A 144,179-nucleotide genomic window follows, 5' to 3' on the forward strand; every position below is an offset into this window, starting at 1 on the left:
TGTTAGAATGTCAGAAACAAGCTTTCTGAGCTGAAAACTGCATTTTGTGACACAGTTCATCGGTGGATGATAAGAATGTCAGTTTTGACAAAGAACACTGTTCATTACTAAACTGCTCTAATTGAGCTGTTAGGATGTCAGAAACAAGCTTTCTGAGCTGAAAACTGCATTTTGTGACAGAGTGCATCAGTGGATGATGAGAATGTCAGTTTTGACAAAGAACACTGTTCATTACTAAAATGCTCTAATTGAGCTGTTAGAATTTCAGAAACAAGCTTTCTGAGCTGAAAACTGCATTTTGTGACAAAGTGCATCAGCGGATGATGAGAATGTCAGTTTTGACAAAGAACACAGTTGATTACAAAAATGCTCTAATTGACTGTTAGAATGTCAGAAACAAGCTTTCTGAGCTGAAAACTGCATTTTGTTACAAACTGCATCAGTCAATGATGAGAATGTCAGTTTTGACAAAGAACACTGTTCATTACTAAAATGCTCTAATTGAGCTGTTAGACTGTCAGAAACTCAGTTTAACAACACAGTTCATTACTGAAATTGAGCTGTTAGAATGTCAGAAACAAGCTTTCTGAGCTGAAATCCGCATTTTGTGACAAAGTGCATCAGAGGATGATGGGAAACTCAGTTTAACAACACTGTTCATTACTGAAATGCTCTAACTGAGCTCTTAGAATGTCAGAAACAAGCTTTCTGAGCTGAAAACTGCATTTTGTGACAGAGTGCATCAGTGGATGATGAGAATGTCAGTTTTGACAAAGAACACTGTTGATTACTAAAATGCTCTAATTGAGCTGTTAGAATGTCAGAAACAAGCTTCAAAGACATTCCGAAGACATCAAAGACATTCAAAATTGACTTTTATGAATCATTAATTTTTTTTATAAAATGCTTTACATAGCACATTTCATACACGTGGATAACAATAATGTTTATGTAAATAAAGTTATTAAATAAATAATAGTAGTTTTCACACATCTTCTTTGAACATTGAATAGTTAATGAATAATTTACTAAAGAATATTATTGAATACTCTGATCTCTTCTGATGATCTGATCTGTAATAGACTCTTCGGATGTGTGTCAATGAAGAATGCCTATGCATTTACCACCAAATTTTGATAACTTAGTTCTGTAGCACTAAGATGTATTCTTTATTTAATTTTTACATTTCTGTAAAAATGTGTGAAGCGTGTATATATCTGAGATTTCTAGCATCCTAATTCTTACAACAATATGAAAAAAATACGAAATATGTCAAATACCGTTTTGTCTTAAGTTTTTATTTCTATGATACTGATGTATTTTAAGATATGTTCCTCACCCACCTTCAGTGTTTATCTTATCAGAACCAGCTATCCATGATTCACATTCAACCTGTGCTGCACTGTATTACTTACACTACTGTGAGAAACTTATTTAATTCTGTCAAGTTTTGAAGACGTTTTTTTAACAAAGTTAATGTAGTCTTTAGAAAAAAATTACCTTAATTTATTTGTTTAGTTTTACTCCTTATAATTAAACGCGTCTCTCACCACAAACATGTTTGTGTCTGAGCTGAGAGACTGAAGTGTGTCTCTCTGTTCTCTACAGGTTGAGGTGTAGTTCTATTACTGTCTTCAGCTCTAAGATCAAACCCCTCACACCTGAGAGATCTGAATCTGTTTTATATTAATCTTGGATATTCAGGAGCTGAATCTCTACTGAAGAAACGTCACTGTAACCTGAAGATAATTTGGTAAGATTGAAAAAAACATTCTCTTTCCTCCTTCATCAATAATGACTAATAAATCTTAGTTAAAATGAATAAACCCACTAATTGTGACAGAGAATCATACAGAGACACACATGATGTCAGAAAATAAATAATGAACGTGAAATACTACAAAAGACAAAGAAAATATCTGTAATTAGAATTTTTTTAATCATTAAGGAATAGATACATAAGAAAATGTGATGTGATGTTGTTAAGAGGAATCTAATTGTATAACTGTAATACCAAAAATAATTCGCACTGTTAATATAAACATAAACTGAAGAAGTTCATTCAATCTATGAGATTTGGGAGGGTTTGGTATCATTTAAAAGTTTGGGTTTTTTAAGTTGTTACTGTTAATTGTGCCTATGCCTGAGGGAGGCACGATATTAGTCATGAAGTGTGATATTTCACTTATTGAGCAGTAACTGTGCTAATGCCAGTACAGAGACCAGCATTTTTTTCTTACTGGACCATTATGTTGTAAAACAAATATATTTCAAATTATATTTCAATGTGCTAGTTAATATTTAATATATAGTTAATATTTTTTTGTTTACTTTAAGCAACATTTACCTTAGATTAACACTGCATATAGGAATTTATAGTTTGTCTGAAATTTGACCTGTGTTTTGACCTGCATAACCTTTTATGTTTTGCTTATAGTCAATGTTTTCTTGTACAGCTTTGTAACAATGAAAATTGTAAAAAGCGCTATATAAAGCTGACTTGACTATTTTTTTATAAAAACTAAATGTATTTAATAAGTAGAATTTATTTTATTTTGGGTATTAAGTTGTACCTGAATAATAGCAGCAACATTTTTTTTCTGATGTTTTATAATGTTTTAAAGTGATTTCTGCATCTTCATCCATCTTTTGCTGCTTTATTGATTATGTGAGATCAGTGATTGGTCAACTGACTCACGTGATGATGTCACTTCTTTATTCAAACACTTTAATTTGTTTTTTCGAAAATATGATTAAAAAAATTCACAACTGAGATTTGGGCAAAAGAATGTTTTAATTCACATTCTATTCTACAAGTCATGACATTATTTACAGTATTTAAAAACAAACTTAGCAAGAACTAAAGAAAATAAAGAGTGAGTTTTAATATGTTTGAGAGAAGAATGTTGATGTATCCTGTGATGGCAGTACTGGAAGTGAATTTACTTTGATATTTAGAAATCATTTCATACTCTTTCTCTGACTCCAATTTAATAACTCCAGTATTCATTAGATACCAGAACAATCCTGCTAGTCCACAGAAGAAATAGATAAGACACATCCCAAGACTATTTTCAATTGAAATCAGACACAGATGAGGAGCATTTTGATTTCAGTGCAAAGAGATGATCCTTGTGAAGTCATGTGAAACTCATCCGTCTAAACTAATATCTCAAAATTAAACATCACATTCTAGAAGCTTCTCAATTAAACACTGTGAGCTGAAATTCATCACAGAGAGAGGACAGAGAATTCTTACTTTTTCATTCCAGTGTTAATAAGCAGTAAAAACAGAAGTAAAAAAGTTAAGTGTTGATCTAATAAAACAAAGCATCATGCACATTCAGAAATTTTCTCTGAGGGTGACCGATCAGGAAACATGTCATTTGAGTTTATTCGTCACTCAAGCTGCAGCAAATCCTGTTTATTATCAAGACTTAAAAAATAAACAAGTAAACAGTTTATTTTAAATCATGAGTGTGAGGGGTGTTAATGGTGTTGTGGATCAGTTTTAGTTGGCATCAGCTGAACTCTGTTTTAAAACAGTTAAATTTAGTCAGTGTTTGTGTGTTCTGTCATCAGACGAGAGATCCAGCTCTGCTCTGAGCGGGCACCATGACGGGCACTGCTCCCATGCGCTCCAGCGTGGCCTGACTCACAGCGTACGAGTGCGTGTGTTGTTGCCCGTGTGTCGCTGCGGGCATAGTGGCGATGGTCGGGCGCAGACTCAGAGAGCCATTACTGCGGGTCATGACGGGTGGGGAGGGGGCGGAGTTGGTGGTGACCACCAGAGTCTTGGGCGGGGGCAGGGTGTGGCTGCCGTTGGCATAGGCGGGGCGTGAGGGGGCGTTTCCCATCATGTTTGCTCCGCCTGTGAAGGTCTGACGCGTGTCACCGTTGTAGCGTGTGTAGGAGTTGGTGTCGTAGTTTGGTTTGGGGTTGTGCCAGTAGCGGCTGTTGTAGGTGTTGGTGGACGTCAGTGTGTCATTCTCGGAAGACGAGGCATCAGCGTGGAAAGCCTTGACTGATGAAGATCTCTTCGGCGGGAGATCGTCCTCCCTGAGGATTGTGGGTATATAAAAATATAAAAACACACATCAGGGTGAAGATCAAGGAAAACAATGAAGATCTGATACAAAATTTTAAAGCACAAATGAGGTGATATTGTAATATTTTTGTAAGATGAAGAGTCACCTGATCTCATTGGGAATTTCATCTTCTTCATATTTGTTCTTGTTTCTCCAGTAGAAGAGTGTGAGCAGCACCAGCAGACAGCAGATGATCACAGACAGAACGGCTGTGGCGATGGTGCCGGCGATTAGACCCACGCTCTGCGGTTGAGCTGTTATACGACACATAGCTGTGATCAGACCTCACAGATATCGGATGATGTGACAGACAGCAGGGTGTGTCTCTCATGACTTACGTGTTATAACCTGCAGGTTGAGGATGCAGGTGCTCTTTCCTATGGCATTTGATGCAGTGCACTGATACAGACCAGATGAACTGCTGCTGATGTTTCTCAGTGTGACGCTTCCCTGCACCTGATCTAAGAACAGCAACACAATCTATCTGACACATTTCATTCATCTGGTCATTCAACACATACTTTAGATTTTAATGAAACTCAAGATACTGTAAATTGTATTTCTCTTATATATCATGTAGCAGTGATTCTCAACCAGAGAACACAGGTTTATTTTTATTCCAACTGAAGGCTTAGATCTCTTGTTTGTGCACACAGAGAATTGATTGTTATGATTTGTTATGAATATTTTTCTTTGTAATACATGTTAAATGTAGCTACATTTCTCAAGTATACTTTATCAGAGTGTCTTTGTTATTTGGAATATCTTTTTATTTCGGAGAACTACATTATAAAGCATAATATTGTAGTTAATAATGTGATTCTCGAATGAGCTGATTCTTTTCAACGAACCACCTGAATCGGTTAAAAAAATCACTGATTCAATGATCCGATCAGAGCCAAGCTGTGTCCCAAATGAAATACTATACACTTTGCACTTAAACTATGCCCTATGCACTCAACCATGTAGTGTATGCATTTTAGAAGGGTAGTATCGTCCAAAATGGAATGCTAAACAGTTTTATACTATCCAGAAGAGTATTACGGTTTCCCAGACGATCGCAAATGACGTCAATCGCATGGCAAAATGTCTGTGAATAAAAATCTATTTCCGCATTGTACATTTTATGTCATTTTAATCTGTTTTGCACAGCAATACTTTAGTCATCATCAGATTGAAGCATTATCACTCTGTAGGAGAGTTTTGTTAATGCAGCGTCTGATAGCCCAGCCTCCATTCCGCTACGTAAGTGAAACTTCAAACCGATGAGTGTCTACAGTTCCACACTACTCACACTATTCTACACCGTTTTGTAGTGCAAAAGTGCTTGCTTTGGGATGCACCTCGAGTCTTAACCAGTTAACAAATCACTGATTCAAGGATTCGTTTAGAGCGAGACTGTGTCACTAAATTGTTAGTTTATGTCTGACTCAAAATGAGCCTAGAAACTGAGAATCCTCAATGCTTCTGTACAGTAAAATGTAATTTTAGTATTTTTGTAAATGACTGTCAAGATGCTATGTTATTTGTTAGGTGAAAAGAGCGAGCGCTTTTTAAGCCCATTTCATAAAATGCTTGAATGTAAAACAAACATTTGTGTATCACCATCTGTACGAGGCAAGTTACTTCTAGTAAGGACTATATAAATAACTTAAAATCTGCTGCTTTGCAGCATCGCTTTTATCGTCTGTATTGTACAAACATGTCAATACATTATCCTCGTCATATTTTACCTATGTCAGGCCTACTGTTTTTTTACTTGTTTGAACACTTAAATTAACAGTTACTTAAATCGATATTTTAATATATTGATGCTTAATGTTTTTGCATTAAAATTTTGATTAATGTAGATCAAATGTTTATTATATGAATTCAAAATACTATTTTCACTAGTTCCTCAATGTCTACATGACAATTCATAACATTGTCACACTGAGATCAAGCCTTTTCAGCTCTATACCTGCTTAAATACAGTATACAAAACAAATAAAAATACTTAATGAATGAGCTATATTAATGGAGTTGTGGAGGAAATGTTATAAAGATTGAGAATCACTGCTGTATTAACACAAATGTCCGCTAGATGACAGTAGAGTTGTAGTTATATCTTTAGGTCTGGTAACTGAATTTCTGTTGAACATATTAGATATTATAGAATAGATCACTGTCAGAATTTATTTGAATTTAAAAATAAACATTTGTCTTCAAAATAAGACTACAGTAGTGTTAATGCACATATATTGCACATATATTTAATTCTCATAAATATTTACTCTCATGTGCTTCTAAACCTGTATGTGAGTATTTCTCCTGTGGAACACAAACGAAGATATTTTGAGAAATGTCACAATGGTTTTCAATGGAAGTTAATGGAGTTCAATGTTGTTTGATTATCAATGTTCTTTAAAATATCTTTGGTGTTCCCATACAGGTGTATTTGACATGAGGATGAGTAAATGATGACAGAATTTCATTTCAGGTTGCACTGTCTCTTTAAAAGAAATGACTCTGAACAGGTTTATGTGCGTGTTGTGATTGTGTAGTCTTATTGTAAAGCCTCAGAGGAGTGTGGAGGGGGCGGATAGAGATCACGCCACATGAGTCAAGAGCTGCAGATTTACCAAAGAACGTGGGGCAATATGGAATCGCCACGCTCAGGGGCTTAGTACCTTGCATGGCATTGTGGGGAAGTTTGGGCACTGTTTCCAGTTTTTCCCAGGAGTAGGTGGGTGTGGGGATGCCCTCCTCTGAAGAACACATCAGCATGACATCACTGCCCACATCCAGTGAACCCTGAATACCACAGGACGGTGTGGATGGTGGAACTACACAAGACATGACAAGTTAATTCTGTTCTGTTTTCACACACATACACAGATTCAGTCGATATTGTGAAGTTGTGTCTCACCGAGCACAGTGAGGCCGATTACGCCTATGTTGCGTCCCCCGCGGTCCGGGAGGTTATTTACCAGACACTGATACGTTCCTGTGTCAGATAGCTGTGTATTGTTGATGAAGATTGAGGCACTTGTGCTGGGCATAGTGGACACAAAACCCACCCGCCCGTTCATGTGATTGGCTAAACTGAAGACCTGCCCACCCTGATAGATGATCACCTGTAAACACACACACACGCAAAGACACACACACGCACACACACACACACAATCACATATATTCATATTACAGCAAAACACATCAGTTCAATCAGCATGCTTTTGCAGATATACAGTATCTTTATTATACCTACTGTAGGCTACTGTATGTACACTACCACAGGAGGGAAGCTTATAAATGCTGCTATCATGCATCCACACAGACAGACAAAGACATTTACACCGCACACCTGCATACACACGCACAGACATACATTTGCACACAAACACTTGCATACACACAAACAGACAGATACACACACAAACACATGCACAGACATACACTTGTCTTGCACACATGTGCAAATACACACACTCATTTAGTATAATGCCTTTCTAAAGGACTTTCATGTTTGTTAGAAGCTTCTGTGATCTGACACATGAAAAGAAACCTTCACTCTCTCACACAAAGTGTGTGTGTGTGTGTGTGCACGTATCTTTGGAGAGGCTATATGACAGAAAGATCACTGGAATATCTTCACACACGAAAGGGGTTTGATCCATTGAATGATAGTCTCAAAGATCAGAGTGTTTGTTTTACAGTTTTTTAAGATTGTTTACATACTCCAGAAAAAAATTATCATTCCAAACGATATATTTTTTGCTGTCCTGTGACATTTATCATAAAATGTATTTTGATTGACTTAAGTAGGATTGAGGGCCGAGAACATAGAGGAGGAAGGGGCACCATATTCACAGAGGAACAAGAGAGAGCTATCATAAACATGGTTTTAGCCAATAATGCGATACATCTCAGAGAAATTCAGACTAATATTCTGGATGACCACACAGTTTTCAATAATGTCCACCAGGTCTCTCTGTCAACACTGGGACGAATCCTTAAAAAACATCACATACAGATGAAACAACTCTACTGAGTTTCATTTGAAAGAAATTCTGAAAGAGAAAAAGACCTACGGCATGAATATGTGGAGGTAAGTAATGTACATTTCAATATTGTGCACTGCACACAAAGCCTTTATACATGTTGTCTTTTTTTAGAGAGTTTTGCTAATTGATGCTGATCAAGTCCCACATTAATTTAACTTCATAAATGAGGTTGGGTTTAACCTGAATAAAGTAAGGAGAAGAGGGAGAAACATCATTGGCCACAGAGCAATTTTTTATGTCCCAGGCCAACGTTCAACATCACAATGTGTGCGGCAATCACACAGAATGGGGTCCTCCAGATGATGTCAGCATGGCCCACATTCAACCGAGCTGCTCTGGTGCAAAAATGGTTTCATCAACAGTTTTCACTCCAATACCTCCCACCGTACTCACCCTTCCTTAACCCCATTGAAGAGGTTTTTTTCGGCATGGTGGTGGAAGGTTTACGATCTCCAGCCCTATGTCAGAATACCCCTCTGTCAAGCAACGGAAGAGGCCTGTGAACTAATTGATAGATGTGCAAGGATAGATTCGGCATTCAAGAAGATACTTTCCTCGGTGTCTTGTGTGGGAGGACATCGCCTGTAATGTGGACGAAGTGCCATGACCAGATCCAGCAATGCCAAGACTGGAGGCTTAGCTGTTTCATGTAATCATGCTTTTGTTTTGTCTCCACAAATGTTTATGTTCGTATACAATTTTTTATTTAGAGTGTTCTGATTATTAGTGAAAATTCAGCCTTTTATAAAATGCATGGATGAAGTGAATGGTTTTCCAATGTGGAGAGAAATAAATATTTTCATCAATATGCAGTACTGGTGTTGTGTTTACTGTTTGCTTAATATATTTATGTACTTTACAGTAACAATATCTCAATATCACACATCAGTGTGTAAGTGGTTCAAACATAATTCGACTGTATGAACCATGTGTGGCCATACGGTACCAAAACTGGGTTTAGTAAAATGATTCTAATGTTTCGAATTAAGTGATTCAGTTTGCAAAATATCTGATATGTCCTGTTGTCTAATTGTCTAAACTGTGTGTAAAATGAGCCTTGTTTCTAAATAGTGCCTAAGCAATCGTAAAAAAAACTTTAAATAAACAGGCCGCACTTCAGCTCAGACGAGTGTGTGTGTGTGTGTGTGTGTGTGTGTGTGTGTGTACGTACCTACATGTATGTGTGTGTGTAATAATGACAGCTAAGAGTGCATGGATACACGTACATGACAGTAAGACAGAGAGAAAAATGAGAGTTGTTATAATTCATCTCACTCACCATCAGTCATGTAATGTTTTCATGTCTCAGCAGTGTATACAGAACACAAGATGACCCCTAAGTAGTGCTGTTTGCTAAGAAAATCACTGTTATACTTCCATACAGGGTCAATGATCTTCACCAAACCCCAATTATTATGAGCAATAATAAAAGCCTGTAAATGCTACACTATATACATCATTTCAATGTTATGAGTGTAAGACACAGAGAGAGGGAGAGGATTACAACTAAGCAGATTTGCGCACACACACTGTGTTTGGTGTGAGATGTTGAAAAGAGGTCATCCGCTGTGTACAGATGGTCATTGGTGATCAACTTGACTACGGCCACACTGTGAGATGCCAATCATTAAGCCCCTCCCTCTACATTCACATCTGTCCCGCCCCATTCAGTTGTCAGACGTCTTCACGATTGAGCATCACACAGATCTGTCCTGCTTCTTTCACCCAGACATACGGTGTTTTGGATGTGTTAGATTAAGCAGCAGTAAATGCCTCCCCTGCGTCAGATGAACAGAGAATGTGATATGACCAGAATCAGGTCAAAAGTGTTTTTTCAGTAAACCTGACATATGTTACAGACATTTAATACCTTATCTGACGCAGAGCATGCTCGGATATTATGATACCACAAACAGTGGTAGAGAAGCAAGAATGCTGAAATCGTTTCAGAATGAACATCACAGTCCTGGAGGAAATTATTTTTTCTCCTTAAATAGAGCAAATGGAAACGTTTGCTTGAGTCTCATCTGCGTCTCAGTTATTGATCATGAGACACACAAAGTCTCCAAAGAAGATATGTCAACAGTGTGTCAAACCGAGCACAGATTTGTCATGTCTGCAATCAGAAAGTACTATGTAGTGTAGTATAACTAGACTTTTTAGACAGGTCTATACTGTAGCTATTGACAAAAAAATTGCATTTACCTGCAGCATTACATTTGTCAATAAAAAAACGACACAACACGTGGTCCATCCAAACATTTAATAAAAACGTGTTGAGTGTGTTGGTCAGGTCCATGCTCTCTCACACATTAAACACGGCAGTATTTGAAGTATGTAGTTGTTTAATCAGAACAGTGCTCCTATGATTCCCTGTTCATCTCCTTCAGCCCTTCTGCGATTTGCGTTCGGTGGTTTAATGTCTGCAACGGAGCTGTGTGTGAGGAGAAACAGTGAAACCCGATTATTCACCATGCATTACTCTCTCAGACCTTTTAAAGATGATGTACCTACTGATGTTTAGAATATTTCTTCTTATGTCGGTACATTAAATATGGTTTAGGTTTCACAGAAAGCAAACAGCCCATTGTAAAAACATATAACAGGAACCTATTGAGCTGTACGATTTCAAGACGGATGGACATCAAGTACTCAAATCCCGATTATTTACACCTACAGTCTACATTTATTTTACACCTCCAGCTGAGCTATGAAAAGAGCAACATCTGAGCAATGAAAGCAGGGGCGATGCCAGGACTTTTTTTTGTGGGTGTAAAGTGGGGACTTTACAGTTTAGAGGATGGGCTGATAAAATTATTAAATTAATAAATGCCATAGCTAGCCAACATGCAATTTTGCCGTTTAAATACATAACAGCTTCTTAAAAATATTGTTATAGTGCATTAGCCTACATTTCTATATTACATTTATACATTTGGCAGACGCTTTTATCCAAAGCGACTTACAAGTAGTTTTTTTTTTTACAGTGACACATTACTGCAGAGGAATCGGCCTTGCTCAAGGGCACTTCAGTCATGACCTGCTGGCACTGAGATTTGAACCTGCAACCTTCTGATCACAAGCCCAACGCTCTAACCCCCAGGCCACAACTGACCAAATATTATTGTTTACTTTAGATGTAATACAATGCGTATACATGATTTAAGGTTTAAAATCGTTGTATTTTCCACATACTGTACATGTTTGTATGTCTTCTTTGCTCCACCTCTCTCTGAACCGCGCTGATATTTTAAAAGCTCATCGCTCTGAATAGAGAGGTGTGCTATGATTGGCCAGTTCACTAGTGCGTTGTGATTGGTCTATACTGCACAGAACTGTAGAACCTCTTTCCATATTCGGAACATCAGGTTCAAAAACTACTGACAGGTGATAAAATGGCATCGATCCTTCCTTATCAATTAAAGTCCAAATCTGATCCGGAAAATGAAGATCAAGCCGATACAACTTTGCCAGTGTGACTCGAGCAGGATGTAAAGGATTGGTTAAGAGTAATTGACTGTAGTGAGGTAGGCGGGACGAGAGCCGGGAGTCGAGTCGAGCATCAGCTGTACGTGCACCTGTCTCGTATCACAGAAGAGATCGGGAGCATAAGAGGACGAGCTTGCATTAACAGCAGGGAATGGTAACATAGTAAATACCGCGAGTGCATCGGCTCTTCTTAATTCTGTTACGCCATGTTTCGTCACAACTCAACAAAGACAATAAACCCCATTATAAACAAAACATTTGTTGCTTCTAGTTGAAACAGAATTACTAATTATTAGGACTTATATTGTCTTTTTTTCCACGTTGCGCACGTGTCTGCATTTACAGATCACACAAAGAAACAACAACATCAAACTCAACTCGCGTTAGTCCGTAACAAAGTATTTTACAATGAAAATATACTTACAGGCTGCGAATCTAAAGCGCGAGACAGTCCTTGCAGAGTTTTGACTGTTGGAATTACACCACTTTTTAACAAAAGCTTACGTGTTTAGCCGGTCTTGATCTCTCCCAGAGTCGTGAAGCAATCGTTGGTGAAATGCTCTGCACAAACGTGAACATTTGGAGTGTACTTCTCTGGAACAGTGTTGAAAAAAAAATGTAACCATTCGTTTTTTGTTTCATTGTCTTTTGGCAGGGCAAACAAAGAGAATTTCTTTTCATAACGAAACACACATCGTCTCAGCGACATGGCTGCAATGGTACAATGAGATTTATAAGCGCACCCACTTTACTTGCATTTAGATTTGGGCGGTCTTAGTCAGATCGTGTTACGAACTGATGTAGATTCGCCGGGGTCTGGTTACACGAGGCGTTTCAGGCAGGTCTGGGTGAGCATTCGCTTCTAGATAAAATACATATTTTGTTCCGACACTTAAAATTTTTGAACATTTTTACGTGTCTAATACATGCATGGGCAACTTATGACACACCAAAGACAAAGAAAAACACGTATTTCCGGCGATTTACCACTTTAAGAAAAAATTGCATATGAATAGAATTCACAAAACAAGCTTATTTAAGGAAAGACCACAACATGTTCCCATAAAGTGCAGATAAATCAAAACGTTGAATATATTCACAATTGGCTCAAACTCCATATACTATAACTATAAAAAACTCAGATAGCACCTGCGTTACACGTATACAAAACAACACAACAATTTGATTTGCCACGGTGGGAATAACAATCCGCTTTACCTGCTCTTGAGCTGCTCTCTGCAGTAAGATGGAGACTTCTCTTCCAGGTCAATATGATCTATTTTAAGTAATGTTTTATCAAGTTCGCTGCTATATAAGTCATATTTTCTTACACTAAAGTACTGGCAAAGTTAGACTGGGCAGCCAACCACAAATTCACAGGCGTCTTGATTATCCCAAAATTAATTTTCTTTATGTATTATTGATTTTGGATGTTATCAGTTTGTTTGTAATTGTATTAAAATCAATATCAGTAAAGATATTTCAGGAAATAAAATATTCATATAAAATATCATTGGTGGGAGAGACATATCCCGTCATACCCGGTCAGTCTGTTTAGTTATGTTGCCAGTCGTTCACCCCAACCTTATCCTACAACTTCATTATTAAACACTCGCTACACGTGTCTCCACCGGATGTAGCGTGACAAAAGACAATAGAAGGCATTAGAACACATTATAATTGTAAATCTCGACATGATGCGACAATCCCATTGGAACAAGCAGTGTGTCCTGTCACGTCGCAACGGGTGTAGACATGTTGTTAGCCACATTTCAATCTTTTTTCAATTTATTAAGAATAAATTGCTTTATTCTTTGAATAAACTACAAAAGGGTAACATGTCATATTTCAGCTTAACTTTACACTACCCCTCCAGGTGTTTTATATGAGGAAAAAGAAAATAAAGTACTAAATAAGTGTAAATGAAGTGATAGATCTGTGAAGGATGAGGGATTATACAGAAGGGACATGAACAGTGAAATGAGCAATGATATGCGTGTGTGTGCGTGCTTGTGGGTGGGTCAAGCAGCTGTTGTTCTGGCCGCTGTGACTCTAGGTTAATCATTCTCATAAATCTAATCTTCATAGATTAAGACAGGTAAACAGGGTTTTGTCCTGCACTCAGTCGTGAGTGTAAATCAGTGGGAATGAAAAGTTGAGGTGATAAAGCTCTGTGTTTATAGCTCAACATGAGTTTGTGTGGTGAGTGTCGTGTGCAGGACGCCCGCGGTCTGCACCACGATGCAACAGCGCAGGTAAACTCACATTATGACAGAAAGAGAATGAAGAATCTCCAAAATCGATGTCATGTTTTTAACTCATCAATCCACCCAGAACCAACCCAACAACACTGATCAACTACTCATGCAATGCTAATAAATCACAATAAAACAGTTATTCTGATCAATGATCTTCAGTCATTATTATGGGCTGTGAATGGTTTGGTTTCTGCATTAGTAGAAGATGAAACTGAAACTGTTCTGTGCTCACAGATGTGTTTAGTGACCTCAAACATGGCTCATCCAATCAGAATTTAGATCTAAACTATCTATACAAGAACAATCTTCAAGTGAGTGTATTAGGTGTACAGAAGTAATTACTTGTGTGAACTATTCACACATAGTAGGTGTAAAATTCCTTCCAGAATAACAAACACAACAGCATGAGAGTGTAAAGGTTTGTGATGTAGAAACAGATGTCTCAGCACAACGGTCTCTAATGAGAAAACACTAAAAATAACACTTCTCAACTTCTTAGGATTTTCAAATTTCAATGCAACAAAGTCTCATTTGAATTAGTCTGAAATTAACAAATGTTTTGCATGATTATATTTGATTTACAGTATTTTAATATATGTAAGCTATAAACAAACAGACTACACAGCTTTTTCACAGTCCTGTTTTAACACCATCATCAAACTGAAAGTTTTAATTCCTGGGCATGGAAAAATGAATATCAGATAGGCCTATATAATATATAAAAGTAAACATGTGAGTGTGTGGTGGAGAACTGATGTGGTTATTGTGTTGTCTGATGAAAGCCAGATGAGGGTCATATTTAACGTAAATTAACGATTGGCTTTGAATCAGCCAAATGATCTAATGAGAGACAAACATAATAAAACCAAAACAAACAAAACATCATCACTCTGATAAAATCAACCATCAACTATATAGCAACCAGTATCAAAATGACTATAAACAAGCAAGAATTACAAACAAGCAAGATGGAAAAGGCATTGTGTAATATTTCAGATGCAATGGTTTAAAATAAAGATTTAAACAGATAAAAAAATCTGTGGTTTGCAAATAGTGTTTTGTGTATAAGCTCCTTGTGTTGTGCGTTGATTTATTACCTGCTCCGGTTGGTTGGCGTTGGCGAGGGGTGTGACCATCCATATGATGTAGAGATTATTGAGAGCAGCACTGGTGGTGAACGTACAAGGCAAGATGACCGCCTGACCTCTGGCCACCTGAACGCTGCTCTGACTCACTGTCACCTCCAGAGCCTGAACACAAACTGCAGAGAGAAACACACAGTCTGTTCATTATTCCTTCCTTCATTCATTCATGTCTGTTTGTTCATCTGTTTTCATTTCAGATTTATTTTTAGACGTGACTGAAGCTTATTGAATTAGTGTCATTTTGTTTGTGGTGTGATCAGCATCGGTCTTCTCTTAACACAACACTGACATATTTCAACATGATTCCTCACAGCAGACGCTGATGATCTTTAACGTCCTGTTTTCATGGTGAGATTACCTTAAATACAATCAACATGATTTACAATCTTGACCTTTGAAGGGAACTCGCACTCATGAATCAAAAAACTTATATGAATGAAAATGATTCAAACCAGTCAAATGAGTCACTTCATTTTTTTTTCATATACTGTATATTTTCAGCTGGATTAGTGACTTTAGCTTTTGATTGGTGGACAGATGACTCATTAACATTTATAGAATCAAACAGTCATGAGACTGAGGTCTAAATCACATCCAGGCATCCAGGTGTGTGTGTGTTTCTACAGAGAACAACACAATGTTTGTTTCAGTGACCCACTCCCGCACACTTTCTCTGTTTCTTTGAGTTTGCACTTCTATCTCTCTCTGCTTTAAATGGAAAAGTCCCCTTGCTTGGCTTGGATGCACCTGCAGGGGTTTGAGAGAGAAGAGAATCTCATGCTTTCATTCTCATAACAAATGTCTACATTGATGTTTATTAATGCAAAAGAGACTGACCCAAGAAAGAGAGAGACTGAAAAAGAGAGCGAGAATGAAACACACACAGAGAGAATGACACCTGGGGCCTCGTTTATAAAATGCTGTGTAAAAACATCTTAAATTTGATCTGAAGATAATTTCTAAAAGTGCGTAAACGTGATTCATAGAAAAAACTTACGCACAGAAAACATGACTACGCCTCTTTTTCAGATGTGAAATCTATAAATCGCAAATGTAACCATGGATCACAAAACCAGTCTTAAGTAGCACAGCAATATTTGTGGCAATAGCTAACAAAACATTGCATGGGTCAAAATTAAAAATAAATATTTTATGCCAAAAACAATTAGGATATTAATTAAAGATCAAATATCACCTTTGCTATGTTTCAATTGAAACAGGCCTCACAACAGAAGGGGTCTCTGCATACACTTGAAAAATAGATTTTTCCCCTGCCATCACGCTGCGCATGCACCAGGGTTTAATGTTAAGGTGACTTGAGGGAAAAGTGTACAAATTATTTAAAAAATTTACTTTAGTTTCAAGATAGGGGGCAAAAAAATCCTGTAAGAGCTATTTTTAATTGAACTATATCAGCTGTAGCGTCCAACTGAACTAAATATACTTTATTTCTATAAAAAAATAATCTTTAAGTGATTGTAAAATAGTTATTTTTAAACAAACAAAATACAGTGTGGATAGAATTTGTTTAAAACTTCCGAAATATAAAAATGTTAAATAGGCAATTTCTTTGAAAACAGTTTCTTTGAAATGGGCCTCCGAATTGCAAAGGATGCTCTGGTAAAGATCGTGTTCCATAAAGATATATAGTAAATTTCCAACCGTAAATATATCAAAGCTTGTGAGAGGATGCAGCAAAATCGCAAACAGAATTGTGTAGATACGCGCCTACAAACTTCACCCGCTATTGTCTGCTCTTTGGGAATTACTCACTGAAATTAAGTATCTTTGTAAAGCTAAACATTTCTGATTTTCAAATTGTATCTACTCTTTATTCTTCATAACGATGGACTGCTTTGATTTACAACTTTAAAGGCAATTTTCCTAAATATTTTAAAATTTTGTACCCTCAGATTCCAGAGTTTTAAATAGTTCTATCTCAGACAAATATTGTCCTATTCTAACAAACCATACATCAATGGAAAGATGATTTATTCTCAATCTCAATTCCGAAAAAGTTATTTTTTAGGTTTTGTTGTCCAGGGTCACAACTGATCTTGCAGCACTTGGACAAGCAAAATCTGTACGTCTGCTCAGACACTGACATGGCTATAAACACTTTCTCTCTCAGATTGTGCAATTGTATTCTGTTTTTCTTGATCTACAAATGTGTTATAGTGACAATCATTTAAAAGCACCTCATCTGTGAGCAACACACACACAGTTAACATGTATCACCTGTGTCTTTTGCTCTGATGTGACCCGTGACCTGTGCACATGTTTTTTTTAATAAAAAACTTTGATATTTGACATGTGTTAATTATTTTAAAATGTGGAAGCTTTTGCCTGAATTGAGTCATGCTACTTTTAAAAAGACACATAAGACTCTATAAAGGATCATTTAATCCTAGCTAGCTTTTAGAAAAGAGTTTGCACAGGTTACACACTATATAAAGAAATTGACTCCACAGAAAATTATGTCATAAAAAAGCTGAAAGTCATCGTATGTGATTCTGTGGCTGAACCGCAGAAATAAACTCCAAGGTTATTCTTACAACTTCCGTCTGTGAGAGCTCTTACTCAGCTGAAACAGTCAAAGCTTCAACATTTACACCCACACAACCCTTTAAAATATTTGCTGATCTGAGATCAGTTTAACACAATAACATCACAACAGGATAAGTGTTTAACCGCTACATGATCTGTTCCAGCATTATCATATCGCAATACTTTTACTTGTAGATGTATCCATTAAGTCTCCTGAGACGTAAATGAGAAACATATCTTCATCTTCCGTGTGTGTGTGGACCCGGCTCTTAACTGGTGTCGTGATCTGAGCTCTTTCCCGCAGGTAGACGGCCGTTACCTGGCTTGCCCTCCTTACGTTTGGCCGATATCCCAGAATGCTTGGCAGGACGGCCATAATGTGAGAATAAAAATATCCTCTCACTCACAACACCTTCCTCTTATGCTGGTGAGCAGCTTCTCTGGGCTTTCAGGAGGAGTGAGATGTCCCGCAGGTCTGAGGGCCTTTCCTGCTTCTCACAGTGACTCACAGACCTCTGACGGGCGGGACAGTATATCAGATTCATTTAAACTTTTTTAATTGTGGTTTTGTTGTCATTGAATCAGCTCTGAATAGGAGCGGGTGGTCCGCAGGGACCCTTTGTATGAAACTTCAGCAGCCTTTTGTGTGCGAAATTGAAAACTGCTTCAGGTTACATTAAAAAGTAAAGATTACGTTTTCTTTGGAATAATATTCAATGATAAATTGTACAAAAGTTAAGTAAACCAAGTTGATATTGACCCATAAACAAGCTGTTTTTGCTACTGAACCTCATCAATTCTGTAATGATGGACTCAAAGGACAGACACACATCACACAACAAAAGTCATTCAATAAAAACTGATTCATTGTTGCTCTGATGTTGTTTTTGTATAGCTCAGGAGCTCTCTATATATTTCTATATTGTTTATAATTATATTTTTTGAGCTGTGATTCATCATGTTTAACAGATTAATTATCTTTGCTCTGAACAGCACAGACGTTTTGTTTATTCGAGTTGGTCAGCACTCTTGATATCAAAGACTCTTTACAGGGCAGATACATGCTGAATGTGAATCACTGGCTAGTTTATGTTAGTATGCTAGTTTTCCGGTAAATAAAATACATAAGCACTTTTAATCTCTCAATTTGAGGGAAACACTCGGGTGAACGCTGCCCGACCTTATGACCAGAGGTCAGAAGTCATGACCCGACTGGATGTTACACAACTTCTGAATACAGCTCTATAAATGAATATTTTAAAATATTCTAGTAGTACGTTTAGTTATTTCAACAAAAGGTTCCCATATTCAAGGGGTCGGAAGAAATTAAGAGATTCGTTTAATTAGCATTTCTAGATTTCTAGTGTCCATTCCTGTCCAGTGTCTGTTGAATTTCAACAAAATCATACCTCAGGAGTGACAAAGTCATCCAACAGAAATGTGAAATGACTAACAGCATGACAAGACACTAAAAACTCATACCTATAAAAAGTACATCCTGAAAAACAGAAAATAATTTTGGAATGGTCAAATATTTTTTTCTGTGTCTGTATATTCATTAATACAACAAAATATTTCGGTCCATGAAAAATGTCCGGCAACTTAGATTTTACAGAAACAGTTAACACTCCTTCAGTAATTTGACAAGCAGCTTTCCCCAAGTGAAGATTCAGTATTTAGTCTAACCCTAAAAAGCTGGAGTTTCTGGTGAGTTTCTAGTTGAGTCTAGTAAAAAATAGATGACTACATGGGAACATCTAGTTTGCAGTAAATGTTATTTATGAGGATCCATTTTTGATAAAGATGAATATACGTTCGGTTGGGTCAGGGGCTCTCTCGGCCACGTTTCAGGATCTCTAATGAGGCTCTTACAGTAATGGCGGCGGTTTGCTTACTTTTTCATTAAAGAGAATTCCTGCAGTATTAAGAAGCAAGTGCTGCGCTTTGATTTACGCTGAAGTTTCTCTCTCGGGGCTCGGCGAGGCAGATGCCACCTCAGTTCGCGCTTTTTGCGCAGACGTTAGCAGAATTAGCATTTTTATCAGATTTTGTCTCGGGAAAGTGTTGTCTCGGCTGAAACACCCCATGTTCGGCTGTCATGAAGATAAATCTGAGCTAACCGGTGGTGAAGCTGCTGTTTGTTTGGGATGTGTTATGAGCGGATGCTTTACTCCGGTGAGACTCATGTGAGAGTTTTGATTAATGCCTTTCATTTACCAAACTGTGATCTAGGATGTACAAGGTTTTGTGATGCTTTTGACTAGCACGCAGAAGACAATATTTTAACTTCTGTGTTTCAGCAGACGTTGACGGACACACAAGAGTTTTGTGGGTCTGTGTGTGTGTGGACACACAACACAATCTTTATACACGCCAGTGAATATTCACAGTTCAGAACGGCAACACGACCTGTGACTCGAATCTGTGAAAGAGCTTCGATATTCTCTCCATTCGTTTCACAATGACTGCGTTTCAAATCCTAAACCCTGGGTCAAGTAGCCTGAGTATTCTTTTCATGCACCATACAGGACCAGTTCACCAAGCGATGAGACAAAAGACATGAATTGACTACTTAAGCTTCTCTTGAATCCAGGGCAGAAATCTCTTTTGATGTTCCCTGCCTCCACTTTCACACCTCTCGACTGTCAGCTTCCTTTATGCAGGACAGAGATCAATAACAAACATCAAAGTCTTGAATATAAAGAGCCATTGATCTAAACACACATCTACAGTCTATCATGGCGTGATGGAGGGATGAGAGATAAAAAGAAAAGAGAAGGAAGGGTGAAGGAGTATGATCCATCTGAAGCATCCAAAATCACACGCAATTCTTTTGTTTGTCTGATAATATCTGATGTAAACCACAAGACAAGTCAAGAAATGTTACAATGTTAACGGATATAAGACATCATTCTAGACAACATTCTGCAGATTTTCCTCTAGAATGATAAGTAGTGGATTTATTTATTTATATATTTAAGATTTCCACATATAATCCCCAAATATCTTTTTAACTTTGTTTAGTTTTTTTGTGCCATTACTGCTTTTAGTCATGAATGTTGTCAATTCTATAACAAGTTGTAAGACAACAAAACTATTAGAGTGTTAGTTTTGGAAATGAAATGATACATTTATCTTACACCGCACATCAAAGCCATGTACTGTATTCATCCTGTTGCAGAAGTGAATCAATATGAAGCCACAGGTTTCATATGAATAATTAGCTCCAAAGATTTAACCATGACAGCGGTCATAACCACAGAGAGAAAGTATGATGTATTACACAACATGCCCACGTTCATCATTACACCCCGAATGCTCATTAGACCCGACGCACAACCACATCAGATATTAAAAATGAGAATTAAATCTGTGCTTTGTCAGAAATCATTAGCAGAGATTCACATTGATACATAATCTCCAGGAAAATTAGCTGGCCTCATTCATCATTTATATTTCAATAGATCTCGCTCATCAATATTCATGAGGAATAACAAGCGAGAGCGCTTTGATAAGATACTGTATGCAGCGAGAACAGCCCAAACTCAGATTATTTTAAAGATATTTGACTGAAAGTAAACTTGTACTAGTAAACCTTCTTAGATGGTTCTTTGTCAGGCTGAATGGTTCCATAAAGAACCTTTAAAAAGGTTTGTGTTGCATAAAAACTTCTTTATAGAGCAAAATAATTCTTCAGACTATAAAAAGGTAAGAAAGAAGTAATTCTTCCTTAACTTTGTGTGATTTTATACTCACCCACATGACGTTAAACATGTTTAGAGAACTTCCGGCATCTTCGGAGCACAAATGAAGATATTTGGCTGACATCCGAGAGATTTCCAGGCCTCCTAATATACATCACGGTGTCAATTTTTGACAAGGTCCAGAAAGTACAAAAGACATTGTTAAATTAGTCCATCCGCTCATAGTGGCACAGTTGAATTTTTTTATATAAAATATTAAGTTTGTTTACCGAATGCCGGATGGGGCTTGCCCCTATTGGATGCCGGCGCTATGACTCACAACGCATGAAGACAAAGACAAGAAGACAAAGCGCCATACACTGACAAGACAGAGGAGAATATATAAATTAAAGTCTGTATTTTGGCTTGTTTTTGCACATAAAGCATTCTTGTCACTTAAAAAAAATCCAACTGTGCCACTATGAGCGGATGGACCAATTTAACTATGTATTTAATACTTTTCTGGACCTTGGCAAAAACTGACACCATGATGTATATGACGAGGCCTGGGAATCTCTCGGATGTCACCAGATATCATAATTTGTGCTCCGAAGAAGCCGGAAATTATCTTAACATATTTAACGTCATGTGGGTGAGTGAAAAGAAAAACACACAGAGTAGATTTTTGGGAGAACTTCCCCTTAAACACCAGAAGCAGAAGAAAATCAGATACAGTATGTGCACAAACATACACACACACACGTGAGATGCTCATGTCTTTCATTCTGTCCTCCTCAATCACAGCATCCATTCATCATCTGACTGCTTCATCTTTTCAAGTCTTTATCTCTCCGAGGGCCTGGTGAAAGAACGCCTGTATTCATTTCATAATTTCCCCGCTCGTGTTCAGCATTCATTGTGCTATTTCTGTCACAGATGCTCAAAAGATCTTTGACATCTACTGCGTGTTAAGATGCAGTAGACGACTCTTCCGGAGTCAATCTGAGATTCACACACTCTAATGAGATCCTGAAATCACTTCACACGTACACACAAAGACAAATACCTGTAAAGACAGGTCAGTGTAAAAAACCTGAATTTCCACAATTCAAGGAATATCAAATTAAATTCAATATTTTCATAGGATGATTTAGCCTTTGCTTTAAATAATAGAGCTTGATATAGTACAACAACTCAAATCTCCCTGCTCAGTTTCCCATTCATAAATCCTTATGATAATGACATCACAACACTAAACTTTTTTAACAAATGACCACCCGCACCCCTAGAAAGAAAGATTACAGAAATAGACTATATTTGTGATTGGTTCTGAATGAAACAACCATTTGCTCTATGTTCTCCTGTTATTATTGAATATTGCAGACATCCTGGAGACTTACCTATCTGTTACCATGGAAACTAAAACAGCTCCATATAGATGCCCCTCCCTCACGGACATGTGCTTGCTGGGGTTTGTCATTTGTGGAATATAGATATTGGCTAGAGTAAAATAGAGTAAAAGTAAATCAAATACAAACTTAATTGATTTAAAACACTTGATTCTGATTGGTCAGTTGTGACGTTCGTTGATTGAAATGACACATTTTAAGTCTAATCATTTTCTCACAACAAGGTTTCTGTTTCAGGGTGCTGATCACGCTGGGATGAGTTTGATTTTGTAATAAACAGAGACTGGGTGTATCTTAATCCATTGCTTTTCTACAGTAGATATTTCACCAGAAAATGTTTTTGCTATGGCTCTTAAATCATGAAATTCATTTTGAACAGATAGAACCGTGTGCATTCATTCTTTCATCAGGCAGCATCATGAGATGTTCTCGTGGCTTCAGAGCAGAAGTCACATGAATTTACCTCTCAAGCGGCGGATTCACAAAACGTTCTTAAGAACATTCTTCTAAACTGCCATATTCATTATTTAATTATAATTTATAATAAAAAGTTAGGAATGTTGTGTATTACTGAAAAAAAGTTTAAAGTTTTTATACAACATTTTCTCAAGGTTGATCTTAATTCATCAAACAAAAGCTGTCGTAAATGTCATCTTAAAATGAAGACAGCCTCACGGTTGTCTTAAATCTCAAAAGGTAAGCTGTTTAATACATGTATTTTATTGAGCCAGAATCATAATAAAAAAGAAGAGTGCTTTTTACATAATTCTGGGACAAACTGACTCAAAACGGAGAGGGTCACAGATATTATGGCGTAGTAACACACAAAGAGTATTATAATAAGTAAAACATTTTAACAAATGCTAACATTTTACCTAACATGTGATCATAAATGCCGTTTGACACATCACATGCTAATACATACAGGCTAAATAAGACTGTAATGTGCTTGTTACAAACATAAAGTTTATTGATAAACACTGATATTCAAGCATGTGTGTGTGTGGAGCCAGCGACGGCAACTTAACCACATGATTAATGTGAGTCTAAGCTTCTTAACATGGGTCCATCTGCATGTTCGGTTGACAGCATGACTCAACGAAGCTCCTCCCCCGAGAGGAGGAGTGAGAGTGACAAAGGGGGGGGGGGGTTGGTTAACAGGAAAACATAATCCGCTGTAATCTAGTTTTATGCACTGTTAGGGCCCAACGTCCCATTGCGTAATTTGTGAGCGACACAGCTAGAGGAAGTCAGATGGGGAAACCCAGCGTTTTTACACGCAGAAATCTGTTCTGATATTACAGCGGCTGTTTCTTCTGCTGATACAAGTGCCACATGCTGTGAAAGAGAGGAGGATTATGAAGGCCTGCAGGTAAACAGGTTAACGGATGACGGGATTGTTGTGTCCTAAACTGACGTATAACAGAAAAAAAATCAATAGATGGAATTGAAAACCATGTCATCTACAGAAGCTACATGCGTCTGCTTCACCCTAGGCCATGACTCCGACAAGTGAAAGATGTTTTCATGTGTTTAAACCCCCACAGCTCATCCTTCTGTCATTCTACAAACATTACTTACGTAATGGGTAAAACAGGGCATTTTAATTGCAATAAACCATTTTATCAAAATGTTTCAGTATTAAATAAACTGCTGTCCATATATAAAGAAAACTCACAAGTGAGATCTCTTTAATGTCTCAAATCTAAGTGCTGTATAGCAGAAATAATTAACAGAGAGCAATTGGAAACGTTTGCTTAAATCTCATCTGCATCTCAGATAAAAAAAAATTCTTAAGAAAGAGTCAGACATGTCACAAATGTCTCTGTCATTAGAGTTTCAGAAGAGATGTTAACAATCTGTCAGTATCAGTATCTGTCAAACTGAGCTCAGATTTGTCAAGTCTGCAATCAAAAGTCAATATCATTAAAGATCTCAATATGAACTCAAACTTTCTCATCAAGTTTACCCAAATCCACATACATGCACGCACGCACAAACAGCAGGCCTGAAACTCAATTCTGCTTCTTCAAGTACATAGAAATTATTTATGGAAAACATCTGCCGTGCCTGATTTGGATGATGTAACCTGTGCAATTTGGATTTAGTGCTGATCATGAAAGGACTTCGAAAAAACTAAAAACAAATATTTTTAACTTAATTCCATCTTTCAAGAGGAAAATGCCACTATATTGAGATTGCTCTTGTGTAGCAATAACAGATTATGCTTAGAACAGTAAAAGCTGTAATAAACTAAAAAAGCCCTTGACCGAACTCTGTTTTAAACATATCAGATGAGGCAAAATTTCTCAGATTCAGCAGTTTTTTCTTCTCAGCGAAGATTCGATCCCCTGACAACATCATAAATCTGAGGAATTATTTTCAGAAATAATATGAATAGCAATGAGTGGACGAATGCATCGGTTTGCTGATCACGGCGGAGAAATAATCAGGCCAGAAGCAGATGTGTGTGTTTTTATTTATAGCTGTTTCAAATATAAACTACAGTAAAGTACACTCTTAAATAGGAAAGCTGTTTCTCAAAGTATTATTATTAGTATCATTATTATTATTGTTCATAAATATAATACATTTAAATTATTGAATATAATAACTATTATCATTAATATATGCAATTAATATAAATTATTAAATATTTTAATAAGTATTATTATTATATGTGGAGATAAAACAAGGAAAAGTCGGGAAAAACTGTGTAACATAGCATAAGCAGCAAACAACAATAAACATGACTGACACGACAGAGAGAAATTATATGTAAAATTATATTTAGCGCTTTGAAAAATAATTAATCACGAGATGTCTCATTGCAGAGTTAAACCAGCGTTAAAAATTCTGCTGGATAATCAAAAAAAGTTTGAATAAAACCGATGGAGAGAATCAATTCAGAATATCAATTACTGCAATATGATTTTGCTGTATTAAACCTCAAAACAAGAAGAGATGTGAAAACACATGAGAGCAGGAATGAAGAATTATGCAGTATTTCATCATTTCTTATGATATTGTATCGTTCTTACACAACACCTGAGTGCACAAATTGTACTGATTTGTAATCAGGTGTGACTCTCATGCAGTTTCTTTCTATGTGCATATAAAATGTTGAAATCCATCAGACGCATATACATGTGTCCTAACAGCATGAGACACTGAGACGAGTGTTTCTGAATAATAATATCACATCCAACACATTACAAACCCAGCGTGAGACGGACAGATATAAGACAGAAGTCTCGTCCAGCACTCGGGCCAAATCCGTATGATATGAGAAATGCATTGATTGAATTTCAATGACACAGGTGAAGAGTGGAAGAAGATTTCTTGCACGCGGTTTAATTTTAACCTCGTCTGCAAGATTTCACACGTTTTCAGTGAAACATCACACGTTAGAGCCCGCTACAAGCGTCTGCTTCATCACTGTCTCGACAACATGCAAAATGTGATCTTTAGATTTCTCTGTTAGATCCAAAAACATCACTCTCACTGAAACACATAGAAAAACCTTCACATCTTTAAACTCCATGATCTTTCAATTCAATTCTGTTTCATTTTAGTCTCAGATGTTACTCTCATGAGAAATAAAAACAGAATTAAATGAAAGTGTAATTGTGTAAACACATGAAGATCATGGAGGTGAAAATGAATGTAGAAATGTAGAGGTGAAATCATACGGATTTGAGTAAATTTGATGAGAAATGTTTTAGTTCATAATTTGAGATCTTCAATAATACTGACTTTTGATTCTAGACTTCACAAATCTGAGCTCAATTCGACACATTGTTGACATCTCTATTGAAACTCTAATGAAAGAGACATTTGTCCAATTTTGGACTCATTTTCTCAGGAGTAATATCTCAGTGCATATTCATTGTACTCGGGAAGTTGAATCGAGACTTTGAATCTCAAAGATGTCAAGGAGAAATAAATCCATCACTATGTGATGAATGATGGTTTCTCTGTTTGTCTGTGTTTCTCAGTAACCGTGTTTGGACACAGTCAGTCTCAGGTCTGTTGGCTCTGAGCGGAGGTGAAAATAGCCGAGAGAACTCTAGAGAGACGACGTCTAGCAACATCTGATTTAGACGGTCTGGAGACACGCTTGCCCTCCTTGGTATTCCAACGTTACAAAGATGAAACCTTAAACCCTGGACCCTGGAATAGCCCTACCACCCGAGACCCCGAAACATGAAACTGTCTGAAACACTGAAGTAGGGAAGCTCCTTCAGTAACACACTTCAGAGACCTAACGCTTATCCGGCGATCGCATCCGTGCCTGTTTACTCTCTCTGTAAATAACTGTTGACACAAATTTCCCTCTTGCTTGTGAAATGGTGCAGCTGTTATGGATTAAAAATAACTCTGAGAAAACACAGATCTCGTCTGACCTTTTTACATACATAGCACTGAAAGACAAAATCTCTTAAACGTCTCAGTTGTTTTTCTCGGACAAAAACTTGATGGAGAGCACAAGGAAAACTTCAGTTTTTATTAGGAATGCAACGATTCACTGCGACCCGGCAGCAAATCGATTGTAATATTCAAGTCGGTTAAGATGTCATTTGAATCGCAATATGTGTTTTGAACAGAAGGGGCCGTTGTGTTAATTGCAAACTTGGTAAATGTGGATATGCTGATATTTCTTAAATGTAACAAATCCAAGTTAGGAAAAGCACAGACAAAGTATTTGTTTGTTTATATTAAAGAGATGTATTATTCATTAAAGAGGTGTATTAATCATTTTTTATTTGATTTGATTTAAAATTGCAATTTAGTTGTGCAATTTGATATAAAATATTTTTATTTACAAAGAAATGCACAGCATTTAGGAAATAATTAAATGGCATATGTGGTAATTTATAATTTGTCTCAATCGTATCGTGAGAACAGTATTGTGAACCGCATCGTGAATCGTTAAATTCTTAGCATTAAAACACACAAACAATCTCACTGATCTCACATGTGTCACATCTAGAATCAGATATCTCATCCAGGTCTCAGACTGCTCAGATTTGCCAAGAGTCCGATATCAAATGATATAATTGCTTTACTATCCAAACCTCATGATCTGAGCTGACTCGTGAGTTCATTTGCTTGTCATTATGTCTCTCAAGAGACTGTAAGAGAAACAGCTGAGATGTTGAATCTTCATGGGGTCGTTTTTTAGTCTTCGAGACAGACTGTTTTGATACTGATCTAATGGACCCTCGCACAAACCTTTCTGCATTTAAAGCATCATTTAATATTTTTAATTAGTTAATTTACATCGTGCATTCACCTAAAAAATGTACAAAAGCTGTCAGTGTACGACAGTACCCTTTCAAAAACTATACTTTTGCACTTGAAGCCTGTATATTACTACCTCATTAGTACAGATTGGTAGTAAATGCATACATATTGTAGCTGATTATAGCTGATTTCAGGTTGAAACACAGAATCTGATGAGACTGTCTGACGTCTGCATGCAGAACTTACAAATATTTCAGTCTCTTAAAAGAGAAATAGTAGAAATGTACTTTGCTTCTCGTCCGGACAGCTGGAGTCTATAGCCGGTGCGGATCAACAGTCATGCGACCGGAGATTAAAGGACATACACAAACACACACACGCATGTTCACATACTACCTCCTTTAAATGAGCCTTGAGAAATTTAGGAGATATGGGTCTCTAAACACAGCAGAACAACACTCACTGTTCTCAGATCAGTTGAGACTGAGTAAGTCCTACATTAAGGGGGGGGGGGGCCCAAGGCAAAATTATTCAACGAGGCTTTACAATGATCAAAAAAGTATAGTCAACAGAAAATGTTTACCTATACAACATTAAAATGTCAATGCCCACATATTTACAATATAAGTACATTGTAAAACATAATTTATGCTAACCATACCTTTAAACATAGGAGCATGATATACAAAACACAGGATTAGTAGCCTAAAGAAACTCTGCCATTTTATAGCAATTCTTGTATTCTTAATGTTATTTCTTAAAATACAATTGTTCGTTATCAATATATTAATATTCAATATTATCAATATTTTGATTTATTTTATCAACACACTTTATAAATCAAAGGGAAATCAAAAGCACAAATCCCTTTAATAAATGTCATAATCAGCTGCTGGGTCTTTATTTATCAGTAAGGAATATTTTTGTTTACCATCTAATCCGATAAGCACTTTATACAAGTGCTGTCCATCACGTCTGTGCACGACTCTGAGTGCATCTTAACTTTACATTGCATGGGAAACTGTATTGTATTGCTCCAGTGTCACATTATGTAAACTGCTTGACTAACAAAGAACTGCACATATGCATTTAATAGCAAACAGCAGTAAATAAACACACCTTAGTCTCTTCTGAAGTTCACTCCGCACTGCGAGGCCGTACATTGAGTAAAAGACGGGGCTGCCACTGTTGTCATGTATAGTGAGTGTAGTGGGAGAGATAGGCCATTAAAGGGGGTTGCCCGAAATGTGATTCATTCACAAAGTCTGTAAATGCCAATGAGAGGACAATGACTGGATATATGCGTGTGTGATCATGTTATAGTTGACATTGACTGCTTGTCAGGGTAACAGCATCATGAGAATAAAAGTTTGTAAAACTACAGCAGCATTCAAATCAAATCATGCTCAGGGCAGTTGAACACAAAATCACCTCAATCCATGCAGAAGAGACTCGAGAGGGCCCGGGCACAAGAGAGATAGAGAGCAGGAGAGAGAGAGGTGCATCCCACAATCCATCACTGCTCCTCAACACTGCCCATGAGACTCTCGTATACAATTCTCTCTCTCTCTCTCTCTCTCTCTCTCTCTCTCTCTCTCTCATCTGTTCTGCTCATAATGCCTCTAGACGTGAAGTTGTGTTGTTTTATATTGCTCTCTAACCATCTGTTCATCATTATGAAACATCTCTCCATTGCCTTCTCCGTCAGAAAGAGAATTTAAAATCATGAGTGTTATACAGATACACGGCGGATAGGATGATGTAGGTGGTTGCTAAGGTGTTGATATGAGATTGCAGGGTGTTTGGGAAAGAAACACTGAAAAATAAATGAATCGTTTCGCCAACTAAATTCAAGAGCAGAATCACATGAGCGACATATAACACCTTTACATTTCACTTTTACAGAGAATAAGCATCACTAAAGTTATACTTCAACCTAGATTTCTTCACAAAGAACAAAATAAAGAAAAAAAACATCACGTTGCTCTGATAAATGAGGCTGAGAACTCATTACATTCATTTACGCTTCATTTCTGTATTTAGGAAGATTAAGATTCTTTCTTTGCATTAAACTGTTGTTTTATTTTCAGTGATATCTTCTGTAATCTGCAGAGAAATTATGGCATTATACATGAGTATTGTGAATGTGTGGCTAAATCAGTTGTTAATGTCACCTTGAACTCAATGAAAGCGAGACGCATGACTAAACCCTCAAGTGAAACGGTCCAGTTCTCAAACAGTGTAAATTTGGGTCACACACACTTGAGATCCATGTCAACTGTAAGTGTGTGTGCATGAGCTTGTGCTCAGGTGTGTGAAGAGACGACGGGGAGACAGATGTGAAGCCTCTCTGCTGGTTGGTGTACATATGTTCGAGTCAGTCCTAAATCGCATTATAAGGAATGTCACAGCACACAATTGCTCCTTTATATTCAACATAAAAGGAAAAGCTTTTCCAGCACTGCACTCTTCCAGCGTCACACACAGCCGTAACCTCGACCAGAACGACAATTTGAAAAATGTATTCACGTATTAGTATTGTTTCTGGGTGGCGTCTGTCAGACTGCATGTAAATGCACTGAAATCGATGAGCTCCCGAGGAGAACGTTCCAGAGTTACTGCATGTTTCTGGCCTCTAATACGCCGCTGTGAGAGTTGAGATGTAGCGTTAAGTGATGCTTCAGAGGAAAAACTTCTCATCCGCAGGGTCGCGGTTCTTTCTGACAGCGCTCAGATCTGCGTATGAATAAATAAATCCACTCGCTGGGTGGCCAGAGAACTGTGGCTTTCATGCATGAAAAAGTAAGAGATATGAAAAGTGAGACAGTGGAAAACCGCAGTAATGATCAGCTATGACACATACTGTTAATAAAAGGGAAAATATCAAACAAATGGAAAGTGTTAAGCATTTAATAACTGAAACCAGCCTTCGTTCTTATTCCAAAACCTGGTGACTTGCCCAGTGGCTTAATTATTATAGTTGTCCACTTTGTATAGCTAGATAAACTCTGACGTTATCAATACTGTTTCGGAGTTAACTTTTCTGCTTAAATGTGTCTGTGGGTTCTGTTTATATTTGGTATTAACTGTTCGATCTTTCTATCGAATGAACGCGACTGGGGCAGATAAACATACAAGAGAGAAGCGATTTTTGTCTGCTCTCTGCCTCTCAAAATGCTTGCTATGGATGTGAAAAACATAGAAAATCAAACCCAGTCCGAATTTTTTTATGACGGACGAAAATAAGTGATTGACACAATTTGAGGTAGTATTTGTTTTTTAACATTTTCAGACTCGATGTGGAATGACCTTTAGTGTGTGTAAGAAATCCTAAATGGAGAGAAAACATTCTGCTTGCTTGGTAAATTTTTCGTTGTAAAATTTTTACGTTTTCAGCCGAAGTTTATACATTATGTCCGTAGGCAGTCTTTTACTTTCCAGTCAGACTTTCTACTATCCGATAAAATAAAAAAGGCTAAAAGCTAAATATAACTAAAACGCAGTTGTGAGAAGCAGGCTGTGTAATATGAGCTATTTTTTTATTTTTGTTTTTACTTAGATTATGACCATTTGACTAATAGCAGTGTCTGCCGACAAACATAAAACAAAATCATGCTTCAGGACAGTTTGAGAAGGTGCTTAAACGTTTTGAACAATGTATTATTACTATGAATTTGACTCTTGTACCCTGCAATAAACACTTACTCAATCAAGTACCCTGATTTGAAGAGACATGTCTTCAATAAAGGTTTCATTTAAGCAATATTCTGTATACGTTACTTAATTCGATTTTATGAGATGAAGGTGGAAGAAAGAAAATCGGCCAAACATAGCGATAAAAAATATCGGCCTCATATATCGTCCATCGGCTGGCCTGATTTCTAAAATTCGGCAACTGCCAGAGAAAAACCCTAATCGATCGACCTCTAGATAAGGAGCAGAGAAATGTAGATAGGACGAAGATAATATGTGTTTCATGACTATTGGTTAATGTTAAATAGCTTCACCTGATGTGATTGGCTGATGAAGTCAATGACTCCCGTGATATGCCAGAACTGACGCTACTCTTGATATCTATCGTTGTTGTCTTTGTTCTGTGTTTGTTCTCCACTGAGTCATTGTGAGCAGATTATCTGAATCTTCTGCATTTTGTGATAATCCTCAAATTACAATAACGGCCAACAACAGCGCTCTACACTCACACACAGAGAGAGAGAGAGAGAGAGAGAGAGAGAGAGAGAGAGAGAGAGAGAGAGAGAGAGAGAGAGAGGGAGAATGAGAGAGTTGAAACACACTTCATGATGTTTAGCTCTGTAACACACTGTTAAAACTGATCTGACCGTCTCTCACAAGGCTCACACAAACCATAGGTTATAACAGAGCTTTTTCATCTGTAATGATGTTTGATGACGGCTCAGTGCCGCCTAGGATTAATCCCACCGCTCTGTAAAATTTTATTTTCCAATGGATTAAGATTCATTATTATTCAATATTATTAGTTACAATATGTTTCAACTTCTCAGAAGAATGCAGTGAAAATACAAAATCACTGTCACACTAAATTAGAATCACTTATGTCTTTTAAAGGAAACTGTTTTAGATAAAACTGTGACTTTGCAGCTTCTAGTGAAATGTTTTTCTTTGGAAACATTTAAATCTTCCCGAAACAACATTAAATAAACCTCAGTGCATTTGATCTGGTGCTAGGGGACAAAAATCACAGCTCAAGAGAACGTCTTTCTCTTTAAACAATTAAAGATTCCTCTAGCTATAACCACAGACTGTGTTTTGGCATTTATGAAATAAAATTCTGTCCCTTTTACAAGATGTCTTAAAGTCCCGAAGCCCCTGAAGACAATAAACTTCTGTTGAAAATCATCCCTCTCACTCTCTTTCTCTGTTTCTCTGGAAGCAAACGCTAATTTGTCTTTTCATGCTTGTTTTGTGTTGTATGAAACCCTGAGAACTTGTGACTCAGATGAAACAGAAGGACAGAGAGGAGCGGAGCACCGGAGCACATGTTTCATTCTGCTTTCATGACTCGATTATACAAACGGCACAAAACAACATGTTATTCTGAATTAACACAGCGATGAGGTCAACTTTACAAATCATTAAAGTAACACATTAACACTAAAATACTCCAGCACGTTTCAGATAAATGAAAGAAAAATCCCATAAGAAAGAAAAATCACAGATGAGATCTTAATATCTCTCAAAGACTTTTACTGATGTCTCCAGTATCTCAGATTCTTATCTTCCGTTCTCCTCTGTAATGATTGCATTTACACTTACATTTACATTTATTCATTTGGCAGACGCTTTTATCCAAAGCGACTTACAAGTGGTTTTATACAGTGGCACATTACTGCAGAGCAATCAGGGGTAAGGTGCCTTGCTCAAGGGCCTTTCAGTCATGACCTGCTGGCACTGAGATTAGAACCGGCAACCTTCTGATCACAAGCCCAACGCTCTAACCATTAGGCCACAGCTGACCCAACGATTGGCGGTTGATTTAGGTTTACAAAAAAAATCAAGTAGAAATCCTAAATGTGCATCAATGGAGAGATACAGAACATACAGGGAATAAACAGTGATGGGTGTGATATGAAGGAGATCTCATTTGTCATTTTTCTTGTCTGACAAGGATCCTGTTCGCTGAAGCCGTAAGCCGGATCCTCCAGAGAGCTGCGCTGTGATTGGACAGTTTGAGATTGTGAGGAGAAACGCTTAGAGGATTCAAAGAACGAGAGAAAGAGATGAAAGGAGATGAAACACAGTAAGACAGATGAGAGAGATTAAATGCAAAACTCGCTCTCTCAGACCCGTGTCTATAGTGGCTGATGTACTCGTGTCTATGGCGTTTTGATGTTTCCAGATACATATGCATGATTATCCACTATCACTGTACAAAAGAGAGACAGTAAGACAGCAAGAGAGAGAGGGAGAAAGAGACGTTTCATCATTTCGTCAAGAATTCACTCAACATAAATAAATAAAAATTCTTCCCAAATGAAAAGTCTTTACATAACGTTAATTCGAGAGCCGAGTCCACGGTTCTGCTGACATCGATGAACCTCACCTGACACAAAGTTCTTTTCACAGCATGAAAAAATGCTTTGTTTCAAATCCATCCTGACTTCTCAATATCCTAAACCACACACACACAAGCACACGCAAAAGTGTACAAGCAACCCTCTGGACAGTCAAAGCCAATTCCAGGGACCTTATTTATAAAATGTTGAGTAGAATTTTTTTTATCTCATGATCATTTAAAAAAAGTGCGTACGTGTGACGTATTCATAGAATGAACGTACGCACAGAAAACGTGTGTATGCCTATTTTTCAGATGTGAAATCTATATATAGCAAATATAGTGACAGTTTCAGATCTCCACCTTGTAAACAATGTCTAATTAATCTCATTGGCATATAAAAGCGCACCTGTCAACGTCCAAATTATTTACATTTGGCAAGAATAACTTACATTTCCATGAACCAGCAGCACTGGGACAAGCAAATGTGCGTACGTCTGCTCCAGACCCTAACATGGCGCTGAGCAGCTTCCCACATCATATGTTTTTATAAACATGACGTTGACATGAATTTATAAATGAGGCACTGTGCCCGTGTTTGAACAAATGTTTTTATTGTAACAAATATTGACAAATTGAAATACATTCCAAACCCAAATGCTCTTGAAAGATTTATTGTAAGCACTATTCCTTTGACTTTTTATGTAGCTACAGACATCAAATTACAAAAGTTGAAGACACTTTAAATAAAATAGAAGGAGAATTAAAGAACAAGAATTCATTGATGCGTTTTATTTCATTCGATTAGACTACAAAACTACAAAGATATCAGGGACCTAAATGGTGGGTGCGGCCGTGTGTTTAGTCGAACAATAGGGGAGCCCAAACAGGTTAACATCCAATCGCAGCAAACAGTCCACCAGCAGAGTTGGTCTAGCGTCGATCTTTTGGCAGCGCTCAAAACATGCGCCGAACTATTGCCCTCTGGAAACTCATAATTCTCTCCATACTCAATTTTCCAAGTCCCATACTAATCCAGACCTGGAAAACAATCAAATAAAAAATCCATACTTTTTCAAAAAAGGAACCTGTAGTATACGTATACCCTTACGAAACCAAATATATGGAGAGTATGCAAAAAATATAATGCACTCTGTTAAATAATACATTTCCATATACTGGAACCAGGTCCAATCGGATGATTTAATATACTGTTATATATTAACACTGTATTATTCTATGCATTTTCAAATATATTTTAAATAATTTATTATATTGACAATTAAATATTAACTTAAATATTAAACTATTTGGAAGAAACCTAACCACCTTTTTCTGGTGTTACTGTTAAAGCATTAAAACATGTTGGCAGCAAAGAACCAGCCGCTCACACACAGCATTCTAAGACAGCTGTCGATCTCTGAGAGAGAGAAAGCGACAGAAACAGAGCGACAGATCACAGATCTCATTACTCTGCCAGAGCAAGAGAGCTAAATTAACCTCTGTGTGTTTGTTTGTGTGTGTGTGTGAGCGGCAGGTGCGAGCATTAACAGCAGTACACACAGTATGAGTACAGAGGACAGCAGGTGAGAACAAGGTGAGACATCTATGAGAAATGAAACCCTGTACAGTGAGCGTCTGCGTGTCAGGACAGAAGCGCGTCCGCAGAGACACGACAGAAGGAGAGAGCAGATCTCTCCTGTAACATACGCCTGTGGAGCATCTGTCTGAGATAACAAGACCACTGACATCTTACACACACATTTACAACATTAACCAGCACATGCTGTTATATTAAGATAAATATTTCAAAGCGGGAGGACAGAGAAGTCAAACCTCATTATGTGTGTTTGAGGTTTTACTTGCAAAATATAAACAAGCAAACAGCTATATGGTGGCCGCCATCACAAGAAAACAAGACTTACTAAACAAGTAACATCTTTATGAAAAACACTTCTAACAATTGTATTCTAACAATTCACTATTTACGTATGTTTTCAATATAGTATTTGTACTAAATACATACCGGTTTTTGGACGTTTACACTTGTAAAATATGTGTTCATATTTTTTCGTCATTTTTTCAAGCAGCTTCTTGATAGATGCTTTTTAAACAATATTAAAGGAGTTCTTACAAGTTCTGTGCTCTTATTGGCTTCTCTTTCTTCATTAAGTCATCCATTTTAAAAACATTTTTATTAAATTAAATATTAGTTTTGTCATGAAAAAACATGCATGTTTGCAAAATTATATGTTTTCTACTACTTTACTATAACTACTTTCAGACTTTTAAGCATACACTTTCAGATCAAAAGTTTTTAAATAACATTTTACTCAAGTGTCCCAAAACTTTTGACCGGTAGTGTATGTGTTTCGTTGTGTAATGAAAGACAGTAATATATAGCACAACACAACATTACATAAAATATGTATTGTAAATCGTTGAACATTTATTAAAAAAACGAAACATTTAATTCATAAAAATGTTTTCAACTTGAATAATAAAGAGAAAGCCGTCAATAAGACCTCAGCATAGATGAACGTTTCCAGAGTTTCTTTGTAAAAAAGAGTTTTAGAAACTAAATATATTTCCAACACAGTGGAAAAGAGGTAATAGAGACAAGAAAAAGTGTGCCATTGTTATGTTCTGTAATGTTTTGTGCTATTCTTTCCAACCCTCTCTCTTCCTGTGTCTCTGTGAATGTCTCTCTGCTATTGTGTGCTGAATCGTTGTCGTTAAGTGTGTGTACTGTATACTGTGATCTATGATGTGATGGCGTGGTTAAGTGTGTGACAATCGTGGTATTGTACCTCAATTATCAGTGAGGCTCACTGACTGGTCCCTCTCTGGGTATCACTGTCATTGTTTTTGGTGACATGCCCTATTATATAGTCAATTGTCGAGTTCCATGTGCTCTGTATTGTCACTGTATGTGGGATTGTTGTGTTGTAGGTCTGTGTGTCAGGATCAGCGTTGTGTTTCTTTAGCTAAACATTTCAACCACAGACAAATTTCTTGAGCCTCAGGATGAAAGATTTGATATATGGGACGTTTAAAACTAAACTAACTGTGGAGGCCATTTAACACCATTTAACCTTAGACGATTTGTTAAAGTATTGCTTTTGTCGTCTTTGTCCCCACCACTTTTCATAACAAAGTTACGTGGGGGGTAGAACTGTTAACAATTGAATATACTTTTTGACAAACGCAATTTCTGTTGGTTCAAATAAACTAAAAAATTCAGTCAGGGGCTACAGTGCTCCTAGTAAAAAAAGTTAGTCTGGAGCCCTGGAATGAGCTTTAAGTTCTGCACAGGAATACAAATGAAGATGGTTTGTAGGCGAGTGATAATGTATGTTGAGCAATCACCAAACACTCATTATATATATATATATATATTTATATATATATTTATATATATATTGAAGCCAGTATATTTGAATCAAAATAAAGGCATGAAAATTTCATTTTGTGGTTCAATCAGTCAGAATGATCCGATCTGAAGAGAATAACATTAAAATGCAACTTTCTGCAAATTTGGCAGAATTCATGGCCATAGCTTTACATCTGAAGAAATAAATTACATTCATCTTCTTCTGTGAGTCAGATTCTGAGACAGCGAAACAGTGATGTCACTTTCAGAGACGTTATTATCATAAATAGGTTATCATTCACAGTTCATTTGATGCTTGTGTGAATAGGTCACATGAATTGCAGAAATATAGTAATCAAATTATAAAGATTTTGTACTGAGAAACATATTTTAAACACCAAGGTCAAATAATCTACATACTCATCAAAACTATATTACTCCAGCCAATGAGAGAGCTCAGATTAGACAGTGCAATTCAACATAATTAGCTAATATAAAATAAACACAACCGCAACAATTGATTAAAGGGGCAATAGCAGGTCAGAAGCATTGACAGTTTAACAGAGTGAACAGGCTGGGGTTTTAGATGGATGGGGCAGGAGAGTAAGTGAAGGGTTGGGGCAGTATAATAAAATTGAAGCAGAATTGGCTGGGGCAGTAAAGTGCTGGGGCAGTGGACGGATGGGCAGTAGAGGGATTCTCAGAGGGGCAGTTGGAGGCAGAGAGTGAGACAGCAGATGGTCAGGATTACTCTGGACTAAAATACTCCCATGATTCTCTGAGTGAAAGCCATCCAGAAAAACTCCATCTGTCAGAAATGCCCATACAAGAGAGAGAGAGAGAGAGAGAGAGAGAGAGAGAGAGAGAGAGAGAGAGAGAGAGAGAGAGAGAGAGAGTAGAGGTAGAGAGAGTTAGAGGGAGAGAGAGTTACAGGGAGAGAGAGAGAGAGAGAGAGAGAGAGAGAGAGAGAGAGAGAGAGAGAGAGAGAAATTGAGTGAGTGAGTGAGTGAGTGAAACCTTTCGCAAAAAACAGAGAACATTGTGAAACCAGAAACAGAGATCCAAATAATGCAGATATTTGACATCTTCAAGTGAGCAAAAGAGAGAAAGTGAGTGAGTAAGAGAGCAACCTCTTGGAATATACAACGCCTCTACTCCACAACAAAGGGGCCAAGACTCTAAAAACAGAGTTTCTACAAAAACACTAATAATCAGGACATCATTATCCTGCAAGGTACAGGGTGCAGATCAGAGATCAACACTTTCTGCCCTTCAGGATACATGGAAATGATATTGCCAAGAGCTACAATGTGAAAAGCGGAAGAGAATCCGGAGGGGTTATCATTTGGTATAAGAGACTTTAAAAACTAACTTATCCATACAGAAGAGGACTCAACACATATCTGGCTTAAGCACAAACTAGGCATTATAGACTGTGATAAAGACCTTTACATCTGTGCAGCATACTGTACATACCTCAGAATCACCGAATTATAAAGACAATCATTTTCATTAACTTCAGACAGAAACCAGCCATTTTCGCGTTAGAAAGAATGTTCCACCAGGAAGGAGTTGTGAAGGAGAATGAGCGGGAAAGCGATTTAATGCCCTTATAGAATAGGCATTACAAGGCGCTGCTCGTTTGCTGAACGCAGGGTTCTTGATGGGGTGTAGGAGTGTAGGAAGGTGTGAAAGTATGCCAGTGCCGATCCAGTGATGGTCCTGTAGGCAAACATCAGTGAGTTGAATCTTATTCAGGCTTCAACCGGTAGCCAGTGGAGAGAGATTAAAAGGGGTGTCACAAGAGCCCTTTTGGGCTGTTGGAAGAGCTGTTGGTGGAGCAGAAGGATAGTGCGAATGGTAGAAAATGAACCAAGGATACTGCCAAACAGATACAACCTGAATGCCAAGGTTAGACGTCAGTTTCATCCTGGGCTCCATGAAAGAAGACCCAGGAGGACCCCATTTTTGAAAGAAAAACAAAAAAGCCAGACTGAAATTTGCTAAAATTCATATTGACCAGTCACAATCCTTCTGGGAGAATGTCCTTTGGACAACTGGCAAGTCACATAAGTTCTAGGTTCACAGATGAACAATTCAAGCTTTCCAAAAAGTGAACACCATGCCAACAGTGAAACATGGAGGAGGCTTGGGTATGTTTTGGGGCTGCTTTGCTGCATCTGACTGGCACAGGGTTCCTTGAAACTGTGCAGGGCACAATGAAATCTCATCAACTGTCTATGATTATCAAGCCATTCTGGAGCAAAACGTATTGCCCAGTGTCAGAAAGCTCTGTCTCAGTGGCAGGGAATGGGTCCTTCAACAGGATAATGACCCAAAATACACAGCTAAAATTAACCAAGAATGGATAAGAACAAAACCTGAAGTGGCCTTCTATGTGTCCTGATCTGAATCCTATCGAACATCTATGAAAAGAGCTGAAACATGCAGTCTGGAGAAGGCACCCATCAAACGTGAGACAGCTGGAACAGTTTGCTCAGGAAGAGTGAGCCAAACTACCTATCAGTCAGTAACTCAAAGAACATGTGACATTATACGTTACATTTTGTAATATTTTTTAACAAAGCTCATCGCTCTGAAAATCGAGGTGTGCTATGATTGGCCAGTTAACCAGTGCGTAGATATTGTGTGTGTGCGTATTAGTGACGGAAATGTAACGCCTCTAACCATATTTGGAACATCAGATCACAATGCAATTGTACTGACAGGTAAGCCCATGTGCATTTACGTGCATTTACATTTGGGCGGTCTTAGTCAAAACATACCACGAAATGACAGATTTGTGGGGGTGTGTGGTTACACGAGGCGTTTCAGGCAGGTCTGGGTGAGCATTAGCTTTTAGAAACAATGCATCTTTTATTCTTTTATTTATTATACTTACATTTGAGCTATTTTACGTGTCTAATACATTCATGGGCAACTTATAACACACCAAAGACACAGAAAAACACGTTTTCGTGCCATATGACCCTTTAAGATGAGACAGAGAAAATAGATTTCTGGTCTCTAGCATGTAATTGTTTTGTGACTAAACACTGAAGAGTGTGTTTTCATACTTCTAAAGCGTTCATGCTAACAAGATGTAAATGATAGTGATTAAGAGCAATTACTACATCTACAGTCTAAACAAACCTGCCCTCAGCTTATCACCGCAGGTCTTTACGTTCACAAGGGATTGATCTGACAACGCTCACAGGTTCCCCAGTACTGTATGTTTCATCAATTAAAGAAATAACACAAATGAGACATTAATTTCTACTGAAACTCTGGAGTGAGAAAACTCTTAAACTGATCTCTATTCAATCTAACTGCTGTCTAGGAAGAGCGATCAAGATGTTAAAGAGATCTCATGTGATTTCTCTCTCCTGTGGGTCAGATGCTCTGTACACGAAAGAGCCATAGGGTAAAAAACATGGCTATATCCTCCAGTACACATTCTGTTGCCTACACCGGCCTCAATACAAGCCAAATATTGATTTATTCTGCCATGCTCTTCATTGTACAGCTAATTTAAAACTATTCCAGTTCATAATGTAATTATCTGCCAACAATTCGACAGTCAGCGACGTGTCTCAGCTGGGTCTCCGTTCAAGTCCGGCAGCTGTGGACGCAGTGAGGATCTCTCAGTTGGATCGAGCCTCTCGATTGCGCTATCGAGTGTTTCCTGTCAGCTGTCCATAGAATAATCAACGCTGTGCGTAACACGACTGGATGTTATTGATCGTGTTTGGTACAGCTGTCGGGCCACATGCGTATGTGATGAGCCACCGGGTTAATTAACACCTCAAACAACCTGTGATGATGTCACATTAAATTTTACATAACGTCACTGTCCTTCCAAAACTTTGTATGTGCAAAACTTTTTAAATGATTATTAGGAAGTCAAAATATAAAATGAAAAATAAAACGCTTTGCATCGTCATCTGTATTCACAAATAAACAAAATGAGACAAATGGAAATAAACATGAAGGTGGATGTTAAGATAACATCATCAAACAAAAGGATGCAGCGTTTGGCTTTTGTTTTGTTTGTAAGGCACCCATCTTAATAATCACAGGACCTGCATTAACACTGCAGGAAAACCTCAGAATTCACTTAACACCGCAGTGAAACACCTCTGGGCTGAATTATGAATGTTTTTAATATATGCTTCACACTTTTTTCCCTCATGCAGATGGAGGAATATAATGAGAAGGTGAAATGCTTCTGACAGCACCGTAAACTCAACTCATCTTCACTTGTTCTTCATGTGAGATTCAGCAGCTGGGGCCACATCTGAAAATGCACACCAAATATACTGCACATATATAATGTATTCTATCCATTACTATGTACATTTTCAATTATATAATATTTCTCTAAATGTGCAGTATGCAACCGACCATCCTTTACTGATAAACAGAAATTAATATCAGCTTGATTTTTAACATCTTTTTTACTTATTTCATTGGACTGCCAAAAGACCCAAAAAACTGAATAAAAAAATGCAAAACAACAGTATTTATTTCTGAGATAACTGGACACCACCGACAATTAAATATGAAAACATGAAACTGCATAATTCATACAGTATATCATGCTGCTTATAAAAACAGTAGATATTCTGTGTGTAGTATGCAGAACTCAGTACACTTGAGCAGGGGGTTCCCAAAGTAGGGGTCGCAAGGTGATTTCCAGAAATATTGATTTATTTATTATTAGAAATAGCGTGTTTAATCAATAAGTTTAACAAAATATGTTAACATGAGTTAAGTTAATAATAAACCCTTGCAAATAAAAAGCCATCAGCCTTTAGAATTTCCTCGCCCTCGATCTTAACCCCGATGTGATTACGTCACATTAACAACATTAGCAACTGCATTATGTTAGTCGCAGCAATTCAATTTACAGTCTCATGTGCACGCAAATTATTGTTCAGGCTTTAAGTTTAGGATATTTATATTTGTCGAAATGAAACATTAATTAATATCGACCAAAGACAACCCAGGGAGGCCAGTGGAGGAGGGCGGATAAGTGCAGCAGTGAGAAAGCCCATCGTCCTCAGGTACGAAAAGATTCAGGTCGAATCAGTTTGATGAAATTCGACCATCTGAAGTAATAGTTCATAGTTTATGTATAACAACAAGTAATGAGTAAATAACTATAAAATAATATTATATTAGACTCTTTTGTGTTGTCGTTATGCGTGTTTGGATAGAATGTTTAGTATACTTTAATCACCTCCGAGGATGGTGGGGGTCTCGAGTCACTGGCACTTTGGGGGTTGCGGGTTGAAAAGTTTGGTAACCCCTGCACAAGAGCACACAGCCCAATGGCGCAAACAGAGTTTAAAAATGAATGAATGCTGAAAGTAAAGCAGACAGATTTAACACATGAACTTCCCGTCGATGCTGCAGACGGGCTGTAAATTGCACTCTGGTGGGTTTTTAAAACAGGCGAGTGTGAAGAATTGCAGCCGAACTTCATCAGATGTGAATGCAACCTGCTGTATGACTCACTGTCTTTAAAATTTAATAAAAATATATTTCAGAATCAATTCAGAATGATTCTGTACAATGTGAATCATATAAGACAACGTACAATTCTCAGAAAAAAAAGCAATAATGAAGCCCACCCCAATCCTAAAAACATACTGATTTTGTGTGGATTAAAATAATAAAACAATAAAAAATATTTAAATATATTATAAGCACAGTAGACTTCTCATATCTGTACACATCTGTTGCTGGAGCAGATTATTTGAGGGTCTGTCAATTTGCTTTGAAAGGTACCAGGTACTACTATCTTTGGAGATTAATGCTCTCTACAGCTCTGCCTGCTAACAAACACTCATTTCTTGGCAGAAAACAAAGTGGGAATCACCTGTGAGCCATCTCTCTCTTTCTATCACTCTGTCTTTTTATGTGTTGTTGCGTGCTGTCATTTTCACTCACTGAATCACTTCCAGTCTATTTTCATTTTACATTTATTCATTTGGCAGACGCTTTTATCCAAAGCGACTTACAAGTAGTTTTTTACAGTGGCACATTACTGCAGAGCAATCAGGGGTAAGGTGCCTTGCTCAAGGGCCCTTCAGCCATGACCTGCTGGCACTCAGATTAGAACCTGCAACCTTCTGATCAAAAGCCCAACACTAACCATTAGGCCACAGCTGACCCCTATTTTCCTGATGCTGCTGATCAGAAAGTACGGTACGGCAATGTTTGAACGTCTGCTCTGTCGCTAAAGTTAATTTCAGCTCTTGATTCACTTTAGCAAGAATTCCAGCCCATTACCACAGCAAACAATAGCTGCTAACAGCGCGCGGCTCCAGAAGAACGTCTGTTGCCATGGTTACGGTAGCACACTAGCGCAGACCCCCGTGTACTCTTACACTGATGGAGCACAAATCAGTAGATTCTGACTTCACTGTGACACATGGGCTTTTTTCTGTGCCTTTCTTTGCTCTGAAAGCGGTTTGGAAATCTAAAGTGTTTGTCCTAGAAAGCAGTGAGACTCAACGCAGAGACAATGCTCTGAGAACCAGTCATCTCACCTGTCTCACACAACAGAGCTCAACAATATCTCATACTCTGCTCAGAAGAGGAACCAAAAAATAAAATCACATACATTTTACAGATATGTATTCTTTAGGAAAATGCTAAGGAGACTGATATAACTTATTGTCTGTCTACGACTGTTTAGTTAGCATTTTTGTTTTGCATCGACACCTAGAGTAAAAATAAATTTTCTTATTATGTTATCATGTTTTTATTGCACTTTTTTGTGTTAGCAAGCTGCAGGGCTCCAGATAAAATCAGTTAAGTAGCCATTGGCTCCTATGGAGGAAAAGTAGTTATTCCTCATAAGCAAGCATATATACGGAATCTGCAGACTTTTCATGTTAATTTTGCACTAAAACTTGGGAAAAATCTGCAGAAATATATTGTCCTCAAATATAATTGTGGAATTTTAATGCTAGTTTAAAAGAGGCAGAGAAGCTTTTTTATTGATTGATGCTAAAACGACTGTTTAAACTGATACACCAGACCAGATATGTACTCTGAATTCATTTGAACCAACAGAGAAGGTGCATATCAAGACCATATTAATATATTATATAGACTATACAAAAAGAGTAAAAATTGTATTGCTTATAGAGTTTTTATTGAAAAAAGGGGTTGTGTTAATACGTTATTATGTTGATTTTAGTTTGTAATAATGACATTTTTCCGCATGTTCATATGTAAAGATAACTTAAAATAAAACTTAACAAGAGAATTTGCATATCGTTTGTTCTCGCTTTGAACGGATTTGAAATGATCCAGTGGTGTCTCAAGTAATAGACTGATAAATTACGTTCCCTGAACTTCTCTGTGGTTAGTTTCGTTTGAAATGTCTCAAATATAACATTGTTCGTCCTCAGCCTCACTAAAATCTGTCACAGTAAACAGCGCAGCTCATGTTGTGTTTGTTTATTTGTCAATAACAATTACATGGAGATTTCTGCAGACGCTTATTCCACGCTGCCTTATCAAGCTATGGTGCGGAAAACGGAGAGCAGAGCGCTGGCACTCCTGCTACAAGGCATGGCAAATGTATATTTTTAGCTGCAAATGCAACCATTTTAGTTACAGTCTGGAGCCCTGTAGCCGTATTTGAGTTACTATTACTTAGTTAAAACAACCAGTATGATTGATTTCACTTGGAAGATTTTTTTTTAATTTTATCTGAGTAATCAGTTTTCTTTTGCAAATTAACTCTTCAAATACAACCCCCTGGCAACCTTTAATATTTTCCTCTGTGGGATTTTTGTAGGTTATGAAGTTTACAATCAAATAAATCAAGCTTATGCTGTAAAGGACCAATGCACACCCTGTATTGTTGGGTTCCACACCTTTCTGAACGTTTAGCAGTCACATGTATCCCATGAGACCGTCTGTTTCAGCAATAAATTGAAGCTTGATTGGGGAAGTTAAGCGTGAGGACCAATCACGGCACCACAGCTTCTTAAAGAGCTAGTATTGATCTCCATGTGTCTCACATCATGCTAACATGATACACATGATAAACAGATGGCAGATACAGACGGTAAGTGTTCACCGCTGCTCAGTTTGGTGAGGGCAGAGAAAACACATCTGAGCGATTCCACATTATGGATGTGACACATTAACTATCAGAAGAATGTATATGTTACCAATGTTCTGAACCATCCATTTACATTTTTAATAAACCCTTATTGATAGAGTTTAAACAACAGAAAAATATCAGTCTATGCACACGTATTACATATAAAAAAAGGGAAATCAACAAGCCTTATGAATATGCCAAAAAGGACACGGTTTTGGGAAGATTACAAACTTTGTTGTAATTCTTTGAATTAAAATGCGAAAACATGAAGCATTAATAGCCAATAAATGGAGAAGGGATGCCTCTTTACAGATCATAAAATAGTTACTTTATTTAAATGTTTCTATCTGCCCATTTATGAGGAATATGTACCGTTATGGATGTGACATTCCTGAAAATGGCACTTACCAGACTATGAAAAATTATTCACTAAAAATAAAACATTTTATTTATTTAAGACCTGACATGGGTATTTGAACCACCAGATGTTGATTCTGTGCAGTTAGCATAGTAGTAAAAACCTTTTTAAAAAACGTTTTCTTGCTAAGGTTGAAATTTTCATGGAATTGCCCATATGGAAAATTCTGAGATTTTGGGCAGTGCCAAAAAAGCTCCATGTACTATAACACATAAAAGTCCTTCAGGTCCAAACGACCATAATGACAACAGACAGAAAAATTATTTACGATGTTAATATCTACTAAGAGTACACCAGTCTGGCCCCACCCATTCACAGAGATAATAAGGAACAATCAACACGATTATATATATGAATATATATATATATATATAAAAAAAATATTTACTGTAAAATCAATGTGACCATTTATGAAAGGTTCATTGCAGTGGTGAAAGGTAAGATGAACGTGATAACAAAATAATAACTAACATATACAGTTAATGGACTTGTGATATGATACAACGTTTTAAAAGACCTTAGCATTAGTGTGATCTTAGCGTTGGCCACAGTTTATGTAGTTTTAAAGCAACCATCGCCTTCAGCTTGAAAAACAAATCAAAGGATATTTTATAAGTGTCTCATCCATCACTGTGAGAGAGACATGTCGCCCTTACAAACACTGGACCTTAAATCACAATGTCGGCTGTCTGAATCTGCACTGGGCGCTATCGATTTCTTTATTCTGAATGTGATAGATGGACATGATATGTTACATGAACAAGCTGTTTCGACCAATCAGCAGGGATGAGACTCTAATACACAGCTTTTAAAATATTTTATCCCACATCATTTGAGACAGAGATGTGAATTGCTGTAAAGCGGCATCTTTGACCGTTCACACCACATGTCAACTCAGCCTTTCCATTTTCATGTTCTGATGTTGATCTGCCATATTCAGAGATTACAAAACAGCACAGATGTGTAAATTCAGAGGAAAATGACGCACTGAAAGGACACTCACAGTGTCACAAGACAGCACAAAGAGCTTTTTCATTCGCTCAATTATGACGGTCACACATCTGAAAATGCTAAATGTGCTGCCATATTAACACAAATGGTCTTTCATGTGCAAATTTTTATAAAAAAAGCTTCCTACTTTCCATCCACAAAAAACATTTACAATGATGCATTCACATTCTGCACTATAAAAAATTATTTGTTGTTTCAAAATGTTCATGTTATTAAAATTAAGGCAACCAGGCAACTTATTTTATTTAATTTGAAACAACAAATAATTTAAGTAATTATTGGTTAATGTTGCGCTGCCGACTTACAAATGAGGTAAACAACGAAAGCAATTAGAGCAACATAAGGACAACAAAAAGTTAGTTTTATTTGTGTGTTTGCTTTATTACATTTATTTGTCCTATTGCTCATAATTTGATCATTTGTTCTAATTGTATTACTAACTGACTATTGTTATTAGAATTAGGCTAATAGTTTAATGGTATTATGAGCTTATTTATTAAGATTGCATATGTAAAAAAAACTAATAACTTGACCTTAGTATTTATTTATTATTTGTCAGGGCCAGTAAAAATGTGAAAATAATCAACCCCTATTATTCATCAGACTATAATCGTGGTATCCCTAGTCTGGTCATTTAATATCTTAATATGTCAGTCTCTATGAGGGTCTCTATAATGTACAATAAAACACTTTTGGCCCCTAAAGTTATTTCATAATGACAGAAGACAATTCCAAACACATTTGAACATAATGTACTCACCTATAAATCTCTTTGTGTTAATGAGTAATAAAAATTGCGAGCTCCTTAAACACGTATTTCCCATATGAATATTGATTTCAATTAAATCCCCTGAGACCCAACCTAGATTTAACCACAATGATCATTAATCATTCAAAATACCTTTAAGAACAGCTCATGCAAGCTTAATTTAGATGTAAGCGAGCTATACGCACTTATATTTGAAATCACAGTTAAATATAAAACCAACTGACAGCCAGCAGAAGGAACATGAGGTGAGAATGAGAGGCGGGAGCTTCATTAGGATTCAGGTGATGGTGTGTGTTACTTCACTGAGCAAATGACTGTGTCCTTCTTAACCTCTATCCTCGCTTTTGTCACCAAAAACATTACAGTCCAGTTACAACCTTTATCAAGACACGCTTCAAGTGCACGCAGATGGACCATGTCACCCATGAAAGTGTGTTTAGGACTGAGATTGAAGTGATACAAGTGCACGCGTATGTCAAACTGAGCATCTCATCAGACTGTTCTTTTAACAACTGCCACAGCAGGTTTCTCCATTCCCTTCTGGCTGGGATAAAATGCTGGGTTTAAGGTTTCTGGAGACACATATTCACAATAATTACACACATGACCATAACAATCTCACACAACTAGTTTTAACTGACATTTTTATTGCATACATTTGTATACTGGAAAGTATTCATAACCTGCATATTCTCAAACCTTGATTGACTAATTTATAACCTGAAAAGTTTGCTACACTTCAACAAAACACACTGACAGTTCTGAGATTCGCTCTCTCTCGGTGACACAGCAATAAACAGTAACAATGGTATCAACTTCACTTGAGCAGTTAAAAACATGCAGATCGATCGAAGTGTGATTGAGGTCTTCTATGCATGTGGAAACGTCAATCTTTGTTAGAGATCGCAATATTTTTCCTACTATGGCGAGGGAAATGACACCGGACTGATTAGGGTCAGAGCAGTTGTATTAACACTAACAACAGGAGACGTTTGCAAGCAGGACTTCAAAGGACATTTCACAGAAATGATTTGGAGGTATGCGCGCACACACATTATCAGTGTATTTCACAGCCGATGTTAAATTCATTGAAGCTGTTATTCGACCGTTGGTTATCTAAGAATGTGAGTAGCTGAATTCTTATTAGCAGCTGTAGGACTGTGATGAAAGTGAAAGTAATTCAGCGCGATGCTCAGTCAAGTGTTTACAATCTCTGATAACCAAACACTACTCCAGTGGCTCTTCCTCTTATCTAAGGAAGGCCTGGCCCCTTTTTTGGCGTATTCCTTTGGGCAGAGATTATACAAAATCTCGGAATAATGACATCATGTACCCGGGAAGTAAAGGTCTAAGGTCCGATTCTAGCTGTTCTCTGTAGTCCTTGAAAAGCTAATTCTGTTAAAAACAATATCTTGCATGGCATTGAACTTTGATCTTTATCATTGTGCAGATATTATTTATGCTCTAACAGCAACATTACACACCAACTAAAGTTTGAAAATTGGAATCACAGGGATTGGTGCCTTTAATTGCTCAATAGGACATTTCCCACGACTAAAGCTGTATCTATATAAAGCACTACATTTAAACACACACATATATATATATATATATACATACATACATACACACACACATATATGCAGTATATATATACATACAGTATCTCACAGAAGTGAGTACACCCCTCAAATTTTTGTAAATATTTTATTATATTGTAGTGAGTTATGACTACATCCCCCAACGTCCAGCACCACTGCATAGCACCGCGAGGAAGAGCCTCTCGGCTGGGCTGAGGACCGAATGACAGCGTGTCGGGGAACCGGACTATAATTGTTTGTTCCTCTCTCCCCTCTCTCCTTCCGGTCGCTCGGAGTGCTCCAGTCTCCATTCTCACTTCTCGTCGTTGCATACCCCCAGGGGATAATTCCGCCGAGGCTGCGTGACACCCCTGGCCCCGGGGGGGAGCAAGCGCAGTCTTGGGGTACCCCCAGCCTGTGAGGGGTGATGGGGGTATGTATAGAGTTAGGCGGGACAAGAGCCGGGATTCGAGGCCGGTGCGTGAGTGATGACGAGCGTCAGCTGTATGCGCATCGGTCTCGTATCACGGAGGAGATTGTGGAGCATAAAAGGACAAGCGATCGGACTGTCAGTGAGGTGACCGTGAGGTGGCTGCAGGTCTTTTACTTACGTGTTTATTGTTTTTTTTTTTTTATTAAAGTTTGTTGAATTTTCACCGGTTCCCGCCTCCTTCCTTCCCTACGTCTACGAACTTTATTATATATATCTTTTCATGTGACAACACAGAAGAAATGACACTTTGCTACAATGTAAAGTAGTGAGCGTACAGCTTGTATACCAGTATAAATGAGCTGTTCCCTCAAAATAACTCGACACAGCCATTAATGTCTAAACCGCTGGCAACAAAAGTGATTTGATTTTGAGATTAATTTACAAGGACTACACCAGTTTTTCCTCCATGAAGTTACCCTGTAACATCAGGATATTGCTTCACCCAGTCTTATCGCCCGTGTGTGAGACTTAAGGTAAGAAAGGTTCACACACATCATTCACTCACATGTGCGCATTTGTTTTAAATAATTTTGCGGTGAAATGACAAATTATGCAATTTTCCGCAATCACGGAATTGTGAAAAGGGACAAAAATATATAATTTTCGACAAACACAATTTCTGTTGATCAAATTATTTCAGATTAGTCTCTCTATTTAGCACCAATCAATAACAATAACTTCTCTGTAGACTCTGTCTCTTTTTAAATAAGCAGAACCAAATCTGTGGTCATCAAGTAACTTGTCAGTATCATTAATACAGTTATTTCCGGGAAAATAATTGAATAATTGCATTGCAGGCTGATTTAAGGTGTGCCCCTAAATACTAATCTATACAAGCACTAATATATATATATCTATATATATATAAAAAGCTCTATCTATATAAAGAGTTACATATACAGCTCTAATTATATAAAGCTCTATCTATAATATACATGTAAGCACTATTTATAAAGCTCTTTTTATATAAAGTACTTTATATATATATCTCTATCTATATAAAGTACTATACAGTATAAAAAGCCTTATCTATAGGCCTGTAGGCAGTTTTTTCCATATAAACACTATTTATAAAGCACTACATATAACACTCTATATATATAAAGCACTGTTTTTATGAAGCTCAATCTTAATAAGCACTATTTATTAAGCTCTACCTATATACTATACATAAAGTTATATCTATATGAGCAGTATACAAAGCTCTATCTATACAAGCACTACATACTGTATTAAGCTTTATCTATACAAGCATTATACATAAAGCTCAACTGAATCACTTACACAACAACTAAATTAAATTCTGTTCTCATTTACTTTCATTTATTTATATAATGAAACTGAATTTTGACTGAGACTGAAACATCTTTTACGTTCTATGGGAAAATAAGTCACAACATTAGGGTCAGTAAATTAATTTGCACTTTTGCGTGTTCAACAGACCCTAAAGGCGAAGGACTGAGTGTCATGAAGAGTTTTAAAGTTTGATGTTTACCACCCCGCCCATTAGGCAGCAGGGACAAGCATTAACAGGGGAGCCGTTGTTTCAGGGAATCTCTGCTGCAGAGATTCATTCACATGGTAATAAAGTGAACAAAGCACGCAAGCAGTGTCTGGCTCCAAAGCCTGGACTAGGACAACCATCGCCACCGAGACAACCCTCAATTGCCACGGAAACCGGTTCTAGAACAGAATGTCTGGCATGGTTGAGGGTACGAAGAAAATGCCACAGTATTTGGAGCGGCCGGCTCTCACTGCCCATTTTGTTAAAGCAATACGCTTTAAGCTCTCATGTTCTTGAGATTGCAGTTTATTATTAACTACAGTTAACATTTTGTCCAACAACTTAACTTCAATAAAATCATTTTAATGAATAGATTATTAGTCGAATTATCAAAAGAATGTCAAAAAAGAGCTATAAAATGATGCATTTGAATTCAAGTGCAGGGAGCTGAAAACCGCAGCTTTACAGATCGAAACAAACCTTGCTGGCATGATGCATTTTTCACCAGAATTATATCAGCTGATGCTCTTTTAATGGAAGCCCACCTGAGGCCAAAGCAGTGATGTGACAAATCCACGAGAGAAACAAACACAGAAATCTGCCAGTCCCTGTAATAAATACGAAGGTTTCCAATGAAAAACTATCATAGTGCAGATTTAACAGAGCATATACTGTACTCTATTTAAGAGATGTGCCAACTATTAGTCTAACATTTTTCAGCATTTTTCTCAGTATGGTTCAATAAGAAGAATGAGATTCTTCTGGTTCATTCATCACTTTGGATATTAAAGGTCAGGTCCATTGCATAATGGGATACAGTAATTCATGCCATGTGCTCTGGTGTTTACTACACATTTTAACAAACATACAGTAGTAGTAGGTATTTCATGACCACAGAACATTCACATACAAAGCACTAACATGTATTATCAATGGTCACATGGCCTTCCTGGGTTTTAATGAAACGTGATTTAATATGATTACTTATTAACAGTAGGCTTATACACATTTAGTGTACTGCTGAATAAATATTATATGAAAAGAGTGAAATTTAAATGGAATATTCCAAGAAAAAGCCAGATGAAATCAAAGTGCAATAATTAATAATAAATAACTTACAGGTGATGATTAAAAGGTGATGAAACTAGCCATGCTATGTGGTTGCTAGGGTGTCCTGGGCGGTTGCTATGCAAGTCTTTGATATTCAGGTTCAAGATAAGACGCTCAGGTTGTTTCTCAAATATCAGTATATAGATTTTAACTCCCGTGTTATCGCCAGGTGAAATGCAACAGCATCCCTCTCCATCATAAGCTAGAAACATGAGGTATTGATTAATTAGCACAAATACAAACTTAAAAGGTAAAGAAGATAAATATTTAGCACTGTAATCATAAATATTAGTGAAGCTATAAACATACACCAAAATAATTAATTTCAAGCATGTGACTTGTTAAGGATTCCACAATTCTCAATATAATATTGAACCGTTCGTTTAGATCTCCACAGTTCAATACTCACATATGAATTGTATTTCTTTTTCACGTTTTGCGTTTAAACAATTAACTCTCTGAACTGGCTCTGTCCATGTTTGTCTGTATTAAAATAAAGAGGACCTCATTCCAACACCTCCATCTGCTTTCACAAGGACACAGAAAGCTCAACTTCTTCACCTCATTTAGCAGCTCGCGACATCTATATCTGGTGTAATGCTGAAATATTAATATTAGCTTATCTCCAAACCTTGCTCTCTTTCTCGCTTCTCTGTACTCTACGCAGACTTTCAAAGAACTCAAGCTTATGTTAATGTGTAATTAATTCCTGCAGCAGTATTTAAAGCAGGATTAATTATAATTGGGCTCATTTAAATCGAGTGAGGCCATGTAATCATTCGAAGGGGAGTCGAGCTTTTAAAACACTTTTCTCAGAGTTGTTTTTAGAATCTAAAATACGAGCATTCACTCATTGGTCACGTTCCACAATGTGCTGCAGTCAGAGCTTGTGGAACGGCAGGTTCTAGCTCTGCTTTTCAGTGATGTTGTACCTAATTGTTTAAGCAGCTCGGTCGAGGGACTTGCTCATTAACAGACTAATTTATGCACAATCAGTAGCTCTGCGTCCTTGCGAGTCATTAACATACGCATTTCTGTTCTAGCAGATGCTGTCTTGCTTACAAAAGTATACAAATCACATAACAAACAACTTGACAAGTGAATTAAAAGCCAGTACAGATAGGATGAGAAAAATCTGTCTATATATTCCTGGATGGAAGCGAGCTGGGAAGAGATCCGAAAATACATCCATCATGGTACGTTTTTTTATTGCAGAGAGTAGTCCGAGATATCAAGTTCAGAAAACAAAGCTAAACAAGTTCTCAAGAGCAAGAAACGCAAAAAAAAGGGAGCAAGTTCTCCTTGCTGCGGAAGCAAGGAGAACAAACACTGTAATGTTATGTCTCCTGTACTTTTTGCCTGTTTAAGAAACACCTTAAACTCTATGACTTTCTTCTTGAAGAATAATGCAGTTGGAGATATAATACCACATATAACCTTACTTTCAAGCGGTAGAATGGTAGTGAACAAGTTCTCAAGAGCAATGTAGTGTATCCATCGATCAAAGAACTGCTTGACACGGCTCTGTAGTCTTCACAAAGGTCTTAAAAGTCAATTTGTTTGTTTAAAATAAATATCTATATTGACATTGCTGTTAACATTATATCATATCAAACTTTTGCTATCCCTCAGCTCCGTGTGAACCAGAGGCTTGTTTTTTCAGCAAATGACGCAGGTGTGGAAGTTCCAGCGACGAGCATGGCATTTTTCATTTTGTTCCAATAGGATGCCGTCTCCTCCAGAGGTCGCGTTAACCGAAAACTCTCTTCAGTGAGTGAACCAGTGATAGAAAAATCTGAAGGCGGTCAGTCATTTTGACGAATTAGTTACCCCTGCCCCGAACATGATCATGAAGGGACGGGTGTTTCCCGTCCATTAGCTTTCTCACAATGCCTGGTCCGTTTTGGAAAATGCATGCACGGTCAGCGGAGACTGGCGGTGCAGATGCATCGGTCACAGACTCTGTCGCGTGCAAACATAAACACAGAGGTGTGCAGTGAGGCGGTGTTTACAGAGTTTTTTTCCTTCTTCATGGAGCGGAAGAAGCAGCACATTCATGACCGAATGAGTGAGTGAGTGAGTGAGTGAGTGAGTAAAAAACACCATTTACAAGCAACTGTCATTGTTACTGACTGGACTGGTCATATGAAAATAAACATTTGTCTGTAATTATTTTATGTCTGACAATATATATACATTAAATATATCGATGAATATTAACAACAACAGCTTTCAGTTGTATTAAAATTCTGCACCTTCCGAGAGTAAACGCATGTACAGCGCAATGACGTCACGAACATGCTAATTACCAAATACATTTTTTGCCCATAGCACTGGTGCTACAGAGGTTTAAGGTTTTGTTGCACAGGCCAAACAGTTGTACAGGTAGCACAAGTATAAAACGTCTACAAACAACAAAGGGCATTAATGTTATACACAAATGGATCAATTAGGGCCATATCATTTTTAGTTTACCCATTTCTTATTGTTCTATGTTGTCCATTTTTTACTATACAATAGTAATATATTTGTCCACATAAAAATACTGTAGCCTATACTATAGTATTTACTAGCCCTATAGTAAACTGCAGTAAAATTCCTATAATATAGTGTGTTTGAACCATACTATAGTAAATATTAAAGTTGAATTACTACAGTTGATCAATTTACAACAAGAATACCACAATTTTATATATCAAATACTATAGAACACTACTGTATTTATTCATTCGAGCGTTTAGTTTAACCTGTGTTTTATTTTGACGGGTCCTCGTGAAGACTTCAATTAAATTAAATTTTATTTATATAGCGCTTTTCACAATGTGCATTGTTCCAAAGCAGCTTTACAGGGGAAAATAGAAACATGGTGTTTTATATAATTATTCTAGTAAATAATATCAAAAAAATGCAGTCGTTAATTTAGCATATTTTGCATGAAAGTAAATGCTTTGCTGAAAAGATGTGTCTTTAATCTAGATTTAAATTGGGTGAGTGTTTCTGATCCTCGAAGAGTCAGGAAGGCTATTCCAGAGTCTAAGTGCTACGTATGAGAAAGCTCGACACCCTTTGGTGGATTTAGTTATCCTAGGTGTTATCAAAAGTCCTGAGTTTTGAGATCTTAGAGAGCGTGGTGGGTTGTAGTGTGATAGAAGCTCTGTTATGTACTGTAGGTAGGGGCTAAACCCTTTAAGGCTTCATAAGTGATTAAAATAATTTTAAAGTCAATACGATACTTAACGGGTAGCCAGTGAAGGGTTGATAACATTGGGGTTATGTGAACGTATTTTCTGGATTAGAACTCCTGGTTAGAATTAGAATTCCTGGTTAGAACTCTGGCAGCTGCATTCTGAACTAACTGTAGTTAATTGAAACTGGAGAGACAGGTGAAAAAAATCAGGCCTCAAATAATGCATAGAAAACAAGTTCAGATTCACTTTTTAGCAATAAAACCGTCATATTTCTACATGTACATGTATTTAGGAAAAGTTCAAATCACCACAATACTGATAATTACATCTCAATTGTCTCTTATTAATTTTTCTTTGGTAGTTTGAGAAGCAATACAAAACAGTAAGGCCCAAAGACAAGTGATAAACAGAAAGAAACGGAATAGAGAAACTGCACAGCAGATCAATGTTAAAGCCTCGTTCAGTCTGAATGATACATCAAATCCACAAATGATCCATAATCTATAAATCACTGAGCACTAATCTGCTCAGCTGAGCTTGTTTTAGCATAATATCTGGCTGAGTCTGATAAAATACCATTCATATCTTACACACACACAACCGCTCACTAAAGCCTCTTCAACAGTCTGAATCTACTTAAAAAAGCCTTTCTGTGTAGGATCACACTAATGGTCACGTAGAGATCAGTGATATTAATATCTGTCGTGTGCGTGTGTGCGTGTGCTGGTGTCATTAGTTCTTTCATTATCTTCTTAATGATCTCAGTTCCTCTGGTCAATTCTGCTCCAATTGTGGACCTGAACATCAAAGTGACAAAGCAGTATTGGGAATTTGGTTATAAACGGCCCTCATGAGACTCACGTGTTAGTGTGTGTGCGTGTTTGTATTAGAGTCAGAGAAACAGAAAGACAATGATGGTAAAAAAGCTTTGAGATTGTTCATGTTCTACAGATGGATTGCTGTGTGTACATGAAGACAAATTATTCTACAGCAGAAAAACAACAGGCACATACACATACACACACACACACACACACCCTCACACAAACACTATTCCACTTGTGTCTTAGTAAAGCAGACCATTTCTGTGCTTTCATCTGTGTTTGGCATTGAATGTGCAGGAAAGTTTAATTCCCAGATTCTGTCAACACGTCTCACACTTCAGAAGTGAATCATCGCTCTTTTTCTTTAGCTTTAAAGGCTTATATAATGTAAAACAAGATATTTGCTCTTTTAAAGCAGTCACAGTTGTGGCTGTTTAGAACAAAAACCTTTTATTGTTTGTCACTTCCATTGTGAAGGTAATTTTCACAGAAAAGTCTTTGCTGCAGAAAACGTACACTAACATTATAATTGGATTTAAAAAATAAAAAATGCTGTGTTCCTTAGTAAAACCATTCAGAGTTATTTTCAAATACTCGTGTAAGCAGACAGATAGACTCAGCTGCACTCTCACAACGTCTTGAGTCAGAAATGAGCCATCCGGTCGCCCCCCCCAGCTTCCTGTGTCAGAATCAACAGATTGAAGAAGGAACGACATATCTGACAGGACAGATGATCCTCTGCTGTTCAACATTTCCATATGGTGGAGGGATGAGAGAGATATATGAATCTGTCTATCTGTCTAGGTATAAATCATGTGATAATTCAGTCAGACGTTTAGAAGAGCTCAGCATCAGGCTATAAACGTGACTTCTGTGGATCTGTCTAAATGCCTAAAAGGGCCATTAGGGAAGAAAATATACCAATTTATTCAAGATCACAATTGTTTCTGCTAAACACTTACTCATTCTCTCCACAGGTATTGGTCTGGCTTTTGTTGAAACTAGTAACTTTGTATTAGCACTTATTGTATTATTGCTCCAGTATGACATATCTCTTATTGCTCCTGGACAACTTGAAAGGCGATTTTCTCAGTATTTCGATTTTTTTAAACCCTCTGATTCCAGAGTTTTAATAGTTGTATCGTGGCTATATCATCCTATGATAAAATCGTCATATTCGTACATCAAGGGAAAGCTTACTTATTCAGCTTTCAGATTATGTAAAAATCAAAATTTTGAAAAAATGCCCCTTCTTTGTGTTTTAAAAATCGTAATAGAAAGTTATTCTGGGCCAGCGTTGGACAAGCTTTGTTTCCATCTTCCGGAGAGGTCTATAGGACTTCATGTTTTAATTCAAAGATATAAACTCTAACAACAGGAACGCCAACATTTCTCTCAATCTGCTAAGACCATGTTTGTATTTCAACAAAGAAAAAAACTCTAAAACAAGGTTGATACTTAAAATAAACATGAGAAATGAAAGAGCGACCTCTGAGCAACCACACTTTCCTCCGGGTGAATGGAGCATAGCAGATAAATGAACATTGTGCCCTAAAACTACAGCATCACAAATGAAGAGGCACACGTCCACTTGCACTAATGCTCTATTTAAGTCAGGGCTATTGATCAGACCCTAACGCAGTTATCATGTTAACTGCCCACAGCAAGTACTCTCTGTGGTCACATATTGATTCCTCATGATAGAGACAGCGGGTGTAAATACTACACAAGACGGGTGGACATGATCCTGTTCTTTGTTTTAAGAGCCATTGTGCATCATGTTATCTTAAAACATACAGACAACAGCAATAGACACATCTGAAAACTGTTCCAATAACGATCGGGACCTCTCTTCCCTCACTGCTAGCAAGATCTTACATTAAACATGTCTGTAAGCAAACAAGCCCACCGCAGAACATGTTCCTCAAACACATCTGCTGGATGATTTAAGGTTACATAAACATAACCCTTCTTTCAACGATCACAGAAGAACGGGCAGAGGTTTTATAAGTGAACAACACAGATAATACGCCAATTTTGTTCAATCAAAGTTTATTTAATTTAGGTATATTATAATTTTAAATATTGTTATCAGGACTGTTAACCTAAAATGACAATATACCAGAACAATTTGCAATAATACGAAAACGTGCAGAAATAATATAGCCTATTTGTTAAAATATGTTGACGTGCATGTGTGTTGTTAAACGAAAGCTGTTTATATTTATGGATTAAACTATATCAGCAGTCTCCCAGTAAGTAAGCCAGTGGCAACGGTGGCAAGGAACCAAAACTCCACAATGGATGTATAAGAGTGGAGAAAACAAACATTGGGAGAGGCCAGACTCACCCTTGAGAGCCAGTTCTCATCTGGCATATTAAAATAGCACAAATAGAAAATTATGTGGTATACATTCTGGTCAACTACAATGTAAGTAAAGATGCGCAATGAATTGTGGGATAATGTGTTATATGCAGGGTGCATCTGAGTACTGCAGATGAACTATGGAAGTATGTTATTGTGACACTGGGCTGTCTTCGTCATGAATTGGAAAACCATGAATGTATCACACCCACCATCAAGACACAACGCCTTCAACATCTCTGCGTTTGTGTTTTGGAAAATAGAATATCTTCACACCCAATATAAAATGTAGCAAAATACACTCACAACAATCACAAAAGCTTGTCTCCTCCAAATAGATATTTCGGAATTTCTAAATAAAGCGTGACTCTTCAAGCATGTGTAATCCTTTGGAATTACAGCGGTGTAAAATGTATTAGAATTCTATAAAGTGACATGTCAACAACATCTTAGACGTGCTTCCCTCTTTCCAATCTAACATGTGTATGTCGCTCTTCTGAGTTTGAAGATTATTAAAGATCGTAAAACAATGTCTTGCTAACATAGAAATGCAAAGGACAAATCCATGAGCATGTTTCCACCAGGACAGACAAATGAGAAGAGAAAGGAAGAGAATCCCTGAACATCATCTGCATCATTGGAGAAAGAGAGAGTGAAAGAGAGAGAGCAAGAGGGAGAGGGAGATCTATTTTAGAGTGGCACTTTTCTAAAAGAGAGTTTATGTAAAGTTTTATTGTTCTTTCAAGTGAGCTAAACTAAACCATACGGAAATTATTTTAAACTAAGTTCACTCTAGCTAGAGATGTTTAAAGTTGTTTTGCTCTGATCCTGATAAAACACACATGGTTATGGATTACATACAATTCAACTCTACAGGACGGTGGCTCTTGGATTAGACATTCTGTTAGAGAATTTTATTTTTGACTAATCACGAATGAAGAGTTTTATACTCTAGCGGTATGAGTACACAGAAACTGAGCTCCAGCCCCCCACCGACCTCTCGAAAGTGATTCGCCATCTTTCTCAAAAGTCTGAAATAATTGATTCACTCCTCTTTGCTAAACCCAAAGATGGCAAGAGTCCTATCACGTCTCTCTGTCTCTCTCTCAGGCACTTTGCTAGCAGTCCCAATGGTCGTTTAATTTTTGAGCGGATATTTTTAGCTGAAGATAATCGAGGTGGAAACTTCCATCTGTCCTCTGCACATTCCAGCTGCTCCGCTTTTCATCAGAAAAAAAAGAAAATTAGGGTAAAAGCCACATATTGGCATCATCATAAATAATCATAATCCTGAACCTTGCTTTGAAAAACACAAGACAAACGGCTAAAAACATCCCGTTAGTTTTGTAATGTATGAACATATCCACAGCTTAGTTTTGTAATGTATGAACATATCCACAGCTTTTGCTTAAAGAAATACAAAACTATGCTTATACAGAGTTGATAATTACAAATTTGTATTATCATACACAAATTAAAGTCATGCTAAAAGAAAATCATAAATCACTATTTTAGAATTGCCAGGTCTCTGGGATTTCCATGGCTGCCCGAACTTATTCAAAGCATTTTCCTGTGAAAAAAACTAAAAACTATCACCTAACTATACATTGCAAGTCTTACGTCAATTTTCTTCATTTTAAGCACACACAATTAACATGATGCACAACTGGACAAAAGAAAACCATTTCTAGCTCAAATCTTTCCAAGCAAAAACGATGTGTTCATTAACAAAAGGAAATCCATTTTTATGTAGATTTCAGTCCAGTGTGATTTTTACAGGAAGTTTCATATAATTGGTACTATTGATCTGTTCGCTGGTTTGTTCACGGACCCTCGGGCAGAATGATACGATTAATAGGACTCACTGGCACAGAACAAGCTCTCTCTCTCTTTCTCTCTTTTAAAACACTGCAACAAATCATTCATCTTACTTTGACTTATATTACTGTCGACTTCTCAGTCACAGAATCTAACTCGCCCGATCTACTTTTCTTTTTGAAGTTCAGGCCAGCATGGCCATTTATTCCTCACATGCCCTCGAGGTGCCTCTCTGTGGCTTCATACATGCATGGCCATTTCCTAATGGCAGAAGATGCAAAATTAATGACCGCAGATCCAGCGACCGCGTGCAGGACACATCTCTAAACTGAGAGTGACAGCTAAGCGTGAGATGCAGTTCTGGAAGATGGAATCCAAAGACTTTCCTACAACGAGATCCATAACATCAGACACGCAGGAACCCGGGGCTTCATCTGAGCTCTTGTGATACGTTACGAGCGCATGCAAGCACTTTGAAGTGTTTTGTAAATGGAGCGTGCACTAGAGATGACAACAGCATATTTGTTCTGTGGGGTTGTACAAGCAAATGCTATCACACACATGCATGTATTAATGAGACATATCCGAAAAGACGAACATATCAAGGCGGGGCAGAGAGAGAGAGAGAGTGAAAAAAACTAACTCTTTTTGACAATAGACATTATTGCGTTTCCGATAATGAAGACAAACAGATGGGCAATAAGACACTAAGGTCAACAAAGACACTGTGCTGCACTGAGAAAGAAAAAAACTATAAATGAATTCTTCACCTCCAAATACTTGAAATTCTACGATTTAGGACATTTTACCATCAAGGTTCTGCTCTGCAACAGAACAAATTCGGAGTTCCTCAAGTGTAACAGGAGACCATTTTAAAGTTCATGAGATGCCACAGAAATTCCAAAGAAACCACAAGGGGGTCACTTTCCCCTCTCAACAAATTTGAACAAGAACCATCACACTTGAACAAACCATGATGAACTGAAAACCACTACACAAATCCCCAGTAGTAGGGCATCATATAGCGTCTACGCTTTCACTTGAATTGCACTGTGGATGGCACAACGAAATCGTGTGTTTGTGTGTATCACGTGGAGCTGTGCTCTTCATAATCTGGTTGGATTACAGCTCTCAGACCTGCGCCGTCTGGCCCGTCCGTGCCTCTGTATACTATCTATGACACACTCCCAATTTGACAAAATACTGTTTGTTTAGATAATACACACAAGAGCTGTGTGCCAAAATATACAAACAATCAAATGTGTGTGTGTGTGTGTGTGTGTGTGTGTGTGTGTGTGTGTGTGTGTGTGTGTGTGTGTGTGTGTGTGTGTGTGTGTGTGTGTGTGTGTGTGTGTGTGTGTGTGTGTGTGTGTGTGTGTGTGTGTGTGTGTGTGTGTGTGTGTGTGTGTGTGTGTGTGTGTGTGTGTGTGTGTGTGTGTGTGTGTGTGTGTGTGTGTGTGTGTGTGTGTGTGTGTGTGTGTGTGTGTGTGTGTGTGTGTGTGTGTGTGTGTGTGTGTGTGTGAATCTCTAACAAGACATTTTAAGAGCTTTTAAGATAAACTGGCCAGAAACATTTTTAAGAAATATTATACTACACACACACACACACACACACATTGGACAGAACTTTCATCTTTCATACCCAAGGTAACATTTATATTTTTGTTACAAAAAACACTTAAGTAAAACATTAAACCTACCGTCGACACAAAAAAAGAACATCCAAGCAATCCATAGATCAGAATTGTGAAATTTCAGCATTTTCTGACGTAAAGTCGCCGTGTCGTTAAATTCAAAGTCAGTCAGAATATCTCCACACCTTGCTCGACGTGAAATAGCAGTCCATTAGAACGCAATTAAAGCGTGTAAAACGTTTAAATGTCATGACATACAAAGTACAAGGCGTAAAAAGTCCACCTCAATTGGCGTTAGCGCGTCTTCGCCGTCCGCGTAAAATTCCCTCAGACAACTCGGGAGCGCGCGAGGATCCGCCGCCAATGTGTCCGGTTCAGCGTTCACCAAAGGGTTCGGTTCTGTTCTTCAGCACACATCCACCCGTTCCGTGCGCTCCGTTCACCTGTCTGTGACACTGAACTGGAGAAACGTGCACCGGATCCGAGAGAGGAGCGTGACCGCAGCCGCCGTGATTGGGAACCTCACTGACTGACTGACTGACGGCTGGCCTGTTGCCTGGAGACCGCTGACGCCATCCGAAGCGCGAGGGAACAGTGCCCTGCTCTGGTTTTACTAGGCAGCGCGCACGCACGGATGTACGTATGGCGGCGCCGCGCCCCGGTGTGACCGCGCGTCAGGTGCGCGCAGGATGGATGCGACAAAGACTTTAGAATAAATATGTAATAGTGAATCTAACGAGACCTGTCAAAAAGATGTACGTTTAGAATTTTTTTCCACACTTCAAAATAGTTCCCTTTCAAATTGCAATAATATTTCACAATTTTATAGTAAAGATTGCAAAAGCAATCTTTTAATTTTTACAAATATAATTAAATATTTAAGCGTACACGTTAAAATCTATTTTAAATGATAATGGGAGACATTTGCCACCTCAGTCAAGCATCCATAAAAAAGAAAACGTGCATTTTAACAAATATTATAAAAATCTTGGTATTACGATTTTTGTGGAGACATTTATTGGTCGCCATTACGTAGCGTTTACCCTCACATACACCCATGCATGTACATTTGCATGGAGACGCACGTTATAGGCTAGGCCTACTCATATTTGTGTTTAATTATGTAATCGTTGCATAATGGACTCGAATTTAGACAGCCCAAAATTAACCTTTTAAAAACTAAAACGCTGACAAATAAAAAATCTCTTAGGACTCTGCTCGTGTGCTGGGTTGTGATTTTGCTGATGATCTTATCATTCTGCCTAAACAAGCATAAACTTTATTTTTTCCTGATTTAACTTTCAGCAGTACTCTGTTTGATGAAGTATGCATGCTGAAGATCAAAAGGGTGTGGCTGGACAAAAACATGCAATATGGCGCTTTGCATTTATCCTGCGGGCGTTTGGCACGGAATGAGAGAACGTGTCATCGTCTGACGGACAGAGAGAGATTTCTTTCTTCCCCGCCTCTGGGCAACAATGGGTCGGTTCTCTCATCTCTGGCACAGTTTGATCTCAGCCGAGAAACGGAGGTCCAAGACACAGTTTGTAAGCTGAAGCCCTGCTTGTTCAGATGATTTATCTATACTGTTATCAAACATAAACGAATAAGCATACAAATTGTGCTCAAACAAGACAGATCTGTGCAAAAACCTCTTATTTGAAGCTTCACTGTGTCGGATGAGGTTGTCAAGACGGTCACAAAGAGTTTTTCTATTTGTGAATGTCACACAGGAAGACATTTTAATATCTATGCTTTAACCTAAATTATGGCCATGCAATCTTCGCTTCATATAGTGACATTCAACAAGAGTCGAAACTCAGTTATGCTAAATTGATAAATCGACTTGGATAGTTTTTGGGACAGAGGTTTGCTTCGGTTGTATAATTTATGATTCTCTGTGACTGAAGAGAGCACAGCCAATACTGCGTCATGCTCATCAGGTCAATTGTGTGACCTGAACAAATATCTAAGCAGGAAATTACCCAAACAGGAATTTTGGGCCAGAGGTTAGAGTTGCTTGTCTGAAGGTTGCTATCCACAACCCATAATGAGACAAATACAGAATGTAAAAAAAATTATGGAACTTTATTGGATTGTGAAAGGTGAAGCATTGTGATTTTGTTTTATGTTGTGTACAAGGGTCAAGTTTGCATCTCGTTAAAAAAGAAAAATTTATAATATGTATTTTTTAATATAAACCATACCCTAACTCAACACCAACCATCAGCCAGCAAAATGCGTTTTATAAAAGACAAAATGGAACCAGAATATTTAAGGAGCCATGTTTATTTAACCAGCAAGTACTTTTACACAAAATAAAGATTGGCCACAGAATCTTCAGTGTTCAGAGACAATGAAGATTTAACATGTGAGAGACGCCACCTTGTGGAGATCTTTTGAATTGCATCCTAGGACTTCACAGACCATGCAATTGATTTTATTTTAAGATGATCAGATTGTGTTTCACTAGATAAATTTCATTTAAATGCATGAATCAAGTATTGTGTAAATGTCCCCAGTCTTGCTTTAGTCCTACAAAAAGAAAAGACGAAAAGGAAAAGAAACGGTCAAATTCAAGTCATAGAATGCACAAAGTAATGTCTAGATATTTGCTACAATTAAAAAGAAACACGTATTTGCTTTAAATCACAGCATCCTAACTAAATAGATCATAATAAACAGTGTTGGAGTCTGTACAGTATCAGTGTGAGATTTTATAAGATCTGTCATTCTCTCGGCAGCAAGCATAGACTGACAGACTGTCTGCTGTTACCAACTACACGAGTTCACTACAACACACAGCAGCACATGCTCTGAATTCTGAAAGAGCAAATGACACAACCAAAATCCCTTCACTGGACTGATACCTATACAGTTTATTTTAAGTCCTCTCTCTACTAACATTGCACATTCATAGGCTACATTTTAAATTTGCGGTGGAGGCATCTGCCAAATATATTCCTATTGATTTTTGACTTTTCCAAGGGTTAAGACTAAGAATCATGGGTATACATCAAGGGTGTTCAGGACACCCAAAGTCTGGATTGAGGTGCAGCATTATTGAATGCTGTTGTGAGCGTGACTGCGATTATAAAACACAACTACTTGAATAAACCAGTCGGTCAACATTACCAGCGGTGAGACCATAGCGGTCCGTGACTGAGAATACTTGACTTCTCTCCAGCGGCAGACTGTGTTTTTGCATACTGACGGAACAGGTTACTGTTCTGTTGTCAAGCTTTCCGCATCATTATTCAGTTGTTTGAATAAAGACCTGAATAAAGTGCAGTTATTTTGTAACTTTTTTGCGGGTGTGACTCAAAATCGCAAAATAACGTTTTTATAATGAAAATGTTGCATGGGGTGGAATAATCTCAGCCGGGTCTAAAACATGCCAGGACCACTCCTCAAGATAGTCTAGTTTTACGTTAAAGCTTTATCTGGTGTTTATGGAGCCCAACCCGTGTCCATTTGGTCATGACATTTATGCCGTATGTTCTCTGGGGTCACAGGTGTGTAAACAGAGAATGAGACACAAATTTTGATAACTTATTAGGGCTGTGCAATTAATAGAATATTTTATCGTCAATGATAGCCTTCATCAATTACAAAACACGAAATAATCAGGATAAACGATTGTTGTGCCGCATTCCATTTAGCAAGGATCCTCTCTTTTCTTGTAGTATAAATCCACAGTGCACCTTTTCTTTACAGTGGTTAGGCAGTGCTATTTCTTTACATTCATTTTTCAGTTAAATTCAGAGTTTAAAAGCAAAGTTTTTTATTTTCTATGTTGTTTTAAAGGTTAATGAGTAATCGTGTTAAATAATCGGGATCTCAATATTGGCCAAAATAATCACGATTGAGATTTTTGTCACAATCGAGCAGCCCTATTCCTTATATCAAAGTGCAAGACTATTTAATCCGTAATACACTTATAACATCGGAGCACAAACGTGTGTGTGTGTGTGTGTGTGTATTACCTCATCACTGGAGGAGGAAGGGGAACTGTGGCCGCTCTTCTTCTTGTGCTCTTTATCTTTCTTGTTCTTGACCTTGCCTTTGTGCTCTTTGTGTTTGTCTTTATGCTCTTTGTCTTTGTGTTTGTCTTTATGCTCAGTGTCCTTGTCTTTGGAATCACTCTAAATGTTTAAAACAATATACATTTTTAAAGATGCACATTTTGCACATCTGTAAACCCTCCTCATATTGACCTCTGAGGTCTGATAAACACATATGAAAAAGCCTGTTTTCATCAATGTTATCATATTAAATAAAATAAATACCCATATAACATTATATAAAGGAGTATTTTTAGCATTACATGTGTAATATGATCAGATTGTCATTTTGATGTTGATGTTGCTGTTGCTGTAACAGAAGTGCACTGCACTGCAGTCAGGAAACTGTATTAGTAACTTTGTATTAGCTACCTAATGTACTATTGCTCTTTTATGACATATCCCTTATTGCTCCTTTGTAAGTCGCTTTGGATAAAAGCGTCTGCTAAATGACTAAATGTAAATGTAAACTGCTACCGACTCATTTATGATCTGAAGGTCAATCGTTTTGTTTCTGATTCCATTGTTTCAATGGATTATAAAAACTAAACACGCTCACCTTATCTTTGCTTTTGTCTTTATCCTTTTTTCCAAACCCGAAGATTCCCTGCACCTCTTTGCCTTCACTCTTCTTCACCTCGTCGCCTCCAACAGCTGAAATATACACAGATAATTAAAGTCATTCCAGTGTGGAATGAAGGGATAAAACACCGATCGAGTGTCGTAAAGTTATCTGCGTTAAGATCTGACATGACGAAAGATTTCTCAACTCAAACCTTGACCGCTCGTCTCAGAGGACTTGCTCGGCTTGTGTTTTTAAGTAGGCGAGCGTGCGCTTCGAATGTTCATTACCTTGTTTGTTTGTCCACACGATTGGCTAAAACAGGATGTTGTCACGTTATCAAACGCAAAATATTAAAGGCGTGGCATATAAATTGCTAATGCTTTGCGCAAATCTATAGTTAGAATTTTATAGTTAATCATATTCTCATCATATTTGCAATGATGTTTTCAGCAATACCCGTTTATATTCATATGCACTTTAAAATAAGAAAAGTAATCTGCAACTGTATATTTAAGACATAGATGGCGATATAGAGGCAAATGTTACGTTATGTTAAGTTTCTCATTTTAATACTGCAACTTTCCAAACACAAATAGGCATACAACTCAAAATAGCTTATACAAATTGCTCATTTTAAATGATCATCTTTAGGCGCCTCATGTCAAGTCAAGTCAGCTTTATTTATATAGCGCTTTTTACAATTTTCATTGTTACAAAGCAGCTGTACAAGAAAACATTGACTATAAGTAAAACATAAAAGGTTATGGAAGTCAAAACACAGGTCAAATATCAGACACACAATAAATTCCTATATGCAGTGTTAATTAAATAAGACTATCATATGCAGTGTTAATTAAATAAGACTATCATGTCACTCGCGGGTTCAGTACATTGTTTTTAATAAAATGCTGTTTGATAATATTTGATTAAATCACCACAGGCTGTATAAAGCAGAACTAGATATCTGTATCTTTGGGCACAAATCTAAAAGCAACAATCTTCACACTCATAAGTGATGATATGTCACCTCACTCACTCACTCACTCACTCACTCACTCACTCACTCACTCACTCACTCACTCACTCAATCACTCACTCACTCACTCACTCACTCACTTTTACGTGATGTTTGTATATGGTGTATTGAAAACAAGGGAGACCAGGGCTAGTTGTCCCAAATTTTTAATCATATTTCTCAGAAAATGTTCACTTTTGTTTTATAAAAATTAACTTCTATTTCAATTTCTATCTTCCACAACTTTTTCCGTATTAAACCTCAGTTAGTAAGGTAGTAGCAATGTTCCGCTTGAGAAGTCTTCAGTGGTGGTTTAGTCCTACTGAAAAAAGAAAGAGAGATTATATTTTGGTTTTATGCATACACAATCATACATCTAAAATATGTTGTGTTACGTTGAGAACAGCAAAATCTGTGTTGTCAGTCATGTTTTAGATAAAAACAGTTTTCCAGCATTACAGGGAAATGTAACAAGAAATCAGCTTTTAACTGTTTTAACAGAATTTAATCAATAAGTGAAAATTTAATACAATTTGTCATCATTTACTCACCCTCGAGTTGTTACGAATCTATTTTCTTTGTTTTAATGAACACAGAGAAAGATATTTGGATGAATGCGGTTAACCAAACAGTTCTTGAGCCCCATTGACTACCATAGTAGGAAGAATTACTTTATACATTTCTTTGTTCTGCTGAACACAAAGGAAGATAATTTGAAGAATGTACAGCAAAAAGATCTGGGGCATTTTTGACTGCCATTGTCATTTTTCCTACTATGGTGGTCAATGGGGTCCAAGAACTGTTTGGTTACAAGCATTGGTCCAAATATATTTCTTTGGAAGCAAATACATGTATACAGATTTGCAACAACAAGAAAATGAGTAATTCATGACAGAATTTTAATTCTTTAGTGAACCATCCCTTTAACATAGATGTCTGTGAAATGAAGTATCCTCGTGTTAACAGAAAACATTATTTTATGTGATGCTGTATGTGTGTCTTTTGATGTGTATAATATTTCTGCGGGGCTGGGCGGTATTCTACAACAGCACATGTGGTAGATTTGATACTGCAGTACTGTATGCATTTATATATTTTTTAATATAACACATAATTTACAATATACAGTATGACGGAAATAAAAAAATAAATGCACCATTAAAATTTTTCCCTGTTGATTTTTTTAAACAGGTGTAATCAAAAGTGAAGTTTAGTTGTTTATTGATGCTCTTGCATTCAGCTGATGTGATATGTGCATATATAACTTTCTTCACACTATGACCTTGGACCTAAAATTACCCATCCCGTTTAACCCTGTTATGTGGAAATGTTGTGTGAGAGGGAAAGAACCATCAGAAGAGCTCCTGAAGAATTAAATGCCTGTCCTGACTCATCTGAAATGTATGTATTATGACCACACCTCAGCCCGTTTTACACGACACACGCAGCCCAACCCACATCCTCTTGGGTAACTGATGTTTTTAAAACAAGAATCACCCACTGAGACAAACTTTACATTTCATATGAATCATATTTTGCTAAATGAAGTCTTTCCAGAATCCTCAGGAGTAGCAGCACAGGGCTTACCTCATCACTGGATGAAGATGAAGACCTGCGTCCCCGACCACGTCCCCGACCCTGTCCATGACCATGGCCGTGTCCGTGACCCTTTTTGTGTTCTTTGTCTTTCTTCTTGTCTTTGTCTTTAGACTTCTCCTTGTCCTTATCCTTCTCTTTTTCTTTGCAATCGCGCTGAAGACACAATGACATACAGTAACAACAGCATTCATTTAGGATTTATACATCCATAAATTAATTTAGGGTTCTGAATCTGCTTTTCATCTCATCAAATATGGATATTACAGAGTCAAATCATTAATATGAATAAAAAGTTTTGCTCAATTTGTCTCGTCGTGGACATTTGCCAAGATTCTCAAATTTAAACTGTTCAGTTGCTGTTGAGAACATTCTCTTTCTTTATATTTAGATAATTGTTTAGATCGTGTGGTCTGTTTTCAGAAGATAGATGCTAAATGTTGTGTCTTTCACTTAATTTTGTCAAATTGTAGTCCTTCACCTCTTTACAGCTGATATCAATGTAAATATGAATGGATTTTGATACCATGGGAGATTTAGAAATCAGATTAACATTCACATCAACATTAGCATCAACATGTTTTCCCAGTTAATATCAAAATCTCCCATCTTTCAGTGTAGTCACACACAATGGTTTTTTTCACATTCTCTTATAATGAATTATATAACACATAATTTGTATTCTCATATTTGTTACAAATTATGTGTTGTATAATTCATTCATGTGAAAAACACAGACACAGACAATAATATATTCTCACCTTGTCTGTGCATTCTTTGTCTTCGAGTTTTTTGTCTTTGCTCTGTTTATCTTTATCTTCTTTCTCTTTGTCTTTGTCCTTGTCTTTTTTTCCAAACCCAAAGATGCCCTCCACCTCTTGGCCCTCTGCCTTCTTTAGCTCTCCTTCTTCAACTCCAACAGCTTGAAGAAAAACACAGAGAGGATAAAACAATAATAAATTAGTTTACTTTTTAAATCAATCAGTCAATCTAAACAAGATCAATCAGTCTGCTGTTTACCTGAGTCCAGATCGAACTCCATGATGAAGCAGCTCTCAGTATCATCTGAATTATTTTACCAAAGTATTTATATGATTTGTGTTTTTCATTGTGAACCCACCCCATAGTTCCTCCACCCACATGCGTGTGAAAACATCCACGCCCGGCTCATGAACATTTATGAAGTAACCTGACATTCACCTGACAATCTGATTGGTAGTTTGAAGACCTTACAACATGGCATTTTTTTTAAATTATTTAATAAAGCTTTAAAACCCTCTCTGTTCAAATACACTTTTGAAGAACTATTCAGTCAAAGGTTCATCAAAGAACCATCTCTACATTTTTATAATCTATAGAACCTTTTTTGCCACAAAGAAACTTTTGTGAAACTGAATGATCCTTCTGATGTTAAAGGTTCTTTATGGATCCACTTAGACAAAAAGGTTCTTCTATGACATGGAGAAGCCCTGCACAGAATAGGTTTTATTTGACAAAATTAATGTGATGTATGTCAAAGTAAACTTATCCTGAAAGTTTGAAAATGGTCTAACTGGATTAACCAACAAAACCAGTTTTTAAACCAGCTCCCCCATCAGCGCAGGTCTGGTATCATCTTTAAATGGAAGAAGAATTTGGGTGTGTCTCATTTCATGCAGTTCTTTTGTTCAAACACTCTTTGATTTGCTGTTTTTACTCAGAAATCTTGTTCTGTTTGCTGGCAGGTATTAACCTGTGATTTTACAGATAAACCATCAGTAACTTTCCGATAACTTTCCTGTAGCTCAGTGGTAAGAGCATTGCGTTAACAATGCAAGGTTATGGGTTTGATCCCAGGGGAGTGCACATACCTACGTATGTATAAATGTATAGGATAATGCAAAGTAAGTCGCTTTGGATAAAAGTATGCATAAATGCGTAAATGTAATACAGATCCATGTGTAGATTTAGATCTTGTGCTCATGTGTGTTTTACATGCTCAAAGTAATTAATAATGACAATACTTTACTATAAATAATAATTTACAATAAATAATTTTGTTAGCTTAAAATTATAGTTTTCACATTTCACAATCACATCTTTCTAGTTAAAGTAGTTAAAGTTAAAGTAAGTTTTTACAGTAATTATTACTTTTTAATAAATGTTTTTTATTTAAACAGAAATAATGATGGTACGTTTGTAGTGATGTTTTAATTCGAGTTTGCAGCCAACACAGACAGCTGTCAGATTAAAATACATCTTGGATTTATTTCATGTGTGTTGCATCCAGAAATCTCATTAAAAACACAAAAAATAATTGCAGATATGTTTCAGCAAAGTACACAATGAAAATCTCCGCTAACACACAAACAAATCCTCTGTGACAAAAATTCACAAATTTTCATTTTAAAACATCATATAAGAAGACACAGGTGTGGTACTTTGATAACCACATCTAAGACCTGTATGGTCTGGGTCCTCTGTATGTCAAATTAGACCTGTGTAAGGTGTATCTGGTGGTCATAAGAGACCCTCGGTCCGTCTCCAGTGTGTTTCCCTGTGGATGACCCATCAGGCTTTCTACAGGAGTCAAACACCCGGAGGAGGCGCTGCTGTTCTCCTGTGGAGCTCCGCTCTGAGGTTCAGAAGTGATAGCCAGAGACCCCTGACCGAAATCACTCAAACGTTCTGATAATATAAAGATGCTTCCATCTGATGACAGTCCCTCATACCCCAGCCTGGCTTTCTCTTCATCTCCTGCTTTCTTTTGAAGTGAAATACATGAGCGAGATAAACAAAAAGAATATAAACCCCAGTAATCCATTCATGTAGAAAATCAGGAAAGCAATGTTTAATTGCCTCAATATCTTTTAGTAAATCATCTCCTCAATGCGTAAGAAGCCCAATTGGTAATAAAGAGAGTTTTGAGGTGTAGTTTAATTCATATTAAACATAATTGAGTTTGGATTGGTTGGTACCTGTTTAGCATTCTTGTTATCTGAAGCTGGTTCTTTAGATTCCTGAAAATAAACACAAGCAGAAAGACTATTTTCACATCCAAACAGATGCAAAAAATACAATAATTGAATACAATTAATAACAAACGATAAAAATAATAATTACTTTGGCCTTTTTCGTCTTTTTCTTATCTTCCTCACTGTCAGAAGAGGAAGAGGAGCTGTCTGATGATGATGAGTCCTGTCAGGAGCAAGAACACTCCTGTAAAATCTCAGGAAATGTAATTGCATTAAATAAATAAATTATTAAATGAAGTAAATATTTCATACCTTCACTTTTTTCTTCTTTTTAATCTTCTTCTTCTTTTTATTTTTCCTCTTGTCTTTTTCACTGTCAGAAGAGGAAGAGGAGCTATCAGATGATGAAGATGAGCCCTGAAACAAAATGATTTCTCAGTCAAAGCAAATAAAATACACACATAACATATTATGAAATAATAATAATATTTATTATTTACTTTCTTCTTTTTTGTTTTTTTGTTTTTCTTATTTTTCTTCTTCTGGTCTTCTTCGCTGTCAGAAGAGGAAGATGAGCTATCAGAAGATGTAGATGAGTCCTGTCAGGAACAAGAATACACATGTGGAATCTCAATGTAAGCAGACACAATAAATACAGTAAGAATTCTTACCCTCACTTTCTTCTTCTTCTTCTTCTTCTTCTTCTTCTTCTTCTTCTTCATCTTCTTCATCATCTTCTTGTCGTCTTTGCTGTCTGATGATGAATCCTGAAAATTACAACCATGTGTTTTAAAACACTCGCCATCTCAAAGGTCAATCTTACAGAGACATGATTTACAGTAGGACATATCCACAAATGTCCATAAGTCCACATTAAATTAATACAGTTGTAGTCGCTTCACATGTGATGCATTCATATCATTCTTTTAAATGAAATAGATCAGTCACTTTAACAGTGTCTGAGAAATATCAGATTATGAATCATGTCAGTAATGATTCACGGTCACTGTGAACCTCAAATCTCACCTTCTTTTTGTCTTTGGGTTTGTCGCTCACACCTTCGGTCTTCTCATCACACATGTGGCCACTCAAAGACTCAACAGGAAGTGCTGGAAACAATAGGAAGTAGAATTCTAATGACTCGACTCACCTCACCACCATTATACATTTTTTAACTAAAATACATCCTGATGTGTGTAAAAATAGATTTATGTGCATTGATGGTTCCAGCTGTCTATGAATACTTGACAAAGAAATCTTACAGAATGAATTTACTCTTACACAATTCAAGTGAACTGCACTTAGATTCACAAGCAAACTGCCATTACTTCTCAATGACATAATTTGCACATGTTCCTGCTTTTCTGTTTCCTCTCTGTTAAAATGTATTCTGTAAAGCTGCTTATTTTATGAAAAGCACTAGACAAATAAAACTGAATTTAAAAAACAATGTAATATGTTGATAATGTATCATAGGTAATGTATCGTAAGATTTCCCTACGAATGTAAAGGTTTTACTCACTTTCATGAATCCTTGTAAAAGTTTTAATGTTATGACCGTCAAGCAAGATTCAGGACTAAAGATTTGGGAGTTGAACACCGGATTAAACTTCAGTAAAATGTGAAGAAACAGAGCGCTCACCAGATGAGGATGAAAGAGAAGCCACACTATCTTCTGGTTGTTTCTCATTGTCTGGTTTTGGCACCTTTAACAGAAAATCACGCACAATGACATGGATGTTTTGTCTGAAAAAACCTTACTTCACAACAAAATGTTCTGAGATCAAGGATCATAACATGAGCAGTGAATCAAACAACAACAGGGAGCTTTCAGATGTTTTCTGAATAATGTTGTTTCATCTTTATCTTCCTCTCTGCCATCTAAGTCCTGTGTGATGAGAATGTGATGCTGTCATTAATGTACAAGACATCCACATATAATAACTCTGACTCCTTCTCATATCCACCAAGAGAAATTTATCTTGACTTATCTCTGAATACATTTTCTGAAATGACTCTTCAGCTGATAGGATCCAGGTCACATGGTCAGGGCAAAAACTCACAAGTATTTTTACAACATTGTGTTTTGTTTCTATTAAGAAGTAAATGTCTATTTGATTTTGACTTTAATAATCAAACAATGATTCTTTTGAATATAGATCTTAATGAAACTGTACTCTACCTTATTGTCTTTCTTCTTTTTGTCTTTCATCTTCTTCTTCTTGTCTTTCTTCTTTTTCTTGTATTTTTTCTTCTTCTTTTCCTTGTCTTCACTGGTACTGTCAGAAGAGCTGCTGGACTCCTGACAGATGAACAAACAACATATGAGGAAGTTTAGCTTTCATGAAACAACACAAACAAACTACAACAACAAACACTTTGTCTACATGAACCTTCTCCTGCTTCTTGGTCTTCTTCTTCTTCTTCTTCTTCTTCTTCTTCTTGTCGTCCTCACTGTCTGATGATGAAGATGAGCTTTCAGAAGAGGAAGATGAGCTGGAGTCCTGAGAAACACACACAGATGTTGAGACATTTCACATTCACCTACATGTGTGATGAAGAAATTAATCTTCATGCCTTCTTTTTCTTTTTCTTCTTCTTCTTCTTCTTCTTCTTCTTGTCTTTCTTCTTTTTCTTATCTTTCTTCTTTTTTTCATCATCCTCACTGTCTGATGATGAGGATGAGCTTTCAGAAGAGGAGGACGAGTTGGAGTGCTGAAACACAGTTATTGACAGTTGTTTCACGTTCACTGAGAAAGTAAAAAAGTATTTTAACCTTATTATGATTTATACCTTCTTTTCTTTCTTTTTCTTCTTCTTCTTCTTTTTCTTCTGTTCATCCTCGCTGTCTGAAGTAGTCGCTACTGTGTCCTGTCAGGTCAAAATAACCATATAATATGATGCTCAAGAAAAAAATACAGTATTCACTTTTCAAATCATTTTTTTTTTCTATATTTAGTACAGTTCACAGTGAACTTCGGATATGTCACTGCTGCAATTTCATCGCTTCACATACTGTATACTCAAACATCTAAGGAATATCTTAAGAATAATGTTTTTGTGACCTACTGCAAATGAGCAAAAGTTTTAGATTTTCCATAAACACAAGGAATGGGAAGTTACTTTATCTTTGAGTTTTTTATTCTCTTTCTTCTTCTCTTTTTTGGGTTCTCCTGCAGGAGTTAAAGCAGCATCTCCTCCTAAACCTGATGGAGAACATACGTCACTTCATCAGACCAGTGGAAAACATCACAAAATCATACTGACATACAAATCATAGTATTATTACAGTGGACCCCAACAGACGATATATTGAGAAACCTCAGTGGTTTTTGTGTTCATACAATCAGACATTTTAATTTAGTTTTATGCCGTTTTTATTCATATTTTTAAATTTGCTTTTATTTTTAGATTTTATGTTTTTACGTTAATTTTAGTTAAATATTTTGCAACTTTGTTATATGCTTTTGTCTTTTAATATGTATTTGTTTGTTTCATATTGCTATATAAGCTTAATTATTATTATTTTTAGTTTAAGTTTTAGTTATGTTTAATATTATAATTTTTGGTGCTTTAAATTCCAGTTTATTTCTGATAATTTCTTTGTTTAAGTTTTTCCAATAATTGTTTAGGCCAAGATTTCAATAAACAAAAACGATTTCAAAGTTTTAATTTTTGTAAAACTAAATTAACCTTGCATACAGTGGAAGTCAATGGAGTTCAGTGTTGTTTAAATAGCTCATTTTAAATAGCAAATGCATTTGCGCTCATTTGTGCCCCCATGGGCGTGCTGGCCTTAAAAAGAGGTGTGCTCAGGCACATTGCTGGTGCATTGCTATTTTGAGGAACTGAAACCCGGTCTAGTCTAAAGTTAATGGCGCAATTTTATTTTTGCTAAAGAGCGCGATAGGAATATGCGCCTGTACTGTAGATGGGTGCACAGCGCTCCTACATTCTGCTTACTACACACAGAGGGACCCGCAGAAGCAGACAAAAATGCCAAATATTTATATACAAATTAATTACAGTGTAAAAGATAATTTTTTTGGACATAAAGATACAAATCCGGCTTGTCCTGCAGATTGTCTGCACCCGGTGTAGAAGAGGGCCCATAGTGTGCAGACATGCATTATGGTCTACAGATTTTAGATTCTCTATGTCACTAACAGAAGGAAGTAAAAATTAACTGATAAAATGCACTGCATGTTGAACTGTATACCTGGGTCACAAACTCACAGGTATGTACACACAAGCATGCACACACGCATGCACACATGCGCACACACCTGCAGGTGAAACTGTCAGGAGTACTGAATCTGTCTTACCTGTCTCTACAGGAATCATACACTCTTTCATGACACTGTCTGCTGTCTTTTTCTTTTTCTTCTCTTCATCCTGTAGAGAAAGAAGTGTATTACTGTGGTATTGGTCTTATGTGACCCTGATACATCATGAATCAGATGTTGTTGTGTGATAAATGCACGTTTTATAATTACGAAATCAGCCACGAGTCACACAACAAATTCTGCATATGACACAACCTTTAATTGAAGCTCTTCTCCCGTATGAAACAACATAACCTTGAAAGGTTGGTGTGTAAGCAGTCATGCACTTGATGAGCATTTAACATGACCAAAGCAAAGCAGATTTTATGTCTACATTTATCATATCTAGATAAAAAATGAATATGTTTAGTTTGATCGGATCATTTAAACTTAATATGATCTAATTTAGTTTTACTAGGAACAAACACATCTGATCTGTAATGTTGATAGAAACTTTTCTTCCCTAATAAATTCCCTGAATATCCCTAAAAAAACCACACAAACAACACAAAGAGAAGGGAACTCAGTGTCACTTCTGACATCCCATAATGGTTCACTGAACATGTAAAAGTAGAAAACGTATAAATATGCTCACTCACCTCACTGCTGTCAGAGTCTGAGGATGATGATGAGGAGGAAGATGAGCTGGATTTCTGTGTGCAGTAACATAATTATTATAGAGATTAACACAGACCTATTACATCAAAACCTGTCTTTTCACATTTTTGTGTAACTGTCCTGGGGGACTGAAACTTTAAATGTTTCACAATGCACATTTCAAAGCAATTAGACAGAAATGTTCTGAACTGTGTATATTGTCTTAAAGTCTTTGCTAAGCAGAAATTCCTAAATTTCTACTGATGTTTGTGGCTTGAAGTGGAGAAGATTTACTCTGTATAAAGTTGAAATAAAATATTTGTTTGTGTATGAAACCAAATCATGTTTAATGGCCGAGTGGAACATTATATGCCGACTTTTCTTTTTTTCTTCTTTTTCTTTTTTCTCTTTTCCTGATCATCATCCTCACTGTCAGATGAAGATAAAGAGCTGTCACATGACCCGAGACAATCCTGAAGAAGAGAATACAGCGTTTAAATCACACACTTAGCATTTGTTTAAGGCCTTGTGTTTGTGTTTCACAGATGCCATGACATTAAAATCTGTCGTCAAATATATTGCATTTACATTTCAAGTCTTGTGAACATGTTGTCATAATGTCATACTGTCATAAAATTTAACTGATAGTTTAACGATAACGATATCCCAAACACAATGTTTAGGTTGAAGATTTCAGGCCAGTGTGTTTAGAATTTTCATGTTTACCAAGCAGAATAATGAAAAGGAATGAGATCTTTAATATATGGCATTTCATCCTCCACCCGTGTTTGTACCTTTCCATCCTTCAAACGCTGAACTTTTGGATCCACCGGAGACAAAACCACGCCTACTTCTGGCTCCTCAACTAAAAAAAATGCATTTAGAGAGAAATTATTTTGAGTTACAAGTAACATCTTTACTATTTTATATTGTCTTATTGTGAGACAAATTATTTATTACAGCTTTCTTATTGCTCAGTGGTTAGAGCATGGAGCTAACAACGCCAATGTCATGGGTTCCATCCCACGTAGTCAGAAACTATTGTATAAACTAACTTTATACAGATTATGAACAAAAGCTCTAAGTAGCAGAAAGCATGCATTTTACATTTGGGTGGTTTTTAAACATGAATATAAAGTACCGTAGATCAAATGTTAAAATTCCCCCATATATATTTAATATTCATATATATATGTGTGTAAAAAAATCACAAATAGTTACAACACTATGACATTTAGTTACCTGAGCTCTGACTGGACTCCATCTCTTCTTCAGGTGAGTCTCCTCCCTCAGATGGGGGTCAGTTCATTTATACTTGCACAGAGGGGTGTGGCTTTCATTCTGTCACTCACAAAGACTGCCTATGCTAATTAATATTCATTAGGTAAGGAGCAGTTTGTACATGGCTCAGCTCTCGAATGAAGGAGAATAGGCAAAATGAAAGATGCGATTATTTGTATATATTTGCAGTTTTCATGTCTGAAATGTATTATCGTTGTCTCTGTTGCTGACCCTTAGGGAATGAAAAGAGCTCCGTGGTGCAATGTGCATGCACAAAACCATGTATCTATGGAACGTGAACGGGGATAATACTTATAATGTGAAACAAAATGTCATCTCATCTTTACGTCCCAGAATCCCCATTTTAACTTTGGCGGTTTTTATCTCCGAAGGTGAAACAGTAAATTGCACTCAGAAGGTTTTTATTAAACTGTCAAAGAACCTTTATGTACTGCCTTCGATTGGCTTCCTCTTATCACACAGAGGATGATTTGAATATTATCAAGCATTATACAGCACTATCTATTGTCTTACGTTTACTTTAAAGTCCATCTGAAGCTTTGACATTTGCACTGGACATTAGACAAGCCTATGAAGAGATATACAGTATGGTGGTCAAAAGTCTACATACACCTGATTATTAATAATGTTACCTGGAAAATCAATGTGTGTGGTTTTGTGATAGTTGTTTAATGGGTTCTTGTTTGTCCTGGTGGTCCATTAAACTGTTCACTGGTGTTTGATTTCACAGCATTTTCTGCGTGTTTGACCAATGTCCAGCTGTGACTATATAATGTAAGATTCATTTTTACAGACAACAATAACTCATACATACTATTATATGTCAGTGTGTAAAGATCATCGCAACATCAGAGTCACTGCTGGACAGAGGATGCAGAAGATGCTGAAAATCAGACCTGGAGGATTTCTCTGAAGATCAGTGTACAAGTTAAATGGCTCATGACAAACAAGAAACTCTTCAGTCAGACAACACAAAAACTATAATTGATTGTCCAGGTATATCATAAAGTATAAGAATAGGCAATATGTAAACCTTTGAACAGGATTATTTTGTATAATTTCAGTTATTATTCTGTGTTGTGGTCTATATGATGTGGTCTATATATATTAAAAACAAATCTTCAAGATTACACTTATTTAAATAAATACAATTTTATTAAAACATTCTCAGGATTCTGCGAGGTGTATCTAAACGTTTGACCACTGTGTACATTCCATATGATATCATACAAGTTATTACAATGAAAACTCCACAATTTTCTATTCTGTTCAATGCAAGAAGCTGTACCTTAAGATAATAGTGGGAAAGGTTGTCCTTTTATGGGCTGTTCATCTCTGCTTTCTGAGTCAGTAAAAAGTCTCTTTAATGTCCTTTGGTATTTTAAGGGTGACTTTAATTGCTCCCTTATATACATATGTGCATATTGGACATAATGGTTACATTTAAGCATGAAAACATAGTTTAAACCCTTTTTTACAATAAATACATTTAATTTTGGCAACATCTTTTAAATTCAGTATTAAAACTTATAGAAGACATAAGTGATGTAGTAGGCTGTAATATACAGTGTATTTGCAGTGACCTTTAAGTTGTATATGAAAACGTAAATATACATGTCAGTTATACACTATACAACACTGGATGGAATATAAATATATGTATGCCACAAAAGTTGTTAGATAAAAGCAATTCAATAACACTGATATATAATTAGGGATTAAAATGTATTTATTGACCTCAAATTGGCAGCAGTTCCACTAAAACAAAAAAATTCTGTCACACATCCAAATATTACACACTCAAAAATTACAAAAACATTTGTTTAAACACGTAACTAATGCCACAAATATTGCGTTATGGCGATACAAACGATCGTGTAATCAAATAACACGCCCAAAAACTCATTTTCAATGGGAAGCATGCGGTAAGCAAACCGTGGGACGCTTCGTTGGCGGAGCGAAGGCGGTGCTCGTGCATCCTAAAGTCTGCAACTTCCACGGGCACGGCTCTTGGCGGCATGCACAGCTGAAGATAATAATATTTGATATTTTTGTGAATGGCAGCGGCAGTCACAGTTTTGATAATACATATTTGTAAATGTTTTGGAACAATTAAACAACCAGAAACACATTTACGTTGTTGTTATCACAACATGACTTTCCCTTAACTTTATCGCTTATCTATTACAGACAAAATAACAAAAGCAACATTTTCCACTACACCACACTTCCTATCCATGACACACTCACAATTTGAATTGGAAAAACATGGACCGGATCCGAGAGAAGACCGTTACCGCTGCCGCCGTGATTGAGAACCTCACTGACTGACGGTTGCCTGAAGACCGCCGACGCCATCCGAAGCGCGAGGGAACAGTGCCCTGCTCTGGTTTAGCCTACTAGAGGCAGCGCGCACGCAAGGACGTACGTATGGCGGCGGCGCTGCGCCCCGTGGTGACCGCGCAGGATGGATGCGAATGAGACTGTGGAAGTCTAATAGGGAATCTAACAAGACCTGTCAATAACATGTGCGGTTAGGATTTTACTTGAAAAACAAAATAGGCCTAACAGACACATTAAGTATATGATATATATGACTGTACAGTGACTTCTTCGTTTCTAAAAATAGTTCCCTTTCAAAATTGCAATAATATTGCTAATATTATGGTAAAGATTATTAAAGTTATCTTTAAATTTTCAAAAATATAATAAAATATTTAAGCGTACACCTTGACATCTCTTTTTGAAGATCATGGGAAACATTTGTCACCTCAATCTTTAGTAAAGCATCCAAAAAAAAAAAGGTTGTACATTTGATAAAAATATGATTAATTTCTTGGCATTACGTTTTTTGTATATGCATGTACATTTGAATGCACAACGCATAAATGAATCATTACACAGTGGGCTCTAATTTAGACAGCACAAAAGGTAACCATTTGAAAACTAAAACTAATCAATAAACTGTTGGAACTGAATCAATATAACCTGTTTAGCATCAAGCTGACAAATAAAAAGATCTCTGAGGAAAATGTGCTGATGTTCTGTTCTCTGACCAGACTTCACTGATCTCAGAATGTCTAAACAAGCCTAAATTTAATTTTTTGCCTTTTACAGGAGGCAATTTTTTGTTTTATGAATCCTTTTTATGTTAATTGTCAAACTTCAGACGAGCCAGGTGGGCCTTTTTGAGCAGGAGCACCTAGCGGATGCTTCAGGATTTCAATCTATTGTGGCATAGCGTGTTACCAATGGTTTGCTTGCTAACTGGTACCAACTGTCTTGAAATCTTTAACAAGCTTCTTCCGTGTAGTTCTGGGATGATCATTAACCTTTCTCATGATCATCTTTACCCCAGCTCCAGGCCAAGGGCAATTAATATTTATTTTGGATTTCTGAATAATCGCACCAACAGCTGTCTTCTCACCAAGCTTCTGTCTGTAGCCTATTCAAGGTTTGTGCAGGTCTACAATCTTGTCCCTGACATCCTTTGAAACCTATTTGGTCTGGAACATACAGATTCTGTTGGCAGGCATCATTTATATCAGCTGATTTAGGAGTACCTTCTTAAAGTGACAGGATTAATCTGTGGTCCGTATAGGCACATAACCAATCTGTGGAGCCAGAATTCTTGCTGGTTGGTAGGGGATCAAATACTTATTTCACTGACTGAAATACAAATAAATGTACAACCTTTATATATATATATATATATATTATTCCCAGATTTTTGGGGTGATATTTGTGTTCTATCAGTTAAAATAGACCTACCAAAAACATTATAGACCCTTAATTTCTTTGTAAGCAGGCAAACTTACAAAATCAGCAGGGATCAAATAGTTATTTCCCTTACTGTATCCATTTGGCACAGAATGAGAGAAAAGACGTGTCATTGTCTGATGGACAGAGATTTCGCTCTTCTCCGCCTCTGGGCAACAATGTGTCGGTTCTCTCATCTCTGGCACAGTTTATTCTCAGGCCAGCAATGGAGGTCCAAAACACAGTTTGGAAGCTGAAGCCCTGCTGTTCAGGTGAATTATCTATACTGTTCTCAAACATAAACGAATAAGCATACAAATTGCTCTCAAACAAGACAGATCTGTGGAAAACCTGCAAAATGAAGCTTCACTGTGTTGGATGAGGATGCGGTCAAGCCGGTCACCAAGAGTTTTTCTATTTGTGAATGTCACACAGGAAGACATTTTAATATCTATGCTTTAACCTAAATTATGGACATGCAATCTTCTCTTTAGTGACATTCAGCAAAGAGTCGAAAATCAGTTATGCTAAATTGTTTAAGTGGACTTGGCTAGTTTTTGGGACAGAGGTATGTTTTGGTTGTATAATTTACGCTTCTCTATGACTGAAGAGAGCACAGCCAATACTGCGTCATGCTCACCCGGTCACAATGTTTGAACTGAACAAATATCTGTGCAGAAAATTACCCAAAAAAGGAATTTTGTTCCGTAGGTAAGAGATGCTTGTCTGAAGATTGCAATTCACAACCCATAATGTGACAAATACACAATATCAAAAATATTTATGGAACTTGATTGGATTGAGAAAAGTGAAGCATTGTGATTTCGTTTTACGGTTTGTAATAACAGTCACCAATGATGAACAAGGGTCAATTTTGCATCAATAAAAAAGATCAATAATATATGCATTTTTAAATATTAAACCATACCTTAACTCAAAGTAATACTTCACCAACCATCAGCCAGCAAAATGCGTTTTATAAAAGACAAAATGGAACCAAAATATTTAAGGAGCCATGTTTATTTAATCAGCAAGCACTTTTACACAAAATAAAGATTGGCCACAGAATCTTCAGTGTTCAGAGACAATGAAGATTTCACATGTGAGTGACGTCACCTTGTGGAGGTCTTTTGAATTGCATCCTGGGGCTTTTCCATTGACACTCAATTGATTTTAAAGATGATCAGATTGTGTTTTACTAGATAAATTACATTTAAATGCACAAATCAAGTATTGCGTAAATGTCCCCAGTCTTGCTTTAGTCCTACAAAAAGAAAAGACGAAAAGGAAAATATATGGTCAAATTCAAGTCATAGAATGCACAAATTAATGTCTAGATATTTGCTACAATTAAAAAGAAACACATATTTGCTTGAAATCACAGCATCCTAACTAAATAGATCATAATAAACAGTGTTGGAGTCTGTACGGTATCAGTGTGAGATTTTATAAGATCTGTCAATCTCTCGGCAGTGAGCATTGACTGACAGACTGTCTGCTGTTACCACCTACACAAGTTCACTACAACACACAGCAGCACATGCTCTGAATTCTGAAAGAGCAAATGACACGACCAAAATCCCTTCACTGGACTGATACCTATACAGTTTATTTTAAGTCCTCTCTCTACTAACATTGCACATTCATACATTTTTAATTTGCGGTGGAGGCATCTGCCAAATATATTCCTATTGATTTTTGACTTTTCCAAGGGTTAAGACTAAGAATCATGGGTATACATCAAGGGTGTTCAGGCCACCCAAAGTCTGGATTGAGGTGCAGCATTATTGAACGCTGTTGTGAGCGTGACTGCGATTATAAAACACAACTACTTGAATAAACCAGTCAGTCAACATTACCAGCGGTGAGACCATAGCGGTCCGTGACTGAGAATACTTGACTTCTCTCCAGCGGCAGAAAACATTTGCATACTGACAGTACAGGTTACGGTTCTGTTGTCAAGCTTTCCGCATCATTACTCAGCGTGTTTGTATAAAGACCTGAATAGAGTGCAGTTATTTTGTAACTCTTTTAGGGGTGTGTCTCAGAATCATGATAACGTGAAAATGTTGCATGGGGTGGAATAATCTTAGTCGGGTCTAAAACATGTCAGGACCACACCTCAAGATAGTCCGGTTTTACGTGAAAGCTTTATCAGGTGTTTATGGAGCCCAACCCGTGTCCATTTGGTCATGACATTTAGCTGCCGTAGGTTCTCTGGGGTCACAGGTGTGTTTAATGCTCATAAACAGAATGAGACACAAACTTTGATCACTTCTATCAAAGTTCAAACACTATTTAATCCCTAATACACTTATAACATCTGAGCACAAACGTGTGTGTGTGTGTGTATTACCTCATCACTGGAGGAGGAATTGGAACTGTGGCCGCTCTTCTTCTTGTGCTCTTTATCTTTCTTCTTCTTCTTGTCCTTGTCCTTATGCTCTTTGTCTTTGTGCTTGTCCTTATGCTCTTTGTCTTTGTGTTTGTCTTTATGCTCTTTGTCTTTGTGCTTTTCCTTGTCTTTGGAATCACTCTAAATGTTTAAAACAATATACATTTTGAAAAAGATGCACATTTTGACTGCATCTTTATCTATAAACTCTCCCTAATATTAACCTCTGAGGTCTGATAAACACATCTGAACAGGTCGGTTTTCATAGCTCAGTGGTTAGAGCATAGCACTCTCAATGCCAAGGTCGTGGGTTTGATCACAGGGGATTGCCCATACTTGGATAAAAGCGTCTGCCAAATGCATAAATGTAAAGAAAATAGCCATATAACATTATATAAGAGTATTTTTAACATTTTATGTGTAATATGATCAGATTGCCATGTTGATGTTACTGTATTAGGAAAACACTGCAGTCAGGAAACTGCTATCGACTCATGTGATCTGAAGGTCAATCGTTTTGTTTCTGATTCAATTGTTTCAATGGATTATAAAAACTAAACACGCTCACCTTATCTTTGCTTTTGTCTTTATCCTTTTTTCCAAATCCGAAGATTCCCTCCACCTCTTGGGCTTCACTCTTCTTCACCTCGTCGCCTCCAACAGCTGAAATATACACAGATAATTAAAGTCATTCCAGTGTGAAATGAAGGGATAAAATACCGATCGAATGTCGTAAAGTTACCTGCGTTCAGATCGAATGACATGACGAACTATTTCCGACTCTAACCTGACCGCTCGTCTCAGAGGACTTCCTCGACTTGTGTTTTTAAGTTAGTTTCTCCTCCCTCCACCTGAGCAGGTGAGCGTGTGCGTCATGAATATTCATTACGTTGTTTGATTATCCACGCGATTGGTTAAAACGCGATGTCGTTATGTTGTCATACGCAAAATAAATTGCTTATGCTTTACGCAGATATAGTTAGATTTTTGTATGTTACACATTACATGTTATAGGCTGATTATATTAGGCTATATATCATCATCTATGCGATGATGTATCAATAATACAATATTCTGCAAAGAAAAGTAATCTGCAATTGTATGTTTAAGGCAAAGGTAACGATTTCAGTTTTTCATTTTAATACTTCAACCAACAAACAAAAATAGGCATATAACTCAAAGCAGCCTATTCAAATTGATTATAGTTTTAAATGCTCGTCTTTAGGCGTCTCATGTCAGTACATTGCTTTAGGTTGCTTTAATAATATTTGATTAAATCACCACAGGCTGTGTGAAACAGAACTAGATGTATGTGTCTTTTGGCACAAATCTAAAAGTAAAAATCACTTCACAACTCATAAGTGATGAGATAACAATGTCACTGCTTTAAAGAAATGTTTTTGTCACCAGACATATTATTTTCATTCATTCATTCATTTAGCAAATGTTTTTATCCACAGCCACACACAAAATGAGAAAGCATTTATTTTTATTTTTAAGAACATGACACAAATTACAAACAGAAAATGGCTTTAAAATGATACACAAGAGCAAATTTGCTTTTCCCGTTGTTCGATCCCAGTGAACACGCTTTTTATTTTTTAATTATATTTATGATATTATTACAAATATAGACAAATATTTTTCAAATGTTAACATCATTTACACAGTCTTAAAATGTAATTGTAGTACATTTCACGTGATGTTTATGGTATATTGAAAACAAGGGAGACCAGGGCTAGTTGTCCCAAAATTTGAATCATATTTCTCAGTTCAGTTTTGAACATCAATTTCTGTACAGACACAAACCTACGAAACATTTTCACCGTTATACACTTTTAAAATATGTTGAAATAACTCTGACCAAAAGCAGGGCAAGTTGTCACATTATTTCATGCCGATATGCCTCATTATATCGTGGTCATGTCGATATGCCTTATTTAACATTAGAAAGGTGAAAAAACTCATGGAAACCTGCAACAGAGGTCAGAGTCAGAGACGAACCACGTTCATACGATGTAGTCACACAATCAGGTTCAACCAACCGCAGGAACAGACGGCACCTGAGGCCTGACAGGTAAGCAAACTATGAGCCACCATCTGACTGTTCAGTTTATACTGATGATGACATGAATGGCAACGTTGTAGCAGAACATGTAGATCCTCAAAACTTGAGGTGGACGCACAGGCGACCAGTGCGGTTCAGTGGTTATTTGCTTACCTAAATACAACATGCTAGTTGTAACATGCTAACTTGTTCATGACAGATGTTTATTTTACTGTTCCATAAGTGTTTATGCTACAGTTCACAGTGAATGTTTATTTGACTCCTTGCAAGATGTGTTTTGTTCACGTTTGTAAGGGCTACTGTAGCTGTACTGTGTTTATCCCCAGTTTTGTTATTATTGCTGTTTGAGCTTATGGGGAGATGTAGTATAAACAACAAATGGTTTAGTCCAATATTCCCCTAAATTGTTCATGCAATTGGTATGGGCCAGATGGGGTGTAAAGAATAGGACAACAGCCGAGTTAAGAGTCTGAACATGAGAATAGCTCTGTTTATGTGTCTTCTGTTAACATGCAGATTAATAAAGAACACAACAAATCTGATTGAAATCTTTTAGAATTGACTTTGCACAAAAATTACTGACAGACTTCTGGATAGCCTAGCGCGTAGGAGTATCCTGCCTTAGCCAATTGCGCTTTGAAAACATTACTGCCCTTCTATCTTTGCGAAAGTGGGTTTTCACCCCTTTCAGTCCATATAAAGAACAAATATCGACACAGACTGCATAGAGAATGATTTGAAACATCACATGTTATGTTATGCAAGTCATTTCAAGAACATCCATCTCATAAAGCAATGAGTAATTTATTTAAAATAAATATGATTATAATTTCTTTTTTTATTCTTGGAGGCCGCCATTTTTTTGCGTCAAAATCTGTGATGTCAAATGGTTGCAACCTTAACCTGTTCTCTCTCACAACAGCGAAGCACACACATTTTCCAAAGAATTATGCGGTGTGTAAACCTCACTGCCCAACAAACAGAGACTCTGCAGTCTTTAGCCTCCTCGTAAGAGTGCCCGTCTCCCATCTGGACTGACGTTGGTTCGAGGCCTGTGCAGAGCAGGGCGAGTAGAGCTGGTTACATATAAAACAGTAAAATATGACGCATAAAACTTAAGATCAGATATATAAACACACAGGGACAGTAAGTGGCGGTTTGTCCTCTTGACACAAGCCAGCCTGACTGCCATAAAAGAAGAACTCGTTCAGTATTAGTAAGCCTCTGTTCAAGGTAAGCGTGCATTAAAAGCTTTAAATTACCGCATTTAAGACATTTAAGACTATTTAAGACATCCGCATCCAACATAATCGTTTACTTTATACATTATGTGAATATGCTGATAAACAGAATAACACGATGCTTGCGGTTTTGATTATTTATTCTGTATTAGAGCACACATGAATATTAGCCCCTGTCAGCTAATGACCGAGGGAGAGAAGACAATAACGTTAGGTTATGTTGAAAAATCAACATCAAAAAGTCAAAATCTGGATAATATGCATTGTTTAATGGCTAAAACATCCTGTAGATAATAAATTCGAAGTGATTTTGGTTATAAATATGCATGTTTGTATTGTTTCTGACAAACAATATTAAAATGTATGAAAATACACCAAAGAGCGTCTTTGTTGTATTATTTTAACATTATATATATATATATATATATATATATATATATATATATATACAGTATATTATCCTACAGAACCTTATATTTACTGAAGAACTGATTCATGTGTCTGTGTTTAGTTTGGCTGCCTAGCTGTGCGTGTAACCATTTTACATCATCATCATAATTTTTTTTTTTTAATGTATTTCTAACGACAAATGCTAGTAGTCTAAGGCTATTACAACGCATTAAGCCATACATCTCTCTATACACCGGGTTCCCTTTAAAATGCACATAAGAAAAACACAATTGTGACTGTAAGAAAGGGATGATTTCACCCATTGAGACTAACTTTACATTTCATATGAATCGTGTTTTGCTCAATTAAATCTTTCCAGAATCCTCAGGAGTAACAGCACAGGGTTTACCTCGTCACTGGATGAAGATGAAGACAAGTGTCCTGACCGTGTCCATGACCATGGCCTTTTTGTGTTCTTTATCTGTCTTGTCTTTGTCTTTAGATTTCTCATTCTCTTTGACTTTTCTTTGAAATCGGTCTGAAGACACAATGACATATAGTAACAACAGCATTAATTTATTACACCTTTAGGGTTCTGAATCTGCTTTTCATCTCATCAAATGTGAATATTGCAAAGTCAAATTATTCATTTGAATAAATAATTTTGCTCAATTTGTCTTGTCATGTACATTTGCCAAGATTCTCAAACTTAAACTATGTTCAGTTACTGTTGAGAACATTCTCTTTCTTTATATTTAGATAATTGTTTAGATCGTTTGGTCTGTTTTTAAAAGATAGATGCTAAATGTTGTGTCTATCACTTAATTTTGTCAAATTTAGTCCTTCACCCCTTTATGGCTGATCTTAATGTAAATATGAATGGATTTTGATACCATGGGAGATTTAGATTCAGATTAACACTTACATCAACATGTTTTCACAGTTAATATCAAAATCTCCCATCTTTCAGTGTAAAGTCACACACAATGGTGTTTTTCACATGAATATGATGATTATCACCTGTTATCATTTCTATTCTTATATTTGTAATCTTTTTTCTCAACTTGTCTGTGCATTCTTAATGTTTGAGTTATTTGTCTTTGCTCTGTTTATCTTTATCTTCTTTCTCCTTCTCTTTGTCCTCTTTTTTCCAAACCCAAAGATGCGCGCCACCTCTTGGCCCTCTGCCTTCTTTAGTTCTCCTTCTTTACCTCCAACAGCTTGAAGTAAAACACAGGGGGAATAAAACTATTAGTTGACTTTTGAAACCAATTAATAAAAAAATTATCAATCAGTCTGCTGTTTACCTGAGTCCAGATCAAACTCCATGATGAAGCAGCTCTCAGTATCATCTGATTTATTTTACCAAAGTATTTATATGATTTGTGTTTTTCATTGTGAACCCACCCCATTGTTCCTCCACCCACATGCGTGTGAAAACATCCACGTCCAGCTCATGAACATTAATGAAGTAACCTGAAATTCACCTATCTGATTGGTAGACTATGTAATAAATCCTAATCCTATCCTAATAAAATTCCCCTCCGGGGTTGTTTACATCTGCCGTCTTGTGTCCGTAGTGTCTCTTACCTTGCCACAAGTGGTGGAGAATGCGGGCATAGTGGTAAGAGACCTTCAAGCCAGCGGAAATCTTTTTTCCCCATAACATCTGTGATTTATTTCCGTCTCAGGAACTACGGACACGCCTCTCTCTCTCCACGACTAAAATGGAGGAAATCCTACGTCGACTCACGGAGGTGTCAGTCCGCCAGCAGCAGTGCTTTGAACAGCTGGTGGCCAGACAAGAGCAAGTCGACCGAGAGCGTGAACAGCTCCAAGCAGCAGCATCACGAGCGCCACTAGCCGAACCCCGTCACCAGGCTGCTCTTCTATTGACGAAGATGTCGGCCCAAGATGACGTTGAGGCGTATCTGCATACATTTGAAATGATCGCCACCAGGGAGGGGTGGAGGAATGATCAATGGGCACGCATCCTAGCACCCTTCTTGACGGGAGAAGCGCAGCGAGCATACTATGCCTTAACGACTGCACAGGCTGACGATAACCAGGTGCTGAAAAGCTAGATCCTAGCCCGAGGGGGGTTATCACCTCCCTGCGCAGCTCAACAGTTTCACAGATGGAGCTATGACGAACACGCACCGGTACGGCAGCAAGTCGCCCAATTGACGCGCCTAGTTCACCTCTGGCTGCTGGCGGACGACTCCACAGCACTGCAGGTCGCAGAGAGGGTGATGATAGACCGTCTCTTGCGTGCCCTTCCCCGACATCTCCAACGATCGGTGAGCATGATGAACCCGAAGACGACGAAAGAATTGGTAGAGGCTGTGGAGTTAGCGGAAGCCTCATCCGCCCGAGATGCTGGAGAGAGAGAGAGGATGGCACCCCGGAGGGGTGGATTTGACAGGCGACGACCGGAGGGTACTATCCGACCAGTGAGTAGGCAGCCGGCCCCTGAACCCTTGGACGAACCCATGTCCACCGAACCCCCCGTCCCCCGGCATCCGTGCATGGGTGACAGGATGCACCATGCACCGCACCATGCCCCAGGGAGCACCTATAAGAGCCATCTGGATAGGAAAGAGGTCACACCGGGCCCTGCTTGACTCAGGCAGTGCCATCACCCTGGTCCAGCCCACTGTGGCACGGCCGCTACCTGACAGCAAAGCCACCGTTCCGATTACCTGTGTCCATGGCGACACCCAGCATGTGCCAACACGCCGGGTGGCCATCACAGCCGAGCCAAGGACATGGCAGATCGAGGCGGGCATTGTCCAGCACCTCCCGGTATTGGGCCGGGACTGGCCCGGATTCGAGCGACTCCTTGCCACCACAGTCCGGGAGAAGCGGGGCAACGGGGGACGCCAAAGACGTCGAGCACCACGGACCCGAGACAAGCAGCCATCGTTCATGGCCACTGGCAGCGAGAGGGAGGGTGAGTGCCATAACCCCCAACGTAATGTATTTATGGATTTGTTTCACCAGGTCACCGCAGGAGGAACGTTCGGTCGCGACCAGCGAGAAGATGGGCGCCTGAAGCATTGCTGGAACCAGGTCCGAGTGTTAGAGGGAGAAGATCGACTCCCTGCACCTCACCCTCTCCCCCACTTCGTGGTCAAAAACGGCTTACTCTACTGTGTCGCGCAGCGGCGGGGGGAACTCAAACATCTCCTGACCGACAGAAGCGGTCCTCGAACTGGCTCACTCCCACCCGATGGCAGGACACCTGGGGGCCCAGAACACCTTACATAGAATCCGGGACCGGTTCCACTGGCCAGGGATTGATGCAGAAGTGAGGAGCTTCTGCCAAAGCTGCCCTACCTGCCAGCGAACATCTCCTCGCGCCCGCCCCCCAGCCCGTGGATTCCGATGCCCATCATTGAGGTACCCTTCGGTCGGATCGGCATGGATCTGGTAGGGCCGTTGCCGAAGTCCGCCACGGGCCATGAACACATCCTGGTCGTCGTGGACTACGCCACTCGGTACCCTGAAGCCATCCCCTTGCGCAAAGCCACCGCGAAAAACATTGCCAAGGAGCTCTTTATGTTGTTCAGCAGGGTGGGCATCCCTAGCGCCATCCTGACGGACCAAGGCACTCCCTTCATGTCCCGGCTGATGAAGGACCTCTGCCAGCTGCTCCAGATCAAGCAGATGCGCACGTCAGTTTACCATCCACAGACGGACGGACTGGTTGAACGATTCAAACAAACCCTTAAACGGATGCTACGGCGAGTGGTAGCTGAAGATGGGCGCAACTGGGACCTCTTGCTACCCTATGTCCTATTTGGGGTCAGGGAAGTTCCCCAGGCCTCCACCGGATTCACCCCGTTTGAGCTGCTGTTCGGCCGTTAGCCCAGAGGACTGCTGGACATAGCACGGGAAGCATGGGAACAGCAGCCTACGCCCCATCGGACGGTGATCGAACATGTGACAGATGCGTGAACGGATCGACAGGGTGATGCCCCTGGTGAGACAACACCTTGAGAGGAACAGCGCGCCCAGCAGAGGGTATACGACCGACCCGCTCAGGCACGAGAATTACATCCTGGCGAGCGAGTGCTCGTCCTTGTGCCCACCTCCACCTCGAAGTTTCTGGCGTCGTGGCAGGGCCCATACTCCGTGGTCGAGAAGGTGGGACCAGTCACGTACCGAATACGTCAGCCTGGACGAAGGAAAGAGGAGAAAATCTACCATATCAACCTGCTCAAGAGGTGGGTCGCCCAGCGGGAACAAGTGGCTGCATATGCCCAGGAGGCCGACCCAGTCATGGACCTGGGGGAGCAGTTGTCAGCGGCCCAGAAGACCGAGCTTGAAGCCTTGGTCCGTCAGTACAAGGATGTGTTCACAGAGCACCCGGGTCGAACCAATGTGATTAAACACGACATCCGGACAGAGCCTGGAGTCGTTGTACGGCAACGGCCCTACCGTGTACCAGAAGCCCGTCGGTTGGTTATCGAGGAAGAGATACAGCGGATGCTCCAACTAGGGCTCATTGAGCCATCCCGTAGCCCATGGTCCAGCCCGATTGTGATGGTCCCAAAGCCAGACGGCACCCTCCGGTTTTGTAATGATTATAGAAAGCTCAACGAAGTCTCCTCGTTCGACGGGTACCCCATGCCGCGGGTAGACGAGCTGCTTGATCGCCTTGGTAGGGCTCGGTACATATCGACACTTGACCTCACCAAGGGCTACTGGCAGGTGCCCATGTCAGATGAGGCCAAAGAAAAGACTGCCTTCAGCACCCCCAGCGGCCATTGGCAATACCGAGTCCTACCATTCGGCCTACACGGAGCCCCGGCAACGTTTCAAAGGATGATAAACATCGTGTTACGACCCCACCAGAACTATGCGGCAGCCTATATAGACGATGTGGTGGTACACTCTGAAAGCTGGGAGGAACACCTGGACCGACTCAGGAGGGTGTTCGACGAGCTACGTCGGGCTGGACTCACAGCCAACCCAAAGAAGTGCCACCTGGGTCTGACGGAAGCCAAGTACCTGGGGTACCAGATCGGTCGGGGACTCATCAAACCCCAGGAAAAGAAGGTAGAGGCCGTGCGGGCGGCGACCCGTCTGACAACAAAGACTCAGGTGCGTGCATTCCTAGGGTTGGCGGGCTACTATCGCTGTTTCATTCCTCATTTCTCCTCGATAGCCAGCCCCCTGACAGACCTGACGAAGAAAGGGCTACCGGAGACCCTGGAGTGGACGGACCAGGCAGAAACGGCATTCCAGACCCTCAAACAAGCCCTCACCTCGTCGCCGGTCTTATACGCCCTGGACTTCAGCAGCCCGTTCCTCCTCCAGACGGACGCCTCTGACACTGGCCTGGGGGCCGTCCTATCTCAGATCCAGGAAGGAGAAGAACACCTTGTCACCTACATAAGCCGAAAACTGACGCCGGCCGAGACCAGGTACGCCGCGGGAAAAAGAGGCCCTTGCCGTGAAGTGGGCAGACTTGGAGCTGCGTTACTACCTGCTGGGCCGTAGTTTCACCCTGATCACAGACCATGCCCCCCTACAGTGGAAGTCAAGAGCAAAGGACACCAACGCACGGCTGACCCGATGGTTCCTCGCGCTCCAGGACTTCCACTTCACGGTACGACATCGAGCCGGGACCTCGAACGGCAACGCGGACGGGCTGTCTCGAATGTGGTCCGGCTGGGCAGGTCTGTCAGGCAACATTCCCCTCCCACCCTCACTTTCTCCCCGAGGTTCCCACAGAAGACGCCTGGATACTAGGTCGATGCTGGGGGGGGGGAGTGTGGCGGAGGGTACAGATTCAGGATCAGCATCACCTGGGAAATGGCCTGGCAGCTAATGCTGATCAACCACACCTGATGCCAATTAACTACCGGGCATATAAACTGCACACACACACTACTGAGGGAGGCTTGTTCTCCAAAGAACTAACACTCTCTTCTCTTCCCTCAGAGTCCAGTGAGTAACGCGAGGACGGAAAAACTGCACTATTGGCACGAGCACGGACTGGCAGCTTCCTAATCACAAGCACCCTGGGTTGTCACCATTGGATTGTGGTTTTTTCTACACTTGTCCTAATAAAATTCCCCTCTGGGGTTGTTTACATCTGCCGTCTTGTGTCCGTAGTGTCTCTTACCTTGCCACAACTATAATGAAGACTTTACAACCAGAGGCGTAGGAATGGGGCAGGTAAGGCAGGCATGGGGCCCTGCTTTTGAGTAATTTAAGTAAGTCAAAGTAAACTTATCATGAAAGTTTGAAAATGTTCTTGGACACATAAACTGGATTAACCAACAAAACCAGTTTTACAATCCGGTTCCCCCCTCAGCGCAGGTCTGGTATCATCTTTAAATGGAAGAAGAATTTGGGTGTGTCTCATTTCATGCAGTTCTTTTGTTCAAACGCTCTTTGATTTGCTGTTTTTACTCAGAAATCTTGTTCTGTTTGCTTGCAGGTTTTAACCTGTGATTTCACAGATAAACCAAAGATGTGTGATTTATCAAGGTACAACACAGACCGTTTGTGTTTTACATGTACAAAGTCTTTAATGTCAAGTCAGCAATAACATTTAGTTAGATTAAAAAGATGTTTTTCACTTTTATTCCAAAAAAGGTCTCTGGATTGATCACATTTTGTTTACAAGATAAAGTACGTTTTTACAATAATGGTTAATTTTATAGAATAGATGTTGGATTTAAATACGTCTTGGATTTATTTGCATCCAAAAATCTAATTAAAACAAAACAAAAAATAATAATTGCAATAAGTGATGTTTCAGCAAAATACACATTGAGAATCTTCTTAAACACACAAACATATCCTCTGTGGCAAATTTCACAAATTTTCATTTTAAAAACATCATATAAGAAGACACAGGTGTGGTACTTTGATAACCATGTCTAAGACCTCTATGCTCTGGGTCCTCTGTACATCTCATTTGACCTGTGTAAGGTGTATCTGGTTGTCATAAGAGACCCTCGGTCCGTCTCCAGTGTGGATGACCCATCAGGCTTTCTATAGGAGTCAAACACCTATAGGTACATTAATGAAGATAATAACTTTGGAGATGTAATTGATTGAATCATTTACTTTAGAAAACATTCAAATGCTGAACCTTCTTCTTATTCTTGTCTTTCTTACTGTCAGATGGAGAGCCAGTGTCATGGCACACAAACATTTATGATGGACAGAATGAGACAGAGAAAAAGTGGCCAAATTAAATCTTGATTCATTGTATCTCTCCTTTTTCTTCTTTTCTTTTTTATCTTTATCACTGTCTGATGATGAGCTGCTGTCCTGTGATGAAGATGAGCTGGAATCCTGAGGCCACAAGTTAAGAGATCATGAAAACATTAATAAAGCTTTTATTTTTAGAATTTATGTTCTTATGTAAATGTTTGTAAAACTTTTAGCAACTTTGTTGTATGCTTTTGCAATTTTAATATTTATTTGTTTGTTGTATGTTGCTATATAAGATTAATTCATTTTTATTTTATTTGAAGTTTCAGTTTTGTTTAATATTATAATTTTGGTGCTTATATTTCAGTTTGTTTCAGAGGAAACATAAAACATTTTTTTCCAAGATGTTTTAGGCCAAGATTTAAATAAACAGAAAGATTTCAAAGTTTAAATTTTCTAGCAAAACTAAAATAATCTTGCATAGAGTGGAAGTTAATGGAGTTCAATGTTGTTTGGTGATCAGCGTTCTTAAAAATTTGTGTTCCGTAGAAGAAAGAAACAGTTTTGACATGACATGAGAGTGAATAAAAGATGAAAGAATTAAAATTTTTGGATGAAAATGCTTTAAATGTTGTTTCACATTCCATAGTGTTTTTATTAAGGTACAGGCCCCGTATTAAAGATCTAAGTGCATGGTCTAAAGCACACGGTGCAGGTGCACTCAGGGCCTGTCAGAATCCACTTTTACTAGTTTAACAACAGGAAAACGGTCTGCGTGCCCGACGCATGGTTATAACGGTTTTCCCGATTCTCCTAATGGGTAATTGGTGTTTTTAGGACATAATGTGCAGTAAACCAGAGTACCATCTCTCATTCCCCAGTTGTGCTCACGTCATAGCGGATTCACAATTTTCACTGCGGAATTGGCAAGAGCAAAGACTGGACGCTTCTCCAGTCCAGAGAGGATACACATCTGCTAGTGCATGAGGTTCAATCGCGGGACCAGACCATCTACAGGACAAGCCTGATTTTTATCTTCATGTATACAATAATAATCTTTTACATTGTAAATCAATTTATTTTATATATTGGGCATGTTTGGGTTCTTCTGTCTTTCCTCTGTGTAATAAAGTGAAAGCACGTTGTGGACACGCCCGGGGCGCATTTTCTAACACGCTCTTTAAATAACATACAAAATTGTGAGTAGTTGACTTTAGACTGTAGACCAGGTTTGAGTTGTTCTATGGTGCAGTCTATTTTCAGTTCCTTAAAATAGCAACACACCAACAATGTGCCTAAAAACACCTGTTTAGACCGTCACGCTCCCATGGATGCACAAATGAGCACAAATGCTTTTGAAATCTAAACAACGCAGCGCAGGATGGGAAAATGAGAACTGAGTCGGGCTGAAACTAGTAAAAATACTTGCACCTTGCGCCGGGTGTACAATAGGGGCCATAGAGTGCAGTCATGCATGATGGGTGACAGATTTTAGATTCTGAGTCAGTAACATAAGGAAGTAAAAATGAAATCATAAACTAGGTCATAAACTAACAGGTATATACACACACGTACGCACACACCACAGGTGAAACTGTCATGTTTACTGAATCTGTCTTACCTGTCTCTACCGGAATCACACAATCTTTTATGATACTGTCTACTGTCTTTCTCTTTTCTTCTCTTCATCCTGTAGAGAAAGAAGTGTGTTATTGTGGTATTGGTCTTATGTGACCCAGAAAAGTCATTGTGGCGAGCAGGGCGGGACGAGAGCCGTGGGGGTACGGTGTGATGCCGCTAACGTGAGTGATAATGAGCGTCAGCTGCGCAAGCATCAGTCTAGCATCTCTCACAGAGGAGCTCCGGAAGCATAAGAGAGGAGTGACAACAGGTAAGGGGAGAGAGGACCAGGCCTGGACTTTATGTTGTGTTTTAGTGTGTTTCTATGGCATTTTAGGTTTGTTTTGTTGTTTAATTATTTATTTATTAAAAGTTGTTTTATGTTCGCCTTCCTTCCTTTCTTGAACTTTGTTACAGTCATGCATCATATGTTGTTGTTGTGTGATAAATGCACGTTTTGTAATAACGACATCAACAGCAAGTCACACAACAAATTCTACATGTACAGAACTGAGGGTATGTGTATCACAGTCACATTTTCTTCCTCTCTAAAAAACAGATGTACATATGACACAACCTTTAGTTGAAGCTCTTCCCCCGTATGAGACAACATAACCATGAAAGGTTGCTGTGTAAATGAACTTGATGTGCGTTTACCATGACCAATGCAAAGCAGGGGTGCATTCAGCCCCGACAAAACATTGTAAAACTTTTTTTAAACAGAAACGGTGGACCGGTTGAACACACTGTTGTGATGACGCGAGAGTTGAACTATGGCAGCTAAGAAGGCCATTGTTTGTTTCTTTTTGGAGAATTTTCTGAGCCTGATGAAATTGTTATAAATGTGTTGAATACTGCAAAATACATGTCTTCTAATATCTTCAATTGTTGTGTATACCAAGCTGCAGCGGACACATTTGTGAATAACTTTAATTGGACCCATTGTGCGAGCTGTCTCTTTAATACCGCGTGGGTTATACATGTTGCAGCTGCTTGGGCAGACATTCTTGACAAATCCACCAAACAAGAGAAAACGTATCTCAAACCCCGTTGCACACTGTTGCACACTGTTGCAAACCGTTTCCAGGAAACATGTCATTCAACCCGGAAACGTAGCAAAACGTTGCACACCGGTATGAGCTTGAACATGCCCCAGAACTTCCCTGCAGAAGGTCAGGGAAGTCATGTAACGTCTCGGTTACGTATGTAACCTTCGTTCCCTGATGGAGGGAACGAGACGTTGTGTCGACAGAATGGGGTTTGACTTGAGAACCTATCATCTCTGACTGACTTGAACAGGCCAATGGAAATTGGCGAATGAAATTTGCATGCCGGTCCCCGCCCCGGACATCCGGGTATAAACGGGCGCCGGCGTGCTGCATTCATTCACCTTTTGTGCTGAGGAGCCTGAGGATCGTGCCTCGACTGTTGCAGCGGGCGGTCAGCGTTGTGGTATATGGACACAACGTCTCGTTCCCTCCATCAGGGAACGGAGGGTACATACGTAACCGAGACGTTCCCTTCCGTTGGTCTCTCGACGTTGTGTCGACAGAATGGGGTTCCTCGGAAAACGCCACAGCGCTGTGCCGCGTCACAATCTCCCGTGAAGCGACGCTGACTGGCCTGGGCGTGTCAGACGTAAGCGCTAGCGTAAATTGTAACCATCCAGTGGAAGGGAAGGAGTCCAGAGCTTTTTTTAAAAGATGGGAGCCCCTTCCGCCGGCCGTCACGGACGGAGCCTAGTTCTCTAACAGTGAGAAGCCGCCCGGCACCGTAAGGGCCACTGGGAAGCGCCAATCCCCCCTGAGGGAACGCGCTACGGAGACCACTTCCCACCGCAGGGAGGAGCTTAGTGGAGATCCACACACGGTCTCGCCGGATAGAGCACGTGGGAGACATGCGGACACAAGAGGGTGTCGCAAGCAGGTGAAAGTACACCTGGGAGAGGTCATGGGCCATCGTGTGAGAGCTACTCATGAGAAAACATCAGACGGAACCGCACTGTCGGGGGGGTTACTACGTGTAGGCCTCGTTAGGGCCACTGCTAGAAGCTCAAAAACCGGCCAAGGGAGACAGGACTGCTCCGCCCAGCCCGCCACCGAGGAGTGCTTAGTGATGGATGGAATGCCTACTCTTCGCCCAAGTGGGGGGAAGAGGAGAGGCTAGATAGCGCAGTATCCCACCGGGGGGGGGGCGCTATCGCAGGTGTACGCCCACCGGCTGCCGGCCTTACCTGGCGGTGTCCTGTAAGACTCGTGCTGATACCGGTTCCACGCGGAGGCTGTAGAACCTCGCGAAGGTGCTGGGCGTTGCCCAACCCGCTGCTCTACATATGTCTACCAGAGAGGCGCCCTGAGCCAGTGCCCACGAGGAGGCCACACCCCTGGTGGAGTGCGCCCTCACTGCAAGCGGACACGGGAGATCTTGTGATCGGAGTTCCTGCATAAGCCCTGGGTCGGTCCTTCCCTCGTGCAACTCTTTCAACGCCTTGGCCTGGTGGACCTGCAGGATGGCCATAGCGTGAAGAGCTGAGGCAGCTTGACCCGCAGCGTTGTAAGCCTTCGACACCAGCGATGCCGAAACTTACACGCCTTGGAAGGGAGCCTTGGTCGATCTCTCCAGGTGGCAGCCGTCTGCGGGCACAAGTGTACCGCGACCGCACGTTCCACCTGGGGAATATCGACATAGCCCTTAGCTGCCCCGTCATCGAGGGAAGTCAGGGTGACCGAGCTAGTCTGACGTGCACGCGCCGAAAAGGGGGCGTTCCAGGTCCGACTAAGCTCATCATGCACCTCCGGAAAAAATGGCACCGGAGGTGACGCTCGCGGTTGGATAAGTGGTTTCTCGGGGCCGGACGTGACTCTAAGCCGCGGTCGGCCCCAAGAAACCACTTATCCAACCGCGAGCGTTGGGGGAGGGGCGGTGCGGTGCACTGCAGCCCAATACTCGTGGCGGCCCGGGAAAGCATGGTTGACATCTCAACGTCCGCTTCTTCCTGAGCTCGATCCCCCGGGGGAGGGAGCTCCAAGGAATCGTCGGGGTCGGATGCCAAGAGGTCGGAGAAGGGACAGTCCGCTGCACCACGTCGTAAGACCAGCAACAGTCGTAGTAGAACCGCGAAGTCGTCAGCATCAGGATGCGAAGGCTCTGAAGAACAAAAGGTGAATGAATGCAGCACGCCGGCTCCCTTTTATACCCGGATGTCCGGGGCAGGGACCGGCATGCAAATTTCATTCACCAATTTTCATTGGCCTGTTCAAGGCAGTCAGAGATGATAGGTTCTCAAGTCAAACCCCATTCTGTCGCCACAACGTCGAGAGACCGACAGAAAGGGAACTGAGTGTGCTGAGTTTCTCTGTCATCTTGATGACAACGTTATAACACAGGTGCATTCTGGGTAATGCTTAACTGCATGGACCAAAAATCTGTACAGTGACACCCAACAGGTATCATAAAATGTAATATTAAGATTATATGTCTGCATTTATATTATCTAGATTTAAAACATTAATATTTTTAGCCTGATCGGATCATTAAAACTGAATATGAGCAAAATTACTTTTACTAAGAACAAAACACATCTGATCTACGAGAAAGGGAACTCAGCATCACTTCTGACTTCTCATAATGCTTCACTGAACATGTAAAAGTAGAAAACGTATAAATATGCTCACTCACCTCACTGCTGTCAGAGTCTGAGGATGATGATGAGGAGGAAGATGAGCTGGATTTCTGTGTGCAGTAACATAATTATTATACAGATTAACAAAGATTTATTACATCAAAACCTGTCTTTTCACATTTTTGTGTAACTGTCCTGGGGGACTGAAACTTTAAATGTTTCACAATGCATATTTCAAAGCAATTAGACAGAAATGTTCTGAAGTGTGTATATTGTCTTTGCTAAGCAGAAATTCCTAAATTTCTTCATCTTGTTTATCCTTCATGTTTAGGCCTCTATAGAGTAAAAAACAACTGACTTTTGTGGCTTGAAGTGGAGAAGATTTACTCTGTATAAAGTTCAGTTTGCACTGTTGAAATAAAATATTCCTTTGTGTTTGTGTATGAAACCAAATCATGTTTAATGGGCGAGTTGAACATTATATACACATTTTCCTTTTTGCTTCTTCAGTTTTTTCATCTTGTTTTTCTTTTTTCTCTTTTCCTGATCATCATCCTCATTGTCAGATGAAGATAAAGAGCTGTCACATGACCCGAGATAATCCTGAAGAAGAGAATACAGTGTTTAAATCACACACTTAGCATTTGTTTAAGGCCTCGTGTTTGTGTTTCACAGATACCATGAAATTAAAATCTGTCGTCAAATATATTGCATTTACATTTCAAGTCTTCCCCTCTGGAATAACAAACCAAAGATATAATCTTGTCCAGCCTGCCCAGTAATGTTATGTAAATATGGTCTTAAAATGTAAGTGATAGTTTAACGATAGCTATACCAAACACAATGTTTAGGTTGCAGTTTTTTCATGTTTACTAAGCAGAATAATGAAAACGAATGAGATCTTTAATATACTGCATTTCATCCTGCACCTGTGTTTGTGTTTGTACCTTGCCATCCTTCACACACTGAAGTTTTGGATCCACCTGAGACAAAACCACTTCTGGCTCCTCAACGAAAATAAATGTATTTAAAGATTGTTTTTGAGTTATAAGTAACATTCCAAGTTACAAATATTGTAGAACATTAACTTCGACTACAAAAGATGCGTTTCTTGATAATTTGCCTGAATTGTCTCAAATCTCTAGCATGAGTAATAACGTTGAAGATCTTGACTTTACCATTGAAAATATTAATGCCACCTTCTCGGAAACGCTAGACATAGTTGCTCCTCTGCGCTTAAAGAAGATTAAAAATGACAGACCGACACCGTGGAAAAATGAACTCACTCAGGCTCTAAAGAAAGCGGCACGAAAAATGGAGCGCAACTTTAAGAAAACTAAATTAGAGGTATTTCGTATTGCCTGGAAGGATAGTATTAAAAAATACAGGAAAGCCCTAAAAACGTCGAGATCTGCCTACCTTTCATCACTAATAGAAGAAAACGTCTCGGTTACGTCTGTAACCTCGGTTCCCTGATGGAGGGAACGAGACGTTGTGAGAGACTGACTGGGGTTTGATCTTGAGAACCTACCTTCTCCGAGATAATTAATTATAAAACGCCAATGGGCTTGGCGAATGGCACGCGCACGCCAGTCTCCGCCCCGTGCATACGGGTATAAAGGAAGATGGCGGCGGTCATTCACTCATCCTTTGTACTGAGGAACCTGAGAGGGCACTCCCGTTCACTGCAGTGATTCGGTGCAGCGTTGTGGCATGAAGTCACAACGTCTCGTTCCCTCCATCAGGGAACCGAGGTTACAGACGTAACCGAGACGTTCCCCTTCAGTCGGTCTCTCGACGTTGTGAGAGACTGACTGGGGATCAATCTTAAACGCCACAGCGCTTGCACCGATATCACGACCTCTAGCGGAGCGGCCCTGACTGGGCTAGCGAGTCACAAGAGTGCTACCGCGAGACATAATCTTCAAGTCATATAGTATTGGTCATATTGAGAAGCCTTTACTGACGGCCTCACGGACAGTGGCGTACGCCTCTAGTAGCGAGGAGCTGTCCGGAGCCGAACACTGGGGAAACACTGCTCTCCTCTTAGAAGAGTGTGTTACGGAGACCACATCCTACCCGGAGGGGAGGTTACATGTGGAGACATAACATGGTCTCCCCGGCGGGGAGAACAACATGCGGAAAGGTGTTAGCCCGAATAGGGGGACAATCCAGGTGGGATTACCACCGGCGGGGAGGTCACAGATTCACCAATCGGGAAATCCTGAGTGAGGAATTCAACACACGGGACGACCCAGAGGGGAGTCACTACGTATGGGGCACTAATCCTAATACAGGGGTCTGCCTGAGCAGGGATGACTCTACCTATAACGGACCTGGTTCTAACAGACGGCTCCGCTCAGTCTGTTACCAAGTGCAATGCTTAGTGATGGATGGAATGCCTATACTTCACCCGAGTGCCAGAAGGACTGCCAGCAACTCTAGGCAGTTGATATGCCAACGCAGTCGGGGACCCGTCCACCGACCCTATACTGCGTGCCCACTTGCACACCGCACCCCACCCTTGCAGGGAGGCGTCTGCCGTTACCACGGCACGCCTCGAAACCTGTCCGAGCGGAACCCCCGCTCGGAGAAAGGTCAAGTCTGACCAGGGTAAGAGAGTGCGAAGGCACTGAGGCGTTACCGTAATCCGCCTGGTGCAGGCGTGCCACGCCGTCCATGGAACCCGACTCTGTAGCCAGTGCTGAAGCGGCCGCATGTGCATCAACCCGAGAGGGATTACCCCCGTCGAGGACACTATGTGCCCCAGGAGCCTTTGAAAATTATTCAGCGGCGTCAAGGGATTCTGACTGATCAACCTCAGACAGCGCAGCACTGACTGTACACCCTCGTTGGTGAGACGTGCTGACATACGGACAGAGTCTAGTTCCATACCGAGGTAAGAGGTGCTCTGCGCGGGGGAGAGCTTGCTCTTCTCCTTGTTGACCCGGAGGACTAGACGGTCTAGGTGCCGAAGCAAGAGGTCCCTGTGCGTGCACAACACATCTCGCGAGTGTGCCAAGACAAGCCAGTCGTCGAGATAGTTTAGCACTCGCACGCCTTGCTCCCTGACAGGAGCTAAGGCAGCCTCCACTAGTTTGGAAAAAACCCGTGGAGACAGGGCCAGACCGAATGGTTGGACCCTGTACTGATTCGCCCTTCCCTCGAACGCGAACCGTAGGAACGGCCGGTGTCGGGGGAGAATAGAGACGTGAAAGTACGCGTCCTTCAGGTCGATTGCCACGAACCAATCCTGGTGACGTACCAAGCCCAGGATGCGTCTCTGCGTCAGCATTCTGAACGGCAGCCTGTGCAGGTGCTTGTTCAGGCAACGCAGATCCAAAATGGGCGCAGCCCCCCGCCCTTTTTGGGCACGATGAAGTACGGGCTGTAAAACCCGGACGACATCTCGGTTATAGGGACGGGTTCGACCGCAATCCTTCGCCAGAAGGGCGGCGACCTCCTGCCTGCTGGGAACCAGGCTGTGCCCGAGACCATGCCGACCTGTTGGCGGGCACGTTGCGGCGTGGCAGGATCTGTTCGATCGCCTCAGTCTGCTTCCAGACCGCGGAGAACTGCCGTCCTCCACGGTATCACCAAGCAGCCCTGCTTGCGAGATGGGCGCATCCAGAACGGGCGTTCTGGGCGCCGCTCACCTGCGCAAGACTAAGCCACAGATGCCTCTCTTGGACCACCATTGTGGACATCGACCGACCCAGGGCACGTGCCGTGGCCTTCGTCGCTCTTAGCGCGAGGTCTGTGGCAGTACGCAGCTCACTCATACGAGTTGGGTCGGACTTCCCGCCGTCCAAATCCTTCAGGACTTTCGCCTGAAAAACCCGGAGGATCGCCATGGCGTGGAGAGCGGAGGCAGTTCGTCCAGCAGCACTGCAAGCCTTCGACACGTGTCTAAAAGAGCTTACATGCTCTGGAGGGGAGTCTAGGTCGAGCCCCCAAAGTGGCAGCTGTCTGCGGGCACAAGTGGCCCGCGACTGCACGCTTCACGCGGGGGACGTGAACATAGCCTCTAGCCGCCCCACCAACCAGGGAAGTCACAGCCACCGAGCCCTCCGGCCTGAAACGCCCTGAAAGGGGCGCATTCCAGGACTTGGCGAGCTCGTCATGCACCTCCGGGAAGAATGGTAACGGAGCGGGGCGTGGTCAAAAGAAGGTTTTTTTTTTTTTTTTTTTTTTTCGAAACCGCGCATCTAGCCGCGAGCGTTCCGAGGAGGATGTTGTTACACCCTGCAACCCGATGCACGCGGCTGCCCGGGAAAGCATGGCCGACATCTCAGCGTCAGTCTCCTCCGGAGCTCGACTGCCTGACGACAGGAGATCAGAGGAGTCTTCTGCATCCGATGCCAGCAGGCAGCTGTCCGACGCAGCGACAGAGATAGCGTCATCATCCGTATGCGAAGTCTTACCACTATGAGACGGCTGTCTGCCGCTCGTAGGGGAAGAACCAGGTGAGCGTGAAGGGGTATAGATGGTCCGCGAGCGTGAAACTGATGGAGCAACATCTATCGGCGTCCCTAAATCACCCCCGCCGCTCGCCAAAGCGGTCAACCTCGCCGAAACGGCAGCTGAACACGCCTGGGAAACAGACGGGGTGGTGGCAGCGCTCAAAAGCACTTAGCCACCGTGACCGCAACACCCTGATTGCTATGTCCGCACACACGGGACATACCGCATCAGTGAAACCTGCCTCAGCATGCTTGAGCCCCAAGCAAGTGACACAGGAATCATGGCCGTCAGACTCCGGGATGAGTCTGTCCCACCCAAGGATACAGCTACGAGACATGCTCGTAGCCGGAGGGACTTACCTCTTAAGGTCTGTAGCCTTCTGCCGAAACGCCCAGGGGAAGTCCACCGAAAGGAGAAGTCCGCTGCTCCGCGTCATAAATCCAGCAGGTTAAAAGTTTTCTCGAAGTCGAGTATCGCGTGTAGCATCAGCAAACACACAGGTTCCGAAGAACAAAGGATGAGTGAATGACCGCCGCCATCTTCCTTTATACCCGTATGCACGGGGCGGAGACTGGCGTGCGCGTGCCATTCGCCAAGCCCATTGGCGTTTTATAATTAATTATCTCGGAGAAGGTAGGTTCTCAAGATCAAACCCCAGTCAGTCTCTCACAACGTCGAGAGACCGACTGAAGGGGAACCAGCATAACCCTAGGTTTTTATTTGATACAGTGGCTAAATTAACCAAAAATAAATTGTCAGCGACTTCTGATTCTGTATACCAGCATAGCAGTGATGATTTTATGAACTATTTCACAAAATTATTAATTTCAGAAAAAATTATAACTATGCAACCAGAAGTGAATCCCGCTGAACAAACGACTAACTACAGCGCCTCCAAGGGGAAATTATGTTTATTTTCTACTATAGATCACGATTAACTCTCTAAAATCATTAGATCATCTAAATCAACTTCATGCATGTTAGACCCTATACCTACAAATCTACTGAAAGAGATGCTCCCAGAAATTATAGATCCTCTACTTAGCATTATTAACTCATCTCTGACATTAGGACATATGCCTAAAGCATATAAGGTGGCTGTTATAAGGCCCCTTGTCAAAAAAACCCATCTGGACCCTGGAGAACTAGTTAACTACAGACCTATTTCGAATCTACCTTTCTTATCTAAAGTTCTGGAAAAAGTAGTCTCAATTCAAATTTGCTCCTTCCTCCAAAGGAATGAGATTAATGAAGATTTCCAGTCTGGATTTAGAGCACATCACATAACAGAGACTGCTCTGATTAGAGTTACAAATGATCTGCTTATGGCGTCCAACCGAGGTTGTATCTCCTTATTGGTGCTGCTAGATCTTAGTGCTGCATTCGACACCATTGACGACAGCATGCTCCTACATAGACTCGAAAATTATGTCGGTATTAAGGAAATAGCTTTGAAATAGCTTAGATCTTATTTATGCGACCGTTTTCAATATGTAGCAATAAACAATGAGGTATCACGCAAATCGAAAGTCCAGTACGGTGTACCACAGGGCTCAGTCTTAGGGCCTATGCTCTTCGCATTATACATGCTACCTCTAGGAGATATAATAAAGCGACACGGAGTAAGCTTTCACAGTTATGCTGATGATACGCAACTTTATATTTCCTCGAAGCCTCATGAAACACAGCAATTCCATCGAATAGTGGAATGCATAGTCGATATAAAAAAGTGGATGAGTAGCAATTTTTTATTACTGAACTTGGACAAAACTGAAGTGTTACTTATCGGACCGAAAACCGCCCTACGTAACAACCAAAAATACTGCTTAACTATTGATGGATGTTCCATAAAACCCTCATCTTTAGCTAAGAATCTTGGCTTTATATTCAATATTACTCTGTCATTTGAGAACCAGGTCGCCAACACCTGTAAAATTGCGTTTTTCCATCTTAAAAATATATCTAAACTACGTCATATGCTGTCATCATCAGATGCGGAGAAGCTTATACATGCCTTTATGACATCAAGACTAGATTACTGTAATGCACTATTAGGTGGTTGCCCTGCAGGCCTATTACAAAAACTCCAACTGGTCCAAAATGCGGCAGCTCAAGTTCTTACGTGTACAAAAAAGTATGAGCATATTAGCCCGGTTCTGTCAATCTTCCACTGGTTACCTGTAAAGCATCGCATAAACTTTAAAATCTTGCTAATTACCTATAAAGCCTTGCATGGTTTAGCTCCTCACTACTTGAGAGAACTTCTAACGTATTATAGTCCATCACGTGCACTACGCTCAGGCGGCAGATCATTTTCCTATCTAGCGCCTAAACTTTGGAACAGTCTTCCCTGCACTGTCCGGGAGGCAGACACACTCTGTCAGTTTAAATCTAGACTAAAGACGCATCTTTTTACTCTTGCATACACTAGACTATCATAATATATATATTTCAAAGATCTAGGCTGCACTAGTTAGATCAACCGGAACCAGGGACACTTCCAATAACAACTGATGCATTTGTTGCATCAAAGAGTGCAGAACAGTACTCTACTCTCAGCCAGTCTTGTCTCATTGTTCCAAGGTTACCAGAGCGGGCAGGACGCAGTCCAAGGTTATCGGAGCGGGCAGGGCGCAATCCATTCCCAGACCTGACAAATGCTGGACGAAGAACGTGGCGACTCTACAAAACTTCAGTCGCTATTAGATTATTAATGATAATTTTAAATCTAACTTTGTTTTTTATTTTGCCTTGTTGTGCAAGCACTGTCGAGCTTGTGCAGAGGCTGCAGTTTTTGCCAGAGGGGAACTGGAATCCCCTGGTTAGGCCTGGTCTCCCGCTGAGGTTTTTTTTCTCCTCCAATGGAGTTTTGGGTTCCTCGCCACCGTTTGCATACTGTTTTGCACTGTTTGCCTGGCCGGGGGGGCTGCTAGGTTTTGATAGTCTTATTTAATTAACACTGCATATAGGAATTTATTGTGTGTCTGATATTTGACCTGTGTTTTGACTTCCATAACCTTTTATGTTTTACTTATAGTCAATGTTTTCTTGTACAGCTGCTTTGTAACAATGAAAATTGTAAAAAGCGCTATATAAATAAAGCTGACTTGACTTGACTTGATCTATACTTATTTTAAATTGTCTTATTGTAAGAGAAAAACTATTTTTTGTGTCACTCAATTACCAAAAGCTTATTGAAATTGCATGCACAGTAACAATTACAGATTTTTTTTATTCTGTTTAAAATAGCTAACATTGAGGAACTTCCACAAATCCATTCACAATAGAGTAAACTTCCACAAATCTTTCATTTTAACTTCCTTTAAACACTGGCCATTTTAAAACTTTAAATTAGGACTTATTAATGTTATTTATAAAAAATATGAACAAAAAGTAAGTAAAACAAAGCATATGTACATATAATATGTTAATGCACCAGTAAGTATTTTTCATGCATTTTACATTTCGGGTTTTTTAAACATTAATGTACAGTACTGTAGATCAAATGTTCAAATTCCCCTATATTTATTCAATATACAAAATATATATTTCTACTGCACATTAATATATAAAAAATTATCACAAATAGTCACAACACTACAACATTTAATTACCTGAGATCTGACTGGACTCCATCTCTTCTTCAGGTGAGTCTCCTCCCTCAGATTCAATGTGGGCGTGGTTTGTCCCGGCGTGTTCACGTAGGAAAGTGACGAAATAATATAGCCCTATATAGGCTATATAGAATATTATTGAGGGTGCGTAGCTGCACCTGTAGGCATGTAACCCAACCCAACGTCACAGAATCAAATTAATATTCATTAGCTCAGACTGCCGGACAGTACCTATCTGACTGAATCATATCTGTTTCTCAGACCCTGTATAAAACACCAGTTTGTAAAAAAAAGTTACAATTGACTTGACTTGGCTTAAATTGACTTAACTTAGCTTGATTATAACACCTAATACTATCAAGAGAATCTTAAATTGACATTTAAGTAATATACAAAGATGTGTTTTGAATTACTGTTGAATGTCTTAAAAATGCTACAATAAATCAGACTGTATTCTGGAGAAAAGCTTCTTCTGGTATGTATTTGAAAGGAAACACATGAAGCCTCTTTCAGAAAACTGCAGGTCAAAGTTCACCCATTAAAAGCAGAAGAAATGCTGTGTCTTAATGTTTGAGAAATAGAGGCCACAACCTTTCCTGTTATTATTTCTTCTTATAAGGCTGAGAAGGACAGGTTGTTTGAAACATTTCCGAATGCACGCACACACAATAATAATCTTCAGTCCTTCACACACACATTCAGTGCCAATTTCCTCAGTCTGCCCTGCGGCACAAAGACATAACACAAAACAACTACAAATGCTGGTACTGTTTTCTGTGCTCAAAAATAAGATTTCAGTCAGCACCAAACACACCCGCTGAATTACAAAACATTTCACCCCAAAATGAAAAAAAAAAACAATTTACTCATCGTCAAACTCGTGTGATTTTCTTCCTTCAAAGTACTGCAAAGAAAAATATTGTTGATAAAAAGTTATTTTGATTGGATTAAATTTGAGAGATGTTGACCTTAAAATGATCAGATTTGTTATCATGAATTTTATCTTTCGAAAATGTTTACCAATGATTTCATTGCAAGGGATCCTGGGATTGTTTTCTTAGCAAAATGTAGAGACCTAATGGAACAGACTTTGTGTCTGAGGAGATTTAAATACAAAACTCAGACATCAACTTCAGTCCAGTGTATTCGCAGGCTGTCAGACACAGGCGTGGGGTGACCTTACGGATGAAGGATGCTGGGGCAGTTGTCAAGAGAACAGATATGGAAAACCACTGCACATACAGCTGGAAACACACTGCGTAGAAAAGCCTACATGTGTGAGTTACAAAAGAGGAAGAATAAAGAAAAATCCTGGAAGAATCTGTGTGATGAATCTTTCATAACAAAACACTTGCAGAATATTAGATGAGATTTATAAAGTTTTGCTACAATGTGCAACTCATATAGTTTGTGTGTGTGTGTGTGGATTGTAGGAGGACTATGTCAAACCATTAATATTGTCAATATTTACTGTATAAGTGAGCATACTGCTTGTCATACTCAGAGTGTCATGAACGTGTTGCGGGACAGAGACAGAGGACCCAAGCGCAGACAGCGGATGAAGGGTTAACAAGGGATCTTAATAATAAGTAAAAAACAGGAACAAAACAAAAACCCACGAGGGAGTAAAACAAGAGAACAGCACAGGTACACAAGAACATAAACTGACTTCACTAAACTAACATACAACTTAAGACAATACACTAGACTTACGTTACATGACAAGGCAGGAGACAAGTGCAACATCTGACACATAACAATGATCCGACACAAGACAGAAGACACTATGGCATTAAATAGGGAAATAATCAAGATGGGGACAGGTGCAGGGCATCAACTAATTAACAAGCAATAACGGGGAAACAAGAGGACGGGAACAGAGACGGGACCGGAGAGAGCCTATGGCAAACCAAAATAAACCATAATCGCCTCTCTCCACATTAAACATGAGGTTATGTCATGATCCTGCCACTAGACTAAGAGAAACATGACATGATGCGGCAGAATCATGACACAGAGTTACTGTTCACACTTGTAACTACATAATAAAGTTTGGCATTTAACTCATCCTGTGCGCTTAAAAGATGAATGATCTCACATCAAGAGATGAAGAGATTTCTAAAAGCTATAAGAGTCTTCTGAGATCCCAGTTGCCCTCTATCTGACATTCTCACAGGATTACTTTCTCACATTAAACTTTGTTTTATTTTCATTCATTCATGTCTGTTCGGACGGTTTAGCAGCCGTTTTTCACTAGTGACTAAAACATGAGATTGATGGCATATTTAGTTGTGCTAACTAGACTTAATTCTAGTTTAAGATAAGAACCCGCTTAAGAATGTCGCTTAAAATGTCTGCTTTTCAATCGCTGTCAAATTTGACAGTATAAGTCAATCTGTATGTTTCATTTTCAAGAGTGTGACTGTGATCTGGAGACGTGTCATGATGTCATTATAACAGGACAGCTCCTGCCTTGGTATCTCTCTGAAAAATAAAAATAAATCTCCATAGGAATTTAAACATTTCTCATCAAATTTACCCAGATCCAGATTATTTTACCTCTACAATCTACATTCATTTTACCATCATACTTTAAGAATTTCAACAATTTAACTCTCATTTGATTCTCCTTTTATTTCTCCAAAGCAATTTCTTGGAAAACATCTGAGAAGAAAACACAATTGACTATGGTATCATGGTATGGTATTTGGTATACAACCTTTCTCGCAAGATCTCTTCTTTAAGAATAGATATTTTCTAAGTCTTGTGTGAAGTCATGATTTTTTGTTTATGGAACGGAAAAAAAATCCCTGTGGTGAAATTTTGAAATCTTGAAAGCCATGAAACATTGTGCATAATTGGGCAACCTTCATTTATTATTTATTTTCTTTGTATGCGGGGAAAAGCAGATATTTATGTGTTCCTCTGAAAAATACTTGGAATAATGTAGGTGAGGTTTACATTTTTTGGGAACAATGTAAGTGAGGATTTTTTTTGGAATGAACTAGTCACTATGACAAAACGTTTTGCAAATAAAGGAGGTCATATGACCTAAAGGAAGGAAAGATGCAAGTGCTGTCGTCAAGCAGCAGTACAGATGCTTGAACAGAAGGGGGCGCTGTTGGTACTGGCTGCTGACGGAGGCATGGAAGAGTCTGACATTTGAGCAAGATGACCTTGATAAAGCCATGTGTGAAAGAGCAGGAGGAATAAATGAGGGGGAGCCTGCAGCGTGAAACACATAATCCACCTCAGAATTGAACATATCGATTGAGAGAGAGAGAAAGAGAGAGAGAGGGCGAGAGATAAAGAGAGCTTGTGTTTTAGTCAATGGAAACATGATTCTCTTCCGCATAGCATCACACCCACATCAGGATGAACATTCACCTTATGAAACACTTTCTCTCTTCAGCTGAAAACATCTTTACATCAACTGCTGGAAAGGCAAACACTGTTACACTGTTCTCATTCTCATCATGAATGCAGATAAACGATCAAAAACTGAAGAGTGAATAAATTCTGCACATATCTTGTGCATTGTTACATCATCTTTACTTAAAAATATTTAAACAGTTTTCAGTGCCTGAAGTTGATAACGCGGCAAATATATTGCCTTTTTCACTTAGTCGATGCATTCAAGACTTCTATTTGTCACATACACAGTTATGTAAAGCAGCAGTGAAATGTAAATACCGGCCCATTCACACCAATAATAATAATTATAAAATATATATGTATTATGCCAAGTTTAAAGAATCACTCTTTAAATTTACAAGAATTAGCAGAGTCCACATCACAAAAATAACAATAACAGAATGAAATCGTTGGAATCACTTTCAGAGTTTTTTTTCTAGCTGATGAGCGATAAAACAATGACAGCCAATCAAAATCAATGGGATAGTTGCACAAGATGGCGAAGGTAAGCTAATTTCCGGTCGTATAACACTATCCAGTTGTGTAAAGAGGATCTGTCATATCGCTTATACGTTCTACTTTTGTGTCCAAAAACACCCATATTTTCCTGCCAAAAATACTCCTTTTCCTTTACAGTGTTATACGATCGGAAATTAGTCTGCCAATTCTGGCATCCCAAAAGGTCACCGGCGCCATCTTGTGCATTCCAATATAAAGGATTCGCACATTTAAAGTGTAAATGTGCATGTGAGCACAGAATAAACATTATGTAAGGGATAATGTAAAGTCAGCCAGTTGTCTTCGCAGAAATAACCTCCGACAGTGTGATCAGTGTGTATCGCACTGAAGCTAATTTTTACTGAATACAGAGCTTCCGCAAGGAAAAGCTATTTACTTTCGGTTTTAAGGTAAGAAACGACGTTCAAATGTCAAACAGGCAATTTGGTTGAATCATTTGTAAATATCATGTCATGTTATTAAAAGACATATTTTACAAAAAATGTACATAGTGCTTGGCTGCAGCAGTAGAGACCAAGAGAGTGGCAGCAAAATGCCCCAGGCTATCTCGCTAAAAAAGTAAAGCTTTTTTCGGGAGGGGCAGAAAACGCAGGCCAAGCCCTTATCCCCATATTCAGGTGTGCTGAGTATAGCCAGGGATTGGGAAATGCGAGTTGTTTTAAACCACAGACTTACTTTCCCCTTGGAAATCGCAGCAACCAACCTGTAGCTGGACATGGTTCTGTGGTCCAGCTCCAGTAGGAGAGTCCTCTTATTTTAGTTGACTGTACCTCAGGTTTGCTGTGTTGTTTAATAATACACATGATAATAGACTCATCAAATGTTCTCATATGTTCTCATTAATGCACGGCATCAACTATATTATTGATTACATGAAATGGCAGCTACATGGATATGATAAAAGAGACTACTTCTCAATAAATATTAAAAAATATCAACAATGATGATCAGAATAAAGTGTTTGTCTATGATTCATTCATCTGTAATCTGGTGTTAATAAAGGATTTTATTTAATAAAAGAGTGCTTTTTAGTGCAGTGCATTCTGGGATTGCTCTCAGTCTGGGTCAAATTCCTTGCATTCATATACAGGAAAAAAACTATTTGAACACCCTGCTATTTTGCAAGTTCTCCCACTTAGGAATCATGGAGGGGTCTGAAATTGTCATTGTAGGTGCATGTCCACTGTGAGAGACACAATAATAATAAAAAAATCCAGATATCACAACGTATGATTTTTTAACTATTTATTTGTATGATACAGCTGCAAATAAGTATTTGAACACCTGATAAAATCAATGTTAATATATGGTACAGTAGCATTTGTTTGCAATGACAGAGGTCAAACGTTTTCTGTAGTTTTTCACCAGGTTTGCACACACTGCAGGAGGGATTTTGGCCCACTCCTCCACACAGATCTTCTATAGATCAGTCAGGTTTCTGGCCTGTCGCTGAGAAACACTCCCTCCAAAGATTCTCTATTGGGTTTAGGTCTGGAGACTGGCTAGGCCACGCCAGAACCTTGATATGCTTCTTACAGAGCCACTCCTTGGTTATCCTGGCTGTGTGCTTCGGGTCATTGTCATGTTGGAAGACCCAGCCTCGACCTAATACATGGCCCCGGTCATCCTCTCCTTAATACAGTGCAGTCGCCCTGTCCCATGTGCAGAAAAACACCCCCAAAGCATGATGCTACCACCCCCATGCTTCACAGTAGGGATGGTGTTCTTGGGATGGTACTCATCATTCTTCTTCTTCCTCCAAACACGTTTAGTGGAATTATGACCAAAAAGTTCTATTTTGGTCTCATCTGACCACATGACTTTCTCCCATGACTCCTCTGGATCATCCAAATGGTCATTTGCAAATTTAAGACGGGCCTGGACATGTGCTGGTTTAAGCAGGGGAACCTTCTGTGCCATGCATGATTTCAAACCATGACGTCTTAGTGTATTACCAACAGTAACCTTGGAAACGGTGGTCCCAGCTCTTTTCAGGTCATTGAGATTGTGATTTCTGGATTTTTTTTAGATTATGTCTCTTGCACCTACGAGATAGATATGCACCTACGATGACAATTTCAGACCCCTCCATGATTTCTAAGTGGGAGAACTTGCAAAATAGCAGGGTGTTCAAATACTTATTTTCCTCACTGTATATGTGTGTGTTATGGTTATGGTGTCTGGTGCTGCTTTACCTAAAAAGACAATTTAAGAAAGAGCTGTCTAGGTAGGAAGCTCTTAAGGTTTTGGGCCGCAGTGTTTTTGATTATACTGGACGGCATCCAGCCACAAAACCACTACTGAACAAAGATAAAAAGGCGTTTGAAAGAAACAAAAACAAGAACAGAGAGCAGTAGACGCTGGCTGGCAGAAAAGCTTGTTTACCTGCTGCAAGGCGGCTCGGATGAATCCGCTGCGGTTCTTTTGTATCACAGCCAAACAGTGTCAAGCCATCAGAAGCCAAAACGATTCTGAACAAACAGCTGAGATCAAAAGTACATGAACACCTCGCACGCTGAAGTCTGCATTCGTAATGCAAAGAACTTCAATGTTTCTTCTTATTTCAAACTTATATATAAAAAAGGTGTAAATGATTAAATAAACAATACACCATTATTTTCTGACACTACTGAGACTTTAGTTTAATGCAGATGAAGCAAGATGTGTATTATTTAACTTTAAAATAAAAGTGACAAGAGTCTGTCGGCTTTGTTGTTCTTTGGTTGATTAGGAGATGAGATTCATAAATTTAGCATGAAAAAGTTTGAGCCAACCCCAGATGAGCTGATCTCACAGAATATCAAAGATCCATTATTGAACATTTTGATCAATTTTGATGTATATATTTATATAATTTGAATTATTGATAAATATAAATAAATACAGTACAATTGCTCCTAAATATACAGCATATACATGTCTGTGTTAAACAAATGTATATGCACAGTACACACTCACAGATATATATATATGTAAACACAAACATTTATTCTGGATGCCATGAATTGTTTGATAGCCCTACTCTGATAACAAATTAACGTTGAAGGTATGTTCTCAAGCTGACTTCCAGTCAGCAAAACTGCAGCCTTCTTCAAGTCATGGTGTTTTGAAAGATCAGATGTAAAGCACAATGTTAGGATTGTTGCTGAAAACAGAATACTGTTACATGCTGTTGTGTGTGTTTTTGTGTGTGTTGGTGGTCTGGTGAAAGGTAATTGACTGTGACTTCAGCCCCACCGATCTGACTCTCGGTCTAATGTCTGTGTTGGCAGCTCTCCACACATTCCTAATGGACACAGAACCCATCTGGATGTGATCTGAGATGCTCTTTACAGACATCACATTCATTAATGGCCACTCGCGTGGATAGACACACGTGCTGTGTTCTTTACCAGACTGCATGAGTACAGGAATTGGATATCTGTACATCTCACAACCATCCAAATATATTCTAATATATACTCTGAAAGTGTTGAAGTAATTCCTTTTTAATCCCTTTCATTTGAAGTTTTCTTATCAATTCATGATTGTTTATATATTTTTGGTGTCAGGTTTAAAATGAATTTCTTATTCTTTGAATGAGTGTAATGTGATTAAACGGCAAAATTGACCTCAGCACGATCACTCATCACTGAAAAGCATTTTCATCTTCACAAGATACTCGTACTGGATGACACGGTTATCGTCATGGCAACCGGACACAAACTGCATACTGATTAACTGAATGACTTTCCACAATTAAAAAGTTTCAGTAAAGGGACAATTTTAATTTCTCTGCACTGACACGCGAGGCAGAGATGAACCTGATTCTCTCAATGTTTCAAGAACAAAGGTCGTCTGGTGTTTCACACACAGATGAGGTAAAATAATGATCTACTATTTCCTAGAGAAAACATATAATAAATAAGAAGAGGAATAAACAAAATAACTTTAAATGTAAAGGTATGATATTGATTTAGATGCTTTTATCCAAAGCACTTACAAATGAGGTAAACAATAGACGGAATTGGAACAACATAAGGACAACAAAAAGCATAAGTGCAGTTCAACTGGTCTCATATACTGTAGTTGTAAAAACAACTACCACACTGTAGCGAAGACGTACTGGTATTGGATGAGAAACCGAACCGTGTATTGGTCCAGTAACATTATGTAAACTGCAATTACAAGAACTGCACTGATGCAGATGTCATATCATAGCAATCTATCAATAAATGCACACACACGCACGCACACACACGCTGTAGCCCCCCTAAAAAGGGCCTAGTGACGCCCCTGGAAAGAGTAGAAAATAAATAGAAGCCAGAAACTAATCGGTCAGGTAATGAGGGAAGACAAGACAAAGACAATTTACTTTCCCTCCAAAAGTGCTCTCTTCTGATTGGGTCAGTCACATCTGTAGGGCGTGACGTCCTCACAACTTAAAAAGAGATCAACGTCTCTTTGTCGCTCTTCTCTTTCCCTTTTTTTCCATTTTCTATATATCTGCCTCGACCAGTTTGGGGCGTCTCTTCCACCAGGGGGAAAAAGAAATAAAATGGACTGCTGCCCGCCACGAGGCCGGAACTTTTCCAGCAAGACCGCATTCTGAAACCAATTTAACATTTCCATCTCTCCAAGCGCAATACGCACACACCTCTAGCACAGAGCTCGCAAATATCCGTTTCTATTTATAGAATAGCTGCGTTACGTTTGTGCCTCTTTGTTAAAGATGATTTAATTGGTGTTCAGGAATCGCTGTAATGCTTTCTCCCTCCTCACAATCTATTTCTGTCTCAGCTAACTAAGCCCATGTGTGTTTTGTGTTTCATGTTGTGTAATGTTTTGCGATCGTGATGTGTACCATGTAGAGTAGTTTAATAAACAACCAAATATTCATTTGTGATGGGTTTTCTGTGCTCAATGCTCACAAGGCAAAGCCACTTAAACCGTATTAGATCTACAATATTGTTATAATTTACATTACTAATCAGAGACTGTAAAATATGTATATTTAATAACGAATATTATACATATTTTACTTCGAGCTAAACTTATTCCTTTACTGAAACTGATGTTTTAAATAACTCAGTTCATTGATTTGATCTTGATAGATCAGGTGGACAATTTTATTGAGGAGCTAAGCTCATCATTATTTTAACATGCAGCTAAAACCGCTACATCTGTATTAGTAGGTGAAGATATGTGGGTGCCGAACCAGTGGTGGTCTTGTAGGCCAATAGCAGCGCTTTGAATTTGATGCGAGCGACTATTGGGAGCCAATGTAACTTAATGAGGCGAGGAGTGACATGTGCTCTCTTCGGGTCATGGAAGAACACTCTTTTCGCTGCATTCCGGATCATATATAGAGGTTTGGTTGTGCAAGCTGGGAGTCCAGCCAGTACCGCATTGCAATAGGCCAGTCTTGACAGGACAAGAGCCTGGACTAGTACTTGTGTAGCAAGTTCAGACAGGAAAGGTCTAATTTTCCTAATGTTGTAGAGGATGAATCTACAGGACCAGGTGGTGCTGGCTACATGATCCATGACATTTAGCTGATCATCGATTACCATTCCCAGGTTTCTGGACGTTCTGGAAGGTGTGATGGATTATGAGTCTAGTTGAATGGAGAGGTTGAGATGAATCTTTGGGTCGGCCGGGATTACAAGCAGTTCTTTTTTTTGCAAGGTCCAGCTGCAGGTGATTGTTCTTGATCCAGTGCGAAATATCACTCAGGCATGCAGAAATGCATGCAGAAACAGTTTCCGAATGACAGAACCTACATAGACTTGAGGCTCGACAGGAGGATGTGGTGGTTAACGGTTTCAAAGGAAGTAGATAGATCCAGTGGGATGAGTACATGACCGAGGGCAGTGCAGTCTCGGTGGAATGACAGCTCTTGAAACCAGACTGGTTGCTGTCCAGGAAGTTGTTCTGCGTGAGAAAGGAGAGCTGGTTAAATACAACATGTTCACACTATGACTGGATAGTCTTTTCACCATTCTGCAGAAAGAGAGATGTGTTTAATAATGAATATTCTCTTTACATTCATTAAATTACCATCTCAATAGGTCCATTACACCTAGACAATGTGTGGATATTTCCACTGGCTTGAGATTTAATTCACAGTAATTCCTTTTTTAAAGCGAGCTGGAGCCTTCACAGAGAATGGCTGACGTAAATCAACGCCAGGATGAAATCAATTCCACAGAATCCCAACGAGCGTTTGCCTTTAAAACACAGCCATTTATGTAAATGACTACAGAACAAACTTTATCAATTATAAAGCTTTGTGATGAAAACGAAGAGCTATTTAAATGTGCAAATTTAAAGATTTCAGGTAAGTGTATTTCATTTATTAAATGTTTCATTTCTGAGTGCTTAAGTGTTCATTTAATTTAAGAGATAAACACATGAAAACGTGTTAGTGTTTAGAAAAGTTATTCATAATTTTTTGGGGAAAACTGTCCAGTTGTTTTTTTCTTCCTTTAGACACATTTTAGGTGTAATTGATTTGGACTGCATGGTGACCAGGCCAAGAGGAAATGGGAAAACCTCAAATTCAAATACAAGGTATTGCATTGTACACATATTAATATCCATGGCACTTCATTCTAGTGTAGTAGATATGACCTCTCAAGTATGTAATACGATGTAATACATAAAGGTCCACAAACTCCATAAGCAACATAATCAAAACCCATCAAAATCTAATCAAAACATGTACCTACCTGTTCAGAAGTTGGGGTCCTCTATGAAACCCTTGATTCCTGTAGTTGCTGATAGTGTGGAAAATCAACACCGATAATAATCATACTATAATGGAATTACTGTTACATTACATTTATGCATTTGGCAGATGCAGACACGTATGGTGTAGAGTGAACAGGATGCGCACTGGGATGCAAAATAAGTGTCGAGGGCAATGATTGGGCAATCGTTTTTAGGTCCTACGCCTTTCACAGACGATATTATTATTATAAGAATACCAAAGTATCACTTTACTTATCAATTGCTCAGGATGTTAAGAGACTTCCAACAAGCATTACAAAAAACATTTCTGGACTGGAATGAAGTCAAGTCAAGTCAAGTCAGCTTTAGTTATATAGCGCTTTTGAAAGCAGCTGTACAAGCAGAGTTGGGTAGAGTAGCCAAAGATTTGACTCACAGTGCTTTCTGTGTTTCTCTACTAAGTCTGTGTACTTAGACAGTTTGTTGGGGTGAACCCTCTGTGGATCAAAAAAAAATCTGTGAGTCTAGAGGGAGATCAAGACATTAAAAGAGACTTATCACATCAAATTTGGATGGATATATATATGTAATAAGCGGGATAATGTAGAGCGAGGCGGTTGTTATAGCGAATATGGCCAGGCTGATTCATTATCCATTACATATATATATATATATATGTATATATAGGAAATGTTTAAAATTTGTGTAACCTAAAAGACAAACATTCGCCTATCCACAGCAAAAATGAAATATACAAATAAAGAAATGAGAATGAATTTAGGATATTTACTGCTATGTGTTTCCTCAAATTGGATGTTGAGGTTTTGAATGCTGAAATGTCCATTTGTTTTGGTAGACACATAAGAGACCGCACTTTTACTAAGGTAAACATGCTTTCAATATGAGGCCAGGGGTGTTCCTCTTAGTCTGTTTCTGCATTGCAGACGGATGATTCTGACATTTTTATTTTGCTACTTACGACCATACGACTGTAAAGCTAACCCGTCCCGCCGCTGAGAGTGAGTATGGTCGCATGACGAGACTGCACAGCACAACTACGTTTGACTGGTGAAACACAGTCACGTGGTAAAGCCTTTATCTCTCTGTCAAAATAAAACATTACAACGAGGCGTACACGGGGGGAATAACAACAATGACGCATAGAATTCCAAATAGGTAAAAAGTAACGAGCTCATTGCAGCCTAATGTAGCAGAGTGTTTATTTTTCACAAATCTACTCAAGTAAAAGTAAAAAGTATAGTGATTTAAACCTTTGACTATAAGCAAAACATATAAGGTTATGCAAGTCAAAACACATGTCAAATATCAGACAGGCTATATATTCATGCAGTGTTATTTAAATAAAACTGTAAAATTCAAGCAGTCCCCCCGGCCTAACAAACAGTATGCAAATGTAGGCGAGGAACGTCTCGGTTACGTATGTAACCTCTGTTCCCTGATGGAGGGAACGAGACGTTGTGTCGAACCGACAGATTGTGTCGAACCACGTTGTGTGGAACCATCTCACGATCGCTGCAGCGGACGGCTAGTGTTGTGGCATGAGGGACACAACGTCTCGTTCCCTCCATCAGGGAACAGAGGTTACATACGTAACCGAGACGTTCCCTTTCTGTCGGTCTCTCGACGTTGTGTCGAACCGACAGATGGGGTTCCTATTGAAAACGCCACAGCACTAAGCTGCGTCACAATTTCTAGCGAAGCGACGTTGACCGGCCTGGGCGAGCCACACGTGAGCGCTATCGCAAAATTTGTAACCTTCCAGTGGGCAGGCAGGGGCTCTCAGAGCTTTTGGCAAAGATGAGTAGCCCCTGCCCTCGGCCACCACAGACGGAGGCCTTGTTCTCTAAACGAGAAGCCGTCCGGTACCGTAGGGCTACTGGGTAAGCGCTGTTCCCTCAATGTGGACGTGCGCTACGGAGACCACTTCCCACCATAGGGGGGAATACAGTGGAGACACCAACATGGTCTCACCAAATAGGGGAGAACTCATGGGAGGTATGTGCGGAATGCCGTAAGGTGGATGTCCACCTGGGGGAGGTCATGGGTTGCCACGCAGGGAACCACCTCATGACGACATCTCAGACGGAACCACCCTAGTGGGGGGTTACTACGTGTGGGGCACTAGGTCCGGTTAGAGCTATATGTAATAACTCAGCTTGATACCCGGCCATAGGCGGCAGGGCTGCTCCGCCAAGCCCGCCGCCCTGAGTGCTTATTGATGGATGGACGGACTGCCTATTCTTCACCCTTGGGGAAAGAAGGGAGACAGCCCATAGCGCACTGATCCAACTAAGAAGGGGAATGGCGCTATGCGCAGGCGTACGCCCTACGACCGCTGGTCTCACCTGTTGGCAAGACTCGAGCTGCCGGTTCCCCACGGAGGTTGCAAGCCTCTGCGAGGTATAGCGTAGCACAACCCGCAACTCTACAGATGTCTGCCAGAGAGGCGCACTGAGCCGATGCCCACGAGGAGGCCACACCCGAGCGGAGTGTACCGTCACTCAAATGGGCACGGGCTAGAATCGGCACGCCGTAGTGACGGCGTGTGCGATCCAGCGCGACAACTCTCCTCGGAGACAGCACTCCCGTTGCTGACCTCCATAACAGACAAGAGCTGCTCAGGGCCTTGAAGCCCTCCGTGTGGTTCGAGTAGAGGTGCAATGCGCTTACTGGACACCCCACGTACAGGTTGGGTCTTTCTCCCGGTGTGGGAGCACTTGCAAGTTCACCACCTAGTTCCCAAAGGGGGGCGGCGGAAGTTTGGGCACGTAAGTCGGCCGGGGTCTCAGGATCACGTGAGAGTCACCGGGCCTGAATTTTGGGAATCGGTGGACACGGAATGCTTGCAGGTGCCTCACCTTCTGGATGGACTCGAGCCCCAGCAGGAGAGCCAACCCCCTTCGGAGAACGAGGAATGGGGCTCTCCGCAGGGCCCGGAAAAAGGGGACCGAAAGGTCCACCATAAGGCCCCAAGAGGGTACGGGGCGCGGGCGAGGCCTTAGCCCCTCGCGCCCTAGAGGAACCTAATAATCAGGTCATGCCGCCCCAGAGGCTCACCAGCAACTGGTACGTAATAACCGCGACAGCCTCTCCTGCAATAGGACAGCACGTTCCTGAGCGAGCAATTCCGCGGGTCTTCTCCTCGAGAAGAGTACCAGGACGAGAAGGGCCGCCACTTTAAAGGCATCCAGCCTTGTGGGCATGGCCCTTGCCTGAGTGATAGTCTCCACCACTGTGGGGGGTAGAACATCCAGGAACTCCTCGTCCCATCCAGGAACCAGACCCAAAGGTCCGTCTCGAATGCAACAACGTGCCCATCCCCTGCGAGTAGGCCCTTCGCCAGGGGATTTGGCCAGGGGGAGTTGTCGTCAGGAGTATTAGCTCCGAGGACCAAGTGTAGTTGGGCCCGTAAGGTGCAACTAGCAGCACTTGATACTCCCTTCTCAGACCTTGCACAGGACCTGCGCAATAAGGCTCACTGGGGGGAAGCGTACTTCCGCTTGTCCCGCGGCCAGCTGCGCGCTAGGGCCTCCGTGTCGAGGGGGGGCCTCGTCCAGGGAGTGCCCAGCGGTACTAGGTGGTGTTCAGGGAGGAAACAGGTCCCCCTGTGCCCGCCCAAACCACACCCAAGCCGGCCCGCAGGGGTGGAGTCGTCACTTCCCACGAGGTGTCAACTGACGAGAGAGCGCTTGGCTGTCTGGTTCAGGACACCCGGTGGGCGTGTGACATGCAGGGGCTTTTCCACCTGCTGTCTCCACCAGGGGTGGAGTCGTCACTTCCCACGAGGTGTCAACTGACGAGAGAGGGCTTGGCTGTCTGGTTCAGGACACCTGGTGGGCGTGTGACATGCAGGGGCTTTGCCACCTGCTGTCTCCACGGGAGGAGGCGTTTGGGCGAGTTGCGATGACTGCAGCGAGCGAATGCCACCCTGAGGTTTAGTACGCTATGCCGGTCGTGCTGTCCGGGCCAGTATGCTGGCTCTGCACGAGAGGCCGGAGCCTCATCAGTGCAAGCAGGACAGCTAGCAACTTGAGGGCAGTGATATGACAACGCAGGCGGGGGCCCGTCCAGCGACCCGACACTGCTCGCCCCTTGCACACCGCACCCGCACCCCATAGGGAGGCGTCTGTCGTTACCACGACCGGCCTCAAGACCTGCCCGGGGTTAGGATGTGACGGCAGCAGGCGTAATGACGATACGCCTACTGCCAGTGCGCCACGCTCTCCAGGGAACTCATCTCTGTAGTCAGTGCTGTCGCGGTCAACCCGAGGGGGACAGGCCACTCCCGAGGACACCATGCCCATGAGCCTCTGAAACTGATTTCAGGGGACCGCTGGCTGCTGCCTGAAAATTCAAGCATCTCAGCACTGACTGTGCGTGCTCGAGAGCGAGCACGCCATCATGGAGACAGTGTTGAGTTCTCTACCAGGAAAAGGGGAGCTCTGCGCCAGGGAGAGCTGCTCTTTTTTCCCGGCTGACCCGTTACTGACATGCCAGCCCCTCAACAGTGCCGAGGGAAACTGGACATGAGAGTATGCGGTCAGTTGTCATGAACCACTCCTGGCGTCTGACAGACACCAGGACGCGCTTCTGCGCCTCCTGAACGGCACCCTTGCAAGGTGCTGCTCTAGGTATGCAGCGACCCCTGGTTTTGGGGATGATGAAGTGCGGCTGTAGAAGCCACTGGACATCTCGGCCGAGGGGACGGTTCGATCGCCTTCGCCAGAGGGATGGCAGCCCCGGCCTGGAGCACGGGAACGTCCCTGCCTCTGCTGAGGTAAAAGGATGCCCGGAGGGGCCCAGAAGGTGTTGGGACGCGGCAGGGACCGCCCCAGTCCGACCACCCAGCGACCAAGGCTGGGTCGGGCCCGATAGTTCAATCTCTCTAGGTGGTCCTTCTCTCCAGATTAACATTTACATTTACGTATTTGGGAGACGCTTTTATCCAAAGTGATTTACATTGCATGATACTGTACATTTGTATTTGAGTATGTGCAATCCCTGGGATCGACCCCATGACCTTGGCGTTGCTTGCACAATACTCTATCCACTGAGCTACAGGAAAGATTTAAGACACAATTTGGATTTGGCTTTCATGTAATAAATGTTACGCTGTGGAAAGCAGAGAGGGAAAGAGATTTTCTATTTTCTCTTGATTAGACAGCAGTGATTCATCAGAACATTATAGCAGAAATTCTCCAGACCTGCGGTGTCGTGAAGCACACGCTCAGCATTTTAAAGAGCAGATTCAGGAGTCTGGATCACACAATCTCACATAACTGCTGCAATTTACAACCTAAACCACAGGAAAAAAATTTGCATGACCTGATCTCCGTAATTTATTCTGTAATGCATTAACTTGGTTACTTGATTTTGTCAAATTTAATGTAAATGACACTTTTAGAGGGCAAAAATAATTGATATTAATGTCTACATTTAGAACCCCTCTCTCTCTCTCTCTCTCTCTCTCTCTGTTCTTATGATTCCTGGCCTGTAGTCTGTAGTGTGAAGAGTATTCTGAGTGTTTGTTGTGATGAGAACGAGTGTAACGCTGATAAGTAAGATCCTCAGGGTTTGAGGACCCATCACCGCAGGTGCCACATGATGCCTGTTGCCGTGGAGACTGCTCCACCTGTGCATGCATGAGCATCTAATCTCTGCCAGCAGTTAATTATTGCGCAGCACCTATACAGGTAAGAGTGTGTGCACGTGTGTGTGCATGAAATACAGCTGAACCAGAGAACAACATCAGCCGCTCTTCCTAAATTCACAACATCTACATGTGTTTCAAAATTCAAAGAAGACTTACCAGAAGTGATGTTGCCACGTGTCATTAAGTCTGTGCACCAGATTTAAAAGAGTTTGAGTTGGAGACATGCCTAGTTCCTAAATAATATATATATATATATATATATATATATGAAACAATTCTGTGTTCACTTACTGCATAATAATAAGGATAATCAGCTAAATTAAGATCTGATCACCTTTCAGTGTTTTTATCCTGATAACTTATAGTATACATATAAATATATGTAAATGTAAATGTATGTATGTAAATATTGAAAAGTATGAAATGCAACTTCAAAGGCTCCACAATTTCACACATAACGTCTGTAAATTCACAGAATATCAAATATACTTACAGTATATAGAAAGTTTTTTATATTTAACTCTTTAAATGTATTTATGTCTTGCATGTGTATACAGTGGCTACAATTACTATGATGCTCTTTAAGATTCTTCTGTATTTTTTAATGATTTTGTTTTGATATTGGAATCAGAAAAACATCATTTTCTCAACACTAGACATTCCTGCACGGCTCACACTGACTCAGACATCCCATCGCTCATGTTTAATTAACTTGCACAATCCGTTTCTCAAGCATATTTCTGACTGGTGCGGCATCGAGTGCTTAACCAATCACGTGTGTTGACAGTTCCATCAAGTGAAATTTGTGCGCACTAAATAATGAATTCAACAACATCTGAGAAACGGAGAGCAACTTCCACAGGAGACGTATGGTAAACAACTCTGACAGATCGCTCATTGTGGAATAGTGTGTTTGTAGAAACTATGCTAAACTGTACGTCCGCGGCAATCATATTTACTGCTGTACACGCTCAAGATATCTAAGAACTTTAACCTTCAGAAGGTCAAGATTATTCTTAAAATGTCATTTAAATCACTTGTCATCTTTCCACAGATTGGAACTGTTAGGTATCGATCAGTATTTTATCATGTGGTTCATTCGTATGAGTTTGTACAATCTCATTTGTATGGTTTCTTAAATTCGAATAGTTATGAAACCCCATAAGATCCGATGGGCCTCAGAGAAATGGACCAATCACTATGCTCGCTCAGACTTTCACATGGTGCTGCAGTGCTAAACTGAAGATTTCGGTGAACACTGTGGATTTTGATGTGATTACACACTCATATCACATTGAACTGAAATGAGAAACGTTTACTTGATAGTGCTCACCAGCGATAACAGTAAGTGAACAGAATGTTAATGTTGATTTGGGAATAAGGACTGACAGTTTAATTCCGAGCATGCACTTCCCCACATTCAGATTATCTGCTGCCACTATTCTAAGTGCCCTGATGTAAATGTATTATATAATGTACAATCAATGTCTGTTAAATTCAATTTAAACTATCCAAATACACAAGACTTACTGATATAAAATGGTACAAACTGTAAAGCGTAATGATTGCTAAAGGAAGAAAAGTTTGAGGCAGGGTTTATTAAAGGAATAGTTCACTCAAAAATAAAACATTTGTTATTATTTATTCATCCTCAAGTTGCTTATATCAATTTCTTTGTTCTGCTAAACACAAATAAAGATATTTGTAAGTATGTTAGCCATTTTCAGTTATGTGACATCATCCACAACCATAGTAGGACAAAAATTTCATCTTTTTTGTTCTGTTGAACACAAAGTGAGATATTTTGAATAATTTAGGAATATAAACAGTTCTGAGGCATCTTTGACTACCATTTAATTTGACTACTATGGCAGTCAATGATGTTACAGCATTTAAAATTGCTAACATTCTATCAAATTTATTTCATTTATACAGGTATGAAAGTTATGTCACCCGGTGACAGGGCCAAGGGTTATTTACCACACTCCGGAGGAGCAGACACCAGAAAACACCAAGAGGCGGACAACAAGGATGAGTTTAAAAGGTACGTTTTTATTAAGCTAAAAAGGGATAAAAAGCAGGGGTGGGGATGCTCGTGGCTGTAGCGTGGGCGCAATGAAGGGGGGGTGCTGGTAGGTACTTTTCCGTCCTTCAGGTAAGTATATTCCTCTCTAGGTGGGCCTGTGGCTGTAGCGTTGATGAAGTGAGGAAGGGGGGGTGCCGGTAGGTACTTTTCCGTTCTTTGGTAAGTATATTCCTCTCTAGGTAAGCTTGTGGGACAGACCGGGACTTCCCTCGTCGTCAGACTCGTGGAATAACTCGTGGGGCAGGCAGCTTCCGGGCTCGGATTCATTGACGTGCTCGCAGAGCCACCATTCAACTCTTCGCAATAGCTCCCTCTTTGCTCCCTGCAAGGGACGGACAATTCGATAGTGAGGCGGACAGTAGTAGGCGAGACAGAAAACGGGGAACTTTACCAGCCTTCGCTCTCGTTCTGGGTGTAATGGAACGGCATCGTCAGAAGAAATGGTAAGGCTGGACTTTAGTTGCTCGTGACTTGTGGCAACAACGGTGCGTTGAGTTTTCCTTCCTCCTCTACACCATGCACACGATCTTTAGGGACCTGGAAACAACTACGGGGACAGTTCAATTTGAAAGCATCTTCAAAGTCATGGACCAGTTTCATCCATCAGAGACTCAGAGAAAACACAGTTGTTTGATCTCGCCACACTTGTGCATAAATAACTCTGGTAAATCCTCACACGTGTTGGTTTCACTCTTTCAGACACTGCAAACTCACTCTATCTTTACAGCGATTAATCAACTCGTTTCTCTCCTCTTCATAGGGTGGATGATCCAAAGGATAGTGGTTTAAGAAGATAAACCCGAACTCAATGATCTCCCCAGCTGGTACAGTTACTGTTCCTCACTCGCCACTCACTGCCGCTACTTTAATCCACTCGAGTTCTCCTGCAGCGCTTCACAACTATAATACGATAGTATAAGCGATAATACTTTCTCCCAAACATAATAAAATAGAGACTGTGTCTGTCCCCCGGATTAGCAAACATAAAATACTGCGTAAACCTCTCAAAGGTGATTTAATTAACGTTAAACTAACTAAACATGAACATAATACAGATAATCAACTGTTTCGACTCGGATTGCTAAATATTAGATCTCTCTCTAATAAAGCACTTTTTATTAACGATATGATAACAGATCATAAAATAGACATGCTCTGTCTAACAGAAACATGGCTAAAGCCAGATGATTATATTGCTTTAAATGAGTCTGTCCCCCAAGATTATTATTATAAACACGAGCCTCGCCTAAAAGGCAGAGGAGGAGGTGTTGCTGCACTTTACCGAAACTCTTTTAGCATTTCTCAGAAGTCTAATCCTAAATACAATTCTTTTGAAGTCATGGTACTTGATGCATCAATACCTAATACTAAGGACAAAACATCTTTAAAATTTATTCTGGCTATTGTATATAGGCCTCCAGGGCACCACACAGATTTTATTAAAGAATTTGGTGGGTTCTTATCAGAACTAGTACTGGCTGCAGACAGAGTCCTTGTTGTTGGTGACTTTGACATTGATGTAGATAATGATACAGATGCTTTAGGAATGGCTTTTAAAGACACTCTTAACTCCATGGGCGTTAGTCAAGTCAAGTCAAGTCAGCTTTATTTATATAGCGCTTTTTACAATTTTCATTGTTACAAAGCAGCTGTACAAGAAAATATTGACTATAAGTAAAGCATAAAAGGTTATGGAAGTCAAAACACAGGTCAAATATCAGACACACAATAAATTCCTATATGCAGAGTTAACTAAATAAGACTATCAAATTCTAGCAGCCCCCCCGGCCAGGCAAACAGTGCAAAACAGTATGCAAACGGTGGCGAGGAACCCAAAACTCCATTGGAGGAGAAAAAAAACCTCAGAGGGAGACCAGGCCTAACCAGGGGATTCCAGTTCCCCTCTGGCAAAAACTGCGGCCTCTGCACAAGCTCGACAGTGCTTGCACAACAAGGCAAAATAAAAAACAAAGTTAGATTTAAAATTATCATTAATAATCTAATAGCGACTGAAGTTTTGTAGAGTCGCCACGTCCTTCGTCCAGCATTTGTTAGGTCTGGGAATGGATTGCGCCCTGCCCGCAGGGTAACCTTGGACTGCGTCCTGCCCGCTCTGATAACCTTGGAACAATGAGACAAGACTGGCTGAGAGTAGAGTACTGTTCTGCACTCTTTGATGCATCAAATGCATCAGTTGTTATTCGAAGTGTCCCTGGTTTCGGTTGATCTAACTAGTGCAGCCTAGATCTTTGAAATATATATATTATGATAGTGTAGTGTATGCAAGATTAAAAAGATGCGTCTTTAGTCTAGATTTAAACTGACAGAGTGTGTCTGCCTCCCGGACAGTGCAGGGAAGACTGTTCCAAAGTTTAGGTGCTAGATAGGAAAAGGATCTGCCGCCTGCACTTGATTTAGAAATTCTAGGTATTACCAACTGACTAGACGCCTGAGAGCGTAGTGTACGTGATGGACAATAATACGTTACAAGTTCTCTCAAGTAGTGAGGAGCTAAACCATGCAACGCTTTATAGGTAATGAGCAAGATTTTAAAGTTTATGCGATGCTTTACAGGTAACCAGTGCAAGTTTGACAGAACCGGGCTAATATGCTCATACTTTTTTGTACGCGTAAGAACTCGAGCTGCCGCATTTTGGACCAGTTGGAGTTTTTGTAATAGGCCTGCAGGGCAACCACCTAATAGTGCATTACAATAATCTAGTCTTGATGTCATAAAGGCATGTATAAGCTTCTCTGCATCTGATGGTGACAGCATATGACGTAGTTTAGATATATTTTTAAGATGGAAAAACGCAATTTTACAGGTGTTGGCGACCTGGTTCTCAAATGACAGAGTACTATCGAATATAAAGCCAAGATTCTTAGCTAAAGATGAGGGTTTTATGGAACATCCATCAATAGTTAAGCAGTATTCTTGGTTTTACGTAGGGCGGTTTTTGGTCCGATAAGTAACACTTCAGTTTTGTCCGAGTTCAGTAATAAAAAATTGCTACTCATCCACTTTTTTATATCGACTATGCATTCCACTATTCGATGGAATTGCTGTGTTTCATGAGGCTTCGAGGACATATAAAGTTGCGTATCATCAGCATAACAGTGAAAGCTTACTACGTGTCGCTTTATTATATCTCCTAGAGGTAGCATGTATAATGCGAAGAGCATAGGCCCTAAGACTGAGCCCTGTGGTACACCGTACTGGACTTTTTCGATTTGCGTGATACCTCATTGTTTATTGCTACATATTGAAAACGGTCGCAGAAATAAGATCTAAGCCATTTCAAAGCTATTCCCTTAATACCGACATCATTTTCGAGTCTATGTAGGAGCATGCTGTGGTCAATGGTGTCGAATGCAGCACTAAGATCTAGCAGCACCAATAAGGAGATACAACCTCGGTCGGACGCCATAAGCAGATCATTTGTAACTCTAATCAGAGCAGTCTCTGTACTGTGATGTGCTCTAAATCCAGACTGGAAATCTTCATTAATCTCATTCCTTTGGAGGAAGGAGCATATTTGAATTGAGACTACTTTTTCCAGAACTTTAGATAAGAAAGGGAGATTCGAAATAGGTCTGTAGTTAACTAGTTCTCCAGGGTCCAGATGGGGTTTTTTGACAAGGGGCCTTATAACAGCCACCTTATATGCTTTAGGCATATGTCCTAATGTCAGAGATGAGTTAATAATGCTAAGTAGAGGATCTATAATTTCTGGGAGCATCTCTTTCAGTAGATTTGTAGGTATAGGGTCTAACATGCATGAAGTTGATTTAGATGATCTAATGATTTTAGAGAGTTCATTGTGATCTATAGTAGAAAATAAACGTAATTTCTCCTTGGAGGCGCTGTAGTTAGTCGTTTGTTCAGCGGGATTCACTTCCGGTTGCATAGTTATAATTTTTTCTCTAATATCTTGGATTTTATTTGTGAAATAGTTCATAAAATCATCACTGCTATGCTGGTATACAGAATCAGAAGTCGCTGACGATTTATTTTTGGTTAATTTAGCCACTGTATCAAATAAAAACCTAGGGTTATGCTGGTTTTCTTCTATTAGTGATGAAAGATAGGCAGATCTAGACGTTTTTAGGGCTTTCCTGTGTTTTTTAATACTATCCTTCCAGGCAGTACGAAATACCTCTAATTTAGTTTTCGTAAAGTTGCGCTCCATTTTTCGTGCCGCTTTCTTTAGAGCCCGAGTGTGTTCATTATTCCACGGTGTCGGTCTGTCATTTTTAATCTTCTTTAAGCGCAGAGGAGCAACTACGTCTAGCGTTTCCGAGAAAGTGGCATTAATATTTTCAATGGTAAAGTCAAGATCTTCAACGTTATTACTCATGCAAGAGATTTGAGACAATTCAGGCAAATTATCAAGAAACAAATCTTTTGTAGTCGAAGTTATTGTTCTACAATATTTGTAACTTGGAGTTTGATTTGCCACCATTGGGTAGTGAAGCAAGCATGATACCAGATAATGATCCGAAATGTCTTCAGCTTTGCTGAAGGATTTTTACGTCGCCCACGTTTATACCGTAAGACAATATTACATTTACATTTATTCATTTGGCAGACGCTAAGCGACTTACAAGTAATTTTATACAATGGCACATTACTGCAGAGCAATCAGGGGTAAGGTGCCTTGCTCAAGGGCCCTTCAGTCATGACCTGCTGGTACTGAGATTAGAACCGGCAACCTTCTGATCACAAGCCCAACGCTCTAACCATTAGGCCACAGCTCCTATGCGGTTAAAGAAGATTACAAATGACAGCGGCATGACAAATGGAGCGCAACTTTAAGAAAACTAAATTAGAGGTATTTCGTACTGCCTGGAAGGTTAGTATTAAAAAATACAGGAAAGCCCTAAAAACGTCTAGATCTGCCTACCTTTCATCACTAATAGAAGAAACCAGCATAACCCTAGGTTTTTATTTAATACAGTGGCCAAAATAACCAAAAATAAATCGTCAGCGACTTCTGATTCTGTATACCAGCATAGCAGAGATGATTTTATGAACTATTTCACAAATAAAATCCAAGATATTAGAGAAAAAATGATAACTATGCAACCAGAAGTGAATCCCGCTGAACAAACGATTAACTACAGCGCCTCTAAGGAGAAATTACGTTTATTGTCTACTATAGATCACGATGAACTCTCTAAAATCATTAGATCATCTAAATTAACTTCATGCATGTTAGACCCTATACCTACAAATCTACTGAAAGAGATGCTCCCAGAAATTATAGATCCTCTACTTAGCATTATTAACTCATCTTTGACATTAGGACATGTGCCTAAAGCATATAAGGTGGCTGTTATAAGGCCCCTTGTCAAAAAACCCCATCTGGACCCTGGAGAACTAGTTAACTACAGACCTATTTCGAATCTACCTTTCTTATCTAAAGTTCTGGAAAAAGTAGTCTCAATTCAAATATGCTCCTTCCTCCAAAGGAATGAGATTAATGAAGATTTCCAGTCTGGATTTAGAGCACATCATAGTACAGAGACTGCTCTGATTAGAGTTACAAATGATCTGCTTATGGCGTCTGACCGAGGTTGTATCTCCTTATTGGTGCTGCTAGATCTTAGTGCTGCATTCGACACCATTGACCACAGCATGCTCCTACATAGGCTCGAAAATGATGTCGGTATAAAGGAAATAGCTTGGAAATGGCTCAGATCTTATTTATGCGACCGTTTTCAATATGTATCAATAAACAATGAGGTATCACGCAAATCGAAAGTCCAGTACGGTGTACCACAGGGCTCAGTCTTAGGGCCTATGCTCTACGCATTATACATGCTACCTCTAGGAGATATAATAAAGTGACACGGAGTAAGCTTTCACTGTTATGCTGATGATACGCAACTTTATATTTCCTCGAAGCCTCATGAAACACAGCAATTCCATCGAATAGTGGAATGCATAGTCGATATAAAAAAGTGATGAGTAGCAATTTTTTATTATTGAACTCGGACAAAACTGAAGTGTTACTTATCGGACCGAAAACCGCCCTACGTAACAACCAAGAATACTGCTTAACTATTGATGGATCTTTAATAAAACCCTCATCTTTAGCTAAGAATCTTGGCTTTATATTCGATAGTACTCTGTCATTTGAGAACCAGGTCGACAACACCTGTAAAATTGCGTTTTTCCATCTTAAAAATATATCTAAACTACGTCATATGCTGTCACCATCAGATGCAGAGAAGCTTATACATGCCTTTATGACATAAAGACTAGATTACTGTAATGCACTATTTGGTGGTTGCCCTGCAGGCCTATTACAAAAACTCCAACTGGTCCAAAATGCGGCAGCTCGAGTTCTTACGCGTACAAAAAAGTATGAGCATATTAGCCCGGTTCTGTCAAACTTGCACTGGTTACCTGTAAAGCATCGCATAAACTTTAAAATCTTGCGTATTACCTATAAAGCGTTGCATGGTTTAGCTCCTCACTACTTGAGAGAACTTCTAACGTATTATTGTCCATCACGTGCACTACGCTCTCAGGCGTCTAGTCAGTTGGTAATACCTAGAATTTCTAAATCAAGTGCAGGCGGCAGATCCTTTTCCTATCTAGCGCCTAAACTTTGGAACAGTCTTCCCTGCACTGTCCGGGAGGCAGACACACTCTGTCAGTTTAAATCTAGACTAAAGACGCATCTTTTTAATCTTGCATACACTACACTATCATAATATATATATTTCAAAGATCTAGGCTGCACTAGTTAGATCAACCGGAACCAGGGACACTTCCAATAACAACTGATGCATTTGTTGCATCAAAGAGTGCAGAACAGTACTCTACTCTCAGCCAGTCTTGTCTCATTGTTCCAAGGTAACCAGAGCGGGCAGGATGCAGTCCAAGGTTACCGGAGCGGGCAGGGCGCAATCCATTCCCAGACCTGACAAAACACTGTCGAGCTTGTGCAGAGGCAGCAGTTTTTGCCAGAGGGGAACTGGAATCCCCTGGTTAGGCCTGGTCTCCCTCTGAGGTTTTTTTCTCCTCCAATGGAGTTTTGGGTTCCTCGCCACCGTTTGCATACTGTTTTGCACTGTTTGCCTGGCCGGGGGGGCTGCTAGAATTTGATAGTCTTATTTAATTAACTCTGCATATAGGAATTGATTGTGTGTCTGATATTTGACCTGTGTTTTGACTTCCATAACCTTTTATGTTTTACTTATAGTCAATGTTTTCTTGTACAGCTGCTTTGTAACAATGAAAATTGTAAAAAGCGCTATATAAATAAAGCTGACTTGACTTGACAACTGCCCGAACATTCTCTTCCCCCTTCCTGCTTACCATGCTTTCAGCCTCTCTCTTTATACTCTCTTTTGTACAGGCATGTGCTTCAATGAAGCGCTAATCATTGGCTTCAGCTGGCGCTCATAGTCGGCAGCCAGAATGTTTAAACACAGAGCCGGCCCGGTGTCACACCGGCATTTCTTCCCCCTAGCAACGAGTCGAAATCCTTTGGTTCCCGATCTGTTCACCCGGTGACAAAATTATGAGGCTGAGTGAATGATGACAGAATTTTCACATTTGGGTGAACTATCACTTTAAAGCATCAAAACTTAACACTCACCTCTGATGCTGTACTGCAAACCCACAAAATAGATAAGATGATGTGAACACATGCTATGAGTAAAATATCTGTGAGAGAAACCCCTCTGAGATCTCATGAGACACACGGGCTGCCTTACTGTCTACCCTTCATAGACAACAGTCTTCTAAGACAGCTTCTAAACAGAAACAGAATCTAATTAGTGACTGATTTAGATTCAATTGTCTACTTATTACGTCTGTAAATTATAACTATACCTTGCCAGAAACAGCACATGAGAAGAAGAGAGACTCATATTCTGAGAATTTACAACATTCACTATGGAAACTGTAAACAATACTAGACAACACTTCATGTTTCTTACACTTTAAAATTGTTTGGTTGTAATTTAATGAGTTGAGACAATCCAACAACATTTACTGTGAGTTAAAAGAGAAAATAGGTTGATTTAAAAAGAGCGTTGGCCAAATTTACAGCACACACAAATACAACCATGAAAAAATTAAGAGATGATTAAAAAATTGTATTTAATCATAATTTCTAGATGTATTGTGGTCATCCCAGTTCAGTGTTCAAAATCAAACCTCAGGAGTGACAAAGTCATCCAACAGCAATGTCTGGCACAAAGACTGACAGCATGACAAGACACATTCAAATTGTGAGATAAATCCAGGTTATCATGTAAAAAATATATTTTGAGCTTTTCCTAAATACATGTATAGAAATATGACGAAATGCTGTAAAGTAAATGAACTTGTTTTCTTTGCAGTATTTGGGGTCTGAAAATTTTTCTGCAAAAGAATGCAAATAGAATCAATATTTTTATATTTGAATTTTTAAAAGAATGTATGTACATTTATTACACTATACTTTGCATTATAATACATTTGCATCAGATTACAAAATTGCGACGGTGTTTCATAGACATCTATGGCATTCCTAGCGTCTATGGAAGTCACAGTAAATTTGACACTATTCTCTCTTTTGACTGCCGTTATCAGACTCTTTTCTTTTGCTATTTGAGCAAATGAGAATTAAAAAAATATATTTGTGGTACTCTCCCATTCACCACTATAGAAGTTTACCCAACCATGATGACATTCATTTTGAATGAATATTTCCACTGAGCTCATGTTAGTGCAATCTGGGACTTCATGAGGATTACATGTGATGTTGATATTGCCTTCAAATATACTCACTGTATCTGGAGGAGAGAGAGAGAGTGTTTGATGCTTTCACAGAACCCATGTGATTCTGCATTTGTGCTGATATTTGTCATGATTCAGAGAGAAACTCTAGGTTACAGTCTCTATTCAGAGCAGCACATCTACACACAATCCCTTGTGGCTGGTGTCCAGCTGTCATTCTAGTGATGGTAATGAAGTTATTTGTGTCGGAGACAGCAGGTCATTGTTAGACATGTAGTTTAATGCATCTTGTTTATTAAAGTGACAGGTGATCATGCCATGAGAGCTGGAGAACAGACAGCGTCAGGTGAACTGTGATATAAACATTTACACACCCAAACAAATGATGACTTGAAGAACACAAAACGACGACAATCAGGGCCGTATTCACAAAACATTTTATTTTACCACTAAGAGTTCTAAATAGCAGTAATGTTTTAGTTAAGAGTTTCCTCTTAAAACCTATTCACATAGCTGCTGAGAGCAACTTTTATTAAGGAGTAGAAATAAATCTTAAACTAAGAGAAAAGGCGGGGTTGACCTTGTTGCTATGGATGATGTCAGCAAGTTTACCGACTAAATCCACAGTGATTGGTTTATGGGAGATAGGCCTCTGACAGTCATTTAATCATAGAAATATTATAGAATGAGGTTTCATGCTGATATATTTAAATTAAGATCTTAAAATAAAAATGAAGTCATATTCAAATAAAATATTTTAAAATTGTTGCTATATTCAAGGTTTTAAAATAGAAATGTTGCAATATAAAAAAATGGGCTAACTTACTAATTAAATAAGGGGTAGTTTCCTGTACAGGGTTAAAGTTTGAACTGAAAACAGCTTTCACTGACACATCTTTAAATACATCAGTGCCATTGTTTGATCTCAAAATGCACACAAGTAATGTTGTGTTGCAAGACATGTTTGTAAAAACTGCATAAATGCCCTAATTTAACTAAGGCCGAGTCCTGGATTAATCTAATCCCTGTCTGGGAAACCACCCAAATGTGTTTATTGTCCAAGGCAGACTGCCGGTTTTCAGCCATTTTAGGATGTTGTGATTTAGGAGTCATCTTCACTACTCCTAACATTTTAGGAGATTTTGGAGCAAGTTATAGCGCTACAAGCTTTGTGAAATCCTCTTATTATTGTGTTATCTAAATTCAGGACTGACACGCTCAATATTTTAAAGAGGTTCTCTTAAATCAGCAGGTTAGGAGCTACTTTAAAGTAGATGCTTTGATACCGTGGCCGAGAAGTTGTAAAACTAAAAACCAATCTTGAAGCAAAATAAAAAATCTAAAATGACAAATTTAAAAACGTGATATCAAATCTGAAAAGAGAGTAAGTAGGTAGGTACTTTGTTGGAATGGGATAGCTACCGCTGATTTGATGAAACGCCTGTCAATCAAGATATCCAGGACGTTCAATGTTACTATGAGAAAGGACATGCTTTTGTGAACGTTATTTATTGATTAACGTTCAAAAGCGTAATTTAGCTAATAAAGCGGCAACGGGCTCATCTTGCAAAAACAAACAATCGTGTCAGTCACTCTCTCACCATAACTCACAGGAACATACACTCACCTAAAGGATTCTTAGGAAAACCATACTCTGACGCCAAATTCTGACTCTACCATCTGCATGTCTCAACAGAAATCGAGACTCATCAGACCAGGCAACATTTTTCCAGTCTTCAACTGTCCAATTTGGGTGAGCTCGTGCAAATTGTAGCCTCTTTTTCCTATTTGTAGTGGAGATGAGTGGTACCCGGTGGGGTCTTCTGCTGTTGTAGCCCATCCGCCTCAGGGTTGTGCGTGTTGTGGCTTCACAAATGCTTTGCTGCATACCGCTGTTGTTAAGAGTGGATATTTCAGTCAAAGTTGCTCTTCTATCAGCTTGAATCAGTCGGCCCATTCTCCTCTGACCTCTAGCATCAACAAGGGATTTTCGCCCACAGGACTGCCGCATACTGGATGTTTTTCCCTTTTCACACCATTCTTTATAAACCCTAGAAATGGTTGTCCGTGAAAATCCCAGTAACTGAGCAGATTGTGAAATACTCAGACCGGCCTGTCTGGCACCAACAACCATGCCACGCTCAAAATTGCTTAAATCACCTTTCTTTCCCATTCTGACATTCGGTTTGGAGTTCAGGAGATTGTCTTGACCAGGACCACACCCCTAAATGCATTTGAAGCAACTGCCATGTGATTGGTTGATTAGATAATTGCATTAATGAGAAATTGAACAGGTGTTCCTAATAATCCTTTAGGTGAGTGTAGATTAAAGTATATACTGTATCATGTTATATGCTTATATCGTATGTATCTTGTGAGGGGAAAACGAAAACACGGATTATACACAGGCATTCACCTTTCAGCTGCAATATGCGTGCTGCTCAGGGCTCACACCGCGTAAGACTCTGTTCATGCATGCAGTGTGAAACAGACACGCATCTACTCCTAATGCAAGATGAGCCTGTTTCAACTTTTTTAACTAAATGTGGTTTTTGAACATTAATCAATGAATATGCGCTGCATCATATATGCATGTCCTTTCTCATAGTAAAATTGAGTGGACTTGGATATCTTGATTGACAGGAGTTTCGTCCAATCAGTGTGACAAGTGTTTCTAATTCACTTAATTTAAACAATGTGTTATATTAAATATATATTAAGTTCGTCGCGTGTGTTATATTAAATATATATTAAGTTCGTCGCTGTTAAAACTAGACGTGTTGGTAATACCTCGGGCTTCCGCAGGGGGATCACATGCGCGTGCTTCTCTCCCTCATTCAATACAGACGAGTGAAGGCGAGAGCTGCGTCACTGTGTGTTCTTTAACCTTCGCGTTACTTTTTCCCTTTTTAAGGTAGTTACCACTCACAAAGCAATGCATATATGTCTATAATATAAATCGTTACGATATTGTGGTTTCATATGAGTAAATAAGATGGGTTCATGCACTGTTTAAAGAGTTTGTATGAAGTGTGTAACTTTATGCTAGCGGCTAAGCATCTCGTGGCTCCATCGTGTCGGAGTCTCGATACATACGAGTGTTTACAGTGTGATTTGTGTTTAAGCTAGTTACTTTTATGTACACGTATTTTTGCTGTAAAGTTCATTGTGTAATTATCATTATAAGGGTGATTTAATGTGATGCTGAGATACTGAATATTGTTAAAAGTACAATTCATTATAGTGTTACTTGGGAATTAATTTAGAAAGGAGTATTAAAATGTATTTTGATAGCTTTGTTTAAAGCAATTGACATTTTATAGGGTAATTTAGTTAAAAAGATAATTTAGAAAGCCAAAATGTGTACAAATGTAAAAATGTATGGTTTATTGTATACTTTGTTCAATACTCAATTCAATACAGACGAGTGAAGGCGAGAGCTGCGTCACTGTGTGTTCTTTAACCTTCGCGTTACTTTTTCCCTTTTTAAGGGTACAACATTAGCAGTAACTATTCAACAACAAAATACCTACCTTTTCCGGTTTGACAGATTTTTCTTTGTATTTGTTTTCTGACTTGTCGATGTGGTTTCTGACTTGGTTATTTTGTTTCCCGAATTGTTGGTTTTATGATTTGCTATTTAGTTTTTAGATTTGATATTGTGTTTTCAGATTTGTAATTTTGATTTTGGGGGTTTTATTTAGTTTTTAGATATGTTTTTAGTTTTGTGATTTGTTGTTTTGTTTTGTACTTCCCGCTCACCTTACTCTGACTAACATTTTAATGATATATGTATTCAATTCTGTCAGTTAAAAACCCAATGCTGAGTAAAGACTACAAATTCCCAAATGAGAATGTATGAATAATGTACTAAAAAGTCCTAAACACGTTTGGAGAAACATCTGATACACTAAGTTCATTCTCAATTAAGAACTCCTTCAAACCTGTGAGAGATAAAAAATTCCTCGGGTTATTAATGTAGACGTGAGCTGTATAATATCAGTTTCTCTGTAAGTGTTAATGGTAAAATGAGCAACATCATATCACAGATGGCAACGTTCACCTCACCTGAACCTGGCTGATGTTTTCCGTAGGGTGGAAATGCAGATTATAACAGCACACACTTAACTTCTGTCTTAATAAGACTCGCATGAAATGAAGTTCGAATCAAATGCTGATGTTGAGAAACACTGGCAGCTTTTGTTTGCTTTGCTCTGATGGCATTTGATCATGGTCTCTGAAGGAAAACAGGTTTATACACCGATTACAGACACAAAGACACAGAACCTCAATCTGAACCCACAACCTGCAAACAAACCTAAAAAAAGTTTAAATAAATGAAAAATACTGAGAGGGCCCTGAAACACTGCTTGAATTACGTTTAGATTGCATGTTATGCTAGTTTTAAGCATAAAATTAATTCATTTTGATATTTTCTTCAGAAAACAAGACTTAGCCCTTATATTACGTCATTTTCCTTTTCAAGTAAATTTATCTTGACATTAATTATTTCATCATTTACTTTTTCAAACCTGTATGTTTCTTTTCTTTCTTTCTTCACCTTTTTTTCTTTTGTGCAGAACACAGAAACTTCGTTTAGAACTGTTTAGATTATTAACCTATATAAAAAACACAAACCATCATTTAAACTACAAACAACGCTAAATAATACTGACAAACAACATAGCAGCATGCCAAAAAAATACTGCACAGGACGGCTAACCTGCTCCGGAGCAGGTTGTATTCTGGGTTAGAGATCTCAAACCAAAACTGGACCAATCAGCTCTGAGAAAAGTGAGGTATATCTGATGCAGTGAATCCCCATGTATCTCTCGTTCTCGTAACAAGATGTTAGAGAGAAACTTAGAAAAAAGGGTTTATTTGTATTGTTTATTTACATTTATGGATTATAATTCAAAACACATTCATATAAAATTATTTTATGACTTGATAATTAATATGAATTAATTATTATTAAACATTTGAATTAAAGGGGTCATTTGACGTGGCTAAAATGAATATTATTGTTTGCTTTAGATGTAATACAATGTGTATACACGATTTAAGGTTTAAAAACGCTGTATTTTCCACATAACGTACATGTTTGTATCTCCTCTTTGCTCCGCCTCTCTGAAACGCACTGATATTTTACAAAGCTCATCGCTCTGAAAAGCGAGATGTGCTATGATTGGCCAGTTAAGCAGTGCGTAGTGATTGGTCGAATACTGCACGGAAATTTTACGCCTCTTATAAACAAACAACCATAATCATACAGAGTTTGTGTGAGATAGAAACAAGCTCGCATTACAGCAGGGAATGGTAACATAATAAATACAGCGAATGCTTCTTGATCAACCAGTGTTACGCCATGTCTCGTCGCGACTCAACAAAGACAATAAACCCCATTATAAACACTACATTTGTAGCCTCTAGTTGGAACATAATTATTTGGGATTTTACCACGTTTCGCATCTGCATCTACAGATCACACAAAGAAACAACAACATCAAACTCAACTCGCGTTAAAAAAAGTATTTTATAGTGAAAATATACTTACAGGCTGCGAATCTGAAGCGCCAGACAGTCCTTGCGGAGTTTAAACTGTTGGAATTGCCCCACTTTTACACAAAAGCTTACGTGCTTAGCCGGTCTTGATCTCTCCCAGATTCGTGAAGCAATCGTTGGTGAAATGCTCTGCACAAACCTGAACATTTGGAAGGGCAAACTAAGAGGATTTCTTTTCACAACGAAACACACATCGCAACGGACCGGTAAAATTAGATTTACAAGACCAAATCGTGTTACGAACTGACATAACTTCGCCGGGGTGTGGTTACACAAGGTGTTTCAGGCAGGTCTGGGTGAGCATTCGCTTATAGATAAAATACATATTTTGTTCCGACACTTACATTTTTGCAATTTGACGTGTCTAATACGTGCATGGGCAACTTATAACACACCAAAGACAAAGAAAAACTTGTATTTCCGTATTAAAAAGTATAAATAAAAAATTTCAATATTTAAAGGATTTTAAAGTAATGAAGCATATTATCTTTTGATCTTCTTGTTAACTTCTATAAATAATATTAATTCAGTTCATTCATTGATTCATTTCGCAAACTTTCACTGCAGCAGTGTTCATTCCTGCCTTGTAAATGTGTTTCAATTCATGACATTTCTTCATAATGATCTCTTTATCTTCAACAAAAAATGTATTGCGCTGATACAAAAAGTCAATCAAACTGATTATGCTTTCCATGTTTCTTGTGATTGGCTCAGAAACGCTGGATCAAACTGGAGCTGACAGAGAACTTTTATACCAATATATACAAATATGTGTTGAATACCGCTTGGGTTATACAGTACATGTTGCTGCTGATTGGGCAGACATTTCCAGGAAACGTGTCGTGCCCCTTGAACGTGCCCTGATCTAAACCAGGTTGTGTTTGTCTGGTTTTGTCAACTCAATACTCTGCAACCGAGAAACACTGATAAACAATCACAGAATTTTCAAGATTTGTTTTTATCATAAGAAATAAATGTTTAAATAAAGCAGCAGCTGTAACTGGATGAGCAACTTTATTTAACATTTTAAGCATTTACATCAAAATTAGTTTAGTCTTAAAGGAACAGTTCACCTTGAAATAAAAACTCACCATAAACATCATGTACGTATCAAGTTTTTTAATTTAAGTAAATAAAAATCTGTACAACAGATCTCTTCACAGCTAATACAGATTTCTGTATAGCACTTGAAACAAGATTCTCTTGACTTCAGTTTACTGGGTTAACGTTTCTCTCTAGAGATATAAGATTAAAGTATAATAAACCGTAATCTGACAATAAAAATAAAATCTCCCTCATCTGTTATTCAAACGCATCATTTCCTCCCACATGTTTCAATATTAAACACATTTTTATTCATAATTGCTTATGCAAATACATTAACGTTCAATTGTCAGTGTCATGGATAACACACACCGAGCAGTAGGCCTACACTCTGCCTCCTCCATTTATTTTGGTTCTCTTTTTAAAATCAAATAGTGATTTCTCAACCCTCAGGCACATGATGTTTAATACATTCAGTGCGTTGTTGACGCTGATATAGATCATAAAGAATTTTTCTAATGCTAAGAAAAACACATTCAATCTAGTGTGAAGTTATATTTTAAAGGAACACGCTAAAGGCGCTACATTTGCTTATTGACCCGTTAGGCCTGGAGATTTATGTGTTGTAATCTTTTAGCCATTTGCTGCATTTTCAAGCAAATATTTCCAGCTTTGAATTATTTACTGGATAAAGGGCAAAAGTGTTTATGCTGCTGAAATGTTCTTGTGTATAACAAGCAAACAATTGCGTCTTTTTAAAAAAACTATTAAAATAAAGCTGTCTTCTGTCTCACTTTAAGACGCTTTTAATTTTGAATCCCATTGAAAATAAAGGAAAACGCCACGAGCCAGTGAGTCGTGAATAAAGCCGAGCGTGAATAATGAGCAACATTGACCTTTGGGATGTTTGTGACCCGATAAGACACCAGACACCAGATGGCCACTTGATGTCCTCTCTCCCTTCTGCTCGGTTCACCGTCAGTGCGGCCTTAACCTGCCTGTTTCTCCCCGACAGCACTCGCTGATGTCCTGAACACTTGTGAAACGGCTCTGAAAATCATTCGTTTGAAAAGGTTACTACTGAACATTCGGAAAATCACCTCTCCTCACCTCAGGCCAAAGGTACCAGCTGTCACCAAATACGCGAACCACATATTATTCCAGAATTCATAACAAACAACACAAGTCAGTCACTTACCACAAGACTTTAAAATCTCAATTATTTCTCAATGAGATTGAAAGGGGACGTACTGCTTCATACTCTTAATGCATCTGATGTGGTCCGACTGACCTTTAAACGCTCACAAGGGGAACAGATGTCTCAACATCATGAGAATCAGACCTCAATGAGGCTGAACCCCAGTCCACAGTGGGGTGAAAGCTCACGAGAAAATGTCAGTGATGATAAGATCACACAAGACTCGATCGAACAGACGGATTAAATCTTTCTGTGCACCCGTTTCTTCATTGATTCCCTTTTTTCAGGAAATAA

The 144,179-nt window shown here is 39.3% G+C and overlaps 4 protein-coding genes across 7 annotated transcripts; all 4 read right to left on the bottom strand.

Annotated features, from left to right (window-relative positions):
• Window positions 1-2,778: 2,778 nt before the first annotated feature.
• Window positions 2,779-62,770, bottom strand: igsf11 (immunoglobulin superfamily member 11). 2 transcript variants are annotated; one of them, XM_079482232.1, is made up of 8 exons: window positions 62,448-62,749; window positions 62,231-62,349; window positions 14,979-15,142; window positions 6,997-7,204; window positions 6,758-6,913; window positions 4,427-4,549; window positions 4,195-4,342; window positions 2,779-4,059 (listed from the first exon to the last, which is right to left on the bottom strand). In XM_079482232.1, exons 2-8 carry the CDS (start codon window positions 62,289-62,291, stop codon window positions 3,579-3,581), a joined length of 1,341 nt encoding a protein of 446 aa, XP_079338358.1. In that variant the 5' UTR covers window positions 62,292-62,349; window positions 62,448-62,749; the 3' UTR covers window positions 2,779-3,578. The 2 variants fall into 2 exon arrangements, with proteins under 2 accessions (XP_079338358.1, XP_079338357.1); XM_079482231.1 differs by having other exon boundaries at window positions 62,231-62,770.
• A 1,465-nt stretch (window positions 62,771-64,235) lies between these two features.
• On the bottom strand, window positions 64,236-70,552 carry LOC306908264 (uncharacterized protein). 3 transcript variants are annotated; one of them, XR_013787990.1, is made up of 6 exons: window positions 70,425-70,552; window positions 70,166-70,326; window positions 69,396-69,560; window positions 66,788-68,130; window positions 66,151-66,309; window positions 64,236-64,699 (listed from the first exon to the last, which is right to left on the bottom strand). XR_013787990.1 is itself a non-coding variant. In XM_079480970.1 (5 exons), exons 1-4 carry the CDS (start codon window positions 70,444-70,446, stop codon window positions 69,230-69,232), a joined length of 399 nt encoding a protein of 132 aa, XP_079337096.1. In that variant the 5' UTR covers window positions 70,447-70,552; the 3' UTR covers window positions 67,456-68,130; window position 69,229. The 3 variants fall into 3 exon arrangements, 2 of the variants coding, with proteins under 2 accessions (XP_079337097.1, XP_079337096.1); XM_079480970.1 differs by lacking the exons at window positions 64,236-64,699; window positions 66,151-66,309 and adding an exon at window positions 69,229-69,280 and having other exon boundaries at window positions 67,456-68,130; XM_079480971.1 differs by lacking the exons at window positions 64,236-64,699; window positions 66,151-66,309 and having other exon boundaries at window positions 67,338-68,127.
• Window positions 70,553-71,539: 987 nt separating this feature from the next.
• On the bottom strand, window positions 71,540-78,559 carry LOC306909031 (uncharacterized protein). The gene is made up of 18 exons (XM_079482372.1): window positions 78,523-78,559; window positions 78,075-78,145; window positions 77,658-77,753; window positions 77,283-77,336; window positions 76,684-76,753; window positions 75,482-75,564; window positions 75,152-75,229; window positions 74,936-75,073; window positions 74,752-74,862; window positions 74,541-74,660; window positions 74,001-74,064; window positions 73,385-73,467; window positions 73,030-73,125; window positions 72,859-72,957; window positions 72,671-72,775; window positions 72,507-72,581; window positions 72,362-72,403; window positions 71,540-72,147 (listed from the first exon to the last, which is right to left on the bottom strand). The coding sequence occupies exons 1-18, from the start codon at window positions 78,542-78,544 to the stop codon at window positions 71,839-71,841; spliced, it is 1,716 nt and encodes a 571-aa protein (XP_079338498.1). The 5' UTR covers window positions 78,545-78,559; the 3' UTR covers window positions 71,540-71,838.
• A 4,784-nt stretch (window positions 78,560-83,343) lies between these two features.
• Window positions 83,344-85,589, bottom strand: LOC306908225 (uncharacterized protein). Its single transcript, XM_079480912.1, has 4 exons — window positions 85,479-85,589; window positions 85,305-85,399; window positions 84,698-84,877; window positions 83,344-83,605 (listed from the first exon to the last, which is right to left on the bottom strand). The coding sequence occupies exons 1-4, from the start codon at window positions 85,498-85,500 to the stop codon at window positions 83,600-83,602; spliced, it is 303 nt and encodes a 100-aa protein (XP_079337038.1). The 5' UTR covers window positions 85,501-85,589; the 3' UTR covers window positions 83,344-83,599.
• Window positions 85,590-144,179: the final 58,590 nt, after the last annotated feature.

The sequence above is a fragment of the Barbatula barbatula genome (genome assembly GCF_947034865.1).
Source record: "Barbatula barbatula genome assembly, chromosome: 19".
Taxonomy (NCBI): domain Eukaryota; kingdom Metazoa; phylum Chordata; class Actinopteri; order Cypriniformes; family Nemacheilidae; genus Barbatula; species Barbatula barbatula.

Coding starts and splice junctions, on each gene's coding strand:
- igsf11 (XM_079482231.1), bottom strand. CDS start 62,291: ATGCTGAAATTTCACAATTCTGATCTATGGATTGCTTGGATGTTCTTT. Junction 7,205..14,978: donor ACGCCAACCAACCGGAGCAG/GTAATAAATCAA, acceptor GTGTGTTTACAG/GTGATCATCTATCAGGGTGG. Junction 4,550..6,757: donor TCCCCACAATGCCATGCAAG/GTACTAAGCCCC, acceptor TGCTGTTCTTAG/ATCAGGTGCAGGGAAGCGTC.
- LOC306908264 (XM_079480970.1), bottom strand. CDS start 70,446: ATGGAGTTCGATCTGGACTCAG. Junction 70,327..70,424: donor GGAGTTCGATCTGGACTCAG/GTAAACAGCAGA, acceptor TTTTTCTTCAAG/CTGTTGGAGTTGAAGAAGGA. Junction 69,561..70,165: donor ACAAAGAATGCACAGACAAG/GTGAGAATATAT, acceptor TTGTGTCTTCAG/CGCGATTGCAAAGAAAAAGA.
- LOC306909031 (XM_079482372.1), bottom strand. CDS start 78,544: ATGGAGTCCAGTCAGAGCTCAG. Junction 76,754..77,282: donor CAGACTCTGACAGCAGTGAG/GTGAGTGAGCAT, acceptor CTTTCTCTACAG/GATGAAGAGAAGAAAAAGAA. Junction 74,065..74,540: donor AAAAGAAGAAAGACAATAAG/GTAGAGTACAGT, acceptor TTTCTGTTAAAG/GTGCCAAAACCAGACAATGA.
- LOC306908225 (XM_079480912.1), bottom strand. CDS start 85,500: ATGTCATTCGATCTGAACGCAG. Junction 85,400..85,478: donor GTCATTCGATCTGAACGCAG/GTAACTTTACGA, acceptor TGTATATTTCAG/CTGTTGGAGGCGACGAGGTG. Junction 84,878..85,304: donor AAGACAAAAGCAAAGATAAG/GTGAGCGTGTTT, acceptor TTAAACATTTAG/AGTGATTCCAAAGACAAGGA.